Below are 125,240 nucleotides of genomic sequence, written 5' to 3'. Positions count from 1 at the left end.
CTTGGGTCCCTTCAAGGTCCTGGAACAGGTTAACCCTGTAGTCTACCGTCTGGCCCTTTCTCCATGCCTAGGTATCACCAACACCTTTCATGTGTCTCTTCTTAAGCCCGTTCACATGTCCTGGTTTTCTGAGTCATCTGCTAGGACATCGGGTTCATCTACGGATGATTTTGAGGTGAACGCTATTTTGGGGTGTAAGGTGGTACATGGCAAAAAATTTTATTTGGTGGATTGGAAGGACTATGGCCCAGAGGTCAGGTCCTGAGAGCCTGCTGAGCACATTCGGGCTCCGCAACTCATTGCTGCCTTTGAGCGTAGCGAGGCCCAAGGAGGCGGGGGCTTATGTTAGGTGTCGAGTTCCCACAGCTGCACAGGGGGAATCTCGAGCCACCTCCGCTGCAGTCTCTCATTCTTCTTCAGCTGCAATGGAGCCTGCTCAGCAGAGACGTCGGTCCCAGCGTCTGGCTCAGTCAGATACTGTGGCTTGGTTACTGCTGATCTTCCAGGCTCAGCCATTGTAACCAGAACTGTTCAGCGGCGAACAGACGCTCCTGGGACTAAGTCCTGCTTTTCCTCTACTGAGCATGCCCAAGGGACGACCTCTCATTGGAGGTCGGGGGTCACATGCTCAGGTCCTGAAGCAGTTCCTATTTGACCACTAGGAAGGTCCTGGAGAACTTTCTCTATAAAAGGTTCGCATGTCCATGCGCTAGTATCAACTTATGTTCTTGAGTGTATGAGCTTAGCTACTTTGTGGTCTGTGTCAGCATGTGCTCAGTGTCAGCTGTAAGCCACTAGAATTCCGGCACCTCTGGAGAGGAGTTTGTTTGTGTGAATTTAGGGCTGGCATATAGCCACTAGAATTCCGGCACCTCCGGAGAGGAGTTTGTTTGTGTGAATTTAGGGCTGGCATATATCCTCAAGAATTCCGGCACCTCTGGAGAGGAGTTGTTTTGTGTGCTGCTGCTGACTGTATGACCACTGTATGCTACCTGCTCTGTTAGTGAGCTTAGATCCTCTGTGAGGTTAACAGAGCACAGCGTTACCTTTAATCCCGGCGACTCTGTGAAGCAACATAGTTCGCTCCTATACAGACCAGGTGAGGGAACCCGTGTTTATTCAGGCGTAGTACCGCCATATAGTGCTGCCATTTACTAGCAGCAGGTTCCACTCCTGCACGGTGGACCCCGGCTGCGAACACACCTATACCATCTCTATATTTACTCGGTGCGTTCCGCCAGCCCTAACAACCGTATTACTAAAATACGCTAAGAAACAGCTATGTTGGCCATAACCACTGGACAGGAGCCCTGAGAGTCACGTCTTACCCAATGTCATCCTCGACTTCTTTTTTGCATAACTGGCCTGGTGCAATGTCATAATTATGGTGTCCAAGAAGTATAGTTTCTACTTGCGGAGATTGACATGCTAAGCATGCCGTGATGACACAATTATGGTGTGACACGCATGTGATTTTCAATGATGTTCAGATCGGGGGACTCTTGCTGAGTTCATTTTTTATTTACATAAGTGGATGGAGCTAGAAAGTTAGTCCTAGAAATCCTTTTTAAAATCAACAGAACCAGCTGATTTAATCAAGACCGGCCATCCATCTAATATTTATGGGGGCTTCCCAACTTGATGTAAAGGGAGGTAAGAATTCAGTCCTTTTGTTTTCCTACTAGATAAAACACTACCAGATTTGTAAGGTACCTGTTTTCTCTCTTCTCTGCATGGGAGGGTCAGGAAGGAAAGTTGTTGGCCAAACACGCATTTGTTGGACAGCATGTTTGGCCAATGAGCATATTTATAGGTATAGGACTTACAGGACACTGCTTTATTAAAAGGGAATTATGTATGTTTATTCACCAAATCGGGACAAATGCAAGTAATTCTGTGAAATGAGAAAATAATCATTACTAAGCTGCTACTTTAGCGTCACCGCTGTAGTGGTGCTATCATCCTTTGAGGATCTGTATGTAAACGTAATACGATAACTATAAACTTTTATGGTGTCATACTGTACCTCTGTGTGCCTCATATTTTTTTGGATACAAGTTGTATGCATGAAAAACACTGATAGAACACGTACATGCAACACAGACGTCTGAATGAAGTTTTTTTTCAAGAAACCTCCATTGGGAGCCCTACCAATCCTAGGAGCAAGTCTCTGCAATGCCTGCGTAAAATGGACCAATGGAAGCGTATGAATACCACTGCTCCATTCTGTGTCTATAGGATTACAGGAGATAGCCTACCGCCATATTCTGGTATTTCCAACAGTTCCATAGACAGCGAATAGGGTTTCTGGAAATAATCTAGCCAAGTGGTCTCATAACTCTTGCAGTCCCATAGACCATTAATAGAGTGGTGGCACTCATGCTGGAAAGGTGGGTGTCCCAGTGGTTTAACTCCCAGTGATAAGCTAGTTGTCACCTGTGGATAGATGATAACTTGAGATGACGGGAATAGCCCTTTAATAAAGTGAAATCTGTATGGACTGATGACACATAAGCAAAGGTAATCTAATATCGTACCATGGTTTCTGAATCATGAATGGCTAAATGTACATACCTGTCAATCTGCGGACACTTCACTTACAGTACATATTTGCTTTTGATTGGTATGTTCAAAATGTTACTTAATCATGTCCCTCAAAGAAAGGAGTGAACTGATGGGGAGACCAAAGTAATGTCAAGTGACTAGTATGTAGAAACAACTGTTTGTTGTCTCACGGCAGAGATTGAGATGACAATGAAGAGGCAAGCTTAGGCTTTCCTTCTTTGTTAGGCCAAGATATGAGCCTTGCCTTAGTAAATGTTTAACCAATATGTTTAGTAAGCATTAGGCTATGTGCACACTTCAGGATTCTTTGCAGAAATTTCCTGAACAAAACTGGACTTTTTCCGCAGGAAATCCGCATGAATTTTTTAGCATTTTTTGGGCATTTTTTTCCGGAGCTTCCCAATGCATTAAATAGCGGGAAATCTGCGAAAAATCTGCAAAATTAATGAACATGCTGCGTTTTTTACCACAATGTGCACAAAAATTGCAGATTGCATTCTATTAATAGGATACTAAATGGCTGCGCTTTTTTCGCGGTTTTATCGCGAAAAAACTGCGAGAAATCCGGAACGTGTGCACACAGCCTTAGGCTTTCAGGTTTCCCTCTTGTATCTTTTAGACCCAGTGGCTTGCAAAAGTATTCACCCCCTAGGTATTTTTCGAGTTTTGCTAGCTCACAACCTGGAATTGTACTATTTTTTTTTTTTTGAGGGTTTGCATCAGTTCATGTAAAGAACATGGCTACAACTGCGAACATTTGGTTTTCTTTTTTATTGTGAAGCAAACCACAAATAGGACAAGAGAACTGCATAACTATTCAACCCCCTTAAGTCAGTAATTTGTAGAGCCTCAAGTTGTGGTAATTACAGCTACAAATCTTTTTGGATAAGTCTCTATGAGATTTGCACATCTTGCAACTGGTATTTTTGCCCATTTCTTAAGGCAAAACTCCAGTTCCTTGAAGTTAGATTGGTTCCTCTGTTAAACAGCAATATTCAAGTCCGACCACAGATTCTCAAGTGGTCTGGGCACTCCAAAACATTTACATGTCTTAAACCACTCGAGTGCTGCATTAGCAGTATGCTTTGGATCATTGTCTTGTTGAAAGGTGAACCTCAATCCCAGACTCAAATCACTGACAGACTGAAACAGGTTTTGCTCAAGAATATCCATGTATTTCGCACCATTCATCTTCCCCTCAGCTCAAACTATTTTCCCTGTCCCTGCTGCTGAAAAACGTCCATGCAGCATGATGCTGCCACCACCATGTTTCACTGGGGGGATGGTGTTCTTGGGGTGATGAGCTGTGTTGGTTTTGCACATATCATTTTTATCTTGGTGGCCAAATAGTTTAATTTTGGTCTCCTCTGACCACAGCACCTTCCTCCATACATTTGAGGAGTTTCCCACATGTCTTTTGGAAAACTCAAAACGATTCTTAAAATTTTTGTGTGTAAGAAAAGGTTTTTCTCTGCCCACTCTTCCACAAAGGCCACCTCTATGGAGTGTAGGGCTTATTGAGGTCGTGTGGACAGATACTTCAGTCTATGCTTGGGAACTCTGCAGCCCCTTCAGGGCTAACTTTAGTCTCTGTGTTGCCTCTCTAATTAATGCCGTCCTTGCCAATCAAGAGTTTGTTGGCGGCCCTCTCTTGGCAGATTTGTTGTGCATGTTCTTTCCATTTGATGATAATGAATTTGATGGTGCTGCGGGGGAATCATCAGAGATTGGTATATTTTTTTTTTATAACCCAACCCTGACTTGTACTTAACAACTTTGTCATTGACTTGTTTGAAGATCTCCTTGGTCTTCATGGTGTTGTTTGGTTAGTGGTGCCTTTTGTTTAATGGTGTTGGAGCCTCTGTGGCCTTTTAGAAAAGGTATGTATGTACTGACAGACCAGGTGACACTTAGATTGCACACAGGTGGACTTCTTTTCACTAAACATGTGACTTATGAAGGTAATTGCTTGCAGCAGAAATTTTTAGGGAATTCATCTCAAAGGGGGTAAATACATATGCACATGCCAATTTTTAATTATTTGATCCCATACATTTAATTTATACTTATACTTTTATCACTCACTTCACCAACTCTTAGGGTACCGTCACACAGTACCATTTTAATCGCTACGACGGCACGATCCGTGACGTCGCAGCGATCGTATGATTATCGCTCCAGCGTCGTAGACTGCGGTCACACGGTGCAATCACGACGCTGGAGCGATGCCGAAGTCCCCAGGTAACCAGGGTAAACATCGGGTAACTAAGCGCAGGGCCGCGCTTAGTAACCCGATGTTTACCGTGGTTACCAGCGTAAACGTAAAAAAACAAACAGTACATACTTACATTCCGGTGTCTGTCCCCGGCGTCTCAGCTTCTCTGCACTGTGTAAGCACCATAGCCGGAAAGCAGAGCGGTGACGTCACCGCTGTGCTCGCTTTCCGGCCGGCAGGCGCTCACACAGTGCAGAGAAGCTGAGACGCCGGAGGACAGACACCGGAATGTAAGTATGTACTGTTTGTTTTTTTTACGTTTACGCTGGTAACCAGGGTAAACATCGGGTTACTAAGCGCGGCCCTGCGCTTAGTTACCCGATGTTTACCCTGGTTACAAGCGAACACATCGCTGGATCGCTGTCACACACAACGATCCAGCGATGTCAGCGGGTGATCAAGCGACGAAAGAAAGTTCCAAACGATCTGCTACGACGTACGATTCTCAGCAGGATCCCTGATCGCTGCTGCGTGTCAGACACTGCGATATCGTAACGATATCGCTAGAACGTCACGAATCGTACCGTCGTAGCGATCAAAATGTGACTGTGTGACGGTACCCTTAGTCTAGTGCTGATGCATCACACACAGATCGAATTACAAAACCATTTAAACACAGGTTGCAATGTAACAAATTAGGTAAAAAGCCAAAGGGGTGAATAATTTTGCAAGACACTGTATGTAGCCATTTTCATAGGCTAATACCTTGTTTTACACACTCTACCGAACGTCAACTGGATAGAGCAAACTATAAAGAGGAAAATGATGCAGCTTGAGGTCATTAAAACTTTGCACAAAAATAATTAAGAACCAGAATAAGTTTAAAAATCAAAGCAAATATGGGATGAACATAGACTGTAATTTAGTCTCCTTAATGCCACTACCTCCTACTGAGCGACTAAACAGGAGACTATTTGTAGTCAGCATCCAATAGTTAGTTAGGGAACCTGCCAGTCGATTCGTCCTGTTCAAACTACAGAGAGGATCAATCGTAGCCTCCTGGGTACATGATTGCAACCAGGTATATTATTCTATGCTCCAGTGTTTCAAAGAGCTTTGAAGGTTCATCCGGCATCGCCCCCGGCTATTCCCAGCACTGCTAGAAGAGAATCACAGGTCTCTTGCTACGTACACGCAAGGGAGAGACCTGTCACTCACCTAAAGCAGCCGTGGGAAGAGTCAGCCAGGGCTGGCGCATTTCTAGTGCTGTCTCCGGCTATTGTCCCCGGCTGGACCTTCAGAGTATACTTTCTCTAAAAAGCTGAAGTGTTTCATAGATGAATATGTAGCCGCAATTGTGCAGCCAGGCTGCGATTCATGCTGCCTTCATTTTGGGCAGCATGAATTGCCAGACAGGGTTCCTTTAACCACAGAATTTTGATTAGCAGGAGCAAAATACATCCAACAGTGAAACACTAGTAGATAGGGAAAATAAACAATTATGATCCCTGGCAAAATGGGGCATTTAATGTTTTGGCTGCTTGCCCCAACTTGTCTAAATGTGAAAGGTGGGACAAAAAAAAAAACACCTATAGAAGTCCCTGTCATGGAGCTAACGTTAATCACCAAGCCAAAAAATACTGGAAGATCCAAATACATTACAGACACTATCATTATTGCAAAAAAACATGATAGCAAATAAAATATCAGAAGTCAAAAATATAGATAAAATCATAACGTGCACAAATACTGAAGTGGAGAAAGCAGGGAACAAGTGATCACCCAATGCGCACTTCACTTCTATCTACAGACGAAGAATAGAAAAGAAACGTGTGTCCAGTGAGGTGGATCTTGCATCCTTTTGACCATTTCCGCTAGTTCGGCTTGGATGGTTCAGGTTTCTTTCCATAATTATTTGCTAGCTGTATTTTATGGCAGTGTTATTATTTAGCACTCAGCCACTGTTTCTCTGTAGCACCTTATTACTTAGTGCTGTACATTTGCCCGTTACATTACTTATACATTTTGTGTATTATGTATATTTGAGGATACTTAATATTTGAAGTTTTGCATCAATGATTTTTTTTCATATATTAATTGCTACTTTTCAAGTTAATGCTTTTTTCATACGCGCAGATTATGATTTTATCTCCACTTACATACTTTTCCTTTTGCCTGTATTTGTGTAATTGGACTATCCCTTTATTTTTTGCTTTGGGGAATACATTTGGAAAATTATCAGTCACTTTAAATACAAGCAGAATCTCTGTAACTGTCACCTACGGGAAAATGATGAAAGATAATCAGTATTTTAGTATACAACATTCCAGAAGCAAAATGTTCTTTGTTCTCTTAAGTAAACACGTCCATGCGACTAGCAGCTATAGCAACTAATGTTTGTAAGGGATATATTGCCTACTCCTGGCATAGGATGGGCACCAAGTTGGCAGATACAGCAACATTGCACAATATCTATGCTTCCTTTCTACGCACTTTCCAATAGATGTGTCAATATATATTTTATAGCTCACATGTATAATTTTGGTTCTCAACTGGCTGGGCACCATTACACAGCAAATAATTACATGTGGGTAAAAGAGAGTGGTAAAGATTGAAGTGTCAGTTCACTTAAAGAGGTTGTCCGGTCTTAAGCTACAAATCTGCAGTAACGCTATGTGACTCGAGACATGTGAATCCTCACATTGAGGACTCTCTCGTGTCATCGCTGGGAGGTCAAGTGACCACAAGCATAGGATTTGCATATTTCTCTCCACATTTCGACTAGACTCTATCTGGCCTTGCTCAAAGCACTTGCATTAGTGAGGGTATTGCCCATCTAGTTGGCACGTGACCAGATCTATGTAAATCGCATACTTGCGGTCTTGCTTCCGGCGCCGGCAGTGGAGAATTCTTATAGCACGCAGTGTGCATGATGTGTGGATTCACAAGTCTGCAGTCACATAGAGTGACTGCAGACTTGAACAGTCTTAATTGTAGCTGCCAATCCCCTCCACTCCCCTGGACTAACAGGTCTTTTCGTACAAGCGCATGCAGGGAGAGACCTGTCAGTCATTGGCAGCAAGCAGGGAGAAGCTGCCCACAACCCACCTTTCCAACTAGTCTCCTGTGCGGCTCGGTCCCTGGCTGCAATTAAACTGTCTTTTTTTTTCCCAAAGTCAAACCTATGTGGCTGAGTCATGCAGCCATTGTCTGATACATTTTTCTTGTAAATCTGATAGCTTGTATCAGCTGTCAGGTTCCATTAAAAGGGAACCTATCGTGTAAAAAAATGCTATTACCTGCAAATATGGGGTTAATCTGCAGCTTAATAGCAGTCTGAAGCTGCCCATTGCCAACCCTGAGAGCCCCGTAGCTGGGAGGAAATTAACTTTATTCTTCCCGGCAACCTTGGGCTTTCAGTCAAAGACGTGGGCCGGCATGACTTCAGTCACCGCTCAATACATTGTAATGATGAGCCGACTGTCAGTTAGTGTCGGGGCGTGGTTACAACCGTTATTCACTATGTACTCAGCGGTGATTGGTAACCGCACCAGCCTCATCTCTGACTGAAAATTTGAGTCTGCTGGGAGGAATAGATAATTTCCTCATGGCAGCCGAGCAGCTTTAGAATGCTATTAACCTGAAAATTAACCCCATATCTGCAAGTTAACATAGTATTTTACATGATCGTTTCCCTATAAAGTTTGAGAGGTCATAATATTGGTTAAATTCTGAAATTATGTTGGGAAGGGAGATTTGGTGATTTGAGATTGAGAATAATAGGTAATTTGTGTAAGCCATGACTTAATGGACAGATTGTCGAATAATAAAACCTGATATATTAACATTGGACAGGACATATCTACAAATGGGCTCAAATGGTAGGAAAAATGTTAGCTGAGATAGGGGCTGGCCTATCCTGTTCTATTTCAAATCACTGCGGTATCTGATAGAATGCCATTTACCAGGATCTTGGCTTAGGGGCCAGAGACAAGTGAAATAATTCTTCCTGTAGATTCAAAGGGTTTCAAGCACAAATTGTCCAGTTGACCCTATTAGAGGCCTTTGCATCTGTTGAAAGAAACATCAAAGGTATCAAAGCTAGGGCATCCAGTTTGGCCTGATGAAGAACAGTCTCTTAGAGTGCAGTCAGACTGCCCTATTACTCTTGCAAGGATCTCATCGCAATCGTCAGTCTGGCCGTTGGCTCTTTTCAACTGAGCGTGACAGCTGAATGGAAATACATGCTGTCAAATTCAGCAAGCAGTTTCCACTGACAGTATGTCATGCTTGCAACAATTTACAGGCCTGGATGTGGCTTCAGGGCCCAAGCCTGCCACTGCTATAACCAGTGCCTCTATCAGGGCATCATTGTCCTTACTGCTGCATGGGGCCAGGTGAGCAGAATTAAAAAGCAGGGTCCAGGCCCGATCCGGGCCCCCTCTCTTGTGCTTCTGCTCACCGGGTCCCAGAGTATCGTGTGCCGGCGCACTGCCACATCTCGGCGCAGGGAGGCTTGGAGTTCTCAAGGACATCCAAACGGCTGTGCAGTTCCAAGGGACTCCCTCCACCTCCTCTGTGATGCGCTGCTGATGGTGCGTACGCGACATCATGTAAGAGCGACAGGATCAGGATGCCAGTCCAGAAGTGGAGCTGCAGGGATCATATGATAAGTAAGTATATAAAACATTTTTTTTTATAGAATTAACTAAATGATATTGGGGACTGCAAGTGATGAATTGGGAGTGGGGGTGAGAAGAGCAAATGCTGAATTCGGAGTGGAAGGGAGAGCAAATGATGTATTGGGAGTGGGGAGAGAGCAAATGACAAATTGGAAGTGGGGGAGAGCAAATTATGAATTGTGAACGGGGGTGGAGAGAACAAATGATGAATTGGAAGTAGGGAGAGGAAATGATGTATTGGGTGTGGGGAGAGTAAATCATGAAGTGGGGGTGGGGAGAGCAAATGATGAATTGGGAGACGAGGTGGGGAAAGCAAGTGTTGAATTGGGAGTGGGGAAAGCAAGTGTTGAATTGGGAGTGGGGGGTAGGGCGAGCAAGTGATGAATTGGGAGTGAGGGGGTGGGGAGAGCAAATGTTGAATTGGGAATGGAAGGGAGAGCAAATGATGAAATGGGGTGGGGAGAACAAATCATGAATTGAAAGTAGGGGTGGGGAGAGCAAATTATGAATTGGGAATGGGGAGGGTAAATGACAAATTGGGAGTGGATGTGGGGAGAACAAATGATAAATTGAGAGTGGGGGATGGAGTGCAAATGATGATTTGAGGGTGGGGAGAGCAAATGATGAATTGAGGGTGGGTCACGGCAAATGATGAATTGAAGGTGGGGGGTGGGAAGAGCAAATGATGACTTGAAGGAGGAGGGGAAGAGCAAATGATAATAAATTGAGGGTGGAGGACAAAAAATGATGATAAATTGAGGATGGGAGAGAACAAGGACATGACATAATGAATTGGGGCAGAGGGGTGCATGTAAATATAATAAATCGAGGGAGTGGGAGGTACAGAGTGAGGGGCGTTGAGGATAACAGAGTGTGACTGGTAATGAATTGGAAAGAATACAGGTGCTAATTAATTTATATATTTATTGGGTAGGAAAACTGGCTATTTATAGTTAGTAGGAGCACAGTGGTAGATTACAGTTTAGGGCTCCTTTTCACTTGCGAGACATGCGTCCGAGTGTCGCAGGTTAAAACCCAGCTCTGGCGCCGGCACTCCAGAGTGGAGCGTGCAGCTCCATGTATTGCTATGCGGCCGCACGCTCCGCTCTGGAGTGCTGGTGCCAGAGCTGGGTTTTAACCTGCGAGACTTGGACGTATTTCTCACAAGTGAAAAGGAGCCATTATATATTAATGGTGGGTGCATGTCTGAATTCATATGCGAAGTGTAGAAGTTGGGGAATGTGATCTGGAAGTGGTGCTCTAGATAACTGTGTTATTTTATGCGGAAATGCATGCTGGCTGGAAGAAGTGATGGCGATCTGCGTTGGGTGAAGGAGAAAAGAGAAGATGAAGGACTTCAACTAGACTTCCCCAGTGAGTCAGTGTGTTATCTGTACAATTACACTACACACTGTACACTGTGTATAGAGCTACTGTGTATAATGTCTGTCATCCCCTCAGCCGCAGGTCCGTTCTCCGCTCTGCAGGGAGAACGGCGCCTATCACGCAGCTCCACTGGTACTGCTCACCCTGTCCCTGGCTCCAGATGAACGGCGGCTCCTTTCTCTGCTAGGAACCTGAATCCCCTTGGCAGGTGTCCTGGAAATGCTCTTAGGAGGTGTGCACCGCTTCCTGCACATACTTAAAGCATGAAGACACAAAAGAGCATAGTAAAACCAAAAACACTCAGTTTCAAAAAATCACAATAATCCGCAAGTGCTAGTAAAAAGATGTAAAAAACAGGGTATTTGGTTGATACTTTTTTTTTTGCAAAAAATGTATACTAAGCTGCTCCACCAAACGTCAAGGTATACCCATATAGAGCAGTCCTAACTGATGTATGCAATCCCTACCTGATGTATTTAAAAACCTGATCATCTGTATATTACCTGTCTGAACAGGGTTCAGAGAGGAAATGTCCATGTGGACACGCTGAGTTTAACAGCTTTTGTGCAGATAGCCCACAAGGAGTGGTGGGTAACTCCCTAGTCTTGTAGACACAAGAGAACAATTATGGAAACAGGAACACATGGGCTACTTGCACAGTGAACAAGTCTGTAGGAACATGTTCACACACCACCAAGAAACTTGAAGACACAAAAGAGCATAGTAAAACCAAAAACACTCAGTTTCAAAAAATCTCAGTAATCCGCAAGTGCTAGTAAAAAGATGTAAAACACAGGGTATTTGGTTGATACTTTTTTTTGCAAAAAATGTATACTAAGCTGCTCCACCAAACGTCAAGGTATACCCATATAGAGTAGTCCTAACTGATGTATGTAATCCCTATCTGATGTATTTAAAAACCTGATCATCTGTATATTACCTGTGTGAACAGGGTTCAGAGAGGAAATGTCCATGCGGACACGCTGAGTGTAATTATATATTAATGGTGGGTGCATGTCTGAATTCATATGCGAAGTGTAGAAGTTGGGGAATGTGTTCTGGAAGTGGTGCTCTAGATAACTGTGTTACTTTATGCGAAAATGAGTCCTGGCTGGAAGAAGGGATGGCGATCTGCGTTGGGTGAAGGAGAAAAGCAAAGATGAATGACTTCAACTAGGCTTCCCCAGTGAGTCAGTGTGTTATCTGTACAATTACACTGTCACTACACACTGTACATTGTGTATAGGGCTACTGTGTATAATGTCTGTCATCCCCTCAGCCGCAGGTCCATTCTCCGCTCTGCAGGGAGACCGGCGCCTATCATGCAGCTCCACTGGTACTGCTCACCCTGTCCATGGCTCCAGACGATCGGCGGCTCCTTTCTCTGCTAGGAACCTGCATCCCCTTGGCAGGTGTCCTGGAAATGCTCCTAGGAGGTGTGCCCCGCTTCCTGCACATACTTAAAGCAGCAGGGCACCTGTTCTCTATTATGGCCGTCTGTACTGTGATGCTCTGTGCATAAAAGCATCCTCCCAATAATGCAAACTGAAGTCTGTTACTTGAATTACCGAACATACTCGAGTATAAGCCGACCCGAGTATAAGCCAACCCCCCTAATTTTGCCACAAAAAACTGGGAAAACTTAATGACTCGAGTATAAGCCTAGGGTGGGAAATGCAGCAGCTACCTGTAAATGTCAAAAGTAAAAATAGATACCAATAAAAGTAAAATTAATTGAGACATCAGTAGGTTAAGTGTTTTTGATTATCCATATTGAATCAGGAGCCCAATATAATGCTCCATAAAGCTTATGATGGCCCCATAAGATGCTCCATAGACACATTTGCCCAATATAATGCTGCACAAATGTTGATTATGGCCCCATAAGATGCTCCATAAAGATATTTGCCCCATATAATGCTCCACAAACGTTAATTATGGCCCCATAAGATGCTTCATAAAGATATTTGCCCCATATAGTGCTGCACAAACGTTATGGCCCCATACAGACACTTGCCCCATATAGTGCTGCACAAACGTTATGGCCCCATACAGACACTTGCCCCATATAGTGCTGCACAAATGTTATGGCCCCATACAGACACTTGCCCCATATAGTGCTGCACAAACGTTATGGCCCAATACAGACACTTGCCCCATATAGTGCTGCACAAACGTTATGGCCCCATAAGACGCTCCATACAGACACTTGCCCCATTTGCTGTTGCTGCGATAGAAAAAAAAAAATCACATACTCACCTCTTCGTCGCTCAGGCCCCCGGCACTTTCAATATTCACCTGACTTCGTTCCGGCGCCGCTCCATCTTCAGCGTCTTCTGCACTGATGTTCAGGCAGAGGGCGCGCACTAACCACGTCATTGCGCCCTCTGACCTGAGCGTCACTGCAGAAGACGCTGAAGACGGAGCAGCGCCCGGAACGAGGAGCAGGTGAATATCACGCAGCGCTCCACTCCCTGTATACTCACCTGCTCCTGGCGCTATGCAGTCCCTGCTTCCCGGCGCCGCAGATTCTTCCTGTACTGAGCGGTCACCGTTACCACTCATTATAGTAATGAATATGCAGCTCCACCCCCATGGGAGGTGGAGCCGCTTATTCATTACTGTAATGAGCGGTACCATGTGACCGCTCAGTACAGGAAGAAGCTGGGGCGCCGGGGACCTGCAGGGACTGTGCCAGGAGCAGGTGAGTATAATTAGACAGCCCCCGCTCCCCCTCCCCTGCCGACCCCTGCGTATGACTCGAGTATAAGCCGAGAGGGGGACTTTCAGCCCAAAAAAATGGGCTGAAAATCTCAGCTTATACTCGAGTATATACGGTATACTAATATCTCTGTCTCCTCAGAATCCTCTGCTGGCAGTTCCCTATCCTGGATCCTTCTGGACACTCCGGTTTCCATTCCAGGCTGACCACGCCTCTCCTCACGGAACCATCCAGATATCGCTGCCAGCTGGATCAGCCATTCTGGGATTACACAGAACTTCCGGGATTCTCTACACCGACAGAGCCAGTATTCCACTGTCTCATTTATACGTCTGTACAGGTCGTCCCTCTGGTCCGGGTATCACATCATTTAGGCTACCTGGTGTTGCAATGGGGAAATCCCTGTATAGGGGTATACCTTGTCCGGTGCTCCACTACGTGGTTCAATGTCGTGGTCTATAGGGTTCAACCCCCAGGCATCTCTCCCTTTTGTTTAGCTTCCTTTAAATAAATATCTTTGGGTTTTCGAAGCTAATTTTCCTGTCTCTTGTGTATCGGGTATACAGCTACCACTGCACCATTAGTGGTCTAGCGAGTCCACTACACATCCTCACTTCCTGTTGGTGTAACAATGTCCTTGGTGATCACTGTATTACCTGTATATTATATACTATATACAGAGCTTCTGTGTATAATGCCACTGGTGATCAATATATTATCTGTACAATATTATATAATACTGTATATACAGAGCTCCTGTGTATAATGTCACTGGTGATCACTGTATTACCTGTACATTATTTGCTATATACAGAGCTCCTGTGTATGTCACCAGTGATCACTATGTTACATATACACTGACACTATATACAGAGCTCCTGTGTATAATGTCACTGGTGATCACTGTATTATGCTATACACTTACACTATACACTGTTCACATTTATGTTTCATAGAGTCAACCAATTTCTTGCACCTGTGAACTGGTATTCCAGACCAGGATGCTTGGACTACAGCCCACAATTTTTTGGAATTTGTTGGCTTTTCCTCAGAAACTGAATTTTTGATGTCACCCCACAAGTGTTCTATCGGATTGAGGTCCGGGAATTGAGCTAGCCACTCCATAACCTCAATTTTGTTGGACTGGAACCAAGATTTTGCTCTTTTACTTGTGTGTTTGTAGGGAGGAGAACCAAGTTGATGGTCTCGCCTGCGTATCTGGGCCGGAACCGTCGGGGCTGTCACCAGTGTTGCAGGGGGAAGAGATTGCTGACCTGAGCAGTACAGGACACCTGACTGATGGGGGTGGGTCGGACTTAAATAGCAGTTTGAGCGGGAAGACAGGACACTTGGTAGGACCGAGCTTCTGACTAGTAAGACGGTTAACTCCCTCTTCATGGACCCACTCCCGCCAGCTGTGCCTATATCCCCAGCTAGCCAGACTGATGACGCTTCCTACCCTCAGCACAGAGAGACTTCCTCACTGGGTAGTGACCAGGATAGAGTATGGACCTTCGCTCCGCTCACCACCGCGGAGGCACTGCTTAGTCCCTTCCCTGCGGTGCCTGCTGAGGACAGGCCCATGCCTGTGGCTGTGTCCACTGGACTTTGTGCTCATGCTGCGGCCTTGCTCACTGAACTCTCTGCTTCTTCTTCTGTGCCGCCGACCATCACCTCTGCCTCACCGTGTGCATGGATCAGGAGATCACGTGCCGAAGAACCCAGAGGATTCATCATCGCAAGGAGAAAGTGCATCACTCATCTGCGGGACCAGATCGGAGACATCTCGCGCCGCCTGAGGCGCCACCGTGGGATCATCCAGCTGCCTTCCTCCAGCGCACAGAGACTGAAAAGTTAACCTGTTACATTCTATTGCATTTGACTTTCCCACTATTCTCCAATCACATTCCTTACCCCCCTGATTGTACCATTACTGTTCCTATACATAAAAAACCTCTTAACCCTTGTTCTGCCTCCTGTGTGTCACTGCATCCTACATGTTTAGGGTCGTTGTCCTATTGAAACACCCATTTCAAGGGCATATCCTCTTCAGCATAAGGCAACATGACCCCCTCAAGTATTTTAGTATATGAAAACTGGTCCATGATCCCTGGTATGTGGTAAATAGGTCCAGCACCATAGTAAGAGAAACATGCCCATATCACGATGCTTACACCACCATACTTCACTGTCTTCAGAGTGTACTGTGGCTTGAATACAGAGTTTGGGGTTGTCTGTCAAACTGTCTGCAGCCCTTTAACCCAAAAAGAACAATTTCACTTTCATCGGTCCACAAAAATGTTTCTCCATTTCTCCTTAGGCCAGTTGATGTGTTCTTCAACAAAATTTATCCGCTTAGCTTCACACAGGCGTCTTCAAACTGTCACAGTACACACAGGTAGCTTGAGATTGTCTGTGATAATCCTGGAGCTGATCATTAGCTGAGCCTTTGCCATTATGACTATTCTTCCATCCATTCGAATGGTAGTCTTTCGTTTCATTCCACGTCACTCTGGTTTGTCTTTCCATTTTAAAGAATTGGAGATCGTTTTAGCTGACCAGCCTATCATTGCCTGCAATTCTTTATAAGTTTTACCCTCTATAATCAACTTTTTAATCTAAGTACGCTGTTCTTCTGAACAATGCCTCAAAAGACCCGTCAGGTTTTCAAGGAGAAATGCATGTACAACATCTCCTGGCTTCACCCTGAGGCCGGTTTCACACCTTAGTGGCTCCGGTACGTGTAGTGACAGTTTTCTCACGTACCGGAGACACTGACACACGTAGACACTGACACACGTAGACCCATTCAAATGCACATGCCTGCGTGTTTTCACGGACCGTGTGTCCGTGTGCAAAACACGGAGACATGTCTGCTTTTCTCCAGCAGCAAGGTCTGCAAAGCGTCCCGCACATGGAGAACAGTGTGCACTCTCCTCCGTGTGCATGTACCGCCACAGGAGAAACAGCGCTACAGTTAAGAGCTGTCCCCTGCATGTGGTGCTGAAGCCGGCATTCATCCCTTCTGTCCTGCTCGGCTGGAAGCAGCGCTTGCAGGAGAGAAGGGATGAAAGATCAAGTTTTTTTGTTAAAAATAAAGTTTGGGGTCACCTCCTGCGTCCCACCCCTCCCCACCCGCTTGCATTGAAATACTCACTCAGCTCCTGCGATGCCTCCTCTCAGCGCCGCAGCTTGTCCTGTGTGAGCGGTCACGTGGTACCGCTCATTACAGTGATGAATATGCGGCTCCACCTCCCATAGGGGTGGAGCCGCATATTCATCACTGTAATGAGCGGTACCACGTGACCGCTCACACAGGACAAGCTGCGGCGCTGAGAGGAAGCATCGCGGGAGCTGAGTGAGTATTTCAATGCAAGCAGGCGGGCGCGCGGGGGGGTGGGAGCAAGGGGTGACCCCGAACTTTATTTTAAGCAAAAAAAAAAACCCTTGATTTTTCATTCCTTCTCTCCAGCAAACGCTGCTGGGGAGAAGGAATGAATGCCGGCTTCAGCACCAAAAGCAGGGGACAGCGCTTAACTGTAGCGCTGTCTCCTGCACAGTCCGTGTGGTCCTCAGTCGGCACACGGGCGGCACACGGCTGCCGCACGTGTGCCACACTGATGTGCCACGTGAGCACACGGACACGGATAACTCCGGTACCGATTTCTCCGGTACCGGAATTATCTGGACGTGTGAGACTGGCCTGAAATAAAGGCCACCTGATTCACACCTGTTTCTTCACAGAATGATGATTTCAATTAATTATTCTAATACATAGACCCAAAAACATGCAGATCATGAATGCTGAGTCTGTCGGTTTTATTAGAATCTACTGCACCAACTGGTAAATTGTTTGACATGTTGTAGTATAATTTATACCAAAAACAGTGATTAATCTGGTTAGTCATATTGGACTGCTATTATTTTGAACACTTCTATATATACTGTTGAAACTAGTAGCATAAAGCCCAGTAAACTTTCTTTTCAAGATCAAATTATGTCCACATGTAGGAAGAAAACCCCAACTACGCCGTTTCGCTAATGGTATTTCCAAGGGGAGTTGACAAAGGGAATGGGGAAGTTCCTTAACCCCTTTCTGACATCTGACGTACTATCCCGTCGAGGTGGGGTGGGCCCGTATGACCACCGACGGGATAGTACGTCATACGCGGGGGAGCGCGGCCGATCGCGGCCGGGTGTCAGCTGCATATCGCAGCTGACATCCGGCACTATGTGCCAGGAGCGGTCACGGACCGCCCCCGGCACATTAACCCCCGGCACACCGCGATCAAACATGATCGCGGTGTACCGGCGGTATAGGGAAGCATCGCGCAGGGAGGGGGCTCCCTGCGGGCTTCCCTGAGACCCCCGGAGCAACGCGATGTGATCGCGTTGCTCCGAGGGTCTCCTACCTCCCTCCTCGCCGCAGGTCCCGGATCCAAGATGGCCGCGGCATCCGGGTCCTGCAGGGAGGGAGGTGGCTTACCGAGTGTCTGCTCAGAGCAAGCGCTTGGTAAGCCTGCAGCCCTGCACAGCAGATCGCAGATCTGGCAGAGTGCTGTGCACACTGCCAGATCAATTATCTGTGATGTCCCCCCCTGGGACAAAGTAAAAAAGTAAAAAAAAAAATCCCCACATGTGTGTAAAAAAAAAATAAAAAAAATATCCTAAATAAAGAAAAAAAAAAATATATTATTCCCATAAATACATTTCTTTAGCTAAATAAAATAAAAAAACAATAAAAGTACACATATTTAGTATCGCCGCGTCCGTAACGACCCAACCTATAAAACTGCCCCACTAGTTAACCCCTTCAGTAAACACCGTAAGAAAAAATACCGCCGAACAAAAAGTAGAATAACACGCGATCAAAAAGACTGATATAAATAACCATGGTACCTCTGAAAACGTCATCTTATCCCGCAAAAAACGAGCTGCCATACAGCATCATCAGCAAAAAAATAAAAAAATTATAGTCCTGAGAATAAAGCGATACCAAAATAATTATTTTTTCTATAAAATAGTTTTTATCGTATAAAAGCACCAAAACATAAAAAAAAATTATATAAATGAGATATCGCTGTAATCGTACTGACCCGACGAATAAAACTGCTTTATCAATTTTACCAAACGCGGAACGGTATAAACGCCTCCCCCAAAAGAAATTCATGAATAGCTGGTTTTTGATCACTCTGCCTCACAAAAATCGGAATAAAAAGCGATCAAAAAATGTCACGGGTCCGAAAATGTTACAAATAAAAACGTCAACTTGTCCCGCAAAAAACAAGATCTCACATGACTCTGTGTACTCAAATATGGAAAAATTACAGCTCTCAAAATGTGGTAATGCAAAAAATATTTTTTGCAATAAAAAGCGTCTTTCAGTGTGTGACGGCTGCCAATCATAAAAATCCGCTAAATAACCCACTATAAAAGTAAATCAAACTCCCCTTCATCACCCCCTTAGTTAGGGAAAAATAAAAAAATTAAAAAATGTATTTATTTCCATTTTCCCATTAGGGTTAGGGTTAGGGCAAGGGTTAGGGCTAGGGTTAGGGTTAGGGCAAGGGTTAGGGCTAGGGTTAGGGCTAGGGTTGGGGCTAGGGTTAGGGCTAGGGTTGGGGCTAGGGTTAGGGTTAGGGCTAGGGTTAGGGCTAGGGTTAGGGCTAGGGTTAGGGCTAGGGTTAGGGCTAGTGTTAGGGCTAGTGATAGGGCTAGGGTTATTGCTAGGGTTAGGGCTAGGGTTAGGGCTAGGGTTGGGGCTAGGGTTGGGGCTACGGTTAGGGTTGGGGCTAAAGATAGGGTTAGGGTTTGGATTACATTTACGGTTGGGAATAGGGTTGGGTGTGTCTGGGTTAGAGGAGTGGTTAGGGTTACTGTTGGGATTAGGGTAAGGGGTGTGTTTGGATTAGGGTTTCAGTTATAATTGGGGGGTTTCCACTGTTTAGGCACATCAGGGGCTCTCCAAACGGGACATGGCATCCGATCTGAATTCCAGCCAATTCTGCGTTGAAAAAGGAAAACAGTGCTTCTTCCCTTCAGAGCTCTCCCGTGTGCCCAAACAGGGGTTTACCCCAACATATGGGGTATCAGCGTACTCAGGACAAATTGGACATCATCTTTTGGGGTCCAGTTTCTCCTGCTACCCTTGGGAAAATACAAAACTGGGGGCCAAAAAATAAGTTTTGTGGGAAAAAAAAGATTTTTTATTTTCACGGCTCTGCGTTGTAAACTGTAGTGAAACACTTGGGGGTTCAAAGTTCTCACAACACATCTAGATAAGTTCCTTGGGGGGTCTAGTTTCCAATATGGTGTCACTTGTGGGGGGTTTGTACTGTTTGGATACATCAGGGGCTCTGCAAATGCAACGTGACGCCTGCAGACCAATCCATTTAAGTCTGCATTCCAAATGGCGCTCCTTCCCTTCCGAGCTCTGTCATGCGCCCAAACAGTGGTTCCCCCCCACATATGGGGTATCAGCGTACTCAGGACAAATTGGACAACAACGTTTGGGGTCCAATTTATCCTGATACCCTTGTGAAAATACAAAACTGGGGGCTAAAATCATTTTTGTGAAAAAAAAAAGAATTTTTATTTTCACGGCTCTGCATTATAAACTGTAGTGAAACACTTGGGGGTTCAAAGTTCTCACAACACATCTAGATAAGTTCCTTGGGGGGTCTAGTTTCCAATATGGGGTCACTTGTGGGGGGTTTGTACTGTTTGGGTACATCAGGGGCTCTGCAAATGCAACGTGACGCCTGCAGACCAATCCATTTAAGTCTGCATTCCAAATGGCGCTCCTTCCCTTCCGAGCTCTTCATGCGCCCAAACAGTGGTTCCCCCCCACATATGGGGTATCAGCGTACTCAGGACAAATTGGACAACAACGTTTGGGGTCCAATTTATCCTGATACTCTTGTGAAAATACAAAACTGGGGGCTAAAAATCATTTTTGTGAAAAAAAAAAAAGAATTTTTATTTTCACGGCTCTGCGTTATAAACTGTAGTGAAACACTTGGGGGTTCAAAGCTATCAAAACACATCTAGATAAGTTCCTTAGGGGGTCTACTTTCCAAAATGGTGTCACTTGTGGGGTTTTTTAATGTTTAGGCACATCAGGGGCTCTCCAAACGCAACATGGCATCCCATCTTAATTCCAGTCAATTTTGCATTGAAAAGTAAAATAGCGCTCCTTCCCTTCCGAGCTCTGCTATGCGCCCAAACAGTGGTTTACCCCCACATATGGGGTATCGTCGTACTCAGGACAAATTGCACAACAACTTTTGTGGTCTAATTTCTTCTCTTACCCTTGGGGAAATAAAAAAATGGGGGCAAAAAGATCATTTTTGTGAAAAAATATGATTTTTTATTTTTACGGCTCTGCATTATAAACTTCTGTGAAGCACTTGTTGGGTCAAATGTTATGGTTCTCAATGGCAAGAGAACATAGCCCAGCAAACATACGAACTAGCTCTTGGAAGGATGGAAACTAAACTGACCATGAACTAAACCTGCCGCACAACTAACAGTAGCCGGGTAGCGTAGCCTGCGTTTTATCCCTAGACGCCCAGCGCCGGCCGGAGGACTAACTAATCCTGGCAGAGGAAAATATAGTCCTGGCTCACCTCTAGAGAAATTTCCCCGAAAGGCAGACAGAGGCCCCCACAAATATTGGCGGTGATTTTAGATGAAATGACAAACGTAGTATGAAAATAGGTTTAGCAAAATTGAGGTCCGCTTACTAGATAGCAGGAAGACAGAAAGGGCACTTTCATGGTCAGCTGAAAACCCTATCAAAATACCATCCTGAAATTACTTTAAGACTCTAGTATTAACTCATAACATCAGAGTGGCAATTTCAGATCACAAGAGCTTTCCAGACACAGAAACGAAACTACAGCTGTGAACTGGAACAAAATGCAAAAACAAACAAGGACTAAGTCCAACTTAGCTGGGAGTTGTCTAGCAGCAGAAACATGCACAGAAAGGCTACTGATTACAATGTTGACCGGCATGGAAGTGACAGAGGAGCAAGGCTAAATAGCGACTCCCACATCCTGATGGAAACAGGTGAACAGAGAGGATGATGCACACCAGTTCAATTCCACCAGTGGCCACCGGGGGAGCCCCAAAATCCAATTTCACAACAGTACCCCCCCCCCTAAAGGAGGGGGCACCGAACCCTCACCAGAACCACCAGGGCGATCAGGATGAGCCCTATGAAAGGCACGGACCAAATCGGAGGCATGAACATCAGAGGCAGTCACCCAAGAATTATCCTCCTGACCGTATCCCTTCCATTTGACCAGATACTGGAGTTTCCGTCTGGAAACACGGGAGTCCAAGATTTTTTCCACAACGTACTCCAACTCGCCCTCAACCAACACCGGAGCAGGAGGCTCAATGGAAGGCACAACCGGTACCTCATACCTACGCAATAATGACCGATGAAAAACATTATGAATAGAAAAAGATGCAGGGAGGTCCAAACGGAAGGACACAGGGTTAAGAATCTCCAATATCTTGTACGGGCCGATGAACCGAGGCTTAAACTTGGGAGAAGAAACCCTCATAGGGACAAAACGAGAAGACAACCACACCAAGTCCCCAACACAAAGCTGAGGACCAACCCGACGCCGGCGGTTGGCAAAAAGCTGAGTCTTCCCCTGGGACAACTTCAAATTGTCCACTACCTGCCCCCAAATCTGATGCAACCTCTCCACCACAGCATCCACTCCAGGACAATCCGAAGATTCCACCTGACCAGAAGAAAATCGAGGATGAAACCCCGAATTACAGAAAAAGGGAGACACCAAGGTGGCAGAACTGGCCCGATTATTGAGGGCAAACTCCGCTAAAGGCAAAAAAGCAACCCAATCATCCTGATCTGCAGACACAAAACACCTCAAATATGTCTCCAAGGTCTGATTCGTCCGCTCGGTCTGGCCATTAGTCTGAGGATGGAAAGCAGACGAGAAAGACAAATCTATGCCCATCCTAGCACAGAATGCTCGCCAAAATCTAGACACGAATTGGGTACCTCTGTCAGAAACGATATTCTCCGGAATACCATGCAAACGGACCACATTTTGAAAAAACAGAGGAACCAACTCGGAAGAAGAAGGCAACTTAGGCAGGGGAACCAAATGGACCATCTTAGAGAAACGATCACACACCACCCAGATGACAGACATCTTCTGAGAAACAGGAAGATCCGAAATAAAATCCATCGAGATGTGCGTCCAGGGCCTCTTCGGGATAGGCAAGGGCAACAACAATCCACTAGCCCGAGAACAACAAGGCTTGGCCCGAGCACAAACGTCACAAGACTGCACGAAGCCTCGCACATCTCGAGACAGGGAAGGCCACCAGAAGGACCTTGCCACCAAATCCCTGGTACCAAAGATTCCAGGATGACCTGCCAACGCAGAAGAATGAACCTCAGAAATGACTTTACTGGTCCAATCATCAGGAACAAACAGTCTACCAGGTGGGCAACGATCAGGTCTATCCGCCTGAAACTCCTGCAAGGCCCGCCGCAGGTCTGGAGAAACGGCAGACAATATCACTCCATCCTTAAGGATACCTGTAGGTTCAGAATTACCAGGGGAGTCAGGCTCAAAACTCCTAGAAAGGGCATCCGCCTTAACATTCTTAGAACCCGGCAGGTAGGACACCACAAAATTAAACCGAGAGAAAAACAACGACCAGCGCGCCTGTCTAGGATTCAGGCGTCTGGCGGACTCAAGATAAATTAGATTTTTGTGGTCAGTCAATACCACCACCTGATGTCTAGCCCCCTCAAGCCAATGACGCCACTCCTCAAAAGCCCACTTCATGGCCAAAAGCTCCCGATTCCCAACATCATAATTCCGCTCGGCGGGCGAAAATTTACGCGAGAAAAAAGCACAAGGTCTCATCACGGAGCAATCGGAACTTCTCTGCGACAAAACCGCCCCAGCTCCGATTTCAGAAGCGTCGACCTCAACCTGAAAAGGAAGAGCAACATCAGGCTGACGCAACACAGGGGCGGAAGAAAAGCGTCGCTTAAGCTCCCGAAAGGCCTCCACAGCAGCAGGGGACCAATCAGCAACATCAGCACCCTTCTTAGTCAAATCAGTCAATGGTTTAACAACATCAGAAAAACCAGCAATAAATCGACGATAAAAGTTAGCAAAGCCCAAAAATTTCTGAAGACTCTTAAGAGAAGAGGGTTGCGTCCAATCACAAATAGCCTGAACCTTGACAGGATCCATCTCGATGGAAGAGGGGGAAAAAATATATCCCAAAAAGGAAATCTTTTGAACCCCAAAAACGCACTTAGAACCCTTCACACACAAGGAATTAGACCGCAAAACCTGAAAAACCCTCCTGACCTGCTGGACATGAGAGTCCCAGTCATCCGAAAAAATCAAAATATCATCCAGATACACAATCATAAATTTATCCAAATAATCACGGAAAATGTCATGCATAAAGGACTGAAAGACTGAAGGGGCATTTGAAAGACCAAAAGGCATCACCAAATACTCAAAGTGGCCCTCGGGCGTATTAAATGCGGTTTTCCACTCATCCCCCTGCTTAATTCGCACCAAATTATACGCCCCACGAAGATCTATCTTAGAGAACCACTTGGCCCCCTTTATGCGAGCAAACAAATCAGTCAGCAGTGGCAACGGATATTGATATTTAACCGTGATTTTATTCAAAAGCCGATAATCAATGCACGGCCTCAAAGAGCCATCTTTCTTAGCCACAAAGAAAAAACCGGCTCCTAAGGGAGATGACGAAGGACGAATATGTCCCTTTTCCAAGGACTCCTTTATATATTCTCGCATAGCCGCATGTTCAGGCACAGACAGATTAAATAAACGACCCTTAGGGTATTTACTACCCGGAATCAAATCTATGGCACAATCGCACTCCCGGTGCGGAGGTAATGAACCAAGCTTAGGTTCTTCAAAAACGTCACGATATTCAGTCAAGAATTCAGGAATCTCAGAGGGAATAGATGATGAAATGGAAACCACAGGTACGTCCCCATGCGTCCCCTTACATCCCCAGCTTAACACAGACATAGCTTTCCAGTCAAGGACTGGGTTATGAGATTGCAGCCATGGCAATCCAAGCACCAACACATCATGTAGGTTATACAGCACAAGAAAGCGAATAATCTCCTGGTGATCCGGATTAATCCGCATAGTTACTTGTGTCCAGTATTGTGGTTTATTGCTAGCCAATGGGGTGGAGTCAATCCCCTTCAGGGGTATAGGAGTTTCAAGAGGCTCCAAATCATACCCACAGCGTTTGGCAAAGGACCAATCCATAAGACTCAAAGCGGCGCCAGAGTCGACATAGGCATCCGCGGTAATAGATGATAAAGAACAAATCAGGGTCACAGATAGAATAAACTTAGACTGTAAAGTGCCAATTGAAACAGACTTATCAAGCTTCTTAGTACGCTTAGAGCATGCTGATATAACATGAGTTGAATCACCGCAATAGAAGCACAACCCATTTTTTCGTCTAAAATTCTGCCGTTCACTTCTGGACAGAATTTTATCACATTGCATATTCTCTGGCGTCTTCTCAGTAGACACCGCCAAATGGTGCACAGGTTTGCGCTCCCGCAGACGCCTATCGATCTGGATAGCCATTGTCATGGACTCATTCAGACCCGCAGGCACAGGGAACCCCACCATAACATCCTTAATGGCATCAGAGAGACCCTCTCTGAAATTCGCCGCCAGGGCGCACTCATTCCACTGAGTAAGCACAGCCCATTTACGGAATTTCTGGCAGTATATTTCAGCTTCGTCTTGCCCCTGAGATAGGGACATCAAGGCCTTTTCCGCCTGAAGTTCTAACTGAGGTTCCTCATAAAGCAACCCCAAGGCCAGAAAAAATGCATCCACATTGAGCAACGCAGGATCCCCTGGAGCCAATGCAAAAGCCCAATCCTGAGGGTCGCCCCGGAGCAAAGAAATCACAATCCTGACCTGCTGAGCAGGATCTCCAGCAGAGCGAGATTTCAGGGACAAAAACAACTTGCAATTATTTTTGAAATTTTGAAAGCAAGATCTATTCCCCGAGAAAAATTCAGGCAAAGGAATTCTAGGTTCAGATATAGGAACATGAACAACAAAATCTTGTAAGTTTTGAACTTTCGTGGTGAGATTATTCAAACCTGCAGCTAAACTCTGAATATCCATTTTAAACAGGTGAACACAGAGCCATTCCAGGATTAGAAGGAGAGAGAGAGAGAGAAAGGCTGCAATATAGGCAGACTTGCAAGAGATTCAATTACAAGCACACTCAGAACTGAGAAAAAAAAAAAAAAAAAAATCTTCAGCAGACTTCTCTTTTCTCTCCTTTCTCTGTCAATTAATTTAACCCTTTTTGGGCCGGTCAAACTGTTATGGTTCTCAATGGCAAGAGAACATAGCCCAGCAAACATACGAACTAGCTCTTGGAAGGATGGAAACTAAACTGACCATGAACTAAACCTGCCGCACAACTAACAGTAGCCGGGTAGCGTAGCCTGCGTTTTATCCCTAGACGCCCAGCGCCGGCCGGAGGACTAACTAATCCTGGCAGAGGAAAATATAGTCCTGGCTCACCTCTAGAGAAATTTCCCCGAAAGGCAGACAGAGGCCCCCACAAATATTGGCGGTGATTTTAGATGAAATGACAAACGTAGTATGAAAATAGGTTTAGCAAAATTGAGGTCCGCTTACTAGATAGCAGGAAGACAGAAAGGGCACTTTCATGGTCAGCTGAAAACCCTATCAAAATACCATCCTGAAATTACTTTAAGACTCTAGTATTAACTCATAACATCAGAGTGGCAATTTCAGATCACAAGAGCTTTCCAGACACAGAAACGAAACTACAGCTGTGAACTGGAACAAAATGCAAAAACAAACAAGGACTAAGTCCAACTTAGCTGGGAGTTGTCTAGCAGCAGGAACATGCACAGAAAGGCTACTGATTACAATGTTGACCGGCATGGAAGTGACAGAGGAGCAAGGCTAAATAGCGACTCCCACATCCTGATGGAAACAGGTGAACAGAGAGGATGATGCACACCAGTTCAATTCCACCAGTGGCCACCGGGGGAGCCCCAAAATCCAATTTCACAACAGTCAAAGTGCTCAACACACATCTAGATAAGTTCCTTAAGGGGTCTACTTTCCAAAATGGTGTCACTTGTGGGGGGTTTCAATGTTTAGGCACATCAGGGGCTCTCCAAATGCAACATGGCGTCCCATCTCAATTCCAGTCAATTTTGCATTGAAAAGTAAAATAGCGCTCCTTCCCTTCCGAGCTCTGCCCTGCGCCCAAACAATGGTTTACACCCACATATGGGGTATCAGCGTACTCAGGACAAATTGCACAACAATTTTTGGGGTCCAATTTCTTCTTTTACCCTTGGGAAAATAAAAAATTGGGGGCGAAAAGATCATTTTTGTGAAAAAATATGATTTTTTATTTTTACGGCTCTGCATTATAAACTTCTGTGAAGCACTTGTTGGGTCAAAGTGCTCACCACACATCTAGATAAGATCCTTAGGGGGTCTACTTTCCAAAATGGTGTCACTTGTGGGGGGTTTCAATGTTTAGGCACATCAGGGGCTCTCCAAATGCAACATGGCGTCCCATCTCAATTCCAGTCAATTTTGCATTGAAAAGTCAAATGGCGCTCCTTTCCTTCCGAGCTCTGCCATGCACCCAAACAGTGGTTTACCCCCACATATGGGGTATCAGCGTACTCAGGACAAATTGTACAACAAATTTTGGGGTCTATTTTCTCCTGTTACCCTTGGTAAAATAAAACAAATTGGAGCTGAAATAAATTTTGTGTGAAAAAAAGTTAAATGTTTATTTTTATTTAAACATTCCAAAAATTCCTGTGAAACACCTGAAGGGTTAATAAACTTCTTGAAAGTGGTTTTGAGTACCTTGAGGGGTGCAGTTTTTAGAATGGTGTCACACTTGGGTATTTTCTATCATATAGACCCCTCAAAATGACTTCAAATGAGATGTGGTCCCTAAAAAAAAATGGTGTTGTAAAAATGAGAAATTGCTGGTCAACTTTTAACCCTTATAACTCCGTCACAAAAAAAAATGTTGGTTCCAAAATTGTGCTGATGTAAAGTAGACATGTGGGAAATGTTACTTATTAAGTATTTTGTGTGACATGTCTGTGATTTAAGGGCATAAAAATTCAAATTTGGAAAATTGCGAAATTTTCAAAATTTTCGCCAAATATTCGTTTTTTTCACAAATAAACGCAAGTTATATCGAAGAAATTTTACCACTATCATGAAGTACAATATGTCACGAGAAAACAATGTCAGAATCGCCAAGATCCGTTAAAGCGTTCCAGAGTTATAACCTCATAAAGGGACAGTGGTCAGAATTGTAAAAATTGGCCCGGTCATTAACGTGCAAACCACCCTTGGGGGTGAAGGGGTTAAGTATATTGTTGTGTACATATACATAAACAAACATCCAATCATTGTCCAGAGAGCAGGTGGTGCATGAGCCACTTGCTGATCACTCGTTGGTGAAATAGTGACTTCCGGGCTCTGCGCTTAGAAGGCCTGCGTGGAACGCACGCTGCTCTGAGTGCGCAGGACTGGAAGTCAGCAAGTGTTGTGAGTGCTCATGCGCATAGTCTCAAGGTAATGTATTAAAGGTGGAATAAAACAGACAGTGAACACCGAGGGGAACAGTGTACAAACGGGGTGGGATCTGTAACCAATGAGGCTACCTATTTACAAGATGGTAAATGTAAGTGAGATACATATGAGACACAGTGTGAATAAGACCCCTAAAGCATGGTAATGAAGAAGTAACAAAGCGTTATAAGCTGCAAGATAGATAATGCAAAGATACTTTATACCATAGTAAGTATGAGAATATATGTATCGTATTTGTAACGAAACACAATAAATAAAGTGAAATGAAAACATGTAAGAGTGCAATTCTGTCATTATTGAAATAAAAACTGGGGGAAAAAGCAGAGGGAGGGGGAAAAGAGGTGGGTTATTGTAGTGAATAAATGCTAATGTGACAACTAATGTACGGGGAAAGGAAAATGTAAAAGTGTAGACTCTTAGAATAAGGCTAGGATCACACATACGTGAGATACGGCCGAGTCTCGCAGGTGAAAACCTCGCTCTGGTGCTGGCACTCCGGAGCGGAGCGTGAAGCCGCACAGCAATACATGGAGCTGCACGCTCCGCTCCGGAGTGCCGGCGCCAGAGCGGGGTTTTCACCTGCGAGACGCGGCCGTATCTTGCGTATGTGTGATCCCGGCCTAATAGTGATAGTGTTGGGCCATAAGTAGTGTTGGGCCATATACAGTGATGGGTCATATTAGTGTTGAGTCATATGTAAACAAATTATTCAAATTAATGGCAACAGTAAATTCTAGTGATTTATATCATATATATAGTAAATTAATAAATACCACCCTTTATATTGAAATTAATATAATTCACAATCCAGAGAGATCATTCCAAAATGAGAGTCCTTTGAACGTGAAAGGATACTATGGTGTCCATAATATCTCTATATTATATACTTTTACTTTTAATTAGTATTGATGGATGTATCCTTTATCTATTCATGATGGCCCATGTCCAAAGTATCTCATCATTCGTCATAAATATAGATCCAAAAGTTGCCTTCTGTGTAAACATATGGTAATGGTAATTAAATTCTTCCACTGGAAATACAGCTCCAGGGGTCGTCCTTGGTGAAGATGTGACACAAGGTTACCAGATGTGGCACAAGGATCCATATGATCAGCATACTATCAGGAAAAAGGGGGGGTTCCTGTCTATTATCTGAATCTCCATTAATCTTTTCGCTGTCCATTCGTAGGGATCATATTCACAAAGTTTTAATGCAATACCTAAAGAACATATACAAGAATATAAAGTAAGTAAAAAATACTGAAAATAAAATTAAAACCACATCCACCCCAGGTTTGAAAATGGAAAAAAAAACTTTACAGAGGTGTAGAAAAACAAGGAATAAATGTGGATAAAGTCAAACCAAGCACAGGTAAGGAAAGGAAAAACGGGAGGACAAGTTGGTGGTATGAGTTGAAAGATGTTACAGGAAGGAGGCAAAGCCCAAATTCTCATTTAAGCCTTGTGGGGCCAACATTCCCAACCTGTATATCCACTGGCTCTCGGTTCGGGTTAGAATCCTTCCTAGGTCTCCTCCTCTTGGTCAAAGAACCATCTCATCAATCACTTTTACTTTTAAACCCTCTGGTCTACTGTTGTGTAACAGTGTAAAGTGCCTAGGTAGAGTTTTGAAAGTATTGATGTCCTCTACCAATGTCTCTAATGTGCTCCCTCACATGTATCTTTAGCTCTCTGGTTGTTAAGCCAAAATAAATTTTCCCACAGAGTCACTCCTCCTTTGGAGCAGCAATTAAGGAACTTTCTGATGTTAAAAATCTGTGATCCATCATGGTTGGAAAAGGTTTTACCTTTGAAAAGATTCTTGCAGGCTATGCCCAAGCCGCAGGGGAAGAAACTTGGATTTAGATATCTAAACTCCCGCATATGTGCAGTGAGCGCCTCTGAAACCAGGAAGCGTACACCCACCTTCAGAGGCGCACTGCGCATCAGCGTAAGTCCAGAAAATAGCTTCCGGTCATGTGCAGTGCACAACTCTAAAGTCGGTAAGCATACACCCGGCTTCAGAGACGCAGTGACGCTGACGGAATGAGCGGTGCGCATGTGCTAGATTTACATAAGCGGTGATGAAGCCAGCTCGTTCAAATTATGTTATCATGCTAACAGAGACGTGATACCATGGAAAGAGGGCTAACTAGTCTGGGAAACTAACGCCCTATCAGCTAGTCAAAGCCCTCATTAGAATAGGAACAGCGGAGGTTATAAATGCTGCTGGATTGGAGGGCATGTGGGACCTGACAGGTTCCCTTTAACTGTTCACTATAAGGCTACTTTCACACTAGTCCGTCGGTACGGGCCATCGCAAACCGTCGGCCCGACGTACCGACGGACAGTGTGTTAATGTAGCTCAACGTGGGCAGCGGATGCAGTTTTACAACGCATCTGCTGCCCATTGTGAGTTCCGGGGAGGAGGGGGCGGAGTTTCGGACGCGCATGCGCGGTCGAAAATGGCAGACTCGACGCAAAAAAAACGTTACATGGAACCTTTTTTGTGCCGACAGTCCGCCAAAACACAACGTGTGGCCATACGTCGCTAATGTAAGTCTATGGGGAAAAAACGCATCCTGCAGACAACTTTGCAGGATGCGTTTTTTCTCATAAAAGACGCATTGCGACGTAGGCAAAACGACGCTAGTGTGAAAGTAGCCTAACAGTATTTTTGACCAGGGGGGCCCAAACGTTTACATACCACTGTAGATAGGGCCATGTTGTACAGTCTCCCTGAACTGCTATGTGTTTCTTGTCTTATATGTGTTTCTCATCTTAAAATCAGAAAATTAAGAAACTTTTTACATGCAAAGAAACCCTCCCAGAATGTTACGTTTCTAAATGTTCTGTTGTTTATTGCTTTTTTTTCTAGAAATGGGAGAAAGATGAGGAAAGATGCCCTTGATTGTTGTCTGTCTCTACAATAAAAAAAAAATAAGATAATAAAAATGTCCTGAAAGGGGTAAACAGATCGGAACTTGTCACTTGTATTTTAATTGCTTGACAAACTACACTTCAGATTGCAAAGAAATAAAGCACCAACCTGCCAGGATACATCTTAGGCAGGTGATCATCCATTTAACCACCTTTCTCCTGAGGACAGTGACTGTAAATGCTGCTGACACTTTACAATCTTCCTTTTGTTTCGGACAAATACTTTGTTCCCAGCCAGGACTGTAAGGCATGTGGCTGGAAGAGGGTTAACAGGGAGTGTTTGTAGCAAGCTTTATGTCTCCAAGGAGAGATGTGTAAGCTATTGGTAAGGAAACAAAACACTCAGCAGCTCCTCCAGAATAGCCATTTCCCCCCTGTCAGTTGGGGGGATCCTGTGCCCAGTCCATACATCCCACCGCACAATGTCCTCGTGCTCAGCAAAAGATGACATGGGACCTCCATAGACAGGATACTGGCAGGTGGTCTGTCCGAAGAGACCTCAGGTTTGTATTCCATAGGAAGGAATTGGAAGTAAGCTGGTTTTATCCAAGTTACGGGTTGTCAGAAGTAACATAACTGTTTAAAAAATAATATTAAGTAATAATGACTTATAGATATTTCATAAATTAAAGTTTGTGCATTTTAAAAGTTTCCAACTTTGCCCTAAAAGTTACTTCTAATTGAATTTCCAATTATATTTTTTCTCTCTGTTATAGAGATGATCCAGTACAAGCTAAAAACGCATTCAGATGTATCACAAATGAAAGCACGTTATAACATTAGTGTGTGCATGTAATCTGTATCAATACATGTAAATCCATTAGTGCAGAAATCCCATTTTCACGTTTGTAATAGGGGTAACGCTGCATTTAATAATGGCAGCAATGCACAGTATGTGTGTGATCTGCCTCAGTTTTGCTGCAATACCTTTAATAACATAATTAAAATGATATAAGTATTTGACAATTTTCTCTTCTAAATCCCTGTCCTGTGTGGTTTTAGTGTGGAACCTGTAGTTCTATGCCTCGTGGGATAATACTGATGGAATAAATCATCTGTGTATCCTGTATGAAATCAGAAACTCAAGGAGCCATGGAAAGGTTATGGAGTCTATTTCTGGAGAAAAGTGTGATACAACTGCGTCAACCAGAAACATCCATCTCCTTTTACTAGACCTCGGAAAGGTTATGTTCTGACAATGCTGAGATGTGGCGGATTTGCGACACATTTCACCTTTTGCATTGCAAGGAGTGAAATTTACAGTATTATTTGACATGTTGTGGATATCAAACCTGCAGAGCCGGTCAAGTTAAAATACAATTTACTTTGCAGCCTATGCATCAAATTTTCAGCATGTACCACTTGAGAACATACCCTAAGGGCCCATAGACTTGTACGGCACACAGATAAGGGGTTTCATAGAAAGTCAAGTAACCCAAAACTCTTAATTACTACTGAATCTAAGAACTAAAAACAACTGATATTAAGTCCATCCAACTGGTCAGAGTCAAACCTAGCATCCCAGTGCTGCGAGGTGACAGAACTGACTGCTAACCCATAAATAGATAAATAAATTATATTACTAATTATTATTAGTATTATTATATTATATAATGCATGGGTTTTTTCATTTACATATCATGTTGTGCATATTGCAACAGCTATTTTAGTGTCCTGACCAATAATCATCAGTTAATAGAAATTTAGGAATTATTCTTAAAGTATAATTTAAGACTAAGTATATAAACCTTTAATTCAGTGCCTCTTTAAAGTGTAACTGTCATTTGTTTATTTTTTTCCCCATAAATCAGTAGTATAAATGAAAATAAGAAATGTGTTTTTTTTTATTATGTTTACCCATTTTCACATGTAAAGTGCCATGGAATAAATGGCATAATAATAATAATAATAATGATAATAATAAGGCTAGGTTCAGATTGCGTTAGTGCAATCCGTTTAGCGCGAGCGCTAGCGGATTGCGCTAACGCAATGTCTTTTTCGGGGCCGCGTTCAGGGGTCGCGTTAACGTCCCCGCTCTCGCAGATCCCCGATCTGCGAGAGCGGGGAACGGACCTCTGGCGCGCCGCGGACGCTGCAAGCAGCGTCCGAGGCGCGCTACAAAAGACCGGCACATCGCTAGCGCGTGCCGAAAATGACACGCGCTAGCAATGCGCTCTAACATTGCCGGCAATGGGAGCGCTAACGGACGCGGTGCACGGCGTTAATTTCGCCGTGCAACGCTGTCCGTTAGCGCTATCCCATTAACGCAATGGGAACCTAGCCTAATAACTTTGCAACCTAAGGGTGTGTCCTGCACGCACATACAACTGATCATTAGTACATTTATACACATCAGGTTACTTTAGAACAGTATTATTAATACACAAAGCCAACATTAACAGAGGTAGGAGCTTTATCTGTTTTTTTGACTCTGTGGTAAATGTGTGATAAAATAGTATGTGGCCAATTTAGAAATGTAATCATCTGTTGGGTAATCCATATAAAACATGCAATGTCAAACTCACAACTACTTGGCTGTGTTCATATCACCACACCGTAAAACCCGCCAAGCACGTTAGATGGTTGTCGGCCGAATGATGTGTGGGTTGACCATTTGGTCGTCTCTCATATGTACAAGAAAGCTAGCTTGGCCTGTTCTGTATGAGAGAGCCGCCACCAAACATTTCTGGTGGCAATTTATTTCTGGTAGAGCAAAGGGATCGGCAGTCCAAAATTGAATTTGCCGGATTCTTAACTCTTTCTGCAATCATCCGTTTGGGGCACCTATAAACATTAGACTGCTGACCAAACCCGTTCATATCAGAAGGTTGGGCCTGCAATAGTCTAAGGTGTATTGTGGACTTTAGACTCTATTCTATCAGAAGTCCATTGCTTGCTGATGGCCACAATAAAGTACCGTAATCTGCTGCAATATTTCCTGTAAAAAAGATTAAAACCTGACAGACCCATTATAAAACACACAATATAATGAATCCATCATAACTGTCTTGGATCCTGTAAATATGGAAGTGTGAAGAAGTGCTCAGGATGATATCTGATTTCACACCAGTACTTGAGGAACTTATGATATGTTTCTGCTAATTGATTAGTTAGCAATTGCTATTTCGATTTTATTTGACTTATTTTACATGTGAAGATTATCCAAAGAACAACTTCCCACCAGAAATGTTTTTTTGTGTTTCAGATATGACAAAAAGCTTTAGCTTGTGACCCTCAGTCTTCTTTCGGATAAGATGGTGCTCAGGTAATCTTTGGACCTACAGTGTATGTAAGTCCATTCTGACGGCAGAAGTGTCTTAGATCAATACCTCTAAAATGTCAACTCATCAAGGGGGCAGTGTGCGCAGTATCCGACCATACAAATCCAGTGAACAGTACTTGTATGCCATGAAGGAAGATTTGGCTGAGTGGTTGAAGGACCTATACAATCTGGATATAACAGTGGAGAACTTTATTGAAGTCCTGGAAACTGGAACTTTACTTTGTTATCATGCCAATAATGTGACTGAGACAGCAGATGGATTTTCTACGGAATATCCTGACTTATGCAACAAACTTTGGCTACCAAAATTTGGAGTAACATTCAATGCTTCAGCCCAGCCTGGGACGTTTTTGGCAAGGGATAACGTGTCCAACTTTATCCAATGGTGTAGGAAAGAGATGGTCATTAAAGGTAGGAAATATTTATGTCATTATAAAGACTTCCTTATTTAGACAGATGAAGTATAATATAATAATTATTGAATTTTATACTATATTTATGTGAGCTAAAACATAGTGAGTATAAGCACAACATAAAAAGAGCTCACTGATGAGGAAAGTATCAGGTTGTCCTTTCTATAGGCCAAATGGCATAAAACGTCACTATAGTTCAGAGGAGAGATTAGATTTTATCATAGTCATAGCTGGGCAGACATGTCATTGACACATTGCTATACGGATGGCACTGTAATCCGAAATAGGCAAAAATCAGTTTCTTATCATAATTCAGCTATACTTTTTACTCATCAGGCCTGACAAAATTTTGCACCACTCTTAAAACATCCACCAAATGTTTGAGATGGGTCTGAAAAAGTTAAAGTTCATTTTATACCATCTTCTGTTTCTACCAGAGGTGCAGTGTCTGGATTGGCCAATATCATGATGCTAAAGGCTGCATTATATTCATGTTAATTACCCCCTCTCCCACCCAATGTCAATTAAAATTATAGTACAGGGCAAATGTTATAGGGGGCCTTTGCCATTGCCATTGCCATGTTCATGTATGTGGTTATATTTCCAATGTTAGTTAATCTGTTGTTTCGCTGTATAAATGTGCTACCCTAAAAAACAAATTGATATAAAATGATGTATGGTGTTCATTACATCATGGTGAACAAACATTCATTTATAAACTTTCCTTTATTGAAAACGGTGCACTGACATAGGAGAATTTGCCAAAAATTAATAAGTTAAAGGGGTTCTCTCAAGATCAGTCTTCAGGAGCGCACTGCTCCCTTGTCTCCCGGCTTCCTACTTGCCAGGAGGCAATGTGCTCACGAATACTGACAGTTTGTGCCTGTGCCATGATTGAGCCACTCACTGCAAAATGCAAATACATTTATAGAATTTATATAATGTGATTTTCTGGATTTTATTTTTGATATTCTATCTCTCAATGTTAAAATTAACCTACCCTTAAAATTATAGACTGCCCATGTCTTTGTCAGTGGGCAAACTTACAAAATCAGCAAGGGATCAAATAATTATTTCCCCCACTGTATGTAGATTTTAGATAAAGCATGTGCCGCATGCACCGCCATATTGATTTGGTCCATCCTACTTGAGCAGGCTTTTTTGCCTAATAACACACAAGTCCTAATGAGTCCACCCCTAGTATTTTCTGTCAGTCTTCCCATCAAGTTCCATCATTGAGAAACAGGAAACAATTTTCACTCATCATTCTCAACATTTCAATGGGAAAATAAAACGCACCAATAATTCCTTGCTAGTTTTCAATTCAATCCATTGTTCCATGGACAGAAAGGACAACCTTTTTGCGATAAATGTTATATAATAATTTTTTACGCAAATATAAGTGCAACATATAAAATATTCCAAGCACAAGCTACATAGACTCACAAAACCAAAAAAAAGATTTCATTAATCCTCCTGCACACAGATAATCTTGCTCTCTGTTGAAAAGGAAGTAGTGATGAGCGAGTGTTCTCATGACTTGAGTTTTCCGAGCATGCCCGGGTGTTCTCCGAGTATCTTGGGAATGCTCATAGATTATGGTTGTGTCTCCGCAGCTGCATGATTTGTGGCTGCTAGACAGCCTGAATACATGTGGGGATTCCCTAACAAACAGGCAATCCCTGCATGTGTTCAGGTTGTCTAAGGCTGCCGTCACACTAGCAGTATTTGGTCAGTATTTTACATCAGTATTTGTAAGCCAAAACCAGGAGTGGGTGATAAATACAGAAGTGGTGCATATGTTTCTATTATACTTTTCCTCTAATTGTTCCACTCCTGGTTTTGGCTTACAAATACTGATGTAAAATACTGACCAAATACTGCTGGTGTGACGGCAGCCTAACAGCCGCAAATCATGCAGCCGCGGAGACAAAAACATAATCTGCGAGCACGCCCAAGATACTTGGAGATCACCCGAGCATGCTCGGAAAACTCAAGTAATGAGCACACTCGCTCATCAATAAAAGGAAGGTGTCATAAAAATGTTCTTTTTCAACAACTGAAAAAAATGTAAAGTATTAATACTTTCATTTAAAAAATATATTTTATATTTGTTTTTAATCAAGCAAAATATATTAAAAAAATCAACAAAGCTTTCATATTTCCACTTTTAAACACTAGAAGGAGCAGCTGCTGAAATTTGACACAAAAACCTGGTGTACAACTAGCTCACATTACGACTGCAGTAATTATGGGCGGAGTCTGCTCACATGTGTGTGTGATGCAGTAAAGAATAGTAATAACGGTCCTAGGAGCGCTGGAAATGAGACCAAAACAAGGATTTTAGTGTTGAACCACAACGCGTTTCAACGGTTAAACCGTCTTCATCAGGTGGAACTTCCACCTGATGAAGACAGTTTTTTTTTTTAATCAGATATTTTTATTGTACATACCAAATACAACAGTATCCATACAAATAAACAGGGTACATTTGTGTTTTTGTTTTAAAAGAAACAACCCTTCCCCCTCCCCTCCCCCCTCCTCTCTGAAGACCCATCTCCGACCAAACATTACTCCTGGAAAGAAGAGAAAACAAAAAAAGACAATACATACATATTATAATATTTGCAACTTTTTATCACAATCTCTCAATTATTCCCGTCCAGCCATGGCTGCCACAGCTTTTGAAAGAAGCCCATTCTTTTCCTTTTATTATATATACTTTTTTCGAGCTGGACAATATGATTTGCCTGTGCAATAAACTCATGTTTAGTAGGAGGTTCCTCTCTAATCCAATACCTTGCAATCACCTTTCTTGCGATGAACAACAATCTAGCTATAGCCATTTTGACAGTCTCGTCGGCCAGGATTTCCTCCACGTACCCAAGTACACAAACCACCGGATCCCTGGGAATCGAACACCCATAGATCACCCCAATTTGGTTCAGCACCACTACCCAGAACGCAAATAGTCTGGGACAAAGCCATAACATGTGCAGGATGCCCGCCTGAGACTGGGAGCACCTAGGACACCCAGAATCGCCTTTCAACCCGGCTTTAAACAACATATCAGGTGTCCTATAGGCCCTATTTATCACATACAATTGTGACATTCTCCCAGGTTCACTCATCGATAACCTGGGTACGTATTCTAAGATAGACTCCCACCTATCATCATCTATTTCCCCCAATTCGGCCTCCCACTTCCCCCTGGCCTTTATAGGGTAATCTAGTAGAAAGGTGTGTAGCAGATCGCCATATACTTCGGATATAGCCCCTTTTGTTCCATTGTTATTTAGTATAAAGTCTAACATTAGATCTTTCTGGATCACTATAGGCCCCCTCCTCTTCTGTGCCTGAAATGCGTGCTGAACCCGTCTGTATTGATATAATTTTAACCCCGGGAACTGAAACTCCTGCTGCAACACATCAAAAGGTTTAAGGCTCCCATTCTGCATCAACTGACTTATCAACCCAATGCCTTTTTCCCTCCACTCCCCCATTCCTTCCATATGATTGAATTCTTGAAAGGAAGGGTTATCCCAAATAGGTGAAAATTCCGTGAGTCCCACAACCCCCCTTATTCGTTTAAGCATCAGCCATACCTTATGAACTAAATTTATGGTGTGAAGACGAGTTCCCAATTTCTTGAATAGTCCTGCTTCTAGGCCCTGACATAAGGGCAACATGCCAATAATAAATATCAGACTGTTATGACCCCGGCCTTCCTCAAGCCCTTTCCCCCATCCCCTAAGATGTTGGCTTTGCGCCGACAAAAAGTACAACCAGGGGTTAGGCAGGGCAAGTCCCCCCTCATCTTTAGGTCTCTGCAGTATCTCTTGCCTAATTCTCGGGCACCTCCCACCCCATACTAACTCTCCAAATAATGATTTAAGTCTACGGAATCTAGTCCGCGGGATCCAAACCGGAGAATTATGTAAAACATACAAAACCTGCGGCATCACAACCATCTTAAGGAGATTTACTCTACCCACCACCGACAAATGCAGCTTATTCCACACTGAGATTTTGGCACGTAGTTTGGTTATTAATGGTTCAAGATTGAGCTCCTCAAATCTAGTCAGGGGGAGAGACACCTGAATCCCTAGATATTTAAATTGTGAAACCACCCTTAATTTTGTACCTTCTTCCACCTCCCTCGTACAATCCACTCCTCTATCCACCTGTAAAACACTTGATTTGTCCCAATTGATAATCAACCCTGAAATTTGCCCAAATTCTTCAATTAATGAGATTACATTCCTCAAAGGTTCCCCAGGACCCTCAAGAAAAAGCAGAATGTCGTCAGCATACAGAGCAATTTTTTCCTCCATTTTCCCATACACAAACCCTTTTACTAACTGAGACCTTCTGATAGCCGCTGCCAGAGGCTCTACCGCTAGAGCAAACAGCAACGGGGACAACGGGCATCCCTGCCGTGTACCCCGAAATAGCTGAAAACCGTCAGACATTGCATTGTTCACCCTGATCTTAGCCACTGGAGAGGAGTACAGAAGCCTCACCCACGACACAAAGACCGGCCCAAACCCAAAGCATCTCAGAACCGACCACAGGTATTGCCATTCTATACCATCGAAGGCTTTATGCGCATCAAGGGAGACCACCACCCTCCCCCCAGCATTTTCCGCCAGTATCTGCATATTAAGAAATAACCATCTCAAGTTGATGGCAGTGGATTTATTAGGCATAAAGCCCGATTGGTCCGAATGGACCACCTTTTCTATCACCCTGGTCAGTCTGTTTGCCAAGGCTTTAGCCAAAATCTTAACATCTGTAGTCAAGAGTGATATTGGTCTATATGACTCCGGCAATCTTGGATTCTTATCAGGTTTAGGGATGACCACAATAATGGCCTCCCTCATGGAAGCAGGCAATATTCCCCTCTCCAGTGACTCCTCAAAGACCCCCAACAATCTGGCCAACAACTCCTCAGAGAGGACACCATAGATTTCAACAGGGACACTGTCAGCCCCCGGAGCCTTCCCTCCCGCCATGGACCTCAAGGCACCTTCCAACTCCTCCACCGTAAGCGGCCCATCTAACCAATCTCTATCCTCTGCTTCTAATCTAGGTAAATTTGCGTCCTCTAAAAATCTATCAATTTCACCTTCTCTCTGCCCGGTATGTGATGCATACAGTTTGCTATAAAATCCCTTAAAGCCTTCCAAAATTTGGATTCCCTGTGTTACGATACTACCATTCTCTAATTCTAGAGCATGTACGTGTGTCGAATCCCTCTGTGCAGACGTCACCACTGAGAGAAGGTGACCCACCTTCTCTCCTTCCGCATAAAAAGCCTCTCTTTGGAAAGCTCTCGCCCTCTCTGCTTTGCGTAGATGTAGTTTGTTTACCTCTTCCTGAGCCGTTTTCATACGATTCATGGTGTCTTGTGAACGTAAACTACTCAATGCAGCCTCCGCTGCCCTCAATTCCTCCAATATCACTTTATCAGATTCCCTTGTTTGTGTTTTATGCCTAGAGATCTCTTTAGATAGTATACCCCTCAAATAAGCCTTCATGGTGTCCCAAACCACATGCTTCGCCGCGCTACCATCATTAAATTTAAAGAATTCCTTTATCTCTTCCCCGATCTTCCCCATATCAATAATTTGTAACCAAAAGGGGTTTATCTTCCAACCCAATTTAGCCATCCCCCCAAGGCCTTCAATTTGCAGTGTTATCACCACTGGACTATGATCCGACACTATTCTAGGCAAATAATCCACCTCTTGCACCAACCTATCCATTTCTTCGTTACCTAGGGCCATGTCAATACGAGATAGAGAGCCATATGTCGCTGAATAGCAGGAGAAACAGTATGTATCAGTATTACGCACTCTCCACAAGTCTTTCCATGCCACTTCTTTCAAATAACTACCGAACGCTGTCAAATTTCCCTCCTTCCTCAACATAGCATGCTGCCCCCTATCCCAATGATCATCAATGATATTGTTAACATCCCCTATTATGAGCAATGGGACTCCTCCCCACCTGCCAGATAAGTTTAGGATTTCCTGTAGTTTTTTCCCCGAGAACGGTGGAGGAATATACACTGACACGAAACATATCAGTCTAGCGAACACCTTACACACAAGAAATACATACTGTCCATCACTATCTATTACCACCTCTACCTCCTCGAACGGAACACTTGTATGCACGAGGATTGACACTCCCCTGGCATAGGTCGAGAATGTCGCATGGTAGGCCTTCCTCACCCATCTTTTATGCAATATACCCGTTTTTTCTTTTACTAAGTGAGTTTCTTGAAGGCACACCAGCGAGGGTCTCTGTTTTACAATATATTGCAAAATAGCCTTACGTTTTGTATTATTGGATAGACCTCTAATATTCCAGCTCAAAATTTTAACTCTATCTCCCATCATTTTGCATAATAGTTAACCATCTCTTCCTCTTTCCATTGGTCTTCTTTACCCCCCTAAACTGGGCCCTCTTACCCAAACCCCCCCAAGCCCTCATTATTACAAAATAACACCTAACCCTACCCTTCCCTTCCCTCAATAACTTCCTCCCCCAAAACGTTATAACAGACAACGTACAATCTCCTACTCCCTCTCTGTATGAGAAAGGGGAACGCTGTTGCTATCCCAGCAGTGGTTCAGAAGCCAATACCAACCAACAGTAGATTTCCCACTATCTTCCAGTCATTCCTCCCCCCACCCTTCAGAAACAGGATATATAAACAGTTGCGCCGCCGAACACAACCTTAGCGCATAAGAACCATACATCAAATTCTTTTAGTAGCAAATCAGTATTAACCATCAACTCGATTTTTCTCCCCCCAACCTATCACAATAGCCAGAAGACCACATTTGACCCTCCTCAGCGGGTCTTTTCTGCTCCAATACGTTTTGCATTCAAGTCCAGCCAATGTGATACTTCCTCAGGATTTTGAAAAAAGTGGACCTTGTCCATGGCCACCACACGTAATTTAGCTGGATACAGCATAGAATAAACCAGGCCCAGTTCACGTAAGCATCTTTTAGCCTCTCCAAACTTCATCCTGAGCTTCTGTACAATTGTAGAATAATCAGGATATATAGATACTCGGTTGCCGTCGATAGACAGTTCCTCCATATTCCTGGCCCTCCTTAGCAGAATATCCCGATCTCTGTAATTTAGGATTTTAGCTAGAAAGGTCCGTGGGGCAGAGCCAGGGGGCAGAGGTCTGGTCGGCACCCGGTGAGCTCTTTCGACCGCAAAAAGTTTAGTGAGACCGTCCCCTCCAACCTTAGTTTTCAGCCATGTCTCTATAAACTCAGTGGGGTTATTTCCTTCTGTCTTTTCAGGCACAACAATAATTCTCAAGTTGTTCCTGCGCGAACGATTCTCCAAATCATCAGTTTTAAGCTCCAACTCCGCTATGCGCTGGACATTTTTTCTCTCTCTTTGCCAGTTCAGCAATCTGATCTTCCGCTCCTCCCACACGTTCCTCCAACAATTCAACTCTCCCCTCCATCTTATGCATAGCTGAGCGAAAAGAGGCAACTTCCCCTTTAAGGTCATCCACCTGGACAGTTAGGGTTGTCAAAGCAGACTTACAGAACATTACCGCAGAAAAGATATCTTTCAGGGTCGGCTCCCCAGTCTCATCAGCACACACATTCCCCATTTGAGCAGCATATTCCGGGGTCAGCTCAGCTAACTCAGTCAGTGGGGCATTTCTCATAACTGGAACATTGCTGGGTGTCATGGGGGATCCGCTCATCCTCCCCTCTGCCTGCACCCCAGCCTGCTCACACACCTGTTCCCCTGAGTCCGCCGCTCCTCCTGTCCCCTCTCCACCGGCTCCCTGCATCAGCTGTACTGCACCTTCTGTCCTGGCAAATTGCTCCAGTCTGGCGATCACCTCCACTTCTGATAGGCAGCGCTTGCTTTTGCCGCCTCTTCCACAGCGCTGTCGGCGCCATCTTGGGAGCGCGTGCTGCCCGCCATCCCGACCTCCTTCTGCTTCTTGCACGTCATTCTATGGCTTCCTCGCTGTGCGGCTGGTGCCCACCACTCCCCGGATACGCAGGGACTCCTCCACCGGTAATTGGCGTTTGGCGGCGCCTCTAATATGTCCGGATCACCGTTCGGGCAGCGGGAGAGGTCCGGCACACGTCCTCTCACATCTCCTGCTAAGCCACGCCCCCCGCTAGGCAGCTCGATGAAGACAGTTTAACCGTTGAAACGCGTTGTGGTTCAACACTAAAATCCTTGTTTTGGTCTCATTTCCAGCGCTCCTAGGACCGTTATTACTATTCTTTACTGCATTTTGTATCCTCCTAGAAGGTTAATGGCTGGAGCTGCGGTGGACCTTTTTGCTTTCAATTTTAACTGTGACCCTCACAGCGCTCCCTAGTGACTGCTTTCTTTTCCCTTGAATTTCACATGTGTGTGATGTCACTCATCCCCTCCCCTTCTGGGAGTTTGCAAAGGGATAAGAGAGGATGAAAGTTAGGATCTCAGTGAGGAGCGATTTTGTTGGTGACTGCACAGCGATACTCACAAGCAGACTGTTACCGAGGACGGACACAGTACCGATTTTGTTAGTTGGTGCTGCACGCTGTATCAATTAGGATTAGATTCATGGAGTGTATCACGTGCGCGATTAGTGTAACACACACTGGGATTAGATAAAGGGCTAAGCATAGTGTATAACATGATGGGATTCGATATTGGGCTCAGTGCAGTACATCACACAGGATGGGATTAGATACACAGTATCTAATGTATGTGATGTGTGACACAGTTCCATCCATTTCTATGCTAGCAGTGGTGTAATGTGTGACCCTACAATGTCTATGTAAGCAGTGGTGTAATGTGTGTCCCCGCACCATATACATGGATGGGAGCAGTGGTGTAATGTGTGATCCTGCTCTGTCCACTTCTATGGGAGCAGTGGTGTAACATGTGACTTCGCTCCGTCCACTTCTATGGGAGTAGAGGTGTAATGTGTGACCCCACTCGGTCCACTTCTATGGGAGCAGTGGTGTAATGTGTGATCCTGCACTGTCCACTTCTATGGGAGCAGTTGTGTAATGTGTGACCCCACTCAGTCCACTTTTATGGGAGCAGTGGTGTAACGTGTGACCCTGCTCCGTCCACTTCTATGGGAGCAGTAGTGTAATGTGTGACCCCCGCTCCATCCACTTCTATGGGAGCAGTGGTGTAATGTGTGATCCTGCTCTGTCCAGTTCTATGGGAGCAGTGGTGTAATGTGTGACCCCGCTCTGTCCACTTCTATGGGAGCAGAGGTATAATGTGTGACCCCCGCTCCGTCCACTTCTATGAGAGCAGTGGTGTAATGTGTGATCCTGCACTGTCCACCTCTATGGGAGCAGTGGTGTAATATGTGACCCCGCGCCGTCCACTTCTATGGGAGCAGTGGTGTAATGTGTGATCCTGCACTGTCCACCTCTATGGGAGCAGTGGTGTAATATGTGACCCCGCTCCGTCCACTTCTATGGGAGCAGTGGTGTAATATGTGACCCCGCTCTGTCCACTTCTATAGGAGCAGTGGTGTAATGTGTGATCCTGCACTGTCCACTTCTATGGGAGCAGTAGTGTAATATGTGACCCCGCTCCTTCCACTTCTATAGGAGCAGTGTTGTAATGTGTGATCCTGCACTGTCCACCTCTATGGGAGCAGTGGTATAATATGTGACCACACTCCGTCCACTTCTATGGGAGCAGTGGTGTAATGTGTAACCCTGCTCCGTCCACTTCTATGGGAGCAGTAGTGTAATGTGTGACCCCCACTCCATCCCTTTCTATGGGAGCAGTGGTGTAATGTATGATCCTGCACTTTCCACTTCTGTGGGAGCAGTGGTGTAATGTGTGACCCCACTCCGTCCACTTCTATGGGAGCAGTGGTGTAATGTGTGACTCTACTATGTCTATGTAAGCAGTGGTATAATGTGTGTCTCCGCTTCATACACATGTACAGGAGCAGTGGTGTAATGTGTGACCCCACTCTGTCCACTTCTTTGGGAGCAGTGGTGTAATGTGTGACCCCGCTCGGTCCACTTCTATAGGAGCAGTGGTGTAATGTGTGATCTGCTCTGTCCACTTCTATGGGTATGTGCACACATTACGGATTTGGCTGCGGATCCCAGCAGATTTGACGTTGCGGATTCGCAGCAGTTTTCCATGCGTTGTACAGTACCATGTAAATCTATGGAAAATCAAATCCGCAGTGCACATGCTGCGGAAAATTCCACGCAGAAACGTTGTGGTTTATTTTCCGCAGCATGTCAATTGTTTGTGCGGATTCCGCAGCGTTTTACACCTATTCCATAATAGGAATCCGCAGGTGTAAAAACGCAGGTGAAATCCGCACAAAAAACGTTTTACCTGCGGATTTTTCTGAATTTGCGCTGAAAAATCCGCACACGAATCCGCAACATGTGCACCTCCCCTATGGGAGCAGTGGTGTAATGTGTGATCCTGCTTTGTCTACTTCTATGGGAGCAGTGGTGTAACATGTGACCACGCTCCGTCTACTTCTATGGGAGCAGTGGTGTAACATGTGACCACTCTCCGTCCACTTCTATGGGAGCAGTGGTGTAACATGTGACCACGCTCCGCCCACTTCTATGGGACCAGTGGTATAATGTGTGATCCTGCTTTGTCTATGTCTATGGGAGCAGTGGTGTAATGTGTGACCCCGCTCCGTCCACTTCTATGGAAGCAGTGGTGTAACGTGTGACCACGCTCCGCCCACTTCTATGGGACCAGTGGTGTAATGTGTGATCCTGCTTTGCCTATGTCTATGGGAGCAGTGGTGTAATGTGGCCCACCCCCGTGCTCCGTCCACTACTTTACTACTCCCATAGAAATAGACAGAGCGGGGTCACACATTACACCATTGTTCCCATAGAAATGTGTGACCCTGCTCTGTCCACTTCCATGGGAGAAGTTTAGTCTCCTTAAAGAGAATCTGTCAGTAGGATCAACCCTTCTAAGCCATCTATATGGGCATATAGGTCATAGGAAGCTGAAAAAAAATTATATCTGCGATCCAATGTCTTATTCCAGAGAAATCCATGTTTTTCTTAATATGTAAATGAGGTGTTTAGCTCTGTGTGCCGGGCACCAATCTCCTGAGCTTGGTTTAAATGAAAGTTATATAGATCAGGATAGCAGACTGTCAGTCATTACATGTCTCACATTGGTAACGCCCATTTCATTTAACCCCTTCACGACATGCCCCGAACTAGTACGGCGCATGTCGTGTCTCCCCCTTTGATGTGGGCTCCGGCGCTGAGCCCACATCAAAGTCGTGATATGTCAGCAGGGTGGAATCGCGATCCACCTGCGACTATTAACCAGTTAAATGCCTCTGTCAACCACTGACAGCGGCATTTAACTATCGCTTTCGGCCTTGCGGCCGGAAATGCGTGCATCGCCGACCCCGTCACATGATCGGGGGTCAGCGATGTGTTGGCATAGTAACCAGAGGTCTCATTGAGACCTCTATCGTTACTGATGCCGGCTTGCTGTGAGCACCACCCTGTGGTCGGTGCTCATAGCAAGCCTGCATTTCAGCTACATAGGAGCGATCTGACGATCGATGCTATGTAGCAGAGCCGATCGAGTTGTGCCAGCTTCTAGCCTCCCATAGAGGCTATTGAAGCATGGCAAAAGTAAAAAAAAAGTTTTAAAAATATGAAAAAAAAAAAAAAAAATATGAAAGTTAAATCACCCCCCTTTTGCCCCATCCAAAATAAAACAAAAAAAAAATCAAACCTACACATATTTGGTATTGCCGCGTTCAGAATCGCCCGATCTATCAATAAAAAAAGCATTAACCTGATCGCTAAACAGCGTAGTGAGAAAAAAATTTGAATCGCCAGAATTACGTTTTTTTGGTCGCCGCGACATTGCATTAAAATGCAATAACGGGCGATAAAAAGAACGTATCTGCACCGAAATGGTATCATTAAAAATGTCTGCTAGGCACGCAAAAAATAAGCCCTCACCCGACCCGAGATCCCGAAAAATGGAGACGCTTCGGGTATCGGAAAATAGAGAATTTTTTTTCACCACTTAGATAAAAAACAACCTAGACATGTTTGGTGTCTATGAACTCGTAATGACCTGGAGAATCATAATGGCAGGTCAGAGGTCAGATTTAGCATTTAGTGAACCTAGCAAAAATCAAGTGTGGATTGCACTTTTTTTGCAATTTCACCACACTTGGAATTTTTTTCCCGTTTTCTAGTACAAGACATGGTAAAACCAATAGTGTCGTTCAAAAGTACAACTCGTCCTGCAAAAAATTAGCTTTCACATGGCCATATTGACGGAAAAATTAAAAAGTTATGGCTCCGGGAAGGAGGGGAGCGAAAAACGAAAACGCAAAAATGAAAAAGTCTTGAAGGGGTTAAAGTAAGCTCTGGAGGGAGATTCTCAGCAAGATCTGTGTTCGGATCATAGATCTTAACAGCTTATTTACATATTAAAGAATTTGTGGATTTCCCTATTGGATTAGAAATATTTCATTTCATTCAGCTTCCTATGATCTACATGCCCATATAGGCAGCTTAGGAGAGTTGATTTTACTGACAGATTCCCTTTAAGATCAGAATATTGAAAGAAAAGTAGAAGAGCTACATGGAAACTGCAATAATTACCTGTCCTATAAAGATATGATCTTATAATTAATGGCAGAAAAACATGGCTGTGCGTTTGGTGTGTAGTGTTTCCCCACAGTGACTAGATATTTTGAAAAATCTCTTAATATAATGTGAGCAGGTCACGGGATGCAGTGACAGACAGGAGGCAAAGCAAGAGTTAACAGATTTATTAACAGGGGTATACTCCACGCAGGGAGGTAATGGGTTAAGCAAGGGGTATGGGAGGTGAAATTAGCATGGTATAAGAGTGGGGTGAGGTAAAAGACAAAGCAACTGTTCATAAAAGGGTTAACTTAACAGTCCACGCTGGCTTTCTGGCTGCAGGGCCTTTCCACCGTTCCAACGGTGGCGCCCTAGCAACTGGCACGTGATGACTCCAGTGTCATCCTGAAGAAGCTGGAGGTCCGATTCTCGGCGATGGTGGTGGGTCGTCATTGTACCTGGGTCCAAGGTTCGTCATATGGGGGGCAGCACTGTCTGTAGAGCCGCCAGAGTGTGACTCAGCTTGGCAGTAATATGGGAGTGATGAATGACACAGTTCTAGATCAGTCACCTGGTCTGTCTTAGGCAGCATGCGCGCAGTAACCACCGGACCGTAGCGTCAGTAACTTTCGGTCATGGGAGAAAACAGGCACACGGCAGATCTATGTCCACAGTCAGTGTACCTGGACACAGGGAATCTACAGCGCGGGCCTGCGCTATCACGATGCTCAGAGAATGGAGCACCAACCTCTCCCTGCTGCGTGCTCTGTATTCCCGCCAAGTCTGTCCCCTCTTTCCCACTCCCCGGACCTTTTATTGTCGTCACTCCCCCTGCTGTCAAGTGCAAAGCTTTCCCCTGGACAACAATGGTAACAGCCCCGACAGTTCCGGAACCGGCGCAAGAGAGGTACCCCCAGTCTGGTCCATCTTCTTACAATAAAATCCTCCCAGACTGCAAGTGTCAGCATAGATACAACTGGTCATCATGGAAACCCAGTCAGATTTCTGCAATTATATGGGTATATGTAAGGAGCTGGACATACTGCATACGTTCCTTCACAAAGAACAAGTGTATTTTTGTAATTTGGAATGTGTATTGTGATGGTGTTGTGTTCTGTCCAACAGTAGGGAGAGTTAGAGTTAATATTGGGACTAGCCCAGAGTGGAAGAGGCTACATTGAAGGGACAGAGACAGTTTCCTGTCAGGACATCAGATAGAGCCCAGTGTGTCTGAAGTTGACCTAAGGTCTGGACAGAAAGCTGCACAGCATGATGTGCGTGTCCTGAAGTGAGGAGACCCTGAGACAGTTGTTAGAGTGAACCCGGGTAAAGAGAAAAATAAAACCGACAGGAGGACAGAGTGATCAAACAGAGACGGGTCCTGGGACAGGAAGCCTAGCAGAAGGGCTCATAGTTTATAACTCAGAGAGGTAATGGGCCAATACAGGGTAGAGTACGTGAGAAGATGAGAGTGCCCTGGGCTGGACATGCAGTGCGTCACTGACAGTAAAGTTAGGCATCGGCCATACTGGCAACATAGATCCTTTGAGGGGGAAAAAGACGCGGAACAGTGGGTTGAGAATGACTCTTGCTAACTAGACTGTAGTACTGAGCTGAGTTGTGGTGAAGGAAAGTAAAACACTGGAGATAGAGAACAAGTGAGTAACGTGAAAGGAATTGGAACCATGTGTGGAAATTGCTTCGTATTGTGAAGGAAACGGTCATAAAGTTGTGTCCCCACTATCTAGTGTATATAATCCCCACCAAGTTATCTTTCAGTAAAAGGTTTATTTTTAACTGGTGGTATCCATCATTGGACATGTCAACATGTAGTACTGGCCAACCGAAGTCATCGGTAACATGCGGCTTTCAAAGGTGTAGCGCCCCCATAGAACTCAAGTCCACACACCCCGCCAGGCGTTAGAAATGAGTATCTCACCCATGGCTACCGCCTTGTGCCACATTACATATCAATAATACAAATCCTAATTTAAAATTTTGAGATGAATACACATTTTGGCGTTGGTAAGCACTGTATATTATAATCCATACTTTTTTTTCAATATATAATCTTTTCAGATGTCCTGATGTTTGAAACAGAAGATTTAGTTCTACGAAAGAATGAAAAAAATTTCATTCTGTGCCTGTTAGAACTGGCTCGACGAGCATCTCGCTTTGGTATGAGTGCCCCAATGCTCATCCAGATGGAGGAGCAAATTGAGGAGGAAATTCGTGAGGAACTGGAATTGCCACCTGTGGAGATCCCACTCCCTAAACCACCAAGCAAAAGAAAGCTTTGTGACTTTAAAAATTTGGACCAAATGGTAAGTCACTATCTTACTAAATAGATATTATATAATGGCTAAATGTTGTATGCCACACATAGAATGTCAAACCAAGTTTAGTGAATAGTACCAAATCTACCTTTCTCCAAGTCTATTTTTTTTCTCTTTGGAATGGCTCTTTCTTCTCATTTGCACTAGTTTGGCGAGAAAAAAAAATGTGAAAGATAGATAAAGGCAAATGTCAATCCTCGGTGTATTTCCCTCAACACTAATAATATATGAATGTAATTTAGATTAAAAGGAAAGTGGGAATAGTTGTCCATAGAAACACAAACTTGTTAAATAGAGTAATCTAGAGTAATTAAAGATGGGTGAACCTGAACAGTAAAGTAAACAGTAAAGTTCGGGGAATGTGCCGAGCGCCTAGTGTTTGGGCACGGATCCCGAACACGGACTTCTCCATGAAGTCCGTGTTACTGTTGGGGTTCAGCACTCCGAACATCAGCTGTTTCCCACTCTGTCATCTGCATGACAGCGGGAGAACCGCGGTCACAGGAATCGGCTGATGAGAGAGTACTACTACCATCAGCCTACATCTGCTGTCGCCGATAACAGGTTTACAACCTTTACAGCACCATTATGCGAAATGGCACTGTGCTCACGGTGATCTAATTGAGGTCACCACAGTTCATCATCCTGGCTCACAGTTAAGTTCCCGTGGGAACACAGCCTCAGTCACAATCAACGCTAGTCACTGAGGCTGCCATATCATCACCTTATTCTCCCATGGTTTTAAACCTGGATGGTCGCATTATGGCACTGTCCAGATTGTAAACCGTATATCGCAGACATGGATTACAGCATGGGAAATTTTCACTTCGGATAGGTGAGAGATATGGTTGTTTTATTATTTTTATTTTCTTTACAGGGGACAAGGGCCTCAATGGAATGAGTGTAAGGTGAGTATAATGGTTGTTCATTATTTTCTTCTTTTTTTTTTTTTACACGGGACAAGGGCTTCAATGGATTGTGTGTAAGATGAGTATAACTGTGTTTTTTTTAATTTTTATTTCAAATATAATAGTCAGACAATATTCATGGCCCCTTAGCAGCCTGAGAATACCAGCCCCAAGCTGTCTGCTTTAGCTTGGCTAGTTGTCAAAAATGAAGAGGACCCCATCCCACTATTTAAATAATAATAATAAAATAAAATGGCTTAGGGATCCCTGTGTTCTTGATAACCAGCCATGATAAAGCTGACAGCTGAGGGTTGCAGTCTGCAGCCGCTAGATTTGTCTGCACTGGTTATCAAAAATAGAAGAGACCTCACGTCTTTTTTCTTTTTTTAAATTTATTTATAATCCCATCAGCTATGCCTGCTGTCGCTGTTATCAGCGACAGCAAGCGTAGGCTGATGTGAGTAGTACTCTCTCATCAGCTGATGCATGTGACCAGCCGTAAACCTTTCACCGCCGATAACAGTGTTGGCTCATGCTGTCATTTGACAGCGTGGGAACCACAGCTCTCTAACCGGCGGTAATAATCTTACCCCTGATCAGAGCCTGTGTTTGCTGCACTGTCATGCAGATGATAGCCCGGCAAACAATGGATGTTCGGGCCCCTCATTCATATTTTTTTTGATGTTCGGTCCATCCCAAACCATCAGGTGTTCGCTCATCACTAATAGTAATATGTAGGTCAAATTCATAAGAGTATGTTCAGACAGTGCTTTTTTGCCGATTTTGTTTCTGCCTGAAAAATAGAGTGTTGGCAGAAAAATAGAGACGGAGAAATGAAGTTCTCCATCCTCTCGTCACTTGTAATCCGTTCTTGCATACAAGAGAATCGGACCACAGTAAAATGACACTCTGATCACACTCGCAGCAGAGTTTGAGCCAAGAGTCATTTGCATATAGCATCCAATCTCTCGCAAGTGAGAATCATCGGATGTTACTTGTCAGTGTGAGCGAGCCCCAATAATGATAAAAGCATGATTTTACTAATAAATTTAAAAGAACATAGAGAGAGACCAATATACTGCACAGTATGTGGGTGGTATATAATTAAATCATTTTACAAGATAAATAGATGTTAAGATACTGATAGGACTCAAATATTACATAACTATAATATATATACGTATTAGCACAAGAGATCCCTCCAATGAAGGCAGGCACCCTTGCCCGATGTGTGTTTCACTTTCACTGCTTATTTTTGCCTACAGACATGCAAACCGAATCAAAAGGGACATTGCTTAGCAAAACATTTTGGGGGGCATTCTCACGTGTTTCTTGGGGAGGGGATATAATGTAACAGATTTTCTGATGTAGGCTATGTGCACACGTTCAGAATTGCTGCGGAAATTTCTGCGGCATTTCCGCAACTGTGCCACTGGTAAAACGCATGCAGAATTCACATGCGTATTCCCGCTAAACACTAGCAGTTTACAAGCGTAATTAGCTTGCAGAATGCTAGTATTTTCCAAGCGATCTGTAGCATCGCTTGGAAAACTGATTGACAGGTTGGTCACACTTGTCAAACATAGTGTTTGACAAGTGTGACCAACTTTTTACTATTGAAGCTGCCTATGCAGCATCAATAGTAAAAAGATCTAATGTTAAAAATAATAATAATAAAAAAAATCATGATATTCTCACCTTCCGTCATCCCTCGCAGCCTTCCCGCTCCTCGTGACGCTCTCGGTAGCGTCCGTTCCCAGTAATGTCTCGCAGCAATGATCCCAGGTGACGTAGCATCACGCGAGACCGCTATGTCATCAAAGGTTATTGCTGCAAAGCATCCCTGGGAACGGGAGCATCGCGAGGAGTGGGAAGCCGCGGGGGACGCCGGAAGGTGAAAATATCATAATTTTTTATTTTAATTCTTTTTTTTACAGGTATTATGTTCCCAGGGCCTGGAGGAGAGTCTCCTCTCCTCCACCCTGGGTACCAACCTCACATGATCCGCTTACTTCCCGCATGGTGGGCATAGCCATATGCGGAAAGTAAGTGGATCAATGCATTCCTATGTGTGTGGAATCCCCACGATTCCGCACAAAGAATGAACATGCTGCATTTTTTTCCGGAATGCGATTCCGCCGCGGAAAAAAACGCAACATGTGCACAAAAATTGCAGATTGCTTTCTAATAACAGGATGCTTAATGTATGCGTTTTTTTTGCGGTTTCATAGCGAAAAAACGAGAAAACTCCTGAACGTGTGCACACAGCCTAACAGTAGGGTATACAGAACATAAGCACATCCACTTTTTCTTTTCATTGCACTTTTGTAATCTTGTACACACAGGACATACAGTATGTATGGGATTGATGTGATATTTATAAATCATTTTGTTACCTTATTAAAAAAACCTAATGGCAAGCTACTACAGTAGATGCAAAGTCACCTCTAAGTGGACCTGTTTTCTACGGGCTGTAAGACTATTCTTACTGAGTGTGTTGGGGGACACTCGCTTGGCTGCGATATTCAAGCACACGGGCACGGGTTTTTAAAACATAGCAGTCCATACGGTTTATTAAGCCTCATAAACCGGGTTATGCACAGTTCATAGAACATCACAGGCACCAACTGGTGATATTAACTTGCCTCTTCAAACACTTTAACTACGGGTTTGACTCACGGACACTAAACATGCTGGTCCTCACTGACCAGTTGCCGTGGGTTACCACACAGTCCAGGATACAAGCACCAACAGCTTGTGGAGGTACCTTATGGGAGCTCCTGCTCCGTCTGCTGACTCGTTGTCAGTCCTCTCTCCTGGGGAAACTGCCTTACGGGGTTCACCAACTTGCCTGGCCGGCACACAACAGTCAGTCCAGAGCCACTGAAGGACTGTAGCTTCCCCAAGTTCCACTGTGTGTTGCTCAGGGGTCCTGGTACACCTCCCAGGACCTCTCACGCCAGCATGTGCTCTCCAGGAAGCCTCCTACCAGGTCTTCCAGCACAGGGGCATACACAGCCCACACACAGCGCTCAGGAACCCCCTGTAACCTCACCACTCAGGTCCACTCACTGGAACCACACAGGAACCCAGGGACCATGTGACCCACACCCTGGTCACATTATGTACCTGTAACCACACCCACAGTAATGGATCACATGGCTGGTCACGTGATCCTGACATCACTGCAGGTCTATTCTCACGGCCTCAATACAACTCCGTGCACATACTGGGGAGACCATGCAGCGCTCCCTACCTGTTACAGGGGTCACTGCATCACATATCCCCCCCTTCTGTTCAAACTTGTGGGGTTGAACACCTGTCATACACGTGGGGTCACGAGACATGTCACGCACGTTACCTTGCCCTATCAGTCGAGGGAACCGTCTCAGTCGGTTTTGGGCATCACATACAATCATACCTTTGGTAAGGTCTTCCCGCCCCCAGCGGTCAATGTGTATATTTTGAGTTTTAGCTCTCAAGCCACCATCTACTCCTGTCAACAGATCCCTGGTCACCACATTTTTTCTGTACGCCCTGTCACCCGACTTTCCTCTCCACGGCCGGCACCCACGGTTGGCGCGGTCATGAGTCCTACTGACGGTCAAACCGACTATCTGGTCTGAGTCGGACCCACTTAGTATACGACAGGAACTACTGTCCAGGTCTCTCAGTCTCATACTGGGAGTAGAACTACTACTTGCAGATTCTCGACGTTCTTGCCTTGCTGAAAGTCTCCGGCAACCTGCTATTTCATCATTTGGAGGGTCCCTTCTGTTCCCTTTTCCTTGGGAAGAAGGCGGCCGCCACCTCATGTTCTGCAGCTGTTTGTTGACCTGCCGTCTGTACAGTCTTAGCTGCTCTACTTCTCTCAGGTATGCCACGCGATACCTCAGGAGCATCCGGATATTTCCTAGACTCTCCTTGGACCCGACGACCAGGAATGACACCATCCCATCTTCACCCACCTGGGCCTCGTCATCAGCCGGAATCCTTAGTCTCTTCACACCGGATATATTCACCATCTCCTGCATCACTTTCCCAAATCTGCCAATGAGCTTCGCCACCAGAGCCTTGGGCACTTGGACTGTGCCCTCTACCAAGCCCAGACGACTTTGAGCTTTCCTGGCTTGCTCCAAACATCGAGTGGCCTCATTATTCCTCAACAGGATCATCTGTTTCGTGCGGAGGCACTGTAGGTGCATGTCCCTCAAGACAGCCACCCTCTTCACTGTGACTTCCTTAGAAGACAGTATCACCAACTGTTTCGTCTCCAGTGCCCAGTGCACACTACACGCTTCTACTGCCTTTTTAAAGGCCTCATGCACACCCTCATGGGTACATGCATCTTGTGCCTCTACGGGTACATCTATCACGCACTTGAAGAGCGGAGTCTCACTTCCTTCAAGAACAGATGGCTCCTGCCTTGCCATGGACCTTTCCATCAAGACACCTGTCACAACCGGGTGACCATCTTGTTCTGCTTTTAGCGCCAACTTCTCTTCAGCTTTACCCTCTTCCAGACCCCGGGTCAAGATGGGCATTAGCAGCTTCACCTCGTCACCACTCTGGTACTGAAACGAGAAGTCTGCGACCACCACCTCTTTTCCTTGTAGAGGGCCTTTCAGTGCTTCTCTGAGCACGTCAATGTCTTCCTTTAGGGTCTGATACACATTTTGCCATCTGAACAGGTCACCTCTGAGCTCAGAGACTTCCTTCTCCAGCTCATCCCCTCTGCGCTCAGCCGCTTGTCTCAGGACCCTTTCTCGTTCGAGATGGTCGTTCACCGTCTCTTTAACCAGTTCTATCTCGCTCCTCCCATCCTTTGGACTGGCGGAACATCCATTACTTGAGGAGGTATTTACTTCAGGCACCACCTCCTTGGTGGCCTCCTCCACTTCTGCACCCTCAGACTCTGCACTGTCAGGGTCGGCCCTCTCTTGGGTCTCAGCGGTGACATCATTAGGTTCGTCCCTTTTCCCTGGGACTTCAGAGTACTTCATACACCCCAGGTCCTCAGCATCTTCCGTCAATTCCTCACACGGAACAACCGGCTCAGCCCCTTTGGCTCTTTTACGTCTCCGGCGACGGGAGGAAGAATTGCCTGAGTCAACCTTATTACACTCTTTTCCACTGGTATCACCGTCTGAATGGGAGTCACCACCATCCGTCACCACAGGTCCTGGACCCCGTCCTCCACCCGTTACCACAGGTCCTGGACCGCGTCCTCCACCCGTTACCACAGGTCCTGGACCCCGTCCTCCACCCGTCAGCACAGGTCCTGGACCCCGTCCTCCACCCGTCAGCACAGGTCCTGGACCCCGTCCTCCACCCGGTACCACAGGTCCTGGACCCCGTCCTCCACCTGTCACCATGGCACATGCGCTTGTTACTGGCCATGACTTGTCACAGTCACCCCCAGAATCTGTGTCACACCCCACAGTATGATGACGCCACGAGTCACTCTCTGTCTGGGTGTCAGCTCCACTTGTTTTATCCAGCAGACCACTACCAGTCGTATTGTGGCACACTTCAGGTGACGTCAGGTCAGTTAGTTGGACAGTCGCACCTTTTCCCTTGTTCAGGCCTACCTTAGGACTGTCAACTCTAGGGGGCGCCTTCTCAATATTACTAACTGACATCCACATTATGTCCACAAACACTTCAGCCTTTTCCCACAGTGCTACCAAATCTTGTCCTATTACCATAGGATACGGCAAGATCGGGTCTACAGCCACCTCATGGTATGTGGAAACCTCCGCTGCAACAATGTAGATAGTGGCTACCTGGAGATATTCAGTGTCGCTAGGTGACACAGAATTTCCTGGAAGGGTTCTCAGCACAGACGCTTCTCTCCCCGGGTCTATCAATCCCCGCACACACTTTCCATCCAGCCAAAAAGGACACAGTCGTGACACCTCACTTATTGCCGCCCCTTTTTTGGCTCCGCCCCCTTTTTGGACAAGTGCTCCGCTTTTTGACACCACCCCGGTTCGGGATTCAGCCCCCCTTCGGGATTCCACCCCTTTTTGGGCCATTACCCCTGTTCGGGTTACCGCCCCTTTTTGGGTCTCCGCCCCCTTTTGGGCAACCATCCCCTATGGCCCACCGCTCACTATTAGGGATACTCCCCTCTCTGGGATACACCCCGTGGACTTCCCCACGGCACTCAGGCCCCAGTTCCCACAGTACACCCCTTTGTCTCTGGGCTTGTACTGGCCCTTTAAGAGTCTGCACAAAAAGAAAAAAAAAAATTTTATTTTTTTTTCTATATGTCACTTCACCAGCTCCTGCTGGTACCGCCACAGCTCCCGCTGCAGTCACACACAACCGGCACCTCCGGCTGCAAACCACAAGCCACTGCTGCTGCCACTGCAGCTACGCTCCACCAGGCTCTACCGCCGGCTTCGTGGACCCGCCGATCCACAGGACGCCGCTTGTCCCCTTCGTAACCCCGCCGAGTTACAGCCAGACGCTTGTCAGCTTCGTAACCCCGCCGAGTTACAGCCAGACGCTTGTCAGCTTCGTAACCCCGCCGAGTTACAGCCAGACGCAATCTTCGTGGCCCCACCGAGCCACAGCAATTAACACCACGTGTGCGTGCTGGATCGTTGCCCGCATTCTCCACCAAATGTAAGACTATTCTTACTGAGTGTGTTGGGGGACACTCGCTTGGCTGCGATATTCAAGCACATGGGCACGGGTTTTTAAAACATAGCAGTCCATACGGTTTATTAAGCCTCATAAACCGGGTTATGCACAGTTCATAGAACATCACAGGCACCAACTGGTGATATTAACTTGCCTCTTCAAACACTTTAACTACGGGTTTGACTCGTTTGACTCACGGACACTAAACATGCTGGTCCTCACTGACCAGTTGCCGTGGGTTACCACACAGTCCAGGATACAAGCACCAACAGCTTGTGGAGGTACCTTATGGGAGCTCCTGCTCCGTCTGCTGACTCCTTGTCAGTCCTCTCTCCTGGGGAAACTGCCTTACGGGGTTCACCAACTTGCCTGGCCGGCACACAACAGTCAGTCCAGAGCCACCGAAGGACTGTAGCTTCCCCAAGTTCCACTGTGTGTTGCTCAGGGGTCCTGGTACACCTCCCAGGACCTCTCACGCCAGCATGTGCTCTCCAGGAAGCCTCCTACCAGGTCTTCCAGCACAGGGGCATACACAGCCCACACACAGCGCTCAGGAACCCCCTGTAACCTCACCACTCAGGTCCACTCACTGGAACCACACAGGAACCCAGGGACCATGTGACCCACACCCTGGTCACATTATGTACCTGTAACCACACCCACAGTAATGGATCACATGGCTGGTCACGTGATCCTGACATCACTGCAGGTCTATTTTCACGGCCTCAATACAACTCCGTGCACATACCGGGGAGACCATGCAGCGCTCCCTACCTGTTACAGGGGTCACTGCATCACAGGGCCTAAAGGGCAACTTATTGTATCAGGTACTATGCCTTCTGACGGATCCTATAGTACTATGGTGGACCAGTGAGCAGCTCTTCAGAAGCCAATTATGTAGGTACACTTCAACTGTGAGAGATAGAATCTAAAAATAAAAACCAAAAAATCACATTGTATGATTTTTGCATAATTTATCTGCATTTTATTGCATGAAATAGAATAGAAAGAATAGAAGAACTTAATATTTGGTACAGAAACCATTGTTTGCAATTACAGAGGTCAGATATTTCTTGTAGTTCTTGACCAAGTTTGCACACACTGCAGCAGGGATTTTAGCCTACTCCTTCATACAGATCGTCTCCAGATCTTTCAGGTGTGGGGGCTGTCGCTGGGCAACAATAAGTTTCAGCTCCCTCCAAAGATTTTCTTGCAGGTTCAGGTCTGGAGACTGGCTAGGCTACTCCAGGACCTTGAAAATGCTTCTTACTTAGCCACTCCTTAGTTGCTCTGGCTGTGTGTTTCGAGTCATTGTAATTCTGGAATACCCAGCCTCGTCCCATCTTCAATGCTCTTACTGAGGAAAGGAGGTTGTTGGCCAAAATATCATGATTAATGACCCATCCATCCTTCCTTCAATACAGTGCAGTCGTCCAGAAAAGCACCCCCTAAGTATGATGTTTTCCCCACCATGCTATACAGTTGGGACAGTGTTTGTGGGGTTGTGCTCATCCTTCTTCTTCCTCAAACCTCATTGAGAAAAGCTGATATCAAAAAGTTCTATTTTGGTGTCATCTGACCACATGACCTTCTCTCATGCGTCATCTGGATCATTCAGATGGTCATTGGTAAACTTCAAATGGGCAAGGACATGTGCTGGAGTCAGCAGGGGACCTTGCGTGCCATGCAAGATTTTAATTTATGATGACATAGTGTGTTACTAATGGTAATGTCTGAGACTGTGGTCCCAGCTCTCTTCTGGTTATTGGTAAGGTAATCTTGTGTAGTTCTGGGCTGATTCCTGACCTTTCTCAGAATCCCCACAAGGCAAGATCTTGCATGGAGCCCCAGAAAGAGGAAGATTGACAGTCATCTTATGTTTCTTCCATTTTCTAATAATTGTGCCAATAGTTGTTGCCTTCTCACCAAGCTGCTTGCCTTTTGTCCTACAACCCATTCTAGCCTTGTGCAGGTTTACAATATCGTCTCCTGTGTCCTTAGAAAGCTCTTTGGTCTTGGCCATGGTTGAGAGGTTGGCGTATGATTGAGTATGTGGACAGGTGCAATTAATACAGGTAGGGGGTCTTCTTATGGAAAAACTAATGGGTCTGTGAGTGACAGAATTTTGCTGGTTGGTAGGTGAAAAGGGATGAGTTTCCCGCCAAAAATAATAGTATTATTAACCCTTTTACCCCCAAGGGTTGTTTGCACGTTAATGACCGGGCCAATTTTTACAATTCTGACCACTGTCCCTTTATGAGGTTATAACTCTGGAATGCTTCAACGGATCCCGGTGATTCTGACACTGTTTTCTCATGACATATTGTACTTCATTATAGTGGTAACATTTCTTTGATATTACCTGCGTTTATTTTTGAAAAAAATGGAAATTTGGCGAAAATTTTGAAAATTTTGCAATTTTCCAACTTTTAATTTTTATGCAATTAAATCACAGAGATATGTCACACAAAATACTTAATAAGTAACTTTCCCACATGTCTACTTTACATCAGCACAATTTTGGAACCAACATTTTTTTTTGTTAGGGAGTTATAAGGGTTAAAAGTTGACCAGCAATTTCTCATTTTTACAACACCATTTTTTTTTAGGGACCACATCTCATTTGAAGTCATTTTGAGGGGTCTATATGATGGAAAATACCCAAGTGTGACACCATTCTAAAAACTGCACCCCTCAAGGTGCTCAAAACCACATTCAAGAAGTTTATTAACCCTTCAGGTGTTTCACAGGAATTTTTGGAATGTTTAAATAAAAATTAACATTTAACTTTTTTGCACAAAAAATTTACTTCAGCTCCAATTTGTTCTATTTTACAAAGGGTAACAGGAGAAAATGGACCCCAAAAGTTGTTGTACAATTTGTCCTGAGTACCCGGATACCCCATATGTGGGGGTAAACCACTGTTTGGGCGCATGGCAGAGCTCGGAAGGGAAGGAGCACCATTTGACTTTTCAATGCAAAATTGACTGGAATTGAGATGGGACGCCATGCTGTGTTTGGAGAGCCCCTGATGTGCCTAAACATTGAAACCCCCCACAAGTGACACCATTTTGGAAAGTAGACCCCCTAAGGAACTTATCTAGATGTGTGGTGAGCACTTTGACCCACCAAGTGCTTCACAGAAGTTTATAATGCAGAGCCGTAAAAATAAAAAATCATATTTTTTCACAAAAATGATTTTTTTGCCCCCAATTTTTTATTTTCCCAAGGGTAACAGAAGAAATTTAACCCCAAAAGTTGTTGTCCAATTTGTCCTGAGTAAGCTGATACCTCATATGTAAAGGGTAAACCACTGTTTGGGCGCATGGCAGAGCTCGGAAGGGAAGGAGCGCCATTTGACTTTTCAATGCAAAATTGACTGGAATTGAGATGGGACGCCATGTTGCGTTTGGAGAGCCACTGATGTGCCTAAACATTGAAACCCCCCACAAGTGACCATTTTGGAAAGTAGACCCCCTAAGGAACTCATCTAGATGTGTTGTGAGAGCTTTGAACCCCAAGTGTTTCACTACAGTTTATAATGCAGAGCCGTGAAAATAAAAATTCTTTTTTTCCCCACAAAAATTATTTTTTAGCCCCCAGTTTTGTATTTTCCCAAGAGTAACAGGAGAAATTGGACCCCAAAAGTTGTTGTCCAATTTGTCCTGAGTACGCTGATACCCCATATGTGGGGGGAACCACCGTTTGGGCGCATGGCAGAGCTCGGAAGGGAAGGAGCGCCATTTGGAATGCAGACTTAGATGGAATGGTCTGCAGGCGTCACATTGCATTTGCAGAGCCCCTAATGTACCTAAACCGTAGAAACCCCCCACAAGTGACCCCATATTGGAAACTAGACCCCCAAGGAACTTATCTAGATGTGTTGTGAGAACTTTGAACCCCCAAGTGTTTCACTACAGTTTATAACGCAGAGCCATGAAATTAAAAAATCCTTTTTTTCCCACAAAAATTATTTTTAGCCCCCAGTTTTGTATTTTTCCAAGGGAAACAGTGTAAATTGAACCCCAAAAGTTGTTGTCCAATTTCTCCTGAGTACGCTGATACCCAATATGTGGGGGGGAATCACCGTTTGGGCGCATGGCAGAGCTCGGAAGGGAAGGAGCGTCATTTGGAATGCAGAGTTTGATGGATTGGTCTGCAGGCGTCACAATGCATTTGCAGAGCCCCTGATGTAACTAAACAGTAGAAACCCCCCATAAGTTACCTCATATTGGAAACTAGACCCCCAAGGAACTTATCTAGATGTGTTGTGAGAACTTTGAACCCCCAAGTGTTTCACTACAGTTTATAACGCAGAGCCGTGAAAATAAAAAATATTTTTTTTACACAAAAATTATTTTTTAGCCCCCAGTTTTGTATTTTCCCAAGAGTAACAGGGGAAATTGGACCCCAAAAGTTGTTGTCCAATGTTTCCTGAGTATGCTGATACCCCATATGTTGGGGTAAACCCCTGTTTGTGCGCACGGGAGAGCTCGGAAGGGAAGGAGCACTGTTTTACTTTTTCAACGCAGAATTGGCTGGAATTGAGATCGGACGCAATGTCGCATTTGGAGAGCCCCTGATGCGCCTAAACAGTGGAAACCCCCCAAATATAACTGAAACCCTAATCCAAACACACCCCTAACCCTAATCTCAACTGTAACCCTAACCACACCCCTAACCCTGACACACCCTTAACCCTAATCCCAAACCTATTCCCAACTGTAAATGTAATCCAAACCCTAACCTAACTTTAGCCCCAACCCTAACTGTTATGGTTCTCAATGGCAAGAGAACATAGCCCAGCATACATAGGAACTAGCTCTTGGAAGGATGGAAACTTAAACTGACCATGAACTAAACCTGCCGCACAACTAACAGTAGCCGGGTAGCGTAGCCTGCGTTTTATCCCTAGACGCCCAGCGCCGGCCGGAGGACTAACTAATCCTGGCAGAGGAAAATATAGTCCTGGCTCACCTCTAGAGAAATTTCCCCGAAAGGCAGACAGAGGCCCCCACATATATTGGCGGTGATTTAAGATGAAAATGACAAACGTAGTATGAAAATAGGTTTAGCAAAATCGAGGTCCGCTTACTAGATAGCCGGAAGACAGAAAGGGTACTTTCATGGTCAGCTGAAAACCCTATCAATACACCATCCTGAAATTACTTTAAGACTCTAGTATTAACTCATAACATCAGAGTGGCAATTTCAGATCACAAGAGCTTTCCAGACACAGAAACGAAACTGCAGCTGTGAACTGGAACAAAATGCAAAAAACAAACAAGGACAAAAGTCCGACTTAGCTGGAAGTTGTCTGGTAGCAGGAACATGCACAGAAAGGCTTCTGATTACAATGTTGACCGGCATGGAAGTGACAGAGGAGCAAGGTTAAATAGCGACTCCCACATCCTGATGGGAACAGGTGAACAGAGGGGATGATGCACACAAGTTCAATTCCACCAGTGGCCACCGGGGGAGCCCAAAATCCAATTTCACAACAGTACCCCCCCCCTCAAGGAGGGGGCACCGAACCCTCACCAGAACCACCAGGGCGATCAGGATGAGCCCTATGAAAGGCACGGACCAGATCGGAGGCATGAACATCAGAGGCAGTCACCCAAGAATTATCCTCCTGACCGTATCCCTTCCATTTGACCAGATACTGGAGTTTCCGTCTGGAAACACGGGAGTCCAAGATTTTTTCCACAACGTACTCCAACTCGCCCTCAACCAACACCGGAGCAGGAGGCTCAACGGAAGGCACAACCGGTACCTCATACCTGCGCAACAATGACCGATGAAAAACATTATGAATAGAAAAAGATGCAGGGAGGTCCAAACGGAAGGACACAGGGTTAAGAATCTCCAATATCTTGTACGGGCCGATGAACCGAGGCTTAAACTTAGGAGAAGAAACCCTCATAGGGACAAAACGAGAAGACAACCACACCAAGTCCCCGACACAAAGCCGAGGACCAACCCGACGCCGGCGGTTGGCAAAAAGCTGAGTCTTCTCCTGGGACAACTTCAAATTGTCCACCACCTGCCCCCAAATCTGATGCAACCTCTCCACCACAGCATCCACTCCAGGACAATCCGAAGATTCCACCTGACCGGAGGAAAATCGAGGATGAAACCCCGAATTACAGAAAAAAGGAGACACCAAGGTGGCAGAGCTGGCCCGATTATTGAGGGCAAACTCCGCTAAAGGCAAAAAAGCAACCCAATCATCCTGATCTGCAGACACAAAACACCTCAAATATGTCTCCAAAGTCTGATTCGTCCGCTCGGTCTGGCCATTAGTCTGAGGATGGAAAGCAGACGAGAGAGACAAATCTATGCCCATCCTAGCACAGAATGCCCGCCAAAATCTAGACACGAATTGGGTTCCTCTGTCAGAAACGATATTCTCCGGAATACCATGCAAACGAACCACATTTTGAAAAAACAGAGGAACCAACTCGGAAGAAGAAGGCAACTTAGGCAGGGGAACCAAATGGACCATCTTAGAGAAACGGTCACACACCACCCAGATGACAGACATCTTCTGAGAAACAGGAAGATCCGAAATAAAATCCATCGAGATGTGCGTCCAAGGCCTCTTCGGGATAGGCAAGGGCAACAACAATCCACTAGCCCGAGAACAACAAGGCTTGGCCCGAGCACAAACGTCACAAGACTGCACAAAGCCTCGTACATCTCGTGACAGGGAAGGCCACCAGAAGGACCTTGCCACCAAATCCCTGGTACCAAAGATTCCAGGATGACCTGCCAACGCAGAAGAATGAACCTCAGAAATGACTTTACTGGTCCAATCATCAGGAACAAACAGTCTACCAGGTGGGCAACGATCAGGTCTATCCGCCTGAAAATCCTGCAAGGCCCGCCGCAGGTCTGGAGAAACGGCAGACAATATCACTCCATCCTTAAGGATACCTGTAGGTTCAGAATTACCAGGAGAGTCAGGCTCAAAACTCCTAGAAAGGGCATCCGCCTTAACATTCTTAGAACCCGGTAGGTATGACACCACAAAATTAAACCGAGAGAAAAACAATGACCAGCGCGCCTGTCTAGGATTCAGGCGTCTGGCGGACTCAAGATAAATTAAATTTTTGTGGTCGGTCAATACCACCACCTGATGTCTAGCCCCCTCAAGCCAATGACGCCACTCCTCAAAAGCCCACTTCATGGCCAAAAGCTCCCGATTCCCAATATCATAATTCCGCTCGGCGGGCGAAAATTTACGAGAAAAAAAAGCACAAGGTTTCATCACGGAGCAGTCGGAACTTCTTTGCGACAAAACCGCCCCAGCTCCGATTTCAGAAGCGTCGACCTCAACCTGAAAAGGAAGAGCAACATCAGGCTGACGCAACACAGGGGCGGAAGAAAAGCGGCGCTTAAGCTCCCGAAAGGCCTCCACAGCAGCAGGGGACCAATCAGCAACATCAGCACCCTTCTTAGTCAAATCAGTCAATGGTTTAACAACATCAGAAAAACCAGCAATAAATCGACGATAAAAGTTAGCAAAGCCCAAAAATTTCTGAAGACTCTTAAGAGAAGAGGGTTGCGTCCAATCACAAATAGCCCGAACCTTGACAGGATCCATCTCGATGGAAGAGGGGGAAAAAATGTATCCCAAGAAGGAAATCTTTTGAACCCCAAAAACGCACTTAGAACCCTTCACACACAAGGAATTAGACCGCAAAACCTGAAAAACCCTCCTGACCTGCTGGACATGAGAGTCCCAGTCATCCGAAAAAATCAGAATATCATCCAGATACACGATCATAAATTTATCCAAATAATCACGGAAAATGTCATGCATAAAGGACTGAAAGACTGAAGGGGCATTTGAAAGGCCAAAAGGCATCACCAAATACTCAAAGTGGCCCTCGGGCGTATTAAATGCGGTTTTCCACTCATCCCCCTGCTTAATTCGCACCAAATTATACGCCCCACGGAGATCTATCTTAGAGAACCACTTGGCCCCCTTTATGCGAGCAAACAAATCAGTCAGCAGTGGCAACGGATATTGATATTTAACCGTGATTTTATTCAAAAGCCGATAATCAATACACGGCCTCAAAGAGCCATCTTTCTTAGACACAAAGAAAAAACCGGCTCCTAAGGGAGATGACGAAGGACGAATATGTCCCTTTTCCAAGGACTCCTTTATATATTCTCGCATAGCAGCATGTTCAGGCACAGACAGATTAAATAAACGACCCTTAGGGTATTTACTACCCGGAATCAAATCTATGGCACAATCGCACTCCCGGTGTGGAGGTAATGAACCAAGCTTAGGTTCTTCAAAAACGTCACGATAGTCAGACAAGAATTCAGGAATCTCAGAGGGAATAGATGACGAAATGGAAACCAAAGGTACGTCCCCATGCATCCCCTTACATCCCCAGCTTAACACAGACATAGCGTTCCAGTCGAGGACTGGGTTATGAGATTGCAGCCATGGCAATCCAAGCACCAACACATCATGTAGATTATACAGCACAAGAAAGCGAATAATCTCCTGATGATCCGGATTAATTCGCATAGTTACTTGTGTCCAGTATTGTGGTTTATTACTAGCCAATGGGGTGGAGTCAATCCCCTTCAGAGGTATAGGAGTTTCAAGAGGCTCTAAATCATACCCACAGCGTTTGGCAAAGGACCAATCCATAAGACTCAAAGCGGCGCCAGAGTCGACATAGGCATCCGCGGTAATAGATGATAAAGAACAAATCAGGGTCACAGATAGAATAAACTTAGACTGAAAAGTGCCAATTGAAACTGACTTATCAAGCTTCTTAGTACGCTTAGAGCATGCTGATATAACATGAGTTGAATCACCACAATAAAAGCACAACCCATTTTTTCGTCTAAAATTCTGCCGTTCGCTTCTGGACAGAATTCTATCACATTGCATATTCTCTTGCGTCTTCTCAGTAGACACCGCCAAATGGTGCACAGGTTTGCGCTCCCGCAGACGTCTATCGATCTGGATAGCCATTGTCATGGACTCATTCAGACCCGCAGGCACAGGGAACCCCACCATAACATCCTTAACGGCATCAGAGAGACCCTCTCTGAAATTCGCCGCCAGGGCGCACTCATTCCACTGAGTAAGCACAGACCATTTACGGAATTTTTGGCAGTATATTTCAACTTCATCTTGCCCCTGAGATAGGGACATCAAGGCTTTTTCCGCCTGAAGCTCTAAATGAGGTTCCTCATAAAGCAACCCCAAGGCCAGAAAAAACGCATCCACATTGAGCAACGCAGGATCCCCTGGAGCCAATGCAAAAGCCCAATCTTGAGGGTCGCCCCGGAGCAAGGAAATCACAATCCTGACCTGCTGAGCAGGATCTCCAGCAGAGCGAGATTTCAGGGACAAAAACAACTTGCAATTATTTTTGAAATTTTGAAAGCAAGATCTATTCCCCGAGAAAAATTCAGGCAAAGGAATTCTAGGTTCAGATATAGGAACATGAACAACAAAATCTTGTAAATTTTGAACTTTCGTGGTGAGATTATTCAAACCTGCAGCTAAACTCTGAATATCCATTTTAAACAGGTGAACACAGAGCCATTCCAGGATTAGAAGGAGAGAGAGAGAGGAAGGCTGCAATATAGGCAGACTTGCAAGTGATTCAATTGAAAGCACACTCAGAACTGAAGGAAAAAAAAAAAAAAAAATTTTTCAGCAGACTTCTTTTTTCTCTCCTTTCTCTGCCAATTAATTTAACCCTTTGTGGGCCGGTCAAACTGTTATGGTTCTCAATGGCAAGAGAACATAGCCCAGCATACATAGGAACTAGCTCTTGGAAGGATGGAAACTTAAACTGACCATGAACTAAACCTGCCGCACAACTAACAGTAGCCGGGTAGCGTAGCCTGCGTTTTATCCCTAGACGCCCAGCGCCGGCCGGAGGACTAACTAATCCTGGCAGAGGAAAATATAGTCCTGGCTCACCTCTAGAGAAATTTCCCCGAAAGGCAGACAGAGGCCCCCACATATATTGGCGGTGATTTAAGATGAAAATGACAAACGTAGTATGAAAATAGGTTTAGCAAAATCGAGGTCCGCTTACTAGATAGCCGGAAGACAGAAAGGGTACTTTCATGGTCAGCTGAAAACCCTATCAATACACCATCCTGAAATTACTTTAAGACTCTAGTATTAACTCATAACATCAGAGTGGCAATTTCAGATCACAAGAGCTTTCCAGACACAGAAACGAAACTGCAGCTGTGAACTGGAACAAAATGCAAAAAACAAACAAGGACAAAAGTCCGACTTAGCTGGAAGTTGTCTGGTAGCAGGAACATGCACAGAAAGGCTTCTGATTACAATGTTGACCGGCATGGAAGTGACAGAGGAGCAAGGTTAAATAGCGACTCCCACATCCTGATGGGAACAGGTGAACAGAGGGGATGATGCACACAAGTTCAATTCCACCAGTGGCCACCGGGGGAGCCCAAAATCCAATTTCACAACACCTAACTTTAGCCCCAACCCTAACTTTAGCCCCAACCCTAACCCTAACTGTAGCCCTAACCCTAGCCCCAACCCTAACCCTAGCCCTAACCCTAGCCCTAACCCTAGCCCTAACCCTAGCCCTAGCCCTAACCCTAGCCCTAACCCTAACCCTAGCCCTAACCCTAGCCCTAACGGGAAAATGGAAATAAATACATTTTTTTAATTTTTTAATTTTTCGTAACTAAGGGGGTGATGAAAGGGGGGTTTGATTTACTATTTATAGTGGGTTTTCTAGCGGATTTTTATGATTGGCAGCCGTCACACACTAAAAGATGCTTTTTATTGCAAAAAATGGTTTTTTCATGTGAGGTCTTGTTTTTTGCGGGACGAGTGGACGTTTTTATTGGTAACATTTTCGGGCACGTGACATGTTTTGATCGCTTTTTATTCCGATTTTTGTGAGGCAGAATGACCAAAAACCAGCTATTCATGAATTTGTTTTTGGGGGGGCGTTTATACAGTTCCGCGTTTGGTAAAATGAATAAATCAGTTTTATTCTTCGGGTCAGTATGATTACAGCGGTGTTCGCTGAAGGGATTAACTAGTGGGACAGTTTTATAGGTCGGGTCGTTACGGACGCGGCGATACAAAATATGTGGACTTTTATTGTTTTTTTTATTTTAAATAGCTAAAGGAATGTATTTATTGGAACAATATATTTTTTTATTATTATTTATTTAGTAATTTTTTTTTTTTTTACATTTTTACTTTGCCCCAGGGGGGGACATCACAGTAAAGTGACAGATCGCCGATCTGACACTTTGCTGTGCACTGTGTCAGATCGGCGATCACACAGCACAGCAGGGAGGCTTCCCGGCGCCTGCTCTGAGCAGGCGCTGTGAAGCCACCTCCCTGCAGGACCCGGGTGCAGCCCCGCGGCCATTTTGGATCCGGGGACTGCAGGGAGGAGATGCTCGGTACAAGGTGAGCACATCGCCTTGTACCGATCGTCTCAGGGAAGACCGCAGGGAGCCCCCTCCCTGCGCGATGCTTCCCTATACCGCCGGCACACTGCGATCATGTTTGATCGCAGTGTGCCGGGGGTTAATGTGCCGGGGGCGGTCCGTGACCACTCCTGGCACATAGTGCCGGATGTCCGCTGCGATAATCAGCTGACACACGCGCTGGACGTACTATTCCATCCTTGGGAAGTAGGGCCCACCCCACATGGACGGAATAGTACGTCCGATGACAGAAAGGGGTTAAAGGGTGAACTCTCCCTGCACCTCTATCAAGGTTCCAATATTAACTATTAATGTCGAACTTGTCTATTAATAATTACTACATAACTTAGTAATGCCTTAACGTTATCTGTTCCTTATACTATGTACTAACTGAGACAAAACCATGCATCAGTAAAAAATATTTATTACACAAACATAAGTAGAGATGAGCGGACACCTGGATGTTCGGGTCCAGCGGGTTTGGCCGAACAGTTACAAAAAGTTCAGGTCACTGGTGTCAACTGATGGGACTACTGCTACCATCAGTGGATGCCTACTGCCACTAATAACAGTGAGAGCAGAATTCATCAGCTGACGCCTGCGCTGTAAATAAATAATTATTAAAAAAACGGTGTGAGTTTCCCTGTATTTTTGATAACCAGCCAGGCAAAACTCACAGCTGGGAGCTGCAACCCTCAGCTGTCAGCTTCGGCAAGGCTACTTATCAAAAATAGAGTGGTCCCCATGCCATATTTTTAAATTATTAAAATAAATAATTAACAAAAAAATGGTGTGGGATCCCCCACATTTTTGGCAACCAGCCAAGCTAAAGCAGACAGCTGGGAGCTGGTATTCTCAGGCTGGTTAGGGGCCATGGATATTGGCCCTACTTGCCTTAAAATAGCAGCTTGCAGCTGCCCCGGAAAAGATGCATCTATTAGATGCTCGAATTCTGGTGCTTTGCCCGGCTCTTCCCACTTGCTCTGTAGCGGTGGCAAGTGAGGTTCATATTTGTGGGGTTGATGTCACCTTTGTATTGTCCGATGACATCAAGCCCACGGATTACTAATGGAGAGGCATCTATAAGACACTCTTCCATTACTAATCATATAGTTATATGGTAAATACACAGCCAGAATAAAGTCTTTTATTTGAAATAAAAAAAATACTTTTACTTTTTATTTCAAAATAACAAACACAGTTATACTCCCCTAACGCCTAATTCCACTGAATCCCTCGTCTCCTGTAATAAAACAAAAATAAAAAACAACAATATCCCTCACCTGTCCGTCATTCTGTTCAATGTCGTAATCCATGTCTGGGGGATAAACCACTTTCAACCTGGGTGGTGCCAAGATGCGACCGCCCAGGCTGAGAATCACTGGTGAATGAGCTGCTGCGAGCGCAGCATCAGTTACTAGCGGTGATGTAATCAAGGTTACTGCCTGTCACTGAGGCTGTGTTCCCAGCCAGGCTGAACTGCGGTGACCTCGGTGAGATCACCGATAGCACTGTGAAAAATATCTCCTGATGCAGAGGCGAGCTCACTGCAATTCACAGGGAGAATTTTACTGTGGTGAATTTGAACTGCGGTTAACTCGCCTCTGCACTGTGAGACTTTTTCTCCCTGTGCTAGCAGTGATCTCACCAAGGTCACTGCAGATCACGCACCTAATCAACACTTGGCTGTAAGTACTAAAAAGCTACAGTGGTGTCCTTTATTTCCCTTAATTTACACACTGAGGACTGATATCCCCACCTGTACATACAATTGTGCATGTACACAACACAATGGTAGAATAATGATCTGTTGGTTGTACCCAGCATGCTGCATAGTGTGACTCCTGTCACATCTGTGGGTGTTCATGTTGATTGTCTTGAACCCCTGGTACAAGTGCTAGTTAATAAAATGTGTACTAACCGGTGGTGATCACAGCCTGCATGGTGCTGGGTGGATCTACTGTATATATCCAAGGACTTGAGATTAAAAGGAGTAGAGGGAACAAGATATGATATAAATAATTCCTTTTCATGTACTACCATATTATAGTTGGTCAATGTATCAGTTAATGAGTGTGTGCGATATGTCCCCGCTCTTTTAGTTGCACTCTTTAATTTTTGCACTGTGTTTATTGCATTTGGCATTATTTAATACAGATTATATTTATGGTTTACCATACTCTGTTGTATCCCGGGCTTTATTAAGCCTATGATTTTGTGAGATATTCATACTGATATATTTGAGTTAACATTAATATGACTCTACATGGGAGATTGTTGTATCTAATATTATATAACCGGAATGAATGTTCTGCTAATGCATACAATAGAGTAGAGCAAATAATACTGTTCATGCATTATATTTTCAAAATGGTTCGTACTGCAGAATAAAATTTCTCTGCCAGCTCCGTCCTGTAGTACACACAATAAATGTAATATAAATACATGCAGCCGCACACTCCGGTCCCGAGTGCCGGGTACTAATGCGAGAGACTCGCTCGAGTTTCTCGGATCACACTCGCAGGTCTGACCCAGGCCTTAGACCAGCAGTAGATTGATTTACTGTATATGTGAGTGTCTGTCTTTGATATTCTATTCTTGTCCAACGGTAACTTTCTAGAATTTTTAGTTTCTTCTGTTCATTGCAATAGGTGCAGCATTTGGTAAGCAGATGTACATGTCCAGAGCAATTCTGTATGGTCAAAGTTGCTGAAGGAAAATATAGGGTGGGGGAATCCAGCACTCTCATCTTTGTTCGGGTAAGTAGATATGAAACTACATATACTAAACATTACTCATCGTTTTCATAATTTTATTTGGCAGTTAGTCAATGGGAACAATATGGCTCACAACCAGAGGCAAAATTTTCATTCTCACCTATTACGGTACTTCTCACAGCTCATAGAAGGCCTGGATTATACCAAGAGAGTATAAGGGACCATTCATGGCAAGGTTTGCTCCGCAGATCCAAAGACCTGATTACGGTACCACTGAGTGTGTGTACTTGTTGTGGGGGTTTGCTGATTAGCCCTATTTAGGTCACAAGCGATTAGATAGTATGGAAACCAGAGTCGGTTATAAAAATATAAAATTATCTTGGAATTCTTAAGGGTATGTTCACACTGGGCGTTTTTGCTACTCTTTTTCCTGCAGCAAAACCTGATTTCTTGGCAGGAATGAAGCTGCGCCAAAAACGCAGGTTTAGATGCGTTTTTTGGTGCAGAGTTTTGGTGCGTTTTTTGGGTTAACTTGTGTCTCTTTGTCCATGCTAATGTCCATGACTTTTTTGCACTGAAAGAAGTGACATGCTCTATGTCCAAAGAAAGCAGCAAAGCACAAAATCCTGATTATTAAAAAAAACAATGTGTGTGCATGAGATTTCTGAATTCTCATAGGCTTTGCTGGTACTGTAAAAAGAAACTGAAAATTAGCATAAAAAAGCAGCAAAAAATGTGGCAAAAATGCCCAATGTGAACATACCCTTCAAATGGAAATGTAACAATCGATATCAGGCAATACACTTTCAGTACAAGTCTTCTGTATCATAGAGAAGCATTTTTTTTCTATATGTAACAGACACAGCATGTTGATAGTATTGACATTCTGCATGAGTGTCGCAGTATGTCCCAAATTTCTTTGTGTCCCATCCTAGTCAGAACAGTAAGGCCGGAGTCACACACAAAGTATACAAATACGGTCAGTTTTTGATGGCCGAAATACGCAGAAAATTTCCTGAACAGTGATCCGTATTCAATGCGAGGATGCGATTTTTCCTCCAAAAATTATCCGTGTGTAATCCGTTTTTTTTTCTCGCAGGAGGAGACTGTTCTCCGTGTGCACGTGTGCAGGACGTATTGCTGTACGTGCTGCCGCAGAAAAACGGACGTCTCCGTGTTTTCAACACGGACACACGGTCCGTGAAAACACGGAGACATATGCATAGACCCATTCATTTGGCCTGCGTCACACTGGCGCGTTTTACGGACGCATGAGCGCATAAACTACGTCCGTAAAATACGCATTACACATGGCCCAATGATTCCCTATGTCCCAGCTCCTATCAGTCGTATTTTACTGATCCGTAATATACGGTCTTGTACGGCCGTACAAAATCGCAGCATGCTGCGTTTGTCACCGTATTGCGCAAAAAAATCGCCAATGAAAGTCTATGGGGGCGAGAAAAATACGGATTACACACGGACCAGCAGTGTGACCTGCGAGAAATACGCAGCGGTGTTAGAGAGAAAAGTCGGTAATTCAATTGCCGGCTTTTCATTTCTCCTTCCCAAACCCGACAGGATATGAGACATGGTTTACATACAGTAAACCATCTCATATCCCTTTTTTTTTGCATATTCCACACTACTAATGTTAGTAGTGTGTATGTGCAAAATTTTGGCGCTGTAGCTGCTAAAATAAAGGGTTAAATGGCGGAAAAAATTGGCGTGGGCTCCCGCGCAATTTTCTCCGCCAGAGTTGGTAAAGCCAGTGACTGAGGACAGATATTAATAGCCTAGAGAGGGTCCATGGTTATTGCCCCCCCCCTGGCTACAAACATCTGCCCCCAGCCACCCCAGAAAAGGCACATCTGGAAGATGCGCCTATTCTGGCACTTGGCCACTCTCTTCCCACTCCCGTGTAGCGGTGGGATATGGGGTAATGAAGGGTTAATGTCACCTTGCTATTGTAAGGTGACATTAAGCCAGGTTAATAATGGAGAGGTGTCAATTATGACACCTATCCATTATTAATCCAATAGTACTAAATGGTTAATAAAACACACACACATGATTACAAAGTCCTTTAATGAAATAAAGACACATGTTGTTGTAATATTTTATTAGACCCTTAATCCACCTGAAGACCATCGTCCTGAAACAAAGTTAAAAAAACAAACAACAATATTCCATACCTTCCGTCGTTATGTCCCACGATGTAAATCTATCTGAAGGGGTTAAATCATTTTACAGCCAGGAGCTGTGCTAATGCACTCGCTCGTGCCTGTAAAACCCCGGGTACTGAATGGAAAGCTGGGTGATCTGTAGTTACCTTGCGTTGCGGTGATGCGCCCTCTGCTGGATGTCCTCCTGAACTGGAGCCTTGGAAAAGTTCCCACGCTCGAGTTCATATGAGGACATCCAGCAGAGGGCGCATCACCGCAACTCAAGGTAACTACAGATCACCCTGCACTCCATTCATTCCCGGGGTTTTACAACCACGAGCACTGCTTTAGCAGAGCTCCTGGCTGTAAAATGATTTAACCCCTTCAGATGGATTTACTTCGTGGGACGTGATTGATCATCGGAAGGTATGAGATATTGTTGATTTGTTATTTTTACTTTGTTACAGAACGAGGGTCTTCAGCTGGATTAAGAGAATAATAAAATATTACAACACCATGTGTCTTTATTTCATTAAAGTGTAATAAAGAACCGTATGCACTATCAAGTGAAGGTGCACGGGTAGGGTCCCACACCATGTAACAATAAAGTAGAACCCGGCACTCAACTTAGGGTAAATCTCATGGGATTTAATAAAGAAACGTTTCGGCCAATCTGGCCTTCTTCAGTCAACGTATGCCTGTAAGGCTTGTAGTAAATAGGGCAATGTAAATTGCCAATGGTGATGATCATGGAATATCACTATGGGTAAGCTCGCTGTGTCCGGCTCAGGAAGGCAAGAATGGGTTAACAGTGACCTGTGAGGAGAAGCTGCCGTACATGAGCGTGTCCAGGCGACGCGGTCTCCACCGCTTGTGGAGACCGCGTCGCCTGGACACGCTCATGTACGGCAGCTTCTCCTCACAGGTCACTGTTAACCCATTCTTGCCTTCCTGAGCCGGACACAGCGAGCTTACCCATAGTGATATTCCATGATCATCACCATTGGCAATTTACATTGCCCTATTTACTACAAGCCTTACAGGCATACGTTGACTGAAGAAGGCCAGATTGGCCGAAACGTTTCTTTATTAAATCCCATGAGATTTACCCTAAGTTGAGTGCCGGGTTCTACTTTATTATTTTTATTTCATTAAAGGACTTTGTAATAATGTGTGTGTGTTTTATTAACCATTTAGTACTATTGGATTAATAATGGATAGGTGTCATAATTGACGCCTCTCCATTATTAATCTGGCTTAATGTCACCGTACAATAGCAAGGTGACATTAACCCTTCATTACCCCATATCCCACCGCTACACGGGAGTGGGAAGAGAGTGGCCAAGTGCCAGAATAGGCGCATCTTCCAGATGCGCCTTTTTTGGGGTGGCTGGGGGCAGATGTTTGTAGCCAGGGGGGGCCAATAACCATGGACCCTCTCTAGGCTATTAATATCTGCCCTCAGTCACTAGCTTTCCCACTCTGGTGAAGAAAATTGCGCGGGAGCCCACGCCAATTTTTTCCGCCATTTAACCCTTTATTTTAGCAGCTACAGCTAGGGTTGAGCGAAACGGGTCGGCCATTTTCAGAAGTCGCCGACTTTTGGCAAAGTCGGGTTTCATGAAACCCGACCCGACCCCTGTGTGGGGTCGGCCATGAGGTCGGCGATCTTCTGAATCTGGGATCGGAATTCCAATACCGAGTTCCGATATGTTTGCGATATCGGGAATCAGTATCGGAATCCATATTTAAGTGTAAAATAAAGAATCAAAATAAAAAATATTGATATACTCACCCTCTGACGCGCCCTGGTACTAACCGGCAGCCTTCCTTCCTAAGAATCAGCGCGTGAATGGCCTGCGGTGACGTCACGGCTTGTGATTGGTCGCGTGGCGGTCATATGGGCCGTCGCGACCAATCACAAGCCGTGACGTCATCTTAAGGTCCTTCATGCGCTGATTCTTAGGAAGGAAGGCTGCCGGAAAGAAGCCGAGGGTGAGTATATACCTAATAGGAATATACTCACCCTCGGATGCGCCCTGCTTTTTTCCGGCAGCCTTCCTTCCTAAGAATCAGCGCGTGAAGGACCTTAAGATGACGTCACGGCTTTGTGATTGGTCGCGATGGCCCATGTGACCGCCACGCGACCAATCACAAGCCGCGGACGTCATTCTCAGGTCCTAAATTCCTAGAATTTAGAATTCTAGGAATTTAGGACCTGAGAATGACGTCCGCGGCTTGTGATTGGTCGCGTGGCGGTCACATGGGCCGTCGCGATCAATCACAAAGCCGTGACGTCCCGGAAGGCCCTGGACGCGCTCATTTTAACCAAAGCAGGCCGCCAGTTCCCTCGGTAAGTTGCAGGGGCCGCCGGACAGGTGAGTATATCAATATTTTTTATTTTAATTCTTTATTTTACACTTAAATATGGATCCCAGGGCCTGAAGGAGAGTTTCCTCTCCTTCAGACCCTGGGAACCATAGTATCCCATTGCAGTGCATTGGGTTTCGGGTTTCGGCCGACTCCGACCCCGACTTTTTTATAGGATCGGCCGATTTCACTCGACCCGACTTTTGAGAAAGTCGGGTTTCGTGAAACCCGACCCGATCCTATAAAAGTTAAGGTCGCTCAACCCTAGCTACAGCGCCAATATTTTGCACATGCACACTACTAACATTAGTAGTGTGGAATATGCAAAAAAATAAGGGATATGAGATGGTTTACTGTATGTAAACCACGTCTCATATCATGTCGGGTTTGGGAAGGAGAAATGAAAAGCCGGCAATTGAATTACCGGCTTTTCACATATATCGCGCTGAATTAAATATAAATACAGAATATATATATATATATATATATATATATATATATATATATATATAATGTGTCTCAATGACATATATATATATATATATATATATATATATACGGTATATATACTGTATATATGTTTTACCGAACATTTGAGCACATAAATCCATTAGATGTCGGTTTTGCAAGCCTGCGAGAAAATATCACAGTACGGATGCCATACGGATTACATACGGAGGATGCCATGCGCAAAATACGCTGACACACCCTGCCTACGGATGACATACGGATCACTATTTTGGGGACTTTTCTGCGTATTACGGCCGTAAAAAACGGACCGTATTTACATACGCTGAGTGTGACGCCGGCCTTTGAATGGGTTTACGTGTGTCAGTGTCTCCGGTACGTGAGAAAACTGTCACCACACGTACCGGAGCCACTGATGTGTGAAACCGGCCTTAGACAGTGAGCTGACTACGCCTCTGTCTCTCCCCTTAGGTTACGACATGCTCTTTAGAATCTGACCTAAACATAAATTTAAAATAGTTTAGGGAAAAGAGGATCCATTGCAGAAAGTATTTTTAAAAAACAATAGATTTTTAATTCATATTATTAAAAAATATAATGGTATAAAAATCCAAACGGGTTGATTCAAGCATGGGTAAAACAACAACTTTTAGGCCTCTTTCACACTTCCGTTGGGAGTGTCACGTCCCAATGCATCGGCGAGACGTACCAACGAATGTTAGAAAATATTGGTAAAACATGTGCAACGTTTCCAGTATTTCGACGGCGGCGTCTCCAGAATTTGCATAGTGGAGAAGGAGGATTTTCTATTCCGGCATGAGAGAGAGAGAGACTGAGACTTTTCCCCGGGTTGGAATATGCTTCCACGCATGCTCAGAAGTAAAAACTGCAGCATCCGTCACTGGGTTCCTGCATTTCACAGTGTGCGCAGGATCCAGTCGCCATAGGCTCCCATTCTGTGGAACGACGTATGCCACGGGAGGCGTCGGGGAACGCTTTTCCACTGCAGACAAAAAACGTTTCATGGAACATTTTTTGGAAAAGACGGGCCGTCAAATTCCGCAGGATCCAGTGCACGACGGACGAAACGTGTGGCCATCCATTGCGATACGTCGCTAATACAAATCTATGAGAAAATGCAGGATCGTGCAAATTTTTTTGCAGGATCCTGTTTTCTCAAAAAACGACGTATCTCGACGGGACTACAAAGACGGAAGTGTGAAAGAGGCCTTAGGCTTCTTTCACACTTCCGTCATTTGGCCTCCGTCGCAATGTGTCGTTTTGGGAAAAAAACGCATCCTGCAAATGTGCCCACAGGATGCGTTTTTTTCCCATAGACTTGTATTGCCGACGGATCGCGACGTATGGCAATAATAATAATGGTGTTGTACTGCTCTCATATCAGAGGCCTCTGATCATCTGCAGAATTTATGGTTCTGTCTGATAGCAGTGTGAAGGCTTCACCAAACAACAGCCACTCATTGGCTACAGAGGTCACATGACCTAACAATGGCCTGTAACTACTGGGAGAGACAGCGCCGTTATCGCTGGAACATCACCAGTCTGAGAGTTCAGTACGTGGTTTTTTTTTCTTACTGTAATATTTGGAGAACTATAGCATTAACATGTTGTCCAGTAGTAAACAACCCTTTTAAGCACTCCTACATATATGAAAAGCAAATATATGACCACTGTAATCACCAGAAATGAAAAACGAATACATCTTATTGGAATAAAACAGCAAACACAAATTGAAAACAGTAAAAAGTCCAAAAAGACACAAATTACCGAAGCCCGCAATGGAGCTTCACCCCGCCAAACAGTCAACCATATAAATGGATCAAATAAAGCAGCATAGTGGCAAAAACAATAAAGAATGGAATATTTGAATGTGTGGTCTAATTCAATAACAAGCTGTACTGTACTGTAGAATCATAGAATCATAAGAATATTAGCATTGGAAGAGACCTCCAGGGTCATCGTGTCCAACCCCACGCTCAATGCAGGATTCACTAAACTATCTCTATATCTGTCCAGCCTCCGTTTGAGACTTCCATTGAAGGAGAACTCACCACCTCTCGTGGCAGCCTGTTCCACTCATTGATCACCCTCACAATCAAATTTTTTTTCTAATATTTAATATGTATCTTCTACCTAATTGGATAGAGGGATGGTTATATACTGTTCTTACTCTGGGATCTCTGTTTACTGTGTCAATCCCTAAAAAGGCTAGGCAGCTAGGCAACATTCTGCAATTTTGCCCAGGTGCTAAAAGATAGATACACATTTTTTTGCTGCATGTAACTCGAGCATACGTTTTATTGCATTTTGTACTGAACCTACAAAGCCTTTTCATAATCTGTCTCTTCCATACATCTCCAAAATAAGGATGATCCCTCTACACTGTGACGTCCCTTCAGACATTTGTAGACAGCTATTACCGTATTTTTCGGACTATAAGACGCACCGGACCATAAGACGCACCCCAAATTTGGGGTGAAAATTGCAGAAAAAAAGGATTTTTTATAAGATGGGGGTCCGTCTTATTGTCCAAATTTACAGTATCTTACCTGAGGGCTGGCCTTGGCAGATCAGGGTCACAGAAGGCATGGTGTCGGTAGAGGTGGGGTGATGCGGTACAGCGTGCACCTGAGCAGGGTCCCTTCCTGCTTAGGTGGGCAATGCCACGGCCTGATGTTCATGGGGGGTTGCAGTGTGGCAACGGCAGAGGTGCGGGGATAATGAGCGGTATGGCGTGAGCAGGGACCCTTCCACAGGTGAGGTGACGCAGGGGCCCGGTATCCAATGTGAGCAGCAGATCCGGGTTAATTACCGGTTTCTCGGTGGCGGCAGATGGAGTGCTCTGCTTCCCGGGGCTTCAGGAAAATGGCCACGGGAGGCCGCGCGTGCGCAGATGGAGATTGCGGCGGCCATTTTCCTGAAGCCGAGATCTAAATCTGTGAACTCTGCTTCAGGAAAATGGCCGCCGCGATCTCCATCTGCGCATGCGCGGCCTCCCGCGACCATTTTCCTGAAGCCCCGGGAAGCAGAGCACTCCATCTGCACATGCGCGGCCTCAGGAAGATAGCCGCCACCACCGATAATGGCATGATTCACCCGGCTCTGCTGCGTCACCTCACCTGTGGAAGAGGCCCCGCTCACGCCATACTGCTCACTGCGCCTCCTCATCGCCGCACCTCTGCCGCCGCCACACCACTGCCGGTAAGCCTGTATTCCAACTATAAGACACCCCCCCATTTTCCCCCCTTTTTTTTGGGGGGGGGAAGTGCGTTTTATAGCCGGAAAAATGCGGTAAGTCTCCTCTTAGGCATCTTTTCTGAAACCTAAACATTCCCAGATCCCTTAAGCGTTTCACGTAGGACATACTTTGCAGTCCGCTCACCATCCTGGTAGCTCTTCTCTGAACTTGCTCCAGTTTTACAATGTATTTTTTTAAATATGGTTCCTGTTATGATTGAACTGGTGGTTAGGAGCACTAGAAATGACCAGATGAGCAAACTAGCAATACAGGACGAGATCTGGGAAGTGGGAGCTCTGCTGACCGCAAGCCCTAATCCTATCACAACAACTAGAAATAGCCGTGGAGCGTTCCTGACTCTGCCTAGACGCCTCTTCACAGCCTAAGAGCTAACTACCCCTAAAGATAGAAAATACAGCCTACCTTGCCTCAGAGAAATTCCCCAAAGAAATAGGCAGCCCCCACATATATTGACTGTGAGTTAAGATGGAAGTCACAAACACAGAAATGAAACAGGTTTCAGCATAGGAGGCCAGCCTTAACTAAACAGACTGAGGATAGAAAAGGTATCTTTGCGGTCAGCATAAAACACTAACAAAAAACCACGCAGAGTGTGCAAAAGAAACCACCGCACCGACTCACGGCGCGGTGGTGCCACTCTGCATCCCAGAGCTTCCAGCTAACAGAACAAAATCATGATAGCAAGCTGGACAAAAAACAATGATAACAAATAAGCTAGCAAAGACAGCTTTTGCTGAAGTAGACAGGTCATCTGAAAGATCCAAGAGAACTGAACCAGTACTAGGACATTGGCAGCTGCCATCAAGTAACGATCTGAGTGGAGTTAAATAGAGCAGCCAGCCAAGGCCTAAACAAGATCAGCTGGAGGAGGAACCTCAGACCCAGCAGCTCCACTCTCAGCCACCAGAGGGAGTCCATGAACAGAACTCGCTGAAGTACCATTCATAACCACAGGAGGGAGTTCGAGAACAGAATTCACAACAGGTTCCCAGAACTGGACACAGTATTCCAGATGAGGCCTGACCAAGGAGGAGTAGAGGGGGATAATTACTTCACGTGATCTAGACTTTATGTGGGGTGCCCACTAGGACCGTGGGATACTCGAAACTGGGCCAGTTCTTAAAGGGATGTGTCACAGTGGCAGTGACACCCGGTCCATGGCCCTGGGCATCCAATAAAAGGGGATTAATGGAAATGGGAATAAAGTCTAATGTAGTAGTGTTCGTGATGCCACCTGTGGTACTTGGCCAGGGATGGCCGACGCTGCTTAAAGGGGTCCACTGGGGATGTGTTGTGAATTCCGTTCTCGGACTCCCTCCTGTGGTCGTGAATGGTACTTTGGTGAGTTCTGTCCTTGGACACCCTCTGGTGGCTTTAAGTGGAACTGCTGATCTTTGAGGGTGGCTTTCTCAGCTGCCTCGTTTATTGTTGCTGCTGGCTTCCCTATTTAACTCTGCCCAGGTCGTTAATTCATGCCAGCTGTCAATGTCTCAGTACTGGTTCAGATCTCTCTTGGATTTCTCTGATGACCTGTCTACTCCAGCAGAAGCTAAGTTCTTGCTAGTCCATTTGCTGTTCATTGGTTTTTTGAATATATTTCTTAGTACATGCTATGTTTTTGTCCAGCTTGCTATTATGATATTTCCTTGCTAGCTGGAAGCTCTGGGGGTGCAGAGCTGCACCTCCACACCGTGAGTCGGTGTGGAGGTCTTTTTGCACACTCTGCGTGGTTTTTGTAGTTTTTAATACTGACCGCATAGTTCCCTTTCCTATCCTCTGTCTGTCTAGAGAAGATTCGGCCTCCTTTGCTAAAATCTGTTTCATTCCTGTGTTTGTTACGTCCTCTTAACTCACAGTCAATATTTGTGGGGGCAACCTTTACTTTGGGGAATTTCTCTGAGGCAAGGTAGGCTACTATTTCTATCTTTAGGGGTAGTTAGCTCTTAGGCTGTGAAGAGGCGTCTAGGGAGAGTTAGGTACGCTCCACGGCTATTTCTAGTGTGTGTGATAGGATTAGGGATTGCGGTCAGTAGAGTTACCACATCCTCAGAGCTTGTCCCAGGTTTTTCCATTTTAACCATCAGGTCATTTCGGGTGCTCCTAACCACCAGGTCCATAACAGTACAGCTGGCCTGCAAAGTGTTAATGCATCTCAAAAGAGGGAAAAGAGAAGTTCTGAGTCAATTTTTTTTTCTTTGCTGCTTGTTTTGTCTTTCTTTTCCCCTTAACCTCTGGGTGGTTCAGGACTCAGGTGTAGATATGGATATTCAGGGTTTGTCCTCTTGTGAGGATCAACTCGCTGTTAGGGTACAGAGTATTCAAGATTATGTAGTTCAGAATCCGATGTTAGAGCCTAGAATTCCAATTCCTGATTTGTTTTCTGGGGATAGATCTAAATTTTTGAATTTCAAAAACAATTGCAGACTGTTTCTTGCTCTGAAACCCCGCTCTTCTGGTGACCCCATTCAGCAAGTAAAGATTGTTATTTCTTTGTTGCGTGGTGACCCGCAAGACTGGGCATTCTCCCTTGAGCCAGGAAATCCTGCATTGCTTAATGTAGATGCATTTTTTCTAGCGCTTGGATTGCTTTATGACGAACCTAATTCTGTGGATCAGGCAGAAAAGATCTTGCTGACTCTATGTCAGGGTCAGGATGAAGCAGAAGTATATTGCCAGAAGTTTAGAAAGTGGTCTGTGCTTACACAATGGAATGAGTGTGCCCTGGCAGCAATTTTCAGAAAGGGTCTTTCTGAAGCCCTTAAAGATGTTATGGTGGGGTTCCCCACGCCTGCTGGTCTGAATGAGTCAATGTCTTTGGCCATTCAGATTGATCGGCGTTTGCGTGAGCGCAAAGTTGTGCACAATTTGGCGGTGTCCTCTGAGCGAAGGCCTGAGCCTATGCAATGTGATAGGACTTTGACCAGAGCTGAACGGCAAGAACACAGACGTCAGAATGGGCTGTGTTTTTACTGTGGTGACTCTTCTCATGCTATCTCTGATTGTCCTAAGCGCACTAAGAGGTTCGCTAGGTCTGTCACCATTAGTACTGTGCAGCCTAAATTTCTCTTATCTGTTACTCTGATTTGCTCATTGTCGTCCTACTCTGTTATGGCATTTGTGGATTCGGGCGCTGCTCTGAATTTGATGGACTTGGAGTTTGCCAGGCGCTGTGGTTTTTTCTTGGAGCCTCTGCAGATTCCTATTCCCTTAAGGGGGATTGATGCTAAGCCATTGGCCAAGAATAAACCTCAGTACTGGACTCAGCTGACCATGTGCATGGCTCCCGCACATCAGGAAAATATTCGCTTTTTGGTGTTGCATAATTTGCATGATGTTGTCGTGTTGGGTTTGCCATGGTTACAGGTTCATAATCCAGTACTGGATTGGAAATCAATGTCGGTGTCTAGTTGGGGTTGTCAAGGGATACATACTAATGTTCCTTTGATGTCAATTTCTTCTTCCACTCCTTCTGAAATTCCTGAGTTTTTGTCGGATTACCAGGATGTATTTGATGAGCCTAAGTCCAGTGCCCTACCTCCTCATAGGGACTGTGATTGCGCTATTAATTTGATTCCTGGTAGTAAGTTCCCTAAGGGCCGACTGTTTAATTTATCTGTGCCAGAACATGCCGCTATGCGGAGTTATGTAAAGGAGTCCTTGGAGAAAGGACATATTCGTCCGTCTTCGTCACCGTTGGGAGCAGGGTTCTTTTTTGTGGCCAAGAAGGATGGCTCTCTGAGACCCTGTATAGATTACCGCCTTCTCAATAAAATCACGGTCAAATTTCAGTACCCTTTGCCTCTGTTGTCTGATTTGTTTGCTCGGATTAAGGGGGCTAGTTGGTTTACCAAGATTGACCTTCGAGGGGGCGTATAATCTTGTGCGTATTAAACAGGGCGATGAATGGAAAACAGCATTTAATACGCCCGAGGGCCATTTTGAGTACCTGGCGATGCCATTCGGGCTTTCTAATGCTCCATCTGTGTTTCAGTCCTTTATGCACGACATCTTCCGGAAGTATCTGGATAGGTTCATGATTGTATATTTGGATGATATTTTGGTCTTTTCGGATGATTGGGAGTCTCATGTAAGGCAGGTCAGGATGGTGTTCCAGGTCCTTCGTGCTAATGCGTTGTTTGTGAAGGGGTCTAAATGCCTCTTTGGAGTTCAGAAGGTTTCCTTTTTGGGCTTCATTTTTTCCCCTTCTACTATCGAGATGGACCCTGTTAAAGTTCAGGCCATTTATGATTGGACTCAACCTACATCTGTGAAGAGTCTTCAGAAGTTCCTGGGCTTTGCTAATTTTTACCGTCGCTTCATCGCTAATTTTTCTAGTGTGGTTAAGCCTTTGACTGATTTGACGAAGAAAGGCGCTGATGTGGTGAACTGGTCCCCTGCGGCCGTTGAGGCTTTTCAGGAGCTTAAATGTCGTTTTACTTCGGCCCCTGTGTTGCGTCAGCCAGATGTTTTGCTCCCTTTTCAGGTCGAGGTTGATGCTTCTGAGATTGGGGCAGGGGCTGTTTTGTCTCAGAGAAGTTCTGATGGCTCTTTGATGAAGCCGTGTGCTTTCTTTTCTAGAAAGTTTTCGCCTGCTGAGCGTAATTATGATGTCGGCAATCGGGAGTTGTTGGCTATGAAGTGGGCATTCGAGGAGTGGCGACATTGGCTTGAGGGAGCCAAACATCGCGTGATGGTCTTGACTGATCACAAGAATCTGACTTACCTCGAGTCCGCCAAGAGGTTGAATCCTAGACAGGCTCGATGGTCACTGTTTTTCTCCCGTTTCGATTTTGTGGTCTCATACCTTCCGGGATCTAAGAATGTGAAGGCTGATGCCCTTTCTAGGAGTTTTTTGCCTGATTCTCTGGGAGTCTCTGAGCCGGCTGGTATTCTCAAAGAGGGGGTGATTTTGTCTGCCATCTCCCCTGATTTGCGGCGAGTGCTGCAGGAGTTTCAGGCTGATAGACCTGACCGCTGTCCTGTGGAGAAACTGTTTGTCCCTGATAGATGGACTAGTAGGGTTATTTCTGAGGTTCATTGTTCAGTATTGGCTGGTCATCCTGGGATTTTTGGTACCAGAGATTTGGTTGCTAAGTCCTTTTGGTGGCTTCCTTGTCACGGGATGTGCGTTCTTTTGTGCAGTCCTGTGGGACTTGTGCTCGGGCCAAACCTTGCTGTTCTCGTGCCAGTGGGTTGCTTTTGCCTTTGCCTGTCCCGAAGAGGCCCTGGACGCATATTTCCATGGATTTCATTTCTGATCTTCCTGTCTCTCAAAGGATGTCTGTCATCTGGGTGGTTTGTGATCGGTTTTCTAAGATGGTCCATTTGGTACCCTTGCCTAAATTGCCTTCCTCCTCTGATTTGGTTCCATTATTTTTTCAGCATGTGGTTCGTTTGCATGGCATTCCGGATAACATTGTGTCGGACAGAGGTTCCCAGTTTGTTTCTAGGTTTTGGCGGTCCTTTTGTGCTAAGATGGGCATTGATTTGTCTTTTTCTTCAGCGTTCCATCCTCAGACAAATGGCCAAACCGAACGAACTAATCAGACCTTGGAGACCTATCTGAGATGCTTTGTCTCTGCTGATCAGGATGATTGGGTGACCTTCTTGCCATTGGCCGAGTTCGCCCTTAATAATCGGGCTAGTTCTGCTACCTTGGTTTCACCTTTTTTTTGTAATTCTGGTTTTCATCCTCGTTTTTCTTCAGGGCAGGTTGAGCCTTCTGACTGTCCTGGTGTGGATTCTATAGTGCACAGGTTGCAGCAAATTTGGACTCACGTGGTGGACAATTTGACGTTGTCTCAGGAGAAGGCGCAACGTTTTGCTAACCGCCGTCGCTGTGTTGGTCCCCGACTTCGTGTTGGGGATTTGGTTTGGTTGTCTTCTCGTTTTGTTCCTATGAAGGTTTCTTCTCCTAAGTTCAAGCCTCGTTTCATTGGTCCTTATAAGATTTCTGAAATTATCAATCCTGTGTCGTTTCGTTTGGTCCTTCCAGCTTCTTTTGCCATCCATAATGTGTTCCATAGGTCGTTGTTGCGGAGATATGTGGCGCCTATTGTTCCTTCCGTTGATCCTCTCCTGCTCCGGTGTTGGTTGAGGGGGAGTTGGAGTATGTGGTGGAGAAGATTTTAGATTCTCGTATTTCGAGACGGAAGCTTCAGTACCTGGTTAAATGGAAGGGCTATGGTCAGGAGGATAATTCCTGGGTTGTTGCCTCCGATGTCCATGCTGCCAATTTGGTTCGTGCCATTCATTTGGCTCGTCCTGATCGGTCTGGGGACTCTGGTGAGGGTTCGGTGACCCCTCCTCAAGGGGGGGGGTACTGTTGTGAATTCCGTTCTCGGACTCCCTCCTGTGGTCGTGAATGGTACTTTGGTGAGTTCTGTCCTTGGACACCCTCTGGTGGCTTTAAGTGGAACTGCTGATCTTTGAAGGTGGCTTTCTCAGCTGCCTTGTTTATTGTTGCTGCTGGCTTCCCTATTTAACTCTGCCCAGGTCGTTAATTCATGCCAGCTGTCAATGTCTCAGTACTGGTTCAGATCTCTCTTGGATTTCTCTGATGACCTGTCTACTCCAGCAGAAGCTAAGTTCTTGCTAGTCCATTTGCTGTTCATTGGTTTTTTGAATATATTTCTTAGTACATGCTATGTTTTTGTCCAGCTTGCTATTATGATATTTCCTTGCTAGCTGGAAGCTCTGGGGGTGCAGAGCTGCACCTCCACACCGTGAGTCGGTGTGGAGGTCTTTTTGCACACTCTGCGTGGTTTTTGTAGTTTTTAATACTGACCGCATAGTTCCCTTTCCTATCCTCTGTCTGTCTAGAGAAGATTCGGCCTCCTTTGCTAAAATCTGTTTCATTCCTGTGTTTGTTACTTCCTCTTAACTCACAGTCAATATTTGTGGGGGCAACCTTTACTTTGGGGAATTTCTCTGAGGCAAGGTAGGCTACTATTTCTATCTTTAGGGGTAGTTAGCTCTTAGGCTGTGAAGAGGCGTCTAGGGAGAGTTAGGTACGCTCCACGGCTATTTCTAGTGTGTGTGATAGGATTAGGGATTGCGGTCAGTAGAGTTACCACGTCCTCAGAGCTTGTCCCAGGTTTTTCCATTTTAACCATCAGGTCATTTCGGGTGCTCCTAACCACCAGGTCCATAACAGGGATGATGGTATTGCAGCAGCAGTGGTATAGCTCCCCACAGGTAGAGCTTAGTCCCCAGGGCTCCCGATGCAGTTGGTAAGGATGATAGATGGTGAAGTGCAGGAAAGAATTGGAGGACACAAGGTTGCAGTCTCTTTACCTCTTAGTGATAACTTTCAGTTAGAGGCTACAGGTGATCTTTGGAATCCGGGCAGCCTGGAAGCGATTCGGAATTCCCCTATCCAGGTGGGGTTGGAAGCCTTCCTTACTGCGCTGTATTCTCAGTCCCTTGCTGCATGAGCCTTCACACAAGATCCTCTCTCACTCTATCCCTTAGGTGGACACTACCTGAATGACAGGCAACTTGAGTTTTTTTTACAGGTGTCCTTTCTCGTGGTGACTCTGAGCTCCAATCTGCTGCTGCTGTGCCTTCGGGTTTAATTTAGGCCAGGAGACTTGGAATCTCCTGCCCGCCGGTTTCTGCTGTGGGGCATACAGTTCCCCCCACAACCTCGTACTTCCGGCCTCCAGTTTCTAGCGCTTGAACCTGGAGGGAGCCCAGTCGCAGCTCCACTCCAGTTTCTCTCTCCTACTGGGCTCCTTCTCCCCTCACTGTCTCTTACAGACTGGCCTGCTAACTCCTCCTCCAGCCATAATAAATAGGGAAGTGTTATGATCCTTAGTGGTTGAGGATCACAAATTACTCCAGCTAAGTAACAAACATAGGACAAGCTCTAGGGAGGTGGCAAACTGGACTGACCGCAAATCTGAACCTATCCAAACACACTAGAAGTAGCCGGTGAACGTGCCTAAAAATCCTAGACGTCTCGAGCCAGCTTGAGGAACTAACTAGCCCTAGAGAGAAAGAAAGACCTCTCTTGCCTCCAGAGAAATAATCCCCAAAGATATAGAAGCCCCCAACAAATAATAACGGTGAGGTAAGAGGAAGGCACATACACAGGGGTGAAAGCAGATTCAGCAAATGAGGCCCACTAATACTAGATAGCAGAAAATAGAAAAGGGAATCTATGCGGTCAGTAAAAAACCCTTACAAAATATCCACTCTGAGATTTCAAGAACCCCCACACCAACTAACGGTGTGGGGGGAGAAACTCAGTCCCCTAGAGCAACCAGCAAGCGAGGAAATCACATTTTAGCGAGCTGGACTAAAAACATAATGAACGCTGATAATCAAAAAATGATCAAACAAAAACTTAGCTTGTCTTGGAGAGACTGGGAGCAAGGTAGCCACAAGGAATCTGAAGAGCACTGAATACATTGATAGCAGGCAAGGAACTGAGTATCCAGGTGAGCTAAATAGGAAACCAACCAAGGATAACAAACCAGCTGATGCTGCAACCTGCAGAAAGACAACACTACACAGTACCGCTTGTGACCACTAGAGGGAGCCCAAAAATAGAGTTCACAACAGTACCCCCCCCTTGAGGAGGGGTCACCGAACCCTCATCAAGACCCCCAGGGCGATCAGGATGAGCCGCGTGGAAGGCACGAACCAAATCGGCCGCATGAACATCAGAGGCGACAACCCAGGAATTATCCTCCTGACCATAGCCCTTCCACTTAACCAAATACTGAAGCCTCCGTCTAGAGATACGAGAATCCAAAATCTTCTCCACCACGTACTCCAATTCGCCCTCGACCAGCACCGGAGCAGGAGGCTCAACAGAAGGAACCACAGGTACCACATACCTCCGCAACAAAGACCTATGGAACACATTATGAATGGCAAACGATGCTGGGAGATCCAAACGAAAAGACACCGGGTTAAGGATTTCCAAGATCTTATAAGGACCGATGAAGCGAGGCTTGAATTTAGGAGAGGAGACCTTCATAGGAACATACCGAGAAGACAGCCACACCAAATCCCCAACACGAAGTCAGGGACCCACACCGCGGCGGTGGTTGGCAAAGCGCTGAGCTTTCTCCTGTGACAACCTCAAATTGTCCACCACATGGTTCCAAATCTGCTGCAACCTATCCACCACAGAATCCACCCCAGGACAGTCAGAAGACTCAACCTGACCCGAGGAAAAACGAGGATGGAAACCAGAATTGCAGAAAAAAGGTGAAACCAAAGTAGCAGAACTAGCCCGATTATTAAGGGCAAACTCGGCCAAAGGCAAAAAAGTCACCCAATCATCCTGATCAGCAGAAACAAAACATCTCAAATAAGTTTCCAACGTCTGATTAGTTCGCTCGGTTTGGCCATTAGTCTGAGGATGGAAGGCCGACGAAAAAGACAAATCAATGCCCATCTTAGCACAAAAGGTCCGCCAAAACCTGGACACAAACTGGGATCCTCTATCAGACACAATATTCTCAGGAATGCCGTGAGAGCGAACCACATTCTGAAAAAATAGAGGAACCAAATCGGAGGAAGAAGGCAACTTAGGCAAGGGCACCAAATGGACCATCTTGGAAAAACGATCACACACCACCCAGATGACAGACATTTTCTGAGATACTGGAAGATCCGAAATAAAATCCATGGAAATGTGCGTCCAAGGCCTTTTCGGAACAGGCAAAGGCAAAAGCAAACCGCTGGCACGAGAACAGCAAGGCTTAGCCCGAGCACAAATCCCACAAGACTGCACAAAGGAACGCACATCCCGCGACAAGGAAGGCCACCAGAAGGACCTAGCCACCAAATCTCTGGTACCAAAAATCCCAGGATGACCCGCCAACACCGAAGAATGAACCTCGGAAATAACTCTGCTGGTCCATCTATCCGGGACAAACAGTCTCTCTGGTGGACAACGGTCAGGTCTATCCGCCTGAAATTTCTGCAGCACTCGTCGCAAATCTGGGGAAATGGCAGACAAAATCACTCCCTCTCTGAGAATACCAGCCGGTTCAGAAACTCCCGGAGAGTCAGGCACAAAACTCCTAGAAAGTGCATCAGCTTTCACGTTCTTCGGACCAGGCAGGTATGAGACCACGAAGTTGAAACGGGAGAAAAACAACGACCAACGAGCCTGTCTAGGATTCAGGCGCTTGGCGGATTCAAGGTAAATCAGATTTTTGTGATCAGTCAAGACCACCACACGATGTTTAGCTCCTTCGAGCCAATGTCGCCACTCCTCAAATGCCCACTTCATAGCCAACAACTCCCGATTACCAACATCATAATTCCGCTCGGCAGGCGAAAACTTTCTTGAAAAGAAAGCACATGGCTTCATCACAGAGCCATCAGAGCTTCTCTGCGACAAGACAGCCCCTGCTCCAATCTCAGAAGCATCAACCTCGACCTGGAAGGGAAGAGAGACATCTGGCTGACATAAGACTGGAGCTGAAGAAAACCGGTGCTTCAGCTCCCGAAAGGCCTCCACGGCCGCAGGAGACCAATTAGTCACATCAGAACCCTTCTTGGTCAAATCCGTCAAAGGTTTAACCACGCTAGAAAAATTAGCGATGAAACGACGGTAAAAATTAGCAAAACCCAAGAACTTCTGAAGACTCTTAACAGACGTGGGCTGAGTCCAGTCATGAATAGCCTGGACCTTGACTGGGTCCATCTCCACAGTAGAAGGAGAAAAAATAAAACCCAAAAAGTAGACCTTCTGTACTCCGAAGAGGCATTTTGAGCCCTTCACAAATAAAGCATTAGCACGCAGGACCTGAAACACCATCCTGACCTGCTTCACATGGGACTCCCAATCATCAGAAAAGACCAAAATGTCATCCAAATAAACAATCATAAATTTATCCAGATATTCTCGGAAGATGTCATGCATGAAGGACTGAAACACAGAAGGAGCATTAGAGAGTCCAAAAGGCATCACTAAGTACTCAAAATGGCCTTCGGGCATATTAAATGCTGTTTTCCATTCATCTCCCTGCTTAATGCGCACAAGGTTATACGCACCACGGAGATCTATCTTGGTGAACCAACTGGCACCCTTAATCCGAGCAAACAAATCAGACAATAGTGGCAAAGGATACTGAAATTTGACTGTAATTTTATTCAGAAGACGATAATCTATACAAGGTCTCAAAGAACCGTCCTTCTTGGCCACAAAAAAAAATCCTGCACCAAGAGGGGAAGAGGATGGGCGAATATGTCCCTTCTCCAAAGACTCCTTTATATAACTCCGCATCGCGGCATGCTCAGGTATAGACAAATTAAAAAGTCGTCCCTTAGGGAATTTACTACCAGGAATTAAATTTATAGCACAGTCACAATCCCTATGAGGGGGCAGGGCACTGGACCTGGGCTCATCAAATACCTCCTGGTAGTCAGACAAAAACTCAGGGACCTCAGAAGGAGTGGAAGAAGCAATAGACACCAACGGAGTATCGCCATGAATTCCCTGACAACCCCAACTTGACACAGACATAGCTTTCCAATCTAAAACTGGATTATGAGCTTGCAGCCATGGCAGACCCAAAACGACAACATCATGCAAATTATGCAGAACGAGAAAGCGAATCACCTCCTGATGTACGAGAGTCATGCACATGGTCATTTGCGTCCAATACTGAGGCTTATTCTCAGCCAATGGCGTAGCATCAATTCCCCTCAGAGGAATAGGAAATTCCAAAGGCTCCAGGACAAAACCACAGCGCCTGGCAAACGACAAATCCATCAGATTCAGGGCAGCACCCGAATCCACAGAAGCCATAACCGGGTAGGACGACAAAGAACAAATCAAAGTAACAGACAAAATAAATTTAGGCTGTATAGTACCAATGGTGACAGGTTTAGCGATTTTTTTTAAGCGTTTAGAGCATGCTGAGATAACATGAGTAGAATCACCACAGTAAAAGCACAACCCATTTTGACGTCTATGACTTTGTCGCTCAATTCTGGTCAGAGTTCGGTCACATTGCATAGACTCAGGTCTCTGTCCAGAAAATACCGCCAAAGGATGAGCAGATTTGCGCTCCCGCAAACGCCGATCAACCTGAATGGCTAAAGCCATAGAATCACTCAGACATGTAGGGGTGGGAAACCCCACCATAACATTCTTAATGGCCTCAGAAAGACCTTCTCTGAAATTTGCAGCCAGGGCACACTCATTCCATTGAGTAAGCACCGACCATTTCCGAAATTTTTGACAATACACCTCTGCTTCATCCTGACCTTGAGAGATAGCCAGCAACGCTTTTTCTGCCTGATTCTCAAGATTAGGCTCCTCATAAAGCAGTCCAAGAGCCAGAAAAAATGCATCCACATTAAGCAATGCAGGATCTCCTGGCGCCAGAGAGAAAGCCCAATCTTGAGGGTCGCCACGCAACAAGGAGATAACAATTTTAACTTGCTGAGCGGAATCACCAGAGGAACGAGGTCTCAGAGATAGAAATAACTTACAATTATTCTTAAAATTTTGAAACCTAGATCTATCTCCAGAAAACAACTCAGGAATGGGTATCTTTGGTTCTGACATAGGGCTACGAATAACAAAATCCTGAATACTTTGCACCCGTGCAGTAAGATGATCCACATTAGAAGTCAGAGTCTGAACATTCATGTCTGCAGCTGAGCTCAAAACCACCCAGAGTTCAAGGGGATGAAAGAAGCTAAACAGACAGCAGCAAAGGAAAAGCGGGAGGAAAAAAAAAAAATGAACTCAGGTCTTCTTTTTATCCCACTTCTGCGATGCATTAAACACTTTCAGGCCTGCTATACTGTTATGATCCTTAGTGGTTGAGGATCACAAATTACTCCAGCTAAGTAACAAACATAGGACAAGCTCTAGGGAGGTGGCAAACTGGACTGACCGCAAATCTGAACCTATCCAAACACACTAGAAGTAGCCGGTGAACGTGCCTAAAAATCCTAGACGTCTCGAGCCAGCCTGGGGAACTAACTACCCCTAGAGAGAAAGAAAGACCTCTCTTGCCTCCAGAGAAATAATCCCCAAAGATATAGAAGCCCCCAACAAATAATAACGGTGAGGTAAGAGGAAGGCACATACACAGGGGTGAAAGCAGATTCAGCAAATGAGGCCCACTAATACTAGATAGCAGAAAATAGAAAAGGGAATCTATGCGGTCAGTAAAAAACCCTTACAAAATATCCACTCTGAGATTTCAAGAACCCCCACACCAACTAAAGGTGTGGGGGGAGAAACTCAGTCCCCTAGAGCAACCAGCAAGCGAGGAAATCACATTTTAGCGAGCTGGACTAAAAACATAATGAACGCTGATAATCAAAAAATGATCAAACAAAAACTTAGCTTGTCTTGGAGAGACTGGGAGCAAGGTAGCCACAAGGAATCTGAAGAGCACTGAATACATTGATAGCAGGCAAGGAACTGAGTATCCAGGTGAGCTAAATAGGAAACCAACCAAGGATAACGAATCAGCTGATGCTGCAACCTGCAGAAAGACAACACTACACAGTACCGCTTGTGACCACTAGAGGGAGCCCAAAAATAGAGTTCACAACAGGGAAGTTCCCATGAAACCGGGTTTAGAGCTCCCCCTTCTGGTCTGGAGTCAGGACTGTGTTGCATGTTAGTATTATCTGATTAAGGGATCCTTCCTTGTTTCCAGGCATGACATCACCTCCCCGTGAGGAAGACAATACCATTGTGGCATACGGACTCCTGGGGTGCCACATTTACCCCAGTACAATTCAGTACTTCCGGACTGAGGAAACAAAAGAAAACATGTAAACAGGTGAACAATGGTAAAAGGGTTACAGAGTTTCAAAAATATAAAAATTTTCAAAAACCAAACAGTCAGGATTGACCAATTAAGTTCCTGGGGGCAACAATGGTCCTTTTGTGTTACCCTCCGGACTTTTCAGTTGCCTAGGTGGGAACCGCCCCAACCAACTTTTGCTTTGTTCCTGGGCGTCGCTACGGGACTCTCTGTTGGTGGGCCTAATCTTCGGCCACACTGGTGGTTTATTTACTAGGCCTAACCAGGGCAACTATGTACAAACAAAGGGGTCCTGACTACACATAGTCCTGTGGCCGGGGTGCTGTCCCTTTTGGTGTACATTTGTGGACATGCAGAGCATACCACTCTTTTTCACCCCAGTGTCGGGTGTAGGTGACACTGTCTCCTGGGTAGAGGACCTTATCCAGGTGTCCTTCTAAAAGGGGAACCCCATCAGATCGGTGCCAGAGTGCTCCCACCGGAATGTTACCTTTTACTGATGATGTTCGCATACAGGTTACAGGTGATCTTTGGAATCTGGGCAGCCTGGAAGCGATTCAGATTCCCCCTAGCCAGGTGGGGTTGGAAGCCTTCCTTACTGCTCTGTATTCTCAGTCCCTTGCTGCTTGAGGCTTCACACAAGGTCCTCTCTCACTCTGTCTCTCTAGGTGGACACTACCCGCATGGCAGGCAACTCAAGCCTTTTTACAGGTGTCCCTACTCATAGTGACTCCGGGCTCTAATCTGCTGCTGTGCCTTCGGGTTTAATTTAGGCCAGGAGACTTGGAATCTCCTGCCCGCCGGTTTCTGCTGTGGGGCATACAATTCCCCAACACAACCTCAGACTTCCGGCCTCCGGTTTCTTGCGCTTGAACCCGGAGGGAGCCCAGTCACAGCTCCACTCCAGTTTCTCCCTCCTCCTGTGCTCCTTCTCCCCTCACTGTCTCCAACAGACTGGCCTGCTAACTCCTCTTCCAGCCATAATATATAGGGAAGTGTTATGGTTCCCAATGGCAGGGGAACATCAGGAGCATAGAAAAACGGACAAGCTCTCGGGTGATGGAAACTAGAGCTGAACGCGATGCTAAACCTATACACACAACTAATAGTAGCCAGGGAACGTACCTACGTATTCGCTAGACGTCTCGCACCAGCCGGAGAACTAACTACCCCTGGTAGATGAAACACAGTCCTGGCTTGCCTCCAGAGGAAGTCCCCACAGGAGATAGTAGCCCCCCACATATAATAACGGTGAGTTCAGATGAAAAGACACACGTAGTATGAAAGCAGATTTACAACAGCGAGGCCCACTAACTAGATAGCAGAAGGATACAAAAGTGGACTTCGCGGTCAGCTACAAAACCCTATCAAATACCATCCTGAAATTACCTTAAACTCATGTGCCAACTCATGACACCGGAGTGGTAATTTCAGCCCACAAGAGCTTCCAGCTGCAGAGAATCACATAACTGCAAACTGGACAAAACATGCAAAAATAGACTAAGGACAGAAGTGTCCAACTTAGCTGGTCAGCAGACTGGGAGCAGGTACATGCAACAGAAAGACTCTGGTTACATTGATGGCCGGCATTGGAATGACTGAGGAGCAAGGCTAAATAGAAAACTCCCACATCCTGATAGAAACAGGTGAAAAGCTCACAAGACACCAGTACCACAAGCGACCACTGGGGGAGCCAAATAACCGAATCACAACAGTACCCCCCCTTAAGGAGGGGGCACCGAACCCTCACCAGAACCACCAGGGCGATCAGGATGAGCCCTATGAAAGGCACGGACCAAATCAGAGGCATGAACATCTGAAGCTGAAACCCAAGAATTATCCTCCTGACCGTAGCCCTTCCACTTAACTAGATACTGAAGTCTCCGTCTGGAAATACGGGAGTCCAAGATTTTCTCCACCACGTACTCCAATTCACCCTCAACCAGCACAGGAGCAGGAGGCTCAACAGAAGGCACAACTGGCACCTCATACCTCCGCAATAACGACCGATGGAAAACATTATGGATAGCAAAGGATGCTGGGAGGTCCAAACGAAAAGACACAGGGTTAAGAATTTCCAAAATCTTATAAGGACCGATGAACCAAGGCTTAAACTTAGGAGAAGAGACCCTCATAGGGACAAAACGGGAAGACAACCACACCAAGTCCCCAACACGAAGACGAGGACCAACACGACGATGGCGATTAGCAAAATGCTGAGTCCTCTCCTGGGACAATTTTAAATTGTCCACTACCTGACCCCAAATACGATGCAACCTGTCCACCATAGTATCCACTCCAGGACAATCCGAAGATTCCACCTGACCAGATGAAAAACGAGGATGGAACCCCGAATTGCAAAAGAAAGGGGAAACCAAAGTGGCAGAACTGGCACGATTATTAAGGGCAAACTCTGCCAACGGCAAAAAGGTGACCCAGTCATCCTGATCAGCAGACACAAAACACCTCAAATAAGTCTCCAAGGTCTGATTAGTACGCTCCGTCTGGCCATTCGTCTGGGGATGAAATGCAGACGAAAAAGACAAATCAATGCCCATCCTGGCACAAAACGCCCGCCAAAATCTGGACACAAACTGAGATCCCCTGTCAGAAACTATATTCTCCGGGATACCATGCAACCGAACCACATTCTGAAAAAACAGAGGCACCAACTCAGATGAGGAAGGCAACTTGGGCAAAGGCACCAAATGAACCATCTTAGAAAACCGGTCACACACCACCCAGATGACAGACATTTTCTGAGAAACAGGGAGATCAGAAATAAAATCCATAGAGATGTGTGTCCAAGGCCTCTTAGGAATAGGCAAGGACAACAACAATCCACTAGCCCGAGAACAACAAGGCTTGGCCCGAGCACAAACATCACAAGACTGCACGAAAGCACGCACGTCCCGAGACAGGGAAGGCCACCAGAAGGACCTAGCCACCAAATCCCTGGTACCAAAAATTCCCGGATGACCTGCCAACGCAGAAGAATGAACCTCCGAGATGACTCTACTGGTCCACTCATCCGGCACAAACAATCTACCAGGCGGACAACGATCAGGCCGATCCGCCTGAAACTCTTGTAAAGCACGTCGCAGGTCAGGGGAGACAGCAGACAAAATCACCCCATCCTTAAGGATACCCGTAGGTTTAGAATCACCAGGGAAATCAGGTTCAAAACTCCTAGAAAGGGCATCTGCCTTCACATTTTTAGAACCTGGCAGATACGAGACCACAAAATTAAACCGAGAGAAAAACAACGACCAGCGCGCCTGTCTAGGATTCAGACGTCTGGCCGACTCAAGATAAATCAAATTCTTGTGATCAGTCAAGACCACCACCTGATGTCTAGCACCCTCAAGCCAATGACGCCACTCCTCGAATGCCCATTTCATAGCCAAAAGCTCCCGATTACCAACATCATAGTTTCGCTCGGCGGGCGAAAATTTTTGAGAAAAGAACGCACAAGGTCTCATCACTGAACCATCTGAACTTTTCTGTGACAAAACCGCCCCCGCTCCGATCTCGGAAGCATCAACTTCCACCTGAAAAGGAAGTGAAACATCAGGCTGGCGCAACACAGGGGCAGAAGAAAAGCGACGCTTAAGCTCTCGAAAGGCCTCCAGAGCAGCAGGAGACCAATCGGCAACATCAGCACCTTTTTTAGTCAAATCAGTCAAAGGCTTGACAACGCTAGAAAAACCAGTTATGAATCGACGATAAAAATTAGCAAAGCCCAAAAATTTCTGAAGGCTCTTAAGAGAAGTCGGCTGCGTCCAGTCACAAATTGCCCGAACCTTAACAGGATCCATCTCAATAGAAGAAGGGGAAAAAATGTACCCCAGAAAAGAAATCTTCTGAACCCCAAAAACACACTTTGAACCCTTTACAAACAGAGAATTGGTCCGCAAAACCTGAAAAACCTTCCTAACCTGTTGAACATGAGACTCCCAGTCATCCGAAAAAATCAAAACATCATCCAGATACACAACCATAAATTTATCCAGATATTCACGGAAAATATTGTGCATAAAGGACTGAAAAACCGAAGGGGCATTTGACAAACCAAAAGGCATTACCAAATACTCAAAATGGCCCTCGGGCGTATTAAATGCGGTTTTCCACTCATCCCCCTGCCTAATTCGCACCAAATTATACGCACCGCGAAGATCAATCTTAGAGAACCACTTAGCTCCCTTAATGCGAGCAAATAAATCTGTCAGCAATGGCAAAGGATACTGATATTTGACTGTGATCTTATTTAAGAGTCTATAATCAATACAAGGTCTCAAAGAACCATCTCTTTTGGCTACAAAAAAGAACCCTGCTCCTAAAGGAGACGAAGAAGGACGAATATGTCCTTTTTCCAAGGACTCCCTAATATACTCTCGCATGGCAGCATGTTCAGGTACAGACAGATTGAATAAACGACCCTTAGGAAATTCACTGCCAGGAATCAAATCTATGGCGCAATCACAATCTCTGTGAGGGGGAAGAGAATTAAGAGTAGATACTGTTGTGATTCGGTTATTTGGCTCCCCCAGTGGTCGCTTGTGGTACTGGTGTCTTGTGAGCTTTTCACCTGTTTCTATCAGGATGTGGGAGTTTCCTATTTAGCCTTGCTCCTCAGTCATTCCAATGCCGGCCATCAATGTAACCAGAGTCTTTCTGTTGCATGTACCTGCTCCCAGTCTGCTGACCAGCTAAGTTGGACACTTCTGTCCTTAGTCTATTTTTGCATGTTTTGTCCAGTTTGCAGCTATGTGATTCTCTGCAGCTGGAAGCTCTTGTGGGCTGAAATTACCACTCCGGTGTCATGAGTTGGCACATGAGTTTAAGGTAATTTCAGGATGGTATTTGATAGGGTTTTGTAGCTGACCGCGAAGTCCACTTTTGTATCCTTCTGCTATCTAGTTAGTGGGCCTCGCTGTGCTAAATCTGCTTTCATACTATGTGTGTCTTTTCATCTGAACTCACCGTTATTATATGTGGGGGGCTACTATCTCCTGTGGGGACTTCCTCTGGAGGCAAGCCAGGACTGTGTTTCATCTACCAGGGGTAGTTAGTTCTCCGGCTGGTGCGAGACGTCTAGCGAATACGTAGGTACGTTCCCTGGCTACTATTAGTTGTGTGTATAGGTTTAGCATCGCGTTCAGCTCTAGTTTCCATCACCCGAGAGCTTGTCCGTTTTTCTATGCTCCTGATGTTCCCCTGCCATTGGGAACCATAACAGTATGGCCGGCCATACTGTTATGGTTCCCAATGGCAGGGGAACGATTTACCAATGATCACGACCAGCGATATGACCTGGCCGTGATCGTTGGTAAGTCGTTGTGTGGTCGCTGGGGAGCTGTCACACAGACAGCTCTCCAGCGACCAACGATGCCGAGGTCCCCGGGTAACCAGGGTAAACATCGGGTTACTAAGCGCAGGGCCACGCTTAGTAACCCGATGTTTACCCTGGTTACCATCATAAATGTAAAAAAAAAAAAACAGTACATACTCACATTCCGGTGTCCGTCAGGTCCCTTGCCGTCTGCTTCCCGCACTGACTGACTGCCAGCCGTAAAGTGAAAGCAGAGCACAGCGGTGACGTAACCGCTGTGCTCTGCTTTTACTTTATCTACTATCTACTATATCTACTGCATTTCCCTGATTCACCCAGTCAGTGATTCCAACATAGAAGGAAATTAGCTTAGTCTGGCATGACTTGTTTGCTACAAACCCATGCTGGCTCAGGTTAAATACTGTATTCTTATCCAAGTATTTACATACATGCTGTTTAATAATTTGTTCAAGGATCTTTCTCGGTGCAGAAGTAAGGCTCACTGGCTTGTAATTTCCTGTAATTTAGTGTTGAAAAAAGTCCTATTTTATAGAATCAGGTTATGACACAAAAAACGCTGCAAAACTAGATACCTGCATTTTTGGGAAGTTTTTTTCCAGCGTTTTTTCACTACTCATTCATTTCAATGGGCGAAAAACGCTGAGAAAACACTGAAAGAAGTCACATGATCCATTGTGCAAAAACACATGCAAAGCACAAAATTCTGATGACAAAAAAAAAAACAAGCTGTGTGCATGCGATTTCTGAAATCTCATAGACTTTGCTGGTACTGTAAAACACAGCTGAAAATTTGCATAAAAAATGCATTAAAAAATTGTTGCAAAAATGCCTAGTGTGAACTTAGCCTTAAAGTCTTCCTACTCGCAGGTCCTCCACCTCTTGTAATCCAAAATTTGAGGATAGCATGATCCATGCCTTCTAAATTTCTAGCCACCTTTACTTCCTCAACTATTTCCTCCCTGTTGGTAAGAATTAGGTCCAAGAATGCAGATCCTCTTGTTCTCTCTTCTACTTTTTGAAAAATGAAGTTGTCAGTGAAAAAAGATAAGAATTTTACTTTTGCTTTAAGAGAACCTGTCACCCCCCAGGGAGTTTTTAAGTGAAAGAGCCTCCTTCTGCACCACTAAGGCTGCATTCTGTGAAGGTGGCTCTTCTGTTTCTGCTACCTACTAACGCTGCAATATTATGTTTTAGAATTTTCGCGCCATACCTGTATTCTGTCTGGGGGGCATGTCTTTTCTGTCATGCGCCGTGCACGCTGCCCTGCAACTCACATCAGCTGATCTAGTGATCCCGCCCGCAGTGTTCTGACTGCGGGGCTGATAATCTGGAGCATGCGCAGTTAGTATCTGCGGCTGTCCCCATCTCCCTCCGGTTCTTTCCTCCAGCGTTATATGACTCTTCTGCACTGCAGCGTCAGAGTGATCACAAGCTGCAGAAGAGTTGTATCACACTGATGGAAAGAGGCGGAAGCGAGATGGGGACAGCCGCAGAGCCTAACTGCGCATGCGCCAGATTCGCAGCCCCGCAGTGTGAATACATCTAAACCAGGGCTGCCACTAGGAATTTCAGGGCCCCATACTGGCAAAATTTTGGGGGCCCTCCTTGAGACTCCGCCTAGGCTCCACCCCTCGAACTATCCACAGTCCCACCACCCTCTCTTGGAAAAACTCCACTTCTGCACCACATCCTCACCAATCACACATTTACAGTTCCCATCACCACATACATGGCCAGCAGCTTTTGTTTTGGCCAAAAGATTTTTTAATCCACCACCAAGACAAGATAGACTCTTCTGGCCGGACTCTACTCTACTGTAACTTACTAAACATTTGTTAAAATATCCAATACAATTTAGGTATATTTTTATTTATTTTTCAATTTTTAAAATGACCAATAATATCACAAACAAGGAAAAATACCGCCACACCATGATCAGACACTATATTACTACCACATAGAGACCTATAATACCACATACAAGGAAAAAATACCGCCACACCATGTCCAAATCACATATTACCACCACAATGACAGAATAATAGCACATACAAGGAACAAATACCACGGCACCATGTCCAGATCACAGATTACCACCACATGGTGACCAATAAAATCACATACAGGGAACAAATACTGCCACACAATGACCAGACCACATATTACCACCACAGTGACCAAATAATAGCACATACAAGGGACAAATACCGCCACACCATGGCCGGACAACATATTACCACCACATAGTGACTGAATACTGCAATACTGATCATTAATAAAAAAACACAATACTATCACCATAAGTGCCATTATACACAGGAGAACTGTATATAGTATACAGTGTATAATGTCTGTGTACAGGTAACACACTAACTCACCAGTGACGTCTCTAGGTGAAGTCCTTCAGCCTTGCTTTCTATCTTCATTGAGCACAGACCACCATCACATCTTCCAGCCAGGACTCATTTTTGCAGGAAATAACATAGTTATCTAGAGCTCCACTTGCAGAACACATTGCTTAATTTTTTCCCGACTTCTACAGTACACTAGATGAAGAAAAAAAGGCGACCTAGTGTTGCTCTGCACTGTAACAGGACCGCCCCCCCCCATTTAAAGCAGTATCCTCAAAAAATAAAATAAATACATCACTGCAGTAATAATATCCCTTAATTAGCCCCTATGGTAATAATATCCGCATCCTGGCCCGTGTTTCTCATTCCTGGCTCACATCCTGCCCTCATGAGTATCCATTCTGCCCCATATGATCTCCCCATCCTGACCCATCTGTCCCATGATCCTGACCCATCTGTCCCATGATCCTGCCGCCCCATCTGTCCCATGATCCTGCCATCCCATCTGTCTCCATCTTATCCATCCTGCCCCGTGATCCTGCACCATGTGTCTCCATCCTGCACCATGATCCTGCCCCATCTGTCTCCATCCTGTGTCTCACATCCTGCCTCCCTGTGTCTCACATCCTGCCTCCCTGTGTCTCACATCCTGCCCCGTGTCTCACATCCTGTCCCCTGTGTCACAAATTCTGCCCCCTGTGTCTCACATCTTGCCACCTGTCACACATTCTGCCCCGTGTCCCACATCCTGCCACCTGTCACACATTCTGCCCCCGTGTCTCACATCCTGCCCCCTGTGTAGTTTCCATTCCTGTCCCCAGTGTTGTTTTCATTCCTGCCCCAGTGTTTTTTTCATTCCTGCCCCGTTTTCATTCCTGCCCGTGTTGTTATTCCTGAATTCTGCCCCGTGTTGTTTTCATTCCTGCCACATGTGTTTTCATTCCTGCCCCTTGTTGTTGGAATGTGCAGCAGCCCCGGGCCCTGTTGGAATCTGCAGCAGCCCCCGGGCCCTATTGGAATCTGCAGCAGCCCCCAGGCCCTGTTGGAATGTGCAGCAGCCCCCCCCCTTCGGGCCCTGTTGGAATGTGCAGCCGCAAACCCCCCCATCCAGGCCCTGTTGGAATGTGCAGCAGCCCCCCGGGCCCTGTTGGAAAGTGCAGCAGCCCCCCCCCTCCGGGCCCTGTTGGAATGTGCAGCAACCCCCCCTCCGGACCCTGTTGGAATGTGCAGCAGCCCCCCCTCCGGGCCCTGTTGGAATGTGCAGCAGCCCCCCCTCCCAGCCCTGTTGGAATGTGGGCCACCTGCCGGCTGCCCCACCCAGTCAGTCACCACTGAGCCTAGAGTCAGCCTCATGGTACTCACCCTGCTTTCCCGCCGCCTCCACCTGCTTGTCCGGTCTGCAGCCTGCACGTCGACCTCGTCCTGTCCCCCGTCGCCTCTTCTGGTCCGCCGTCCACCATCCACACGACCGCAGCCATGTGGCACACCGCACGCTGCTCTGCTCCGGAATGAGGAAGTGGACCAGGGCAGCGTGTGACATCGAACTGGACCATAATGCACCGGGCCCGGGCTGCAGCTAAAAGCTACAGTGCCCATTTCCGCTGCATTTACAACACTGTAGGTGTCTTTACACCACAGTGTTGTTGGCGTTCAGAAGCCTGAACAAAATGTCAGGGGGCCCAAGCGGAGCGCGGACTGGGCTGCCAGCGTGCTCGGGCCCCCCTTTTTGTTCCTCATCACTGGGCCCCATACTGTAGTAAGGGCAGTAATGCCCTGATGGCAGCCCTGATCAGAACACACTGCGGTTTGGGATCACTAGATCAGCTGATGTGACTCGCAGAGCAGCGTGCATGGCGTATGACAGAAAAATGAGGGCACAGCGCAGGCGCCGTGTACGTGCATACAAACAGAGGAGGCGGAGCACTGAGGGGATGATTGACGGCTGGGAGGCGGTTGAGTCCGGGGGAAAAGATGTGCCCCCGTGACAGAATACAGGTATGGCGTGAAAATTATAAAACTTAATATTGCAGCGTTAGTAAGGAGCACAAACAGAAGAGCCACCTTCACAGAATGCAGCCTTAGTGCTGCAGAAGGTGGCTCTTTTACTTAAAAACGCCTGGGGTGGGGGTGAGAGGTTCCCTTTAAGAGAGAGTCCCTGTAATTAAAAGTTGTAAGCAATAGATGATGATCTTAACCCTGTCAAAATAGAACAGATTATAAATGCAAAATGTAAATATACATAAGTATAGAAATGCTAACACTGTTAGCTAATATGATAAAAGGCTACAAAAAGTGCTCAGGGCAACTAATGTAGAGTATTAAAGGGACTCTGTCACCTGAATTTGGCAGGCCCTGTTTACGGTCCGATGGGCGGTGTTTTCTGTTCTTTCATTCACCCCTTCCTATCCTGCTGGCCTATCATGACTAAGGGTGCTGTGCCACCAGAAACGCGTTGATCTTGGATCTTGTTTTTAATTCTATTGCACGCTGATGTTTTATCCTTACACGATATTATTGGAAGTGAATAAAGTTATGGATTTTTCACTACATCGTTGAGCTGGATCTTCTTCCTTTTCCTGCAAGGTAAGATTGCATTGCGCACGCGTGTTCTACGGAGGAAACCTAATCAAATTCAAGATAATATTGCGGCCAGCGGGAAAGGAAGGGGTGAATGAAAGAACAGAAAACACCGCCCATCGGGCCATAAACAGGGCCCGCCAAATTCAGGTGACAGAGTCCCTTTAAGCCAATCCAATAGATGGCAATGCAGGCAAATACCACTAACATAACAGAAATCCAACATGTGGGGAGTAGCTATAGAGCTCCATACAATATAGTGCATATAAAAACAAAATGGCAAATGTAAACCAACCACACTGTTGGGCAAATACTGAGTAATTCAATGGATAAAGACGCCTATAAAAATTTAGTTTAAGCCTGACATGAAGTAATGCCATCATACAGCCATATCAGTAACATAACATGAAAGTTATAGAATGGTTGACACAAGAAGTAAGCGGGGAATGAGTGCCCCGGTACTCCTACATATAGTGCTCAGTACAGATGGTGAATATTGGTATGTTTGATCTTTTTTAGGACCCATAGTTACCTTTGTTCTATGTCTTTAAATGTAGATGAAAATTTAGATTAAAATTAAAGAAAACCTATCACCAGTTTTATGTTTCCAAAACTGAGGGCAACATAAAGTAGTGGCAGACTTAATAATTCCCGCAATGCGTGACGTACTGGGCTGCTTACTAACATTGACAAATCACTGATTTATCAGCTGCTGCTCTGCTAGTCCTCTCAGTGATAAGCTCCTACTATGTAGTCCTCCATATTCATGAGCACCAGCTATCACCTACCGCTCACCATTGATTGGCAGCTTTCTGTTTTTAATAGAAAGCAATGAATGGTTTGGGCGAATTTAGACAGTTATCAATGAGAAGACTAGCAGAGCGGCAACAAATAAAAATGTGATTTTATCAAAACTTTAGCAACAAGCCCGGAACGTGACACACACCACTGACATCAGTGTCTTTGCCCCTAATTTATCCTGCTGACCTCAGACTGGGAAGCATAAACTTGGTGACAGATTCCTTTTACAAACTGCATATTTTTCAGGCTCTATTGATAACTATTGAGACAATATGGATTAAAAGGCAAATGTTGCTGAATGTATTGGCTCCCTTGATTCTGTAATCAGGACCTTACATTTTTCAGACTGGGATCCTGAGCTTCTACAGATGTGTGGATGAGGCCAAATTTGAGACTTTAAACTGCATCTGATATATTATGATAAATATATATGGATCCATGTTTTACAGATCCTGCGCAACCATGTGATGGTCAGAGTTGGAGGTGGCTGGGACACACTGGAACATTATTTGGACAAACATGACCCCTGCCGCTGCACATCTCTCTGTAGGTATTTGTGAGGAGATTGACATATTGCCCTCCATTCCTCCTGGAAAACATGAGGATTGTTATGGTGTATAGTGTGATATGCATTATTAGTGTTGGATTTGTGTTCTGCCTAACAGTACAGAGAGTTAGAGTTAATCATTGAGACTAATTCAGAGTAAGAGGAGCTAAGGTGAAGTGACAGAGACAGGTTCCCATCAAGCCTTCATACAGGGCATTGCTTGCAGCTAGAACAGACCTTTGATCTGAGTACTTGGCAGAGTCGCATGAGTTGGGTATCCCTGACGTGAGTGGAGACCGAGGCAGTGGATAGCGAGATCTGGAGTGGAGATGAGGAAGAGTGACAGAGGCCTGAGTGATGCACAGGAGACGGGTCCTGGGAAAGGAATCCTAGCAGTATGGCCTAGAGTTTATAACTCCGAGAGGAAACGGACCAGGCGGAATAGGGAACGTGAGACGAAGAGAGGTCCCTGGCCCAGAGTTGCAAGGAATCAGGAGTAGAGAAGACCAAGTACCGGCCATAGTGGCAAACTGGACTGTAGTATCATGCTGGTGTGTGGGGAAGGAAGCGGGACTAGTTTAGGCAGAAACAAATAAATTTGGAAGAAGTAAAAAGCCAGTGTGTGAAAATGATTGTGTTGTAAAGGAAACATTTGCAAAGTTATGCACCCACTATCTATTGTACATAATCCCCACCAAGTTGATGTCCAGTAAATGACAGTTTTAGTGGTGGTCTCCCTCATTGAACACTACAACAAGTTGTCCTGTGCAGCCGAAGTCACCGGCATCATGCGACCAGCAAGGGCATAGCGCTCCTTTAGACGAAGTCCACACACTCAGCCAGGACCCCCACAATCATGTAACGTGCCGGGGTATAGGAGATGAGTACCACACAAATGGCTACTGCCCCACGCCATATTACATATCATTAAAACAAATTATGCTTTGTATGCTTGAGTGAGTCTTAATAAATATCAAGGGATAAACCGAACCCTTATAGGACCACTTCTACTTCTACTGCAGTAAGGAACGTCTGTCACAGACACATTATTGGACCGCAAAAGACCCATGTACTGTTGTACAGATGCCCTCTGCTGTACGTGTCCACCCCCTGAAGGGCTGCACAATTACAAAGGCTGGATGTACTTATTTTTGTGGGTTAGGGAAACCTTCATTCTGCAGAATATTGTGCCATGAGTCAATGGCAATAAAGGTAGGAGGCATGATATTTGTGTGCTTGCGCTGAAAGTTGTGTATCTTTGATGTTTTGCTGTTATTTCTTTCATTTTATGGCTGAGTTTTATAAAATGGAGAAAAAAAGAATTTCTTTCCGGATTTGAGTATCTGGTGATATTTATGTTTTATTTATGGATAAAGGCACAATATTTAAAAAATAACTATCGTTTTAATTTTTATATCATAAATCAATAGTACATGCAAAGATAAGAATCTTAAAAGAAATCTGATTTTTTTTCCTGATCCTGAAATGATGATTCATTTTTAAAATTATCAATTCACGGGCTGTCAGTGAATACAGATTTTCCTATTACTGAGATCACAGCCGATGCTCATAAAGGTCTATTCTTTTGTGTTTTTGTCTGCCTCTAGCACCTCCCTCCTCCTCTCTCCATAGAATTTTAAAAGCACCAACTGTCATCTCCTATCTCGGTAATGGGAAAATCTGCCTTGACTAAATACAGATTTTATCCATGAATTGAGAGTGAAAGGTCAATCTGGAGTACAAAGAAGCACATTTATATTACAAGATATATTACAGGGTTTCTTATTTTCATGTGCACTATAGATTTATGAAATAAAAATTGAAACAACGGTTACTCTTTAAGTAATTTGTCATGTTAGTAGGATTAGGATTTCGATATGACAACCTGATCTGGAGAATAGCAATGTTCAGCTAGAAGTAGTCCGCAATTAAACTACAGACATAAATATTATTATTATTATACATTTTTATAGCGCCATTTATTCCATGGCTCTTTACATGTGAATGGGGCAAATATAGACAAGTACATTAAACATGAGCAATACAAGGCACACACAAGTACAGGAGGAGAGAGGACCCTGCCCACGAGGGCTCACAGTCCACAGGGGATGGGTGAGGATATACTAGGACAGGGAAGAGCTGGTCATGTGGCGGTTGAGTAGACTGGGAATCACTGTAGGTTGTAGGCTTGTCGGAAGAGGTGAGTCTTCATGTTCCTTTTGAGGGTTTCCGTGGTAGGCGAGAGTCTGATGTGTTAGAGTAGAGAGTTCCAGAGTATGGGGGGAAGCACGGGAAAAGTCTTGGATGCGGTTGTGGGAGGAAGAGATGAGAGATTAGTAGAGAAGGAGATCATGAGATGATCGAAGGTTGCGTGTAGGTAAATACCGGGAGCCCATGTCACAGATATATGGAGGAGACTGGTTGTGAATGGCTTTGTATGTCATTGTTAGTGTTTTGAACTGGAGCCTCTGGGCAATAGGAAGCCAGTGAAGGGCCTGGCAGAGAGGAGAGGCTGGGGAGTAACGGGGAGACAGGTGGATTAGTCGGGCAGCAGAGTTTAGGATGGATTGGAGTGGTGCCAGAGTGCTAGAGGGGAGGTCAGAGAGTAGGAGGTTGCAGTAGTCGAGGCGGGAGATAATGAGGGCATGCACTAGTGTTTTTGTGGTTTCATGGTCAAGGAATGCACGGATCCGGGAAATGTTTTTGAGTTGGAATCGGCAAGAGGAGGCAAGGGCTTGGATATGTGGCTTGAAAGAGAGGGCAGAGTCAAGGATCACCCCGAGGCACCGAGAGTGCGGGATCGGGGAAAGTGAGCAGCCATTGACATTGATGGATAGGTCGGGTGGAGAGGTAGAGTAAAGTGGGGGAAAGATGATGATGATGAAATATACAGTTCGTAGACTTGAAGAGACTAAAGTAAATCTCAACCATGTCATTCAGTCTTAAATTCTATACTGATATTGAAGCTTTGACTTTTTTAAAACTATTTTAAAATATTTTTCTGACACACCAATTAAAAACTTTCTCCCTGTCTGCCTTCAACCTTCAATGACCACTAGAGGGAGCATGGGAGCTTACTCACTAGCATTAAACTGCCCATAGATCTGATCCCTGACTTGGCGGAGCGTATGTGTGTTTTCAATCTGCAGAGGAGAGGAACCTGCTGCTATGCCCATTTTTCAGCATCCCTTCTACCCTGAAAACAAACGAATCAGGAGTTTGAATTTCACCTTCCACATCCTTATGACCCTCAACATCATGATCAAATGATGGGAGAGAGGGGGGAGTCTCACATCAGATTGTCATCCAGTCTTGCTGAAATCGGTGAGCTCGACTTACCTTTATCTTGTGTATCAGGTCTTCATACTTTGACTTGAATAATAACTCCTCCCGAAGTCTGGCCTACGTGTACATACAAAGTCCAACTATATAACATTGAGATCCCCATGAAAATGGAGACCCAAGTATTAAAATTCAATTTATAATTTATTATAGCAATATTAGACAGCCCCTATATCCTTGCCATAATAAAAAATCATTTTAGTTTGCTATTTATATAGGATATCAAAATAGTTGCGCTATTCTAAATGAGAAAACAACCCCAAGAAGGCACTTTTCATATGTAAGAGATACTTTGTTTTGTAAGCAAAATAAATAAATCAAAAATGCATCTCTTATATACAGACCCAGCAATTACCTGTCAGAGGCTTTGAAAATCAATGACTTGAGCTAGGTCATTGTTGTGCGGTGGTTATGACAGTATGACAGGTTGCTTCATTGAGCCCATCTAACCCATCTCTAGCATCAGTCACCTGAAATGCCTCGTTTCATGCGCACCCTACCACTGTCACTCATTCCTTACTGGAACGCTGCCAGCAGCCCGCTCTATTCTGCTACACAAGGTATGAGAGACAATCAAGTCTTGGCACGGTCCATTACCTCTTTACTGTAATGTCACTTGTCCCTGATACTTGTTACATTATGTCTGCGACTCTGCAGATTCTATTCCTGGCTTCTTCACGCATTAACTGTTCACCACTCAGGTTTATTTAGTATGCGGATGCCAGAATTCATACTGTACCCTTCATACAGCATGGGAACCAGGGCCGACATCAGCACCCCGGCAAGTGTCGGGGCCCACTCGCCATCGAGGACACATGGCGCATGGTAGAATCTAGACAGTAATTAAAGAAATGAATTCTCAGCAGCAAATTGTGTAAAACATGTTAGAAAAACATATCTATCTTCTGGTTAGAAGAGAGCTTAGAAGTGATACCAGTGCCAATATCCTACCTGTTAGATGTCAGTGCCAATATCCTTCCTGTTAGATGTCAGTGCCAATATCCTTCCTGTTAGATGCCAGTGCCAATATCCTGCCTGTTAGATACCAGAGCCAATATCTTTCCTGTTAGATACCAGTGCCAATATCCTTCCTGTTAGATGCCAGTGCCAATATCCTGCCTGGTAGATGTCAGTGCCAATATCCTGCCTGTTAGATGTCAGTGCCAATATCCTTCCTGTTAGATGCCAGTGCCAATATCCTGCCTGTTAGATACCAGTGCCAATATCTTTCCTGTTAGATACCAGTGCCAATATCCTTCCTGTTAGATACCAGTGCCAATATCCTGCCTGGTAGATGCCAGTGCCAATATCCTTCCTGTTAGATACCAGTGCCAATATCCTACCTGTTAAATACCAGTGCCAATATCCTTCCTGTTAGATGCCAGTGCCAATATCCTACCTGTTAGATGCCAGTGCCAATGTCCTACCTGTTAAATACCAGTGCCAATATCCTTCCTGTTAGATGCCAGTGCCAATATCCTACCTGTTAGATGCCAGTGCCAATGTCCTGCCTGTTAAATACCAGTGCCAATATCCTTCCTGTTAGATGCCAGTGCTAATATCCTACCTGTTAGATGCTAGTGCCAATGTCCTGCCTGTTAAATACCAGTGCCAATATCCTTCCTGTTGGATACCAGTGCCAATATCCTTCCTGTTAGATGCCAGTGCCAATATCCTACCTATTAAATACCAGTGCCAATATCCTTTCTGTTAGATGCCAGTGCCAATATCCTACCTGTTAGATTCCAGTGCCAATGTCCTACCTGTTAAATACCAGTGCCAATATCCTTCCTGTTAGATGCCAGTGCCAATACCCTACTTGTTAGATGCCAGTGCCAATGTCCTGCCTGTTAAATACCAGTGCCAATATCCTTCCTGTTAGATACCAGTGCCAATATCCTTCCTGTTAGATGCCAGTGCCAATATCCTACCTGTTAAATACCAGTGCCAATATCCTTCCTGTTAGATGCCAGTGCCAATATCCTACCTGTTAGATGCCAGTGCCAATGTCCTGCCTGTTAAATACCAGTGCCAATATCCTTCCTGTTAGATGCCAGTGCTAATATCCTACCTGTTAGATACCAGTGCCAATATCCTTCCAGCTAGATGCCAGTGCCAATATCCTTCCTGTTAGATGCCAGTGCCAATATCCTACCTGTTAGATACCAGTGCCAATATCCTTCCTGTTAGATGCCAGTGCCAATATCCTACCTGTTATATACCAGTGCCAATATCCTTCCTGTTAGATGCCAGTGCCAATACCCTGCCTGTTAGATACCAGTGCCAATATCCTTCCTGTTAGATGCCAGTACCAATATCCTACCTGTTAGATGCCAGTGCCAATATCCTACTTGTTAGATGCCAGTGCCAATATCCTGCCTGGTAGATGTCAGTGCCAATATCCTTCCTGTTAAATACCAGTGCCAATATCCTTCCTGTTAGATACCAGTGCCAATATCCTTCCTGTTAGATGCCAGTGCCAATATCCTTCCTGTTAGATGCCAGTGCCAATATCCTGCCTGGTAGATGTCAGTGCCAATATCCTACCTGTTAGATGTCAGTGCCAATATCCTTCCTGTTAGATACCAGTGCCAATATCCTTCCTGTTAGATGCCAGTGCCAATACCCTGCCTGTTAAATACCAGTGCCAATATCCTTCCTGTTAGATACCAGTACCAATATCCTTCCTGTTAGATGCCAGTGCCAATATCCTACCTGTTAGATGCCAGTGCCAATATCCTACCTGTTAGATGCCAGTGCCAATATCCTGCCTGGTAGATGTCAGTGCCAATATCCTTCCATTTAGATACCAGTGCCAATATCCTTCCTGTTAGAAGCCAGTGCCAATATCCTTCCTGTTAGATACCAGTGCCAATATCCTTCCTGTTAGATGCCAGTGCCAATATCCTTCCTGTTAGATACAAGTGCCAATATCCTTCCTGTTAGATACCAGTGCCAATCTACTTCCTGTTAGATGCCAGTGCCAATATCCTACCTGTTAGATACAAGTGCCAATATCCTTCCTGTTAGATACCAGTGCCAATATCCTGCCTGGTAGATGTCAGTGCCAATATCCTTCCTGTTAGATACCAGTGCCAATATCCTTCCTGTTAGATACCAGTGCCAATATCCTTCCTGTTAGATGCCAGTGCCAATATCCTTCCTGTTAGATACCAGTGCCAATATCCTTCCTGTTAGATGCCAGTGCCAATATCCTTCCTGTTAGATACCAGTGCCAATATCCTTCCTGTTAGATGCCAGTGCCAATATCCTTCCTGTTAGATACCAGTGCCAATATCCTTCCTGTTAGATACCAGTGCCAATATCCTTCCTGTTAGATGCCAGTGCCAATATCCTTCCTGTTAGATACCAGTGCCAATATCCTTCCTGTTAGATACCAGTGCCAATATCCTTCCTGTTAGATGCCAGTGCCAATATCCTTCCTGTTAGATACAAGTGCCAATATCCTTCCTGTTAGATACCAGTGCCAATCTACTTCCTGTTAGATGCCAGTGCCAATATCCTTCCTGTTAGATGCCAGTGCCAATATCCTTCCTGTTAGATACCAGTGCCAATATCCTTCCTGTTAGATGCCAGTGCCAATATCCTTCCTGTTAGATACCAGTGCCAATATCCTTCCTGTTAGATACCAGTGCCAATATCCTTCCTGTTAGATGCCAGTGCCAATATCCTTCCTGTTAGATACAAGTGCCAATATCCTTCCTGTTAGATACCAGTGCCAATCTACTTCCTGTTAGATGCCAGTGCCAATATCCTTCCTGTTAGATGCCAGTGCCAATATCCTTCCTGTTAGATACCAGTGCCAATATCCTTCCTGTTAGATGCCAGTGCCAATATCCTTCCTGTTAGATGCCAGTGCCAATATCCTTCCTGTTAGATACCAGTGCCAATATCCTTCCTGTTAGATGCCAGTGCCAATATCCTTCCTGTTAGATGCCAGTGCCAATATCCTTTCTGTTAGATACCAGTGCCAATATCCTTCCTGTTAGATACCAGTGCCAATATCCTTCCTGTTAGATGCCAGTGCCAATATCCTGCCTGTTAGATGTCAGTGTCAATACCCTGCCTGTTAGATGTCAGTGCCAATATCTTGCCTGTTAGATGCCAGTGCCAATATCCTACATGTTAGATACCAGTGCCAATATCCTTCCTGTTAGATGCCAGTGCCAATACCCTTCCTGTTAGATGCCAGTGCCAATATCTTGCCTGTTAGATGCCAGTGCCAATATCCTGCCTGTTAGATGTCAGTGCCAATATCCTGCTTGTTAGATGCCAGTGTCAATATCTTGCCTGTTAGATGTCGTGCCAATATCCTACCTGTTAGATACCAGTGCCAATATCCTTCCTGTTAGATGCCAGTGCCAATATCCTACCTGTTAGATGCCAGTGCCAATATCCTGCCTGTTAGATGCCAGTGCCAATATCCTGCCTGTTAGATACCAGTGCCAATATCCTACCTGTTAGATGCCAGTGCCAATACCCTGCCTGTTAGATGCCAGTGCCAATACCCTGCCTGTTAGATACCAGTGCCAATATCCTTCCTGTTAGATACCAGTACCAATATCCTTCCTGTTAGATACCAGTGCCAATATCCTTCCTGTTAGATGCCAGTGCCAATACCCTGCCTGTTAAATACCAGTGCCAATATCCTTCCTGTTAGATACCAGTACCAATATCCTTCCTGTTAGATGCCAGTGCCAATATCCTACCTGTTAGATGCCAGTGCCAATATCCTGCCTGGTAGATGTCAGTGCCAATATCCTTCCTGTTAGATACCAGTGCCAATATCCTTCCTGTTAGAAGCCAGTGCCAATATCCTTCCTGTTAGATACCAGTGCCAATATCCTTCCTGTTAGATGCCAGTGCCAATATCCTTCCTGTTAGATACAAGTGCCAATATCCTTCCTGTTAGATACCAGTGCCAATCTACTTCCTGTTAGATGCCAGTGCCAATATCCTACCTGTTAGATACAAGTGCCAATATCCTTCCTGTTAGATACCAGTGCCAATATCCTGCCTGGTAGATGTCAGTGCCAATATCCTTCCTGTTAGATACCAGTGCCAATATCCTTCCTGTTAGATACCAGTGCCAATATCCTTCCTGTTAGATGCCAGTGCCAATATCCTTCCTGTTAGATACCAGTGCCAATATCCTTCCTGTTAGATGCCAGTGCCAATATCCTTCCTGTTAGATACCAGTGCCAATATCCTTCCTGTTAGATGCCAGTGCCAATATCCTTCCTGTTAGATACCAGTGCCAATATCCTTCCTGTTAGATACCAGTGCCAATATCCTTCCTGTTAGATGCCAGTGCCAATATCCTTCCTGTTAGATACCAGTGCCAATATCCTTCCTGTTAGATACCAGTGCCAATATCCTTCCTGTTAGATGCCAGTGCCAATATCCTTCCTGTTAGATACAAGTGCCAATATCCTTCCTGTTAGATACAAGTGCCAATATCCTTCCTGTTAGATACCAGTGCCAATCTACTTCCTGTTAGATGCCAGTGCCAATATCCTTCCTGTTAGATGCCAGTGCCAATATCCTTCCTGTTAGATACCAGTGCCAATATCCTTCCTGTTAGATGCCAGTGCCAATATCCTTCCTGTTAGATACCAGTGCCAATATCCTTCCTGTTAGATACCAGTGCCAATATCCTTCCTGTTAGATGCCAGTGCCAATATCCTTCCTGTTAGATACAAGTGCCAATATCCTTCCTGTTAGATACCAGTGCCAATCTACTTCCTGTTAGATGCCAGTGCCAATATCCTTCCTGTTAGATGCCAGTGCCAATATCCTTCCTGTTAGATACCAGTGCCAATATCCTTCCTGTTAGATGCCAGTGCCAATATCCTTCCTGTTAGATGCCAGTGCCAATATCCTTCCTGTTAGATACCAGTGCCAATATCCTTCCTGTTAGATGCCAGTGCCAATATCCTTCCTGTTAGATGCCAGTGCCAATATCCTTTCTGTTAGATACCAGTGCCAATATCCTTCCTGTTAGATACCAGTGCCAATATCCTTCCTGTTAGATGCCAGTGCCAATATCCTGCCTGTTAGATGTCAGTGTCAATACCCTGCCTGTTAGATGTCAGTGCCAATATCTTGCCTGTTAGATGCCAGTGCCAATATCCTACATGTTAGATACCAGTGCCAATATCCTTCCTGTTAGATGCCAGTGCCAATACCCTTCCTGTTAGATGCCAGTGCCAATATCTTGCCTGTTAGATGCCAGTGCCAATATCCTGCCTGTTAGATGTCAGTGCCAATATCCTGCTTGTTAGATGCCAGTGTCAATATCTTGCCTGTTAGATGTCGTGCCAATATCCTACCTGTTAGATACCAGTGCCAATATCCTTCCTGTTAGATGCCAGTGCCAATATCCTACCTGTTAGATGCCAGTGCCAATATCCTGCCTGTTAGATGCCAGTGCCAATATCCTGCCTGTTAGATACCAGTGCCAATATCCTACCTGTTAGATGCCAGTGCCAATACCCTGCCTGTTAGATGCCAGTGCCAATACCCTGCCTGTTAGATACCAGTGCCAATATCCTACCTGTTAGATGACAGTGCCAATACCCTGCCTGTTAGATGCCAGTGCCAATATCCTTCCTGTTAGATGCCAGTGCCAATATTCTACCTGTTAGATGCCAGTGCCAATATCCTGCCTGTTAGATACCAGTGCCAATATCCTACCTGTTAGATGCCAGTGCCAATATCCTGCCTGTTAGATGCCAGTGCCAATACCCTGCCTGTTAGATACCAGTGCCAATATCCTACCTGTTAGGTCAGTTGAGATGAAAAACTCATATGGGCAGCCAAATAACCAGCATTTATGAAGGGAAAGTTGTCAGTGGAGTGCAGGCATAGAGAGCAGGTTTCATCTCAAAAAATGTGACTGACCACAATTTTTTATTGATATTTTAGAAAAAACACTGCAAAAACAGGGGCAGAAGTATTTGCCTGCCCAGGTCTCAGAACTAATGCAGGATGTGACAAACCCATGTAGAAAAGATGGCGGCAAGACAGGTGCATGATACCGATGAGACATCGACTCTCAGCCTACCAATCCATGGAGGGAGTGATTGCTCAGTATATGATTGCACAAAAGCGGCTTGTATAGGTCGTTGTTCACATACAGGTAATGCACAACGTCTGGCTTACAGCCTATTAGAGACGCCCATACTATTAGACTAGGTGGGCTGCCCAGCACTATCTAAATGCACCCAATGGGAACCGACACGCTAGTTTACAATGCCAACTCTAACTGACTTGGTTGCACCCTGCATATAAAAACAATGCATGCAAAAAAAATATAATGCATGAGATATTGGTCGATACTTTGGCCAAACTCGCAACCCGCGTCAAGGGTCCTCACACTTGCGCGTCCTAACACTAAATTAAAAGCAAAGCCACAAGAGAGGAATTGCCAACCAATACCTCATATGCTATATATTTTTTGCATGTTTTTATTTTCAGGTTGTAAACTAGGGTGTCTGTCCTCTTGGCGTGCACTTAGATAGTGCTGAGCAGCCCGCCTGATCTAATATAAGAGGTGTCACTAATAGGCTGTAAGCCAGACACTGCATTATTAATAATGATAATAATAATAATAATCTTTATTTATATAGTGCCAACATATTCCGCAGCGCTTTACAGTGTAACAGCTTCAAACACAACAGTCATAAGTAACAATGTTAACAATACAATAATTAAAGCAACACAAGATGACCCTGCTCGTGAGAGCTTACAATCTACAATGAGGTGGGGAGATACAAAGTACAGGTGTGTATTTACAATGATGTATTTACAATGATGGTCCAGCCATCTTCAGGGAGTTGGGGATAGATGGAAGTAGTGAAAGGGCTACACACAAACAAAATAACTGATTAGGGAACATGATAGGCTGCTCTGAACAAATGTGTTTTGAGGGAGCTCCTAAAACTATGCAAATTGTGGATGGTCCTAATTTCTTGAGGTAGAGCATTCCAGAGGATTGGCTCAGCACGGGAGAAGTCTTGGAGTCAGGAGTGGGAGGTACGGATTAGGGCAGAGGTTAGTCTAAAGTCATTTGCAGAGCGCAGAGGTCGGTTAGGGTACTGTCACACTCTGCAACTTTCCAACGATCATGACCAGCGATACGACCTGGCTGTGATCGTTGGAAAGTCGTTGTGTGGTCGCTGGAGAGCTGTCACACAGACCGCTCTCCAGCGACCAACGATGCCGAAGGCCCCGGGTAACCAGGGTAAACATCGGGTTACTAAGCGCAGCGCAGGGCCGCGCTTAGTAACCCGATGTTTACCCTGGTTACCATCGTAAAAGTAAAAAAAAAAAAACAGTACATACTCACATTCCGGTGTCCGTCAGGTCCCTTGCAGTCTGCTTCCCGCTCTGACTGAGTGCCGCCGAAAAGTGAAAGCAGATCACAGCGGTGACGTCACCGCTGTGCTCTGCTCTTACTTTCCGGCCGGCAGTCAGTCAGAGCGGGAAGCAGACTGCAGGGCACCTGACGGACACCGGAATGTATGTACGGTTTGTTTTTTTTACTTTTACGATGGTAACCAGGGTAAACATCGGGTTACTAAGCGCGGCCCTGCGCTTAGTAACTTGATGTTTACCCTGGTTACAAGCGAACGCATCGTTGGATCGGTGTCACACACACCGATCCAACGATGACAGCGGGAGATCCAGCGACGAAAGAAAGTTCCAAACGATCTGCTACGACGTACGATTCTCAGCAGGGTCCCTGATCGCTACTGCGTGTCAGACACAGCGATATCGTATGGATATCGCTGGAACGTCACGCATCGTACCGTCGTAGCGACAAAAGTGCCACTGTGTGACAGTACCCTTAGGCCGATAGACAGAAAAGAGGGAGGAGATGTAAGGGGGTGCCGCACTGTGAAGAGCTTTGTGGGTGAGAACAAGTACTTTGAATTGTATCCTGTAATGATTGGGCAGCCAGTGTAATGACTGGCGAAGAGCGGACGCATTTGAGTAACGATTAGCTAGATAGACAACCCTGGCTGCTGCATTAAGGATAGACTGGAGAGGGGAAAGTCGAGTGAGGGGGAGGCCAATTAATAGAGCGTTGCAGTAGTCCAGGCGGGAGTGGATCAGGGCGACAGTGAGAGTTTTTGTTGTTTCTATAGTGAGAAAGGGGCGGATTCTAGAGATGTTCTTTAGGTGTAAGCGGCATGAGTGGGAAAGAGATTGTATATGGGATGTGAAGGAGAGATCGGAGTCAAACATAACACCCAGACAGCGCGCCTGCTGCCGGGGTGTTATTATGGTGCCACCCACGGAGAGGGAAATATCAGGTTTAGGGAGGTTAGTAGATGGTAGGAGCAGAAGACGTTCAGTTTTGGAGAGGTTGAGTTTCAGATAGAGAGCGGACATGATGTCGGAGACTGCGGACAGACAGTCAGTGGTGTTCTGTAGTACAGCAGGAGAAAGGCCAGGGGATGACGTGTATAGTTGTGTGTCGTCGGCATAAAGATGGTACTGAAAACCAAATCTGCTGATGGTCTGTCCAATTGGGGCCGTGTAGAGGGAGAAGAGAAGGGGGCCAAGGACTGAGCCCTGGGGTACCCCGACAGTGAGAGGAAGAGGAGACGAAGTGGAGCCAGAGAACAGAACACTGAAGGAGTGGTCAGAAAGATAGGAGGAGAACCAGGAGAGAGCAGTGTCCTTAATGCCAAGTGACTGGAGCCTAGATAGTAAAAGAGGGTGGTCAACAGTGTCGAAAGCTGCAGAAAGATCGAGAAGAATGAGCAGAGAGTGGTCACCGTTACATTTTGCTGTCAGAAGGTCGTTGGTCACTTTGATGAGTGCAGTTTCTGTCGAGTGTAGGGGGCAGAAGCCGGACTGTGAAGGGTCTAGGAGGGAGTGACTGGAGAGGTAACGGGTAAGGTGGGAGTAGACTAGGCGCTCCAAGAGTTTAGAGATGAAGGGGAGGTTGGAGACTGGTCTGTAGTTATTTGTGCAGGATGGGTCGAGGGCGGGTTTCTTTAGTAACGGAGTAATGATAGAGTGTTTGAAGGAGGACGGGAAAATGCCTGAGGAGAGGGAGAGATTAAAGATTGTAGTTAGGTGAGTAGTGATGACTGGAGAGACTGGAGAAGATGAGAGGGAATGGGGTCAGTAGTGCATGTAGTCGGACGAGAAGAAGAGAGGAGCCTGGAGACTTCTTCTTCTCTTCTGTGATGGGACCAATGCGAAGAGTGAGCTAGGGGAGATGCAGGGAGGGATGGGAGTCACTGAACTTGGTGATTGGGAGCGGATTTCCTGACGGATATTGTCTATTTTCTCTATAAAGTGGGAGGCCAGGTGCATTACTTATGTGTGACCAGCACCCTATACAAGACTTTTTCTGTGTGCAATTTTAATACTAAGCGATCACCCCCTCCATGGATTGGTAGGTTGGGAGTGGATGTCTCATCAGTAATTTGCACCAGTGTTGCCGCCATCTTTACTACAATGGTTTCCTGCATCCTGAGAGTATATTAGTTCAGAGACCTGGGCAGGTAAATACTGTTGCCCATTTTTCTCTGTGTTTATTCTTGAATTTTGTGGGAATATTAATTCCTCTTATTGTGGCTTTGCTTTTAATTTATTGATATTTTAGTAAAACTGTAATGCCAAAGTGAGACCAAAATATATAATCTACTTGCTCAACAATATTTATGTTACAAATATTTCAGCGCATATTTATGGATTATTTCTTTTGGAACATTTTTTCCTACAGCTCACAAGCAAGTTTCAAAATCCGGAAATCAGCAGAAGCCAGTAAACCCAACTCATGAGATAAAAGCTCGTTTAACACCTCGATCAGATAATCCCAATAAAACTGAAACAACATTGATAGTAAGCAGATCTCAAAGTCCACTTCCCCCGGTGGATTGGAAGACATACACATCCAACAGTAGTAGAACCTATTCCTTATCATCCAATTCCCCTGAAAGTACAGACAAGAATGCGGCATACAGGACCCCTCATGGGCAGTCTGATCTGAAAAGAAGCTTTGCTTTCAGGTAGGTGGCCTATCGATTGAATGTTACTATACGCTAGGTTTTCTTCATCCAAAAAACTCTGCAAAAAAAAAGCGTTTTTGAGTAGCTTATTGAATGCATTTTTTATGCGTTTTTCCAATTTAACTGCATTAGATGTGATGTTTTGCAGGAACAAATTTCAGTACATCATAGATTATACATGGTTCTCATCTACAGTCGAGAAAATAAGTATTTGATACATGGCTAATTTAGCAAGTTTTCCCATCTACAAAGAATGGAGAGATCTGTAATTATTATCGTAGGTACACTTCAACTGTGAGAGACATAATCTAAAATTAAAATCCAGAAAATCACATTGTATAATTTTTACATAATTAAATTGCATTGTATTGCATGAAATGAGTATTTGATACAATAGAAAAAGAGAAGTTAATATTTGGTACAGAAACCTTTGTTTGCAATTAGAGTGGTCAGACGTTTCATGTAGACCAAGTTTGTGCACACTGCAGGAGGGATTTTGGCCCACTCCTCCATACAGATCTTCCCCAGATCTTTTCTTTTGAACTGTTGCTGGGCAACATTGAGTTTCAGTTAACTCCCAAGATTTTCTATTGGGTTCAGGTCTGGAGACTGGCTAGGCCACTCCAGGACTTTGAATTCCTTTTTACGGAATCACTGCTTAGTTGCGCTGCCTGGCCATGATGCATCTTCAATTGTCTTACTGAGGGAAGGAGGTTGTTGGCCAAAATCTCGAGATACATGACCCCATTCATCCACCTCTCAATATGGTGCAGTTGTCCTGTCCACTTTGCACAAAAGCAACCCCAAAGCATGATGCTTCCCCCACCATGCTTCAAGGTTGAGACAGTGTTCTTGGGGTTATACTCATCTTTTTTCTTCCTCCAAATATGGCAAGTCAAGTTGATGCCAAATAGTTCTATTTTGGTCTCATCTGACCACAAGACCTCCTCCTATGCCTCCTCTGGATCATCCAGATGGTCATTGTCGAACTTCTAACAGGCCTGGACATGTGCTCGTGTGAGCAGGGATCCTTACGTGCCCTGCATGATTTTAATCTATGACAGCGTAGTGTGTTACTAATGGTAATGTTTAAGACTGTGGTCCCAGCTCTCTTCAGGTAATTGACCAGGTCATCCCTTGTAGTTCTGGGATGATTCCTGACCTTTCTCAGAATTATCCTTGCTACACTAGGTGGGATCTTGCATGGAGCCCCAGACCAAGTAAGACTGACAGTCATTTTGTGTCTCTTCCATTTTCTTATAATTGTGCCAACAGTTGCTGCCTTCTCGACAAGCTGCTTGCCTATTGTCCATCCCAGCCATGTGCACATCTACATTTTTGTCCCAACCCTGATGTCCTTAGACAGCTCTTTGATCTTGGCCATGGTTGAGAGGTTGGAGTGTGAGTGATTGAGTGCTTGGACAGGTGTCTTTTATACAGGCAACGAGTTCAAACAGGTGCAAATAATACACGTAATGAGTGCAGAGTAGGAGGGCTTCTTAAAGAAAAACTAACAGGTCTGTGAGAGCCAGAATTCTTGCTGGTTGGTAGGTGACCAAATATGTATTTCATGCAATAAAATGCAATTTAATTTCATTTAATTAATCATACAATGAATGTGATTTTCTGTTTTTTATTTTTAGAATCTGTCTCTCACAGTTGTAGTGTACCCACAATAAAAATTAAAGACCTCTCCATTCTTTGTAGGTGGGAAAACATGCAAAATCGGCAGTGTGTTAAATGCTTAATTTCCCCACTGTATGTTACTTCCAAAGATGTGATTTTTATTTTGGTTGTTGAGATGTTTTTGTCATTTCTCTATTTATCTTAATAATTTGTACATAATGTCCAACTGAACTCTGCACATCACTGCATTTATCAATTAATCATCCCAAGAATGTAATTTCTTTCATTTACTGTTGACAGAGGTCATGAAGGACCAGCTACCCCATCCAGGAGACAACTGTTTTTGGAGGATTCTCAAACTAGCCAGCAGTCCCAATTCTCACAATCTAGCCAAGATAAGCATAATTTATCAACATCTTCTACAGCATCTCAATTGACTGGAAGTGAAGAGGAAAACTCGTATTCTTTAGATGTCGTTATTAAGAATCACAGAGGAAGACGTGAAGTTGGAAAGAGTCCTGCACCTGGTGTTAAAGAGTCAATGGCTAAAAATATACACCAAACTCATACATATAATGCATATGTGAAAGCACAAACCCTAACAGAACAAGAGAACATTCAACATGAATCAAGGCCTAAAACTCCTACTCGGTTTTTACGACCACCTAGCCCCTCCAAGTGTTTGCTTTACAATCAACAAAGCAAAATGTCTGAATACCAGTCTAATAACACTTTTGACACAACACGGTCAAGTTCCCCAAATAAACAGCATAGTACTCATCTTTCATTTCCAACTAAACAACTTAGCACACGTTCTTCATCTCCATCAAAACAGTTTGGTGCTCTTTCTCCGTCACCAACTAAACAGCTTAGCACACGCACTTCATCTCCAACTAGACAACTAAGTATACGACCGTCATCTCCAACTAAACAGTTGAACATCCGGTCTTCTTCTCCAACTAAACAATTTGTCCAGCCAATAAAACAAGAATTTAATGGGATTAGACCAATGTCAACTTTTAATAGGCCATCTACTCCTAGTAGGGCTTACCAAGGTGAATCTGAGTACAGAGATAGAAGCAGATCATTAGGAAATAATCTCAACACTCATCACAATAAACTCCCAACAACAAAAAGTGTTACTAGTCATACTGAACAAGTCAGAAATCTAAGAAATGGTAGAAATACTCCAACTATCCAGCTTAACAGAAATGGTACACCCGTAAACGAGAATTATTTTTCTACAAAAACACAATACAAGCAAGCCAGTTCTTTGGAGGCTTCAATTTTGTCAGATAATGTGGATACTGCTTGTACATATGAACCATTGCCAATTGGTCCAGATCAAGAAAAAGAGTTGTATCAAAGTCTTGAAGATGAAATCCTATCAAATATTAAAGTTCTGGAGGGAGATTCAGATGAAAATAGCAACCATGAAAACAGACGTAGTGACTATACTGCTAGCATTGCGAGTGATGTTGCTGTTCACGACTTTGACATGAAAAGGAAATCTGTACCTGCTTTGTCTTCAGTTCGGAATGCATTAAAGACACCTGATGGAGAAGTAGCAATACCCAGGAGTGGTGTATATATAAACATGAAATGGCCATCGGGAGGAGGAAACTATGATGATGTTATCACAGAATTAACAAAGGGTGCTGTAAAACTCAATAGAGTGGATGTGGAAAACTGGATTTCAAGAATATCTCCAAAGGTTGGAGCAATAGTAGATGCAAAAAAGGATCTAGTTCTACAGCCACCAGAATCACAAGAAAAAGGTGAAATAAAGCCACAAATTCAAACCATTCAGAAAAAGGAAATATGTTCAGTTATTAACAATAGTAACAAAGCGAAACAGCTGCCGTCCCAAAGACTGAGACAGCAGGCAATGGAAGCCAAAAAGAAGGCTTCAGATGACAATCAAGATTCATCAGTTCCAAATTCTAATAAAGATGATGCTCATGAAGAATCCAAGCTACCGCAATCATCAAAGCCAAAAAAAGGTTTGAAAAAACCAGAAAGAGTGCCATCAATTTATAAACTAAAACTAAAGCCGAAAATACGCCCCCGAAAAGATAATAGACCAGAAAAGAAGCCATCTAAAATTCCAACTCCAGTCTTGTATCGACAAGGACAAAGCAAAAGAAAAAGCACAAAAAAATATGCTACACAATCTCCTGGCATCCGAAGTCGGAATGAGTCACAGAGTACAGCTGTTAGTACAGGAGACTTGGATACTGACGAAGGAACATGGTCCTCAGAACATTCCTTGTCTCTGGAAGCTTCTAATCCTCAGAGCAAAGAACAGAGTGATACCGATAACATAAGGGCTGAAGAAAAAGAACCACAAGAGGAAGATGAAGGAAAAGAAGATGATAATGACCATGATGAAGAAGAGGAGACATGGGTTTAAGTAATTTGAAAGCAAATTTCTAATGAGTGCAAATTTGCTCAATTGCCAAATAATGAAACTCAGTTTGGGTTATCTATATTAAGGATACAGGTATTGGGGAAGATCGACAAGAGGGTGAAGTGCAGAATAAAAACAAATATATTTATTTTTTTCACTTATGTTCATAGTAATCTATTTATTGTATAAGGTATATAAGGAACACTCCAGACAAACCTGATCCAGTCTGTAGTAAGTAGTGCAGGGTCTTCAAAGAGCTTGAAAGAGTGTTTGTTTGTTTGTTTGGAGTGTTAATCTTTTCAAATAATGTGCAGATTATGTCACCAAAAATGGTGAAACTTTAATTTTATATCATTATGATAGTTTGCAGTATTATGACATTGATAAAATTATTAAGGGAAGAGTCAGATAGCAGAATAACTCAGAGGTGACAACAACACAATGCTCAGACTTTTCGTCGGCTCTCCTGACCCAATCGTGGTAGTTACATAGAAAAATACATACTGTCATGCTCAGGTTGAGAGAGCTGCCGGCCAGTCCGAGCATTGGGTTGCGATCCCCGTCCGAGTTATACGGTCGTATAACTCTTTCTTAAGAGCTGCTGAGAAGCATTGGAAACTGCAGGTCTTAGTTCATTATGTGTACTTTTTTTGTTTTCTTCTGTCATGTCTCAATAGATATAAACTTGTATATTTCAAAGATTTCTCAAAGTTAATTATCTCTGTCAATCAAAGTTAAACCTATAAAAGTGCTCATAATGAATAAATCTAGCCCACAAATATATACACCCTTTTTTAATTAATGCATTATAAACAGGTCCAAATAGAAATATAATTTTTTTGTTAATTACCCTTGTTTTTTTATTTGAACATAAAATGAAAAGATATAAGCAGATGAGCTTCAGATTAATGCACATATTCCAATTTATTTTTTTCCAGTTGCACCTTATATTTGTGGGATCTTGATATTTTGGAGGAAAATATATACTTTTTTTATTATAGCAAAATTATACATTCTTGTGAATAACTGGTCAGTTAATTGATCCTCATGTGCTCTCCCTTAGGGTATGTTTCCACGTTCAGGAAACGCTGCTTGTTTGACGCTGCGCAGCGCTGCAGCGTCAAACAAGCAGCGTCCAGATGTTCCTGCATAGTGGAGGGGATTTTATGAAATCCCGTCTCCACTATGCGTGGAAACCCGCACGCGGCGGCCCTGCGACTACGGACATGCTGCGCGTCTTTTCAGATCGCAGCATGTCCGTACACCTTGCGGGGACGCAGCGTCCCCGCAAGGCATATCACAGGGCCCTATGGGACAGAGCGATCATCCCGGATGTGAAGAGTTAACACATCCGGCATGATCGCGTCCCATTAAGGGGGCGGGGCTTAGCGCCGAGCGGCTTCGCCGCTGCGGCGATACCGCCGGCCATCCTGAAAGTGGAGACATAGCCTTAGGGTATGTGTCCACGTTCAG

General features: G+C 45.0%; 1 protein-coding gene across 1 annotated transcript; it reads left to right on the top strand.

Annotated features, from left to right (window-relative positions):
• The first annotated feature begins 34,494 nt into the window (after positions 1-34,494).
• Positions 34,495-124,844, top strand: GAS2L2 (growth arrest specific 2 like 2). The gene is made up of 6 exons (XM_077296266.1): positions 34,495-34,912; positions 49,641-49,885; positions 71,592-71,699; positions 105,238-105,334; positions 119,446-119,731; positions 121,658-124,844. Exons 1-6 carry the CDS (start codon positions 34,555-34,557, stop codon positions 123,768-123,770), a joined length of 3,207 nt encoding a protein of 1,068 aa, XP_077152381.1. The 5' UTR covers positions 34,495-34,554; the 3' UTR covers positions 123,771-124,844.
• Positions 124,845-125,240: the final 396 nt, after the last annotated feature.

This window comes from Ranitomeya variabilis, chromosome 3 (assembly GCF_051348905.1).
Source record: "Ranitomeya variabilis isolate aRanVar5 chromosome 3, aRanVar5.hap1, whole genome shotgun sequence".
NCBI lineage: Eukaryota > Metazoa > Chordata > Amphibia > Anura > Dendrobatidae > Ranitomeya > Ranitomeya variabilis.
The sequence above is the reverse complement of the archived record's forward strand: the minus strand, read 5'-3'. Positions and strand labels throughout refer to the sequence as shown.

Excerpts from the sequence above, each read along its gene's own strand:
- GAS2L2 (XM_077296266.1), top strand. The coding sequence starts at position 34,555 with ATGTCAACTCATCAAGGGGGCAGTGTGCGCAGTATCCGACCATACAAA. Across the intron at positions 71,700-105,237 it reads GCACTCTCATCTTTGTTCGG|ATCCTGCGCAACCATGTGAT; the intron begins GTAAGTAGATAT and ends CATGTTTTACAG. Across the intron at positions 119,732-121,657 it reads AAAAGAAGCTTTGCTTTCAG|AGGTCATGAAGGACCAGCTA; the intron begins GTAGGTGGCCTA and ends TACTGTTGACAG.